General features: G+C 44.2%; 2 protein-coding genes across 10 annotated transcripts in view; one reads left to right on the plus strand and one right to left on the minus strand.

Moving 5' to 3' along the window:
- Positions 1–12,232, minus strand: part of INA (internexin neuronal intermediate filament protein alpha) — a 14,347-nt gene extending 2,115 nt beyond the window's left edge. Inside the window, exons 1-2 of the mRNA XM_037905378.2 lie at positions 11,516–12,232; positions 3,418–3,542 (exon numbers count right to left, since the gene is read on the minus strand). Coding sequence (XP_037761306.1) covers positions 3,418–3,542; positions 11,516–12,232 — 842 coding nt within the window. The remainder of the gene's footprint in view (positions 1–3,417; positions 3,543–11,515) is intronic.
- A 22,598-nt stretch (positions 12,233–34,830) lies between these two features.
- On the plus strand, positions 34,831–121,162 carry NT5C2 (5'-nucleotidase, cytosolic II). Of its 9 annotated transcripts, none has more exons than XM_037903539.2 (18): positions 34,831–34,966; positions 56,406–56,526; positions 76,352–76,425; positions 99,848–99,965; positions 101,038–101,133; positions 105,232–105,323; positions 105,534–105,591; positions 107,673–107,766; positions 109,259–109,312; positions 111,588–111,671; positions 113,297–113,338; positions 114,521–114,628; positions 115,021–115,087; positions 115,903–116,100; positions 117,711–117,762; positions 118,140–118,200; positions 118,898–119,074; positions 120,169–121,162. In XM_037903539.2, the coding sequence occupies exons 2-18, from the start codon at positions 56,426–56,428 to the stop codon at positions 120,406–120,408; spliced, it is 1,716 nt and encodes a 571-aa protein (XP_037759467.1). In that variant the 5' UTR covers positions 34,831–34,966; positions 56,406–56,425; the 3' UTR covers positions 120,409–121,162. The 9 variants fall into 9 exon arrangements, with proteins under 9 accessions (XP_037759467.1, XP_027676116.2, XP_043406541.1 ...); XM_027820315.3 differs by having other exon boundaries at positions 34,875–34,966; positions 115,903–116,073; XM_043550606.1 differs by lacking the exon at positions 34,831–34,966 and adding an exon at positions 36,858–37,322.
- The last annotated feature ends 734 nt before the right edge of the window (positions 121,163–121,896 follow it).

A 121,896-nucleotide genomic window follows, 5' to 3' on the forward strand; every position in this document is an offset into this window, starting at 1 on the left:
GATATTTGCAAAATGTGATCTAGGGCAGGTTCAGATTTTAAACACCAGCAAAGTCTGAGAGTATCTGACCCAGAATTCTGATTCAGGCAATATCTGGATGAAAATAAGAAGCACTCCACATCTACACCTGAAACTCAACCCAAACCTTTTTGAGGTTTAAAACAGCTCAGTTAATTTTTTTTCCCCTTTGTTATTTTTTCTGTGTCTTTGTGGGCTCTAACCAGGACCAGAACAAGGCAGGAAAGAGTTGAAAGCAGGTTCTCATGTGACCGATATATAAAATATGCCTCCATCTGTGATTTCTGGGCACAGTTCTTTTATGTTTGAACATAATATAAAAAAATAATAATAATCAAATGAACACCCTAGTGCACAAATGACATTTACGCACCACTCTCACCAGCTCAAGACAGGCCAGAGGAGGCATGCTAGAAGGACAACAAGCAGCTTTGCAGGGGAAGCAAGTTTCCAGAGCCAAAGGCTCCCTGCTGAGAAACACTCCCTTCCAGCACCTCCATGTTCAAATGTGGGGGGGATTGTTCAAGTGTTCTGACTGATCTTGACTTGCAGGGTCATTTATAGGGAGTCTCTGTGAGAGTCAGGACCCACAGTGGAGGGCTTTAGCCATTAGAAGCAACACGTTGAATCCCACCCAGTTTCGCTGTCTCAAGAGGTCTCTTTCTGATGTCCGTGGGAAAAACATACACACAGAATCATAGACTATAAGGTCAGAAGGGACTATTATGATCGTCTAGTCTGACCTCCTGCACCACGCAGGCCACAGAATCTCACCCACCCACTCCTGTAACAAACCCCTAGCCTATGTCTGAGCTACTGAAGTCCTCAAATCATGGTTTAAAGACTTCAAAGTGCAGAGAATCCTCCAGCAAATGACCTGTGCCCCACGCTGCAGAGGAAGGCAAAAAAAACCCAGGGCCTCTGCCAATCTGCCCTGGAGAAAAATTCCTTCCCGACCCCAAATATGGTGATCAGCTGAACCCTGAGCATATGGGCAAGATTCACCAGCCAGACACCCAGGAAAGAATTCTCTGTAGTAACTCAGATCCCACCCCATCTAGCATCCCATCACAGGCCATTGGGCATATCTACCGCTAGTAGTCAAAGATCAATTAATTGCCAAAATTAGGCTATCCAATCATAACATCCCTTCCGTAAACTTATCAAGCCTAGTCTTGAAGCCAGATATGTCTTTTGCCCCCACTGCTCCCCTTGGAAGGCTGTTCCAGAACTTCACTCCTCGGATGGTTAAAACCTTCATCTAATTTCAAGTCTAAACTTCCTGATGGCCAGTTTATATCCATTTGTTCTTGTGTCCACATTGGTACTGAGTTTAAATAACTCCTCTCCCTCCGTGGTATTTATCCCTCTGATATATGTATAGAGAGCAATCATATCTCCTCTCAGCCATCTTTTGGTTAAGCACCTGCATGTCACGAGTGTTCAAACCTCTTGAACCTTCCCAGGTTTGCCCAGTTTTAAATCGGACACAACAGAACCTCTCTCAGGCCCAGCTGCATGATCAACAGGGCAATCGTTCCAGCAGCATGGCAGTCTAGAGCCAACTGCATAGGGGCAGTTGAGACTGCTTCTCCTCTCCGCCCGCCCCCCCCCCCCCCCCACACACACCAATTTATAGGGGAATAGGGAGAACTTTGTGGAGGGGGAAAGAATTAGAATTTCAATATCAGCTGTGCTTAGGGTGGGGGGCTGGCACGGAGTTGCTGCACTTGAATGCAGGTACTGCCCTCGCTCACACAGGAGTGTGGATCTGGCCATGACGCCAGACATGTACATCACAAAGCCACTCAACAATCTGGTACGAAGGCTATGTTCTACTCAAGAGAGGCCCAAGATCTGGGATAGCAAGGAGTGTTGAAGGCCAAGATTAACAGCCATTGGCACAGTTGTGGAGGGTGAGGGACTAGGCCAGGTCAGGACTGAGGTACGTCAAGAGAGCTGTGTTTGGTACCAGTACTGGACCTGAGAAGCACTGACATGGCTGAATCGAGAGGCCAAGTGTGGATAATAAAGGTTTCTGCAGGTCAGGATTGGAATGCTGGGACACGCAGTAATGGACCAGCATCAGCAGTGGTGTGTGGTGTAGTCTGTTTAAGGTAGGTTCTTATACCAGGCCCATCACCATGGCAGCTGAGCACCTTTTCAAGTAGGCTACCAAATGGTTGTCAACCAGGCACAGCTTTCAGTCACTCCTGACCTGGGCTGGACGCGAAGGCAGGATGTAGCTGCAGTTTCAGAAGAACTTGGAAATACCATTTGTCGAGGGAGAGGAGCCAAAAAATGACCTTGCTTGCCCAGGGAAGCAAACCCCCATAGTGGATAGGGCTGGAACACGCAAGGGATACAGCACCAGCGGGGCTGAGACTGGGACCCAGGGGTGGGACTTGAACATCCCCTTTGTCACTGTGCTAATGATCAACACTACTCCAGGGCTAGAAGGTTAATGCAAGGGGCTCAAACCTTGACTTCAAAGACTCTCTCAGTATCACAGCAGGGGAAGAGGGGAGAGATTCTGGGGGAAGGGGAGCCCTCCTGACAGACTGAAGATCACGGAGATGAGAAAGCTCATCCCAAGAGGAGAAAAATGGGGACTCAGCCTCCCAGGAGACGTTACGGGGGGGGGGGCTATTCCTATGCCATAGAATATCAGGGTTGGAAGGGACCTCAGGAGGTCGTCTAGTCCAACCCCCATCATCTAGTCCAACCATCTATGTCACGTGCAGGAGTTTGGTCAATCAATCTCTGGGCTCATCTCCAAGCCTGGGACAAGACTAAACACCACAGACAGACTAATTTGAGGGGCTAAGGGGTGAAGCGCATTGGCGGAGCTGAAGGGGGGGGTATATGCATGGAGTAACTGGTGTTTGGAAAGGATAGTGGGTGAGGGTTGCAGATGTCAAATGGGGTCACCCTCCATATCAGAAGGGGGGACCCCAGACTGCAGGGACACAGAGCGAGCTGCTGGGAACAGCAGGCTCTGGTGTTACTGTTGTTCAGATCTGGAATCTTTTTCAGTCAAAATAATGTAGATGTGAAACACAGGCTTGCATTGCTTTAATGTGAACAACAACACCGGCTGTGGGGGTGGGGGACTAGAAGAGCAGGAGGGGACTTTGGGCCTGGATTGAGGGGCATTGGCAGACCTATGGCGGGGAGCCCAGACTGGCCTATCAGGGAGTAACGCAGGTCAGGACTGAGGTACGTTGGCATCGGCTGGCTGTACCCAGTGTGCGATGAGTACCCCCATATCCACTGCATGTGCCCTCCATTTACCCTCAACAATGAAAACAAAACCAAGTGCTTTTTTAGATCTATGGTTTTGTGCCAGGTAAGGTGCTATGGAAGAGGGCAGGTCAAATAAATAGCGTGAGGTGTTACCTGTATGCAGCAATCTCTATATCCAGAGCCATTTTAACACTGAGCAAGTCTTGATACTCCCTCAGATGACGAGCCATTTCGCTCTTGGTGTTCCTCAAGTCATTCTCCAGCTGACTGATGCTGTCCTGCAATCAAGCAAGCCCAGGGAGATAAGGAGCTGTGTTTCAAAAGCAAAGTCCTTAGCTGAATGCTTTATGTTCATTTCATTATAGAGAAAGGGGAAAATACAATTGCCAACTCATCCATCCCAGCAGATTCCTGGACAAGAGCGCAGCAAGGGGAAATTCCAATTAAGATAACTGCGGCAGGAAAACAAGGCCACAGCTGCTGTTTGACCTGCCTCTTTCATTTTTTCCAATTGCTTTATTTAATTTCTTGGATGTTTGTTAATGGGACAATTAGACAAATGTGTCCAATTAGACACAGAGGAGCCCAGAGTTGAGAGAAATAACTCACTGAGGACCCACTTCCGAAAGCTGCTGAGCACCATCTGCCAGTGGCGGGAGATGGGTGCTCAGCACCTCCTTGGATTTGGCCCTTAGAGATTGATTAAGCAAAGCAGGGGGTTGTGGAATCGGGTTGGTCTTAATTGTTCCGATGCAAGGCAAGGATTATGTACAGCGGGAGCCCAGCCCCTAAAGGAAAGCTTAGGATTGTGCGAGAGATGCCCTCCCTCTCTTGTGGCTAAGGGTTTAGCTGGGCTTTTAGGCATGACCATGAGGAGACCCCACTTTTTTTGCACATAGAAATGTTAACCACTCAATCACAGCTACAAATTTGTTCCACGCTGTAGCACGAACCAGTGTCCTACAGCAGCAGCAAAATGGTGGCATGGTAGATTCCTCGAACTAGCTAGGAGCGTTTCATAGGCAGGACTCCCAACGCCTTCAGAGGGAGGAACCCACATTGATCACCAGCTGAGGTTAGCGGATGAGCAACATCTCCAGGTTCCAAAGGAGTTTAGTGCAGCTCTCTCCTGGAAGAACGGTGGCTGGGACAGGAGGTCATCAATGGGAAGCATTGAAAGGCTCCTCAGAGCTTAGTTGAAGACACAGCAGTTCCCCAAGGAGTGACAAGAGAAGATGGTGGTAATGGAAGAGACAGCTCCTACACAGACATACTCCGCCTCTCCTTAATACCATCTACACCTTCCGGGCCCAGGTGACCTCATCTTTATTTTTTTCCCTGCTTCACAAATTAATGCTGAAAGTGTAGACGTAAAGTGGAAAGTGCATGCTGGGTAATAAGCTGTCAAGTCGCAAAGCCTATTTGTCTTTTAAAATATTGTAAATATTTGTAAAGTAACTTAAAGGGATGGTGCCTGAAGCTGCAAATTTCCAATTTTCTTGAACAATCCCAGTTCATATTAAAACAAAATACTACAGACCTGGTGCATGCACAACTATACTGAAGACACAGGGCCAAATTCAGACCGCGTAAGCTGCTGCCACTCTACTGAGTTCCTAAAAGACTCATGTTGAATTCAATGGACTTGCACTCGCTCATGCTATCTCTGATTTTGACCCACCCACTCTAAAATGCATAATTCCCACACACAAAGCCAGATCCTCAGACAGTGCAGGTCAATATAATTTCATTTACATCAATGGAGCTATGCTCCTTTACGCCAGCTGAGGACCTGGCTCCATGCTATAAGAACGGCCATACTAGGTCAGACCAAGGATCCATCTAACCCAGTATCCTGTCTTCCAACAGTGGCCAGTGCCAGGTGCCCCAGAGGGAATGAACAGAACAGGTTATCATCAAGTGATCCATCCCCTGTTGCTCATTCCCAGCTTCTGGCAAACAGAGCTAGGGACACCATTCCTGTCCATCCTGCCTAATAGCCATTGATGGACCTATCCTCCATGAATTTATCTAGTTCTTTTTGGAACCCTGTTATGGTCTTGGCCTTCACGACATCCTCTGGCAAGGAGTTCCACAGGTTGACTGTGCATTGTGTGAAGAAATACTTCCTTTTATTTGTTTTAAACCTGCTGCCTTTTAATTTCATTTGGTAACCACTAGTTCTTGTGTTATAAGTAATAGCAAACAACACTTCCTTATCTACTTTCTCTACATCAGTCATGATTTTATAGACCTCAACCATATCTCCCCTTACCCATCTCTTTTCCAAGCTGAAAAGTCCCAGTCTTATTAATCTCTCCTCATACGGAAGCCCTTCCATACCCCTAATCATTTTTGTTGCCCTTTTCTGAACCTTTTCCAATTCCAATATATCTTTCTTGAAATGGGGCGACTACATCTGCACACAGTATTCAAGGTGTGGGCGTACCATGGATTTATATAGAGGCAATATGATATATTCTGTCCTACTATCCCTTTCTTAATTATTCCCAGCATTCGGTTCACTTTTTTGACTGCGGCTGCACTTTGAGTGGATGTTTTCAGAGAACTATCCACAAGGACTCCAAGATCTCTTTCTTGAGTGGTAACAGCTAATTTAGACCTCATCATTGTACATATATAGTTGGGATTATGCTTTCCGATGTGCATTACTTTGCATTTATCAACATTGAATTAATTCACTTTTCACAAGGGTTGGGTGTGTCAGGCATATGTCAGGGTTTAGGACAGGGGTGGGCAAACTTTTTGGCCCGATGGCCACATTGGGGTTGCAAAACAGTATGGAAGGCCAGGTAGGGAAGGCTGTGCCTCCCCAAACAGCCTAGCCCCCACCCCCTCCCACTTCCTGCCCCCTTCAGAACCCCCGACCCATCCAACCACCCCTACTCCTTGTCCCCTGACCGCCCCCTCCTGGGACCGCACCCCCATCCAACCCCCCCTGCTCCCTGACTGCCCGGCCCCCGACAGGCCCCCAGGACTCCCACGCTTATCCAACACCCCCCCCCCCCTGTTCCGCTTCCCCTGACCGTCCCCCCCAGAATCTCCACCCCATCCAACTGCCCCCTGCTCCCTGTCCCCTGACTGGCCCCCAGGACCCCTGCCTATTATCCAACCCCCCGGCCCCCTTATCATGCTGCTCAGAGCAGCATGTCTGGTAGCTGCGCTGCCTGGCTGGAGCCAGACACGCTGCCATGCTGCCGTGCAGGAGCACACAGCCCCGCTACCCAGGGTGCTGCCGCGCGGCAGCCTGGCTACGGGGGAGAGGGGGGCAGTAGGGGAGGGGCCAGGGGCGAGCCTCCCCAGCCGGGAACTCAAGGGCCGGGCAGGATGGTCCCGCGGGCTGGATGTGGCCCACAGGCCACAGTTTGCCCACCTCTGGTCTAGGCCATTAAGGTTTAACTGTGCTAACAGCAGCCTTGCTTTATTTGTGTCATTTGAAAATATGGCTAAAACACCTGTAAGGCACTGATCACCTGTTTAACACTGGTGTTCAAGGATGCACATACAAACACGTGCAAGTTCTGCAAGACGAAGCCCCATCAAAATCATTGAGGAAATTTGTCACAAATCTTAACGTTCTCTTCTGTTCCCAGTGAGGTCAATGGCAAACGCTCCTTGACTTGACCAGGAGCAGCCCATAGGTAATTTAAGGCATGCAGTAGATTTTCCTAATAAATTAAGGTGCCCATTGTGCAATGGGTCAGAGTGACAGGAGTTTTCTTTTTGCTGTCATAAAATTAAGGGATTTTCACATGGTTGCTTTTCCCATAAATACAGCCAGGGTTGTTCGCAAAGAGGACAATGATCTCATTAGTCAGTGACAAAACTGACTACTGGTGGGAGGGATAGCTCATTGGTTTGAGCATTGGCCTGCTAAACCCAGGGTTGTGAGTTCAATCCTTGAGGGGGCCATCTAGGGGATCTGGGGCAAAAACTGGGGATTGGTCCTGCTTTGAGCAGGGGGTTGGACTAGATGACCTCCTGAGTCCCTTCCAGCCTTGATATTCTATGAAAACAAGATGGAGCAGGCAGCAGGGAAAATATAGGTTGAATATTAGGGGGAAATTATATAACAATGGAGTAAACGGCTTAGAGAGGCTGTGGAATTGCCGTTGTCTGAGAAAGGCTAGGCAATCAAGCAGAGATTGTTTCACCATCATAAAATCAAAGCTGATACCATGAAGACACGGCAATAGATGGCCCACAAGAGGTTCCTCCCAACCCAAATAATTATCTGGGAATGTCTTTGTTGGGTCAGATGTGCCCATAGGCACCATCTGATTCAGGCTTTTAGTTTTTTGGATGTATATGTAGTTAGAATGCACATGAAAGGTGTATAACTTAGACCTGTGTGGGAAGCCGGCTGTTCTGCATTGGCCAGCGAAGAAAATTCTCTCCCTCTCTGTTTCTTCCCAAGTCAGCCCTTAATGACTAGGTGCAGTTCTGTGCCTACAGTGGACGAGACTCGTTGGTATTTCATTCCGCCACTCCCTCCTCCCTGTCCTACTTTTGGTCTTGTGTAACCTACTAAATACAGAAGGCAAAGATGGCCACCAGCAGCAAAATGAATGGAGCTAAACAAGTCGCTGGCATGCCAAATCCTGGTTTCGGCTGCACCCATGTCAACCTCGGGTAAATCCATTGACTTCAGTAGAGTTACTCTAGAGATGCAATGTCTTTTACACTGCCTCCATCAATCTAGTCCCTGAGTTCTCATACATCCCCCTCTGCCTCGAATTTGGAAGCAATGCCTTGCTTTGCGCCTGTGACCCTCTTTAACAAACATCATTGATGGATTCTGATTAAGTCACAAGGACAGTGACCCTGGGGCAGAAACTCAAGGATGCAGAACGGGAGTTACAAATGAAGAAAGAATGGGGAGATCATCAGGGCACACACTGAGATGCAGAGGGCATTCTGGGAGAAAATTAGTGCCCTGTGTAATATAAACTCCCATTATAATAGCCCTGATTTATAACATCTTTTTGTTCAGTGTTTGTACAGCACCTACCACAGCAGGGACTTGGTCTGTGAGAGCGGCTCCCAGATGGAGTCACAACACAAGTAATTATAAATAATATCCTCATTGGTACAGCGATGCTGGGCTATTGATCCCCTAAATTAACAATGGTTTTGTTGGATAATAACGCCACTCTCAGATAAAACACTGCTCTTTTCCTTTCCTCTAATTCTCTGTCACCTCATTTGAGCACCCCTCAGTACAAAACCACTCCTATGTACAACTTGGCTATATTCCTCTCCCCTATTGCTCTGGGACAGGGTTGGGTAAGATGTATGATAAATATCAGGCATATTGACGGATGAGTATTTCAGATACAGAGCTCTGCCTCTCTGCCCTACCTACACGCCCCTCTTTAGCACCCATGTTTGCCTGCTAACACACATTGTTTCTGAACCCATGTATAAATTCCAGCCTCTTCGTCATTCCCTTCTCTGTGATCCTGTGTGAGCAGGGAGCAGCTTGTGTCAAGCCTGGGTTGCAACAGTCACCATTCAGACACTAGCAGGGGGGCATCAATCGTGTGGAAATCCTGGATGGTGCTGCAAGGAAATGTATGTCCTGGCCTATTTGCCCCAGATTTGGATTTAACACTGCACAGGTGAGATGAGGCTGCTTTTCATACCACTTGCTCTGACAATGTAAAAAGGTTTTCTTGCATTACCTAAGGGCCTGGGCTACAGGGCGCACCTGTGATGCCCACTAAAAATCAATGTGAGGGCTGGGTGCTCAGCACCTCTTGGGGTCAAATTAATGACTATATCATCCACTTAAGTGGATCAGTTACATTTTGCTTAAATGGGCCCCTTATTCAGGTCTCTCTTTAATTTTAGTCCCCATGGACTGTAAGAAGAGGAAATGCTTAAAAACTCAATTTCACCCAAACAGAAGAAGATGGAGCACTGCATGCTGGGATTTGTAGTCTTCATGGATCACACCTATATGTTGAATATGAGGGCACCAATGTAGAACTGGTATTCTATTATTGTAGAACTGTGGGCTACATTTGGCCCAAGACCCATGCCAGCTAGTATGGGGAAGGTATTTCAGAGCAAAAAGCAGTAAAGTCTGGAGACTTATGTGGAAGGCTGCAACAAGAAATATTGCTATAGAACATGTGAAGCTGGCAACATTATGAGCATCTATCAGTAGGTCTTCTCTTATGGAAAAGTCCTATAAAATTGAATAGAAAGTGGGACTCTTTCTATATCTTTTTAAGCAGTCCTATAGAATTTCATAGATAGAATGTATCCCTGCTACAGAAATCGATAGGATGATTTAAAATACCCCAAACTATGGAAAGAATCTAATTTTCTACTAAAATATATAAATTTCTATAGGACACTACTGATTTAATCTCTATCCTATAAAGGATGCAAGAGATGCCACTAATTACCACCCCCACTTAACTAAAATACAAGAATCATACATTTAAAAGTTGATTTTCCATAATTAGATCAATTTCAACTATCCCAGAGTTTAATCTGGTTGTAGCATTTCTTCCTACATATTGGTTGTTCTTGCAATTTCTGTTCACATGGCATCAAGGCTACAATATTTAAGAGGGTTACTAATATGGAATCCCTTTGAGTCCACCTGCATGCACTATCACAGGACATCAAAATATTTCCATATTATTAATGGAAGAAGAATAACACCAACTAGTTACTTAGATTGCAAGCAGTTTAGAGCAGGTATGATGAGTTTATACAGCTCTTAGCACAGTATGGCCTTGAAAATGCGTGGGGGCCGCACTGCAATATAAATATGAAATAGTATCCGTTAAATATCATGCACAGTAATTCATTCAGAAAGAAGCTGTACAATTTAGCTAAGGCTGACCAGTTAGGTTAACAAGATGTTGCAACCTTAATTTCTTTTATCATCACCAGGGCTTCCCCGTAGTAAAACCAGGAAAAATTCTAGTATTGTATTTGGTTGAGAGTCAGAGGGATTTAAATGAGCATCTTTCCCAAACCATACAAAAGAGATTGAGGGTCTAATCCAAAGCGCATTGAAATCAGAGGGTGTCTTTCCATTGACTTCAGTGGTCTTTGGGGCAGGCCTTAAGGAATGATTCTCCTAATAGAGCTGGGAAGAGTTCTAACCGCTGCAATTTACACCTTACAAGTGCCCTTGAAAACAGGGCAAGGCAGCTGGGACGCAGGTCATAGATACGAAGGTCAGAAGGGACCATTATGACCATCTAGTCCGACCTCCTGCACAAGGCAGGCCACAGAATCTCACCCACCCACTCCTGCGAAAAACAAACTGTTATGGACCAAACACAGTTCCGATGGTTTCTAGAAATTACCCATCAAGAAAAAGAAAAGGCAATTCGAGAGTTCAGCTTCCATTAAAATTAACAAAACTGTCTTTAAAGGCTCGTTTGGGAAGAAATTCTCTTAATTCATTAAACATGAATTAAAAGGCTTTTTAATGAGGATCCGCTGAAGTCTGATGAAGGTCAATGCCAAATTCAGGACCTTGGATAGAGACAAAGTTTTTTCCAGCCCTGTCTACCCATTGCTCCAACACCCACGCAGGTGAAACCTGCAGCCCGTGCAGCGCAGACACACGCCGATCTTGAGGGTGGGAACGCAGAAGACCTGAAGACTGATCCCTTTGCACAGACATCCTGGGGCTACAGGGAAATCACGGCTATGCCTGTGTGCACCTATTTATGCATTTGCACCACTAGCTTTCTCTGCACGTCTGCGCCCCACTCCCAGTCCAACACAGTATGTGACCTCCGGGCTCCACTGAAGCCAGTGGTCAAACTCCCAAACAACCCCACGCAGTTCTTCATCTTCTGGGACCCCATGAAATCCTTTAACCCCCCCGCTCTCCCAGGTGTGTGTGTGGGGGGGGGGGGGTCCTTCCCTGATTTCCAGCGGCTCATGCACGGGTTGGTTTGACATAATGCTCCGCTGTCGCTGCCTTCCCAGTCAACTAGAAAAATCCCCAGACTTCCCCAGCCCCTGCTGATATCCCTGAGACCCGGACTTCTCGGACCAGTCCAGCGGAGTCAGTCCATTGGGCAGGACTTGCAAAGGAGAGGTACGGCCAGTTGGGGCTGGCTAGTGGTGGCCAGGGGTACCTACCCGTGCGCAGGCGAGAGACACTCAACGCCACCCCGGGAACAAGGGCGCTGCACGGGGCGGAGGTGCCCGGCGCTGCACGGGGCGGAGGTGCCCGGCGCTCCCTCACCTGCAACCCGCCCACCTCGGCCCCGTGCCTCTCCTCCATCTCCTGGATCTGCCGCTCCAGGGACTCGTTGGCGCCGCGCAGACTCTCCCAGTCCAGCGTGCGGGCCTGCAGCTGGCGGCGGCACTCGTGGATCTCCCCGCGGCTGGCCCGGGCGGCCTGGCTGCTGCGCGCCGCCTGCTCCTTGAGGGTGGCGAACTTGGCGCGGTTCCACTCCTCGGCCGCCTGCAGGTTCCTGGCCGCCAGCGACTCGTACTGGGCGCGGATCTCCCGCAGCGCCGCGCTCAGGTCCGGCTGGGCCAGGTCCGGCTCCGCCAGCTCGGCCCGCTCCTCCCCGTGCGCCCGGCGCAGGAGGGCGAGCTCCTCCCGCAGCGCCTCCACCTTCTGCTCCAGCCCCAGGCGGGCCCGCGCCGCCCCGTCCGCCTCCCGCTGCTGCGCCTGGGCGCGCGGCTCCGCCTCGGCCCGGCTCCGCGTCTCCTTGTCGCAGCGCGCCCTCAGGCGCTGCACCTCCCCGGCCGGCCGCTCCTGCTCCCCGCCGCCGCGGCCCAGCCCGTGCAGGTCCACCCACGCCTCGGCCCGGCGGGAGGCGCCCGGCGGGGGGCGATGGCTGCGGGGCAGCGAGGGGCCCCGGCCGCTGGCGGGGAGCGAGGCGGGCAGCCGAGGGGGCTCCCCGAAGAGCTTGCGGTAGGAGGAGGCCCGGTAGCCGGGATCCGAGCTCATGCTGCGGGCTCGGGGGTAGGCGGGGCGCGCCCAGGCCTTATATCGCGGGGCTGGGAGGCTGCAGTCTCCCGGGCGCGGGGGAGGCCGAGACGGAGCTGTCCGTTTTGCCGCAGGGCTGATGTCCGCTCCCCGGCCGGGGAGACAGCCCGAGCTGGGGCCGTCTGCGAGGGGCGCAACCCGCTTCGCTCGCAGCGGGGGAGAGCTGGGCGGACGGACGGACAGATCCGCCCGCACGAAGCACAAACTGCCGCGGGGTTCCCAGGGAGACCATGACCCCTTCCCTCCACCCTCCGGCTGCAGCCGTCACATGGGCTGGTTTTCTGCCTTCCCCCGCAGCTTTGCATTCCCCTTGTCCCGCTGCTGCGACTTCGGCGGCGGATTTCAAGATCACCCGAGGAAAAATGCAACTGTAGCAGCGAGTAGGAAACGCGGAGTTTGGGGGAGAAGGGCAGGTTAGGTGGGTGTGCGAATAGATAATGCATTGAGCAGATAGAACAGGTGAGTAGCTAGCCTAGACAGTTAAATTGGTTTGGATTTTATCAGACGCTGAACTCTGTTAACCGTGTACTCCTGCATTAGCAAGTTATAAACAGGTGTAAAAGAAGCACATTAAAAATCACCCCTTTGCCATCATCCATTTATGCTGATCAACAGCTGGAAAATTTCCAGAATCGTTGCATAGAGTTGCACACACATGCCTGGGATGAATTTAGCCCTGGTGTAACCCCACTGAAGTCAATGGAGTTAAACCCCGTGATGAATTTGGCTCCATGTTGCTTATAGGAGTTAAAGGGTGGAAATAATCCATGCAATGTAAAACCTGTAGCTGCTACCAATGAGCAAATCTGTGTTTTCTACAGAGTATTCTTGCAAGGATTCTTCTGTAACAAACTGGATTGACTGAGGCAGGAGTGGCAGACAAGTGTTCTGACCGGTGGATCTCCCAGAAAGGAATTCTTTCTTCCATTATATATAGTGCCAAACTGATATGTAGTTACTTAGTAGATAGCAACAACAACAAATAGCTGTACGTATATCTGGATGATAGATGTACAAATATCAATATGTATGTGACATGTCTGAATATGATGATGAAACAATTTCAAAAGTATTACTTCTCTTGGCAGTCTGGAAAAAGGAATGTGTTAAAATGCACAGTTGAAGTCTTACAAATTAAGGTCTATGCAGAAGAAATAGGACCTCCAGCTTTCCCTGAGACTTTTATAAGGGTAGTGGTTTGCATTGTTGTACCTGTCCAAAATTTCCCCTTTCCCCCCTTCCCCTCCCTTTTGTGCAGTGTGCTGTGTGCCAGTCACAGCCTTCCACCCCAGCAGTGGCTGCATTTTACTGGCATTGTATGGATTTAAGTCCCAACCCTGTAATTAGATCATCCAGCATGGATACCACAAGGGGGGGATATGAGAGAGGTCTATGGGCCTGGCTATGCTTGCAGATGTAGAGCGCTTTGAGTTAAACCAGCCTTCAGAGAGCACGATAGGGAAAGCGCTGCAGTCTGTCCACACTGACAGCTGACAGCACACTGGTATGGCCACATTTGCAGCAGCATTGGGAGTAGTGCATTATGGGCAAGCTATCCCAGCATGCAAGTGGCTGCAGCATGCTTTTCAAATGTGGGGGGGAGGGGAGTGTGACAGGGAGTGTGTTGTGTGTATGTGGGGGGAGAGAGAGTGGGTTTTGGGGGGCTGAGAGCATGTCAGCTTGCTGTCTTGTAAGTTCAGACAGCAGCAGACCGCCCTCCCCCCACCTCTCTCTCTCACACACAGCATTCCACACTAATGGCTTGCTTTGTCTCGGGGCAGATAAGCAGCTGGCTGTCAGAAACAGAGCTTTCAAAGGGCATATCCGCATTCCTGCAGCAATTCAAAAACAATGACAAGAGTGGCCACTTGACTTAAGGGAATTATGGGACCTTTCCGGAGGCTGATCAGAGGGCAGTAATGCAACACTTCATTCACACTGGCACCACGGCGCTCCAGCAAACGTTATTCCTCTCGCCAAGGTGGAGTACCAGCAGCGCTGTAGCCGTGGAGTTAGAGCGCTTTACATGCCTTGTCAGTGTGGACGGGGAGTGAGCTAGTGCATCCGGGGCTTCTTTATTGCACTATAACTCGCAAGTGTAGCCAAGCCCTATAAAATCATGAATGATGCGGAGACAGTGAATAAGGACGTGTTATTTACTCCTTTATATAACAGAAGAACCAGGGGTCACCCAATGAAATTAATAGGTAGCAGGTTTAAAACAAACATAAGGAAATACTTCTTCACACAATGCACAGTCAACCTGTGGAACTCATTGCCAAGGGATGTTGTGAAGGCCAGAAGTATAACTCAGTTCAGGAAAGAATTAGGTAAGTTCATGGAGGATAGGTCCATCCGTGGCTATTAGCCAAGATGTTCAAGGACGCAACCCCATGCTCTGGGTGTCCCTAAACCTCTGATTGCCAGAAGCTGGTACTGGGTGACAGGGGATGGATCACACAATAAGTGCCTGTTCTGTTCATTCCCTCTGAAGCCTCTGGCACCAGCCATTGTCGGAAGACAGGATACGGAGCTAGATGGACCATTGGTCTGACCCAGTATGGTTCACACACTGAGCTCCATTGATTTCAGTGGCAGCAGGGGTCCACACCAATGGATATAATTGCAGGAGCAGGATCACAATTTTTAAAGTGCTTTGGGATGGAAGGGGCTAGAGCAATCGAAAGCATTGCAATTTATTATAGCAGCAGAGTTTATAATGGAAAACAAGCTATTGGTTCTTCTAAGCTCAGAGTCCAAGTCTGAAAAGCTCAGATCATCTTTGAGAGCCCCACATAAAAGCTGCCTAATGTTATAGTTGTTATTTATTTGTATTGCAGCAAGGACGGGGGATTCATTGCGCCAGGCACAGTACATATATGTAACGGTTAGAAGGTTCCTGTGCCAAAGCGCTTATATGAGCAAAGTGTTGATGGAAACTTCAGAGGAAGGTAGTGAATACTGGCTATAGCCTCCGCAATTGTGGACCAAACGCTGGCATCACCCCCATAGACACAGATGACCCAAAACTCCGGGGAAAGAGCCTATCTCTACTGCCTGGAATAGTCAGTCTGGGGAGAGCACAGGCACCGGGACTCTGTGCCCCTTGCTGGATCATGGAGCACAGCTTAGCGGCGGTCTATACACAGGAGGGATAAGGAGGTGTGATGGGACAGGCTGGAAGCATGGCGGGTGGGTCTGTGAACCGTCCAGAGGGTAATAGTGGCTTGTGGCTGTTACTTCTACCTTTCCCATCCAGCTGCTGTGGGCTGGGGCTGAGGGTTCCATTGCTCAGCCCCATATGGATATAGATGATCCCACAACCCAGTTACTTGGGCTCCGGGCACTTTCCCTGGATTTCCCCTAGGTGGAATAACTGCTACCTTCCGTTAAGGTTGTTCTGCGCGTCACAGGCTGACTTGTTGCTGACTTGAATTGCTTGCTGATAACATCTCTTTGCAAGTAAATCTATTTGCTCCTCTATAGCCCGTCTGAAGATCTCACAGCATTTTGCAATCAGTAACTAGCTGAGCTTCACTACACCCCCGTGAGAGAGGGAAGTGATATGCAATATAAATGGATCACTCCACCCACCACTGAAATGCAGCTGTTTCTGGGGTGGAACACAGCAGTTATTAGCTGAAATGGAGGTGCCAGCTGGGAGTGGATTGCAAATCCATTGGGCCAGAGATCTCTGTGGTGAGTGACATAGTCGTCTCCCAGCGTTCTCACCTACCGTGGCATCCAAAAGTATATTTTTGGACACCTGTCCTTCCCCTTTTCCTCTGTGCAAGTCTGTACCAAAGTGAACACAAAAGCAGCTTCCTGCCCTTATAGACAGCTGAATCCTTAGACATTTAAAGGTGCAATACGCATAGAACAATGGTGTAACCATTACCTTGCTAAATACACTGGAGAGATTTGTTGAGTTGCACCAGGGATGGAATTGGTTCCATCTCTTTTGGACCTCACAATGCAGAAACAACAGGAAGTAGCTTAAATCTTTGTGATCCTCATTGTACAAGGTCCACCTGTTAAACCGTTTGTCCTGCTAGCTGCAATCCTTCTGGCTCTGCTCAGTGTCTGGTTTTGTGATGAAAAGGCAAGCTGCCTCTTAGCTCCGTGTACCACAAATGGGACATGCTTGTCTCATACAATTTTCAGCACACTCCATTAAACAAATGCTCTAGTTTCACATGTTTCACCACCTGTCTTCAGTGCAAAAGAGTCACGTGGGAGGGGAATGCCTCCCCTGGTTGCAGAACCGGTGAGTGATGAAGGCAGAAAGTGTCGTCTGCTCAGCTGCTCCCAGCAGCTTTCCTGTGGCATAGACAGAAGCAAGTGACACCATTTGGAAAAGAAAGGTTGGGGCTTGTGTTTATGCCAAGCAAAACCTTTAGTGCATCAGTGATACTGGAAGCAAAGATAAGTATAACACAAATGAACGTACAAAATGACACACACACACTCACATATATACAAACACACTGTTATAGATACATAGAGTGACAAAGTTCCTCCTCTGCCTTGGTGGGTCCTGCGCTTTTTGGCGGATTTGTTCTCCTCAGAGGTTCATGGCAGCCCTCAGTTTGGCCGCTTCTGCTAGAGGCTCAAACCTGCCATTCACTCAGCTAACCTCATCACTGGCCAGCATGGGGGAAACGGAGAACAACCCCTGCAGTCTCTGTGTCCCAGGTAGTGGGTCGGGGACAGGCCAGATCCCTTTCCAAGTTAGACCTTCCCTTCTAGTGTTTCTCACAGACCAGGTCAACTCCTCCTGTGTCCGATCAGGAGTTGGGGGGATGAGGGGAACCTGGGTCCACCCTCTACACCAGGTTCCAGCCCAGAGCCCTGTGGATAGCAGTTGTCTACAGTGTCCCCTGTATCAGCTGCGTGACAGCTACAACTCCCTGGGCTACTTCCCCAAGGCCTTCCCCCAGCACCTTCTTTATCCTCACAGCAGGATCTTTCTCCTGAAGCCTGATCACACTTATACTCTTCAGTCCTCCAGCAGTACGCCTTCTCCCTGCTCCTTGCGCACCCCCTCACTAACTGCTGGGAGGTCCTTCTTTAACCAGGTGTCCTGATTAGCCTGCCTGCCATAATTGATTCTAATAGGTTTTTAATTGGCTGCAGGAGTCTTAATTAGCTTGCCTATCTTAATTGGCTCTAGCAGGTTCCTGATTGCTCTAGGGCAGCCCCTGCTCTGGTCACTCAGGGAACAGAAAACTATTCATCCCGTGGCCAGTATATTTGCCTTCTACCAGACTCCTGTACCCCACTGGTCTGGGTCTGTCACAATAGTTCAGGGGTCGGCAACCTTTCAGAAGTGGTATGCCGAGTCTTCATTTATTCACTCTAATTTAAGGTTTCGCGTGCCAGTCATACATTTTAACGTTTTTAAAAGCTCTCTTTCTATAAGTCTATATTATATAACTAAACTATTGTTGTATGTAAAGTAAATAAGGTTTTTAAAACGTTTAAGAAGCTTCATTTAAAATTAAATTAAAATGCAGATCTTATCAGTTTAGTGTGATCCGTGCCCTTGCTTTTCCTTGCTGAGTTTTCCAGTGTCTGCCATGTATCTGGATACTTTAGGTTGCACACGGGTTTCTGAGTGATAAGTTGTTAACCAGCTCCGAAAGGGACAGAGGACAGATTTCATGTGTGAAAATATCTGCTCACACAGGTGTGTGGATCCAAATGCTGAAAGCATTGCAAACACAATTTTCTTCAAGCAGTTAAATTTCACTGGCAGGGACGTCCAGCAGGTCAGAATAGAGGCCCCATGATCTCTCTCGGTAGCTTCAAATGCGCTCTGCAGATCTCCAAACTTTGATGCCCACAATTCTGAGCTTTTTAACTGAATGAGCTGCATTTTGAAATCTTCAACCCCCATCCACTGAAATACTGACAAATCCAAGTCACTTTCGTTGAACTTTTCAGGTTTAATTAGAAAAGAAAGCATTGGGCCAAATCGCTGGAAATCTTGAAATCTGTCAGAAAATTCTGATTCCAGTTCTTGCAGGTACATTCTAATCTCAACGTCCAACGCAGTGCGCTGGTCCACGTGGCGTGGTAGTGATGTAAGCAGCAAATCAGGACTTGAAAATATCCCAGCACAGTGACGTTGGAACAATTTTTAAGGTGGGGGTGCTGAGCTGTGCCCCTTCTTGCCCCTGTGTGCACCCCTCACTGCCCCAGGCTGGGGCCAGTGAGACACAGCTTGGGGTGGCTGCAGAGCCCTGGGCCGGCAGCTGGGACCCCAGGCTGGCAGCACAGCCCCCCAGACCAGTGGCCAGCAGCGGGCAGAGCGGACGGAACCCCAGCTGAAAGGGGGCCAGCGGCCAGTACCCCAGGCCAGCAGCAGAGCCCCCGGGACTGGTGGCCAGGACCCTGGCAGTGTGAGTGCCACTGAAAATCAGTTCGTGTGCCGCCTTTGGCAGGTGTGCCCTAGGTTGCCTACCCCTGCAATAGTTAAACACAGACTCACATACGCACAGATCATCACATACAAAGATGCACAAAGCCATGCAGACACAAACAAAAGCACACAGGCACATTCACAAGCACACAAAGGGACAGGCACACAAACATAGACACACAGAAACTTGCAGACACACTCACACACCCAGAGTCACGCACACAAAATCGCGCGCACACACGATTGCTCATCTGCCCCATGGGTTCTCTTGTGTTGGGTTCTGTCTCAGGGCTCATTTTGTCTCCCCTTCTATCCCACATGGATGTGAGGCAACTAAGGTAGTTGGGGCAGTGCTCTGGCATTTGTGTGGATGACCTGCAACGCTACCCCTGCTTTCCATGTTATCCCAATGACGCAGCTTCCTTGCTGTCCCAGTGTATGGCCAGCACTGGGATTTGGTGGTGAGTGAGCTAGCCGGATGAAGCTCAGGCTGGACAAGATGGGAATAAATGATGCTAGTTAGTAGTTTCTAGCATGTAAAGAGACTTGCAGGAATGGCCGTGTCGGTCCCGATTTTGAAGAGCTGTCCCCACCCTTTGGCAAGGAGGTTCTAAGTCTGGGACTGCTTCTAGCTGCCCAGTTGTTTCTGAAGTCTTGGAGAGCTTTGGCAGCTGGAAACCCTTATTTGTCAGTGTCTTGTTAGCTGCACAAAATCGGTTGATAAAGGAGATATGGGAAAAAGAAGATTCTCTCTAAATATTGACAGTTTCGTTCAAATATGACAAAAATGTTCACATCTGGCTACACAAATACTCTTACCCTACTGTTACCCTTCACTAATTGTTCATTGCTGACAGGCAGGAGGCCAGGGCTAAGAAAAAAAATATAATTTGCACTTGTAAAATTAGTATTTCTGTGAGTAAGTCTGTTAACAGTCTCCTAAGGCAGCGTTTTGTTGGCCAGCTGTGACTGGTAAAATTCTCACCGTGCCTTCGTCACTCAGTTAAATAAATAAATAATCTCACTGCCAATAAAATTGGGGGAAAAAGTGAGGTCGGAGATGGCAGTGTCGTGAAGCCATCCTGCCACGCTTGTGGGATTCGTATGGGACTGGTCCTAGGAGTGACATCATGTATAGCTTTCCCCTTGGCTGGTAATAGCCGGACGGCCGCCATCTTTTGTTTACAGTCCAGAACACTTGGTTGTAGAGTGCCTTTGGTCCTGTTTTTCTTCATTTTCTTAAGTGTTAGTGTGTTCTTTCTTCTTTGGATCTGTACATATGTACAATTGTGTATTTTAGTGTGCACGCTGCTTTCTGCTTCATGGGCTATCCAGGTTTCACATGATTGAATTTGCAGGTGATCGTCTTAGGGACTTGGGTCTAGTGGACCTTTCTTGAGGAGGATAAATTTGTGTTGGCTTCCCTCCATCAATTTCCAGAGCCTTCCCAGTAAATATGAGAGAGTGCTGATGAAAGGATAAATAGAGAGTTTTGAGGGAAGTGAAGGAAGATATACATATATATCAAAATATTCTGAGTACCTGATGAGCAAATTATTTCAAACTATGTGCATATATGATTTATTGGCTATTAAAGCCTCTAATATTCATTGTATTTGCTTGAATATAGGCTAGTTTTTCTCACTTTCTCAATGCCTATCTAGAGATTACCAGCCTTTTTTCTGGTAAATTCTTTCTTTCTCTTTCATGCATATAGCTTGTTGTCACTCTGTGCGTCTGAGGTGTTTACTCGAGATTAATTAGTGGTCCTGGGGGAGACCGAGGATAGAGAAGCAAACGCGAAGAGAGATGTCTGCCTCGAAAATGCTGCAAGAAAAGCTATCTGCCCTAAGCATTCTATCCATCGAAAGTGACAAACTCCATAGCTTGTCATTTGAGGACAGCATCAGTGACTTTGCTCTCCAAAAATTATGAAAGAAAATATTTTAAATTTCAGTGTTAAAATTAATGTGATATGGAAACCGACATACTGCAGGTTGTACTGCTTCCATTAAGTAAGCTGGTCTGCGTAACTGTAACTGCTTTTGTGTTGCTGTAGATATAAAGTTTTCATATCTACTAATTAAGAAATCCTAGACGAAAATATGTTAATTTGAAACTATTTTATAATGTAAACAGACATATTGCAAGACGTGTTTTAGTTAGATTATTATTCTATTTTTACAACTTTGCCTTTGTATATGTATTCAAATATAAAGCTTTCATGTTTATAAATTCAATGTCCTTTCTGTGAAAATAATACTTTTTTTTTTATGGTATGGGGCCTCTTACACTTGACATCGCTTAGGGCCTCAGAATGTCATAATCCAGCCCTGTCGCTATAAGCACTTGCATGTATCTGCGCACATGCATGTGATGCACTAAGACACACACGTGCACACGCACACACACCTGCACATAAAGAACATCCACGGCATTTATCATTTAGGGAACTGACATCACTGAAAGGTGCACTCAGAAATTACCATGATGGGGCCATATAAGTAGCTAGAAAGGACACTGCTGACTTGAATTTCACACTTTTGTCTGAAATGGTTTTTTTACATATAGTAGAACCGCAGAGTTACGAACACCAGAGTTATGAACTGACCAGTCAACCACACGCCTCATTTGGAACCGGAAATATGCCATCAGGCAGCAGAGACCAAAAAAAAGAAAAGCAAATACTATGAGGGAAGATTGAAAAAACTGGGTTTGTTTAGTCTGGAGAAGAGAAGAGTGAGTGGGGACGTGATCACAGTTTTCAAGTACATAAAAGGTTGTTATAAAGAGGATGGAGAAAAATTATTTCCCTTAACCTCTGAGGCTAGGACAAGAAGCAATGGGCTTAAATTGCAGCAAGGGTGGTTTAGGTTGGACATTAGGAAAAGCTTCCTAACTGTCAGGGTGGTCAAGCACTGGAATAAATTGCCTAGGAAGGTTGTGGAATCTCCATCATTGGAGATTTTTAAGAGACAAACACCTGTCCGGGATGGTCTAGATAATACTTAGTCCTGCCATGAGTGCAGGGGACTGGACTAGATGCCCTCTCAAGGTCCCTTCCAGACCTACATGATTCTATGATAAAAAAAATTATACAAAAATTCTGACTGATCTCTGTTATGACATTGATCTTCTCTCGGGTTAGAGATGGACAGATCCCATCATGACTGTATCACTTGTGCATGATCTCTAGTGCTCTACTCACCCACTAAGGTAAACATCAGAACAGAAATCATGATTCACATGAATACACAAATAGCACCCACATCTGTGTCTATCAAACCTTTTTTCTTCCTTTCTAATTCTGCAGCTTTTATCAGTTGGAACAATATATATGTCATACAGTAGCATTTATCTAGCCTGTTCATTATATAGATACCATATAACACAAATACAGTATAAATGATCAGTATTAGGTTATGCTGTTTTAATTAATAATGGGCTGTATGTGAGGTTAATCTAGGTATATTACAATAGCAGAAAGCATTTATTTTGGCTAGGATAAAAGCAGTGATATGTCACATGTATTGTAAGATGCATAGGTTAACCTCATGTATTGCCCAATAATAAATACATATACAGTCTAATATGTATTGTCATTTTATTTTATTTATGAACATTTCCAAAGCATCCATCACTGTTGCTGCCACAGCGATTCCATTATTGGCAACACTAGATACAGACATATTCTTTCTGTATTGACGTTGTTCTTGTCCTTTTGATCTGCCTCCCTCATTGTCCCCAGTGACAATTCGAGCCCAAGGGGTTCTGAAGGTTTCTCCACACAGAGCTCACTGATATTGGGAAGCCTCTTCCTACAAACCTGATCCCCCTAGTCTAGAGTGTGGGAGATGCAGTGTTGCGGGAGGAGAGGAAATTGCCCTGAATAATCTTCTCAAATAAAAGAAAGGGCTCAGTTCTTTCCCTGTTCTGGCCACGACAAACTTTGGTCAACACAAGTTATCTGTGTCAGGGTACAGCCACTGAAATTGGTATATTGCGTGCGTCCATGCTTACTTGGCTGCTTGCATCGACACTGTGCGCACTCACCAGGAACGGTTGTGTCGATGCAGAGTGTGGTGGACTGTGAGTAGGCATCTCAGCGTGTCATGCACCGGGCCTTTGGGGGAAATTTTGCAGTGTGTTGTGGGGTAAAAATGAGTTGCTCAGGGATCTCTCAGAACTAGGACTCAAGTCGCCAGCGTGCAACTTTCTCCATCCTATAATGCCATCCATATTCCATAATTGTTGCACCTTTTTAAAAAAAAATCCCACGAATCTACGTGGCGTTTTGCAGTGTCTGCCTTCTCTGGCAGAAGCATGCCGCCTGCAGAGCTCAGCACTGTTCTCATGAATGTTGCGAATACAGGATGCCGTATCCTCGGGTATTTGCAGACCACACAAAAAGGGGGGACGCGACGGTTTCTCCCAGGGCAGTTTACTAAGGAACGTAGTGAAAAGCCGTTCAGGGTTGTTGGTGGCATTCATGGAGTCGTTGTGGACGGTGAAGCGCCACCTCTGGGCCCGAGAAACAAGCACTGACTCGTGGGATCGCAGCGTAATGCAAGTTTGGGATGACGATAAAGTGACCAGATGTCCCGATTTTATAGGGAGAGTCCCGATTTTTGGGTCTTTTTCTTATATAGGCTCCTTTTACCCCCCACCCCCATCCTGATTTTTCACATTTGCTCTCTGGTCACCCTAGATGACGAGCAGTGGCTGCAGAACGTTCCCGGATCTGTGTGCTGAGCTCGCCCCAACCCTACAGCGCAGGGACACTGGAGCGATGGCTGCATTGTGTCAGGGAGCCAGCGGCTGCAGGGTCAGTCTCCTAGCAACTCATTGGCATTATAGAGGATCCCGATTGACTGCACTTCCTGATTGGTGGAGGGGCAGAGTTAATCTACAGCTTGACCCAGCAGAGACAGTGCTCAATGCGTCCCATGCTGCAGCTGCGCTCGCTCCTGCTCCCTGTGCCCGCTCCCGTCCGGCCTGGGCATGCTCCTCCTCTTGCTCCCGTTCCTACCCAGCCTGTTGGCACCTGTTTCAGTTCCTGCCCTTTTCCATCCTTGACACCCCTGGCTTTGATCCCCAGTTCCATTTCCTGACCATGCCGCAGCTCACCCATTGGCTCTGGCATTTGGCTTATGATTTCTGGCTCTAAACCCTGGCTCCACTTCCTGACCATGTTTCTGGTTCACCCATTAGCTCTGTCATTCAGCTTCTGATCTCTGGCTGCAACCCTCAGCTCCGCTTTCCAACCACATCTCCGGCTCACCCTTTGGCTCTGGCATTTGGCTTCTGATCCCTGAGTCTGTCCTTTGGCTCTGCTCTGCTCTCAGCTATCCCCAGTGATGAGCTGCCAGAAGGTGAAGAACTGGTTCCTTCAGTCGCTCCGGGTCTTCAGTGGCACTGAAGGACCTGCCGCCGAAGTGCCGCCGAAGGCTCAGAGTGCCGCCAGGTGAGTAAAAATTCACAGGGGAGCCTCCCCAGCCGAGAGCTCAGGCAGGATGGTCCTGCAGGCCGCATGTGGCCCTCAAGCCGGAGTTTGCCCACCCCTTTAACAACCGGTTCTAAACCAGCTTCAAAATTTAACAACCGGTTCGCGCAAATCGGTGCGAACCAGCTCCAGCTCACCACTGGCTATGCCCCTAGGTGTTCCAGGGCCCTGGTTCTTGACCCCTGCTTGGCTTTGTTCTAACTTCCAGGCTTGCTGTACATTTATACATAAGACTGGGTGTTTTCTTGAACCTATGAGTTCTGTAGTGCTGTACATTGACAAATACTGGGTGCTTTGGCACTGCTTGGCATTCTGCAATATGTGTTGTGAACTAATAAAAATCACTTTATTTAAAAAAAAAAGAAATGTGTTGAGTGTCAAAAACAGTACAGGAAAACAACGTGCAAAAAGCAGGCCGCACAATACAAACTTTTAACGTAACTTAATGGAACGGATCTTTAAAATTGGAAAGGCAGCAAACATTTTTGTCCATTTCATGCACAAATGTAGTCCATTTTGGCGACACATACACAAACCGTGGTTCTCATAGGTCAGTATATATGAAGCTATAGTTTTCCTTGCTGTCCCCTGGCATGGAGGGGTAGGCGTAAGGATGCAGCCCGGGATGCTACATGATATACACTCGAGAGTGTAGGGACCTGTTTCCATGGAATTCTTTGAGGATTTCAAAGGGTGGGAAGTCTGGGATGTTTGGACTTGTAGGTCAGCCGGGGCCTGCAGCATTTGAGTTTGCTGCCTGAGAAGACCCATTATGTTCAGGTGCATCTCCCGCTCCTTTTCCTGGGCCTTTCTCTTGTCTGCTGTCTCCTTCTCTATGCTGTCTGGCATGTCGGCCCTCCAGGCCCTTTGTTCGCAGTCTGATGCAGCACCAGCTTGCAGGATCTCACTGAACATGTCATCTTGAGTTCCTATTCTTTCTCCTCCTCAGGGTCAGGTATTCTGCAGGTGTGGAGGGGGCGCCCGGCAGGGCTGCAGCATCAGCATCAGATGATAAAAACAGACAGATGTGTCGTTGGATTTATAGTCACAAGAGAAAGGGAAAGACAAGTTTCAAAACTTGCTTTGCATATTCCTATAAAACTTTTAATAAGACATACTTGTTGACAAGACAGCTTTGGAGTTCCATGGCATAGCATCCCTCTCTAGCCCAGCCATGGTGATTACAGTGAGCCAGGGCGGGGTGGTGATGGGAAGGAATTTCGGTTGCATGGCAATGAACATTGACACTGTTTGCACAGTCAATGGTGATTTGAGCTTATATCTTACTCCGGAGGATAACCAGGGCACAGAAGCCCATTACTATGGGCGTCTCAAAGCCGCCCAGGCCCATATGGTGCGAGCCTGTTTACTGCAATGGTACCATCTGAATTCACTGCAAAGTGGCATGGGAAAGTGCCCTACTGTGGAGGAAGGAACAAGGCGGCCACCCGTAGAAACCTTCAGGAGAGGACTGCAGAGTATCTCCATGAAAGTTGCATCGAGATCTCTCAGGAGGATTCAAGGGACGGCCCTGTGTACATAAACAAACTGCTCCACATGACCTCCCCACTCCCCCCAAAACCCAGTGGGGGAATGGAAAGCAGATAACTCCACCTCCATTTGTTGTACCTCTACTTCTTGTACGAGTAAAACAAGGATGAGTCAATACAGACGCTCCCTGGGTTATTCAAGACCTGACTTATGCAAATCCGCGCTTATGGAAAAAGTTCCGTAAACTAGAAACAGGAGGGTTGGGGGTTTTTTTGGTGTAATGGTTGGGTATATGTTTCCGACTTACGCAAAATTCGAGTTATGCAAGGCTTTCTGGAGCAAAACAATTGCATAAGTCGGGGATCGTCTGTACCTGTGTCTTGTTAGCTTGGGAGTGGGCTAGGCACCATCTCTAAATTTAAACATTGTAAAGAAAAATGCATTCAGCAGCATTGGGCTCCCCCGTGCTCAGCTGCTGGGATTGACTAGACTGCAGAAGGGTATCAAGCAGGTCCTGGCTTGTGGCATAGCTCGTGGTACCCCCCCCCTACTGTGTCTCCCCCCACACCTCCTCACTGTTCGTGGCAGGGGTCTCTGTCTCAGGCTCTGCTGAAGTATCCACTGTAGCGTGTGAGATGCTTGGAGGGGTTCTTCGCGAAGTATTTCATGCACCGTGTTGTGAAAGCGGCAGGTCTGGGGCTCGGTGTTTATTACTACAACAACAAAAGCAGTTGAAAACTGGTGCAAAAAACTATTAATTTTTCTGGGTAAATATTGGCGTTTATTTTGGTGGATGGAAGGACAGATTTTCATTTTCTTCCCATTTTAGTGTGTCAGATCTTTAAACCATTGTCTGCTAACAGCTTGAAATGTGTACGTAGTGGGCATGAGATTCATCAGTATGTTCAGATGTGCATGCACTTCAGAGCTTGCATGTGTCCCTGTTTGTTTATTGTGTGTATCTTCTAGACTAATACATAGCCTTACTTCAACAGGCAGCTTTGCATATATGCAGACTAATGTGTTATTGTAATACAGATATCTCATGCAATGCATTGTATTTTCCTAATAAAACAAGTTTTTTTATATATATTTGAAAGATAAAAACGTAGGGTGAAAATTGGGGAAAAAATAATACTTTTTGTAAAACGCGGGATTTTGTCAGTAAAAATCAGTTAAAACCAGGGGTGAAAGTAATTTAAAGGACTTACCGGTATGCCGGAGTCCTGAGCAGGGGGCGTGGCTTCAACCGGAAGAGGTGGGGCCTTTAAATACCAGGGCCCTTTAAATCAAGATTTAAAGGCCCGGGGGCTCCGGCTGCAGCTGGGACCCCCAGGGCCTTTAAATCACCCCCGGAGCTACCAGCTGCAGAGGCGGCTTGGAGCCCAGGGCTCAGGGGCGATTTAAAGGGCCCGGGGCTCCAGCTGCCGCTACCGCAGTGGAGTTCCAGGCCCTTTAAATCACCGCTGGAGCCCTGCTGCCGCTACCCCAGGGCTCCAGCAGTGGGGCTCTGGAGGCAATTTAAAGGGCCCGGGGCTCTGGCCACTGTGCGGAGCCCTGGGTCCTTTAAATCGCCAGCCTGGGGAAGCCAGTCCGGTCCAGCACGCCGTACCGGACCAGACCAGCTTACTTTCACCTCTGGTTAAAACTGAAAACAAAGGGGCATAGCACAGTGGAGAGATTCTAGACAGCTTCGGCACACACACAGGAGTCTTCTCTGTCTTTTAGTGCCCTGTGATTTCCTGTTTCACTTCCCTTGCTTGCACCAGCCTCACTCTCCCACACTAGTGAGGCCTGAGCTACACTAAAAAGTTAGGTCGAAGGAAGCCACCTTGCGTTGACCTGTTAATGTATGTGTCTCCACTACCAGGTCCTTTACGCTGACCTAAGTCGCCTCTAATGTCGACTTCTGTAATCCACCTCTGTGAGAGGCGTAGCACTTAATTTGATTTTCGTGGGTTGCCTGCGAGGTAGTGCGGACGCAGCGTTGTGTAATTCGACTGAATTGGCCTCCAGGTAGTGTCCCACAATGCTCATCTGTGACCGCTCTGGAGATCATTCTCAACTCTGCTGCACTGTAGCCAGGTACACAGGGAACAGCCCCTCCCCTGCTAAAGCCCCGGGAATTTTTGATTTCCCATTTCCTGTTTGAGCAGCATTGGGAACATGCCAGCTTGAGCACAGCTGATCATGGAGACTACACGGCCCAAACGCGCTCCAGCCTGGTCTGCACAGGGGGTGGCGGATCTCATCGCCGTGTGGGGAGAAGAGTCTGATCAGGTAGAGCTCCGATCCAGCAGAAGAAACGCTGACATCTGTGCAAAGATCGCTCGTGGAACCGGGGAGAAGGGCTACACGAGGGACACCCAGCAGTGCCGTGTGAAAATCAAAGAACTTCGCCAAGCGTACCAGAAGGCAAGGGAGGCGAACCGGCGTTCTGGTGCTGAACCCCACACATGCCGGTTCTACAATGAGCTGCATGCGATTCTCGGGGGTGACCCTACCACCACCCCCACAAGCAACGTGCACACCTCACAAGCTTATAATCTACTGAGTGTGGTCATCCTATTTGTATGTATGTATCATTCTTGTATCTGAAACTAGAAATATGAAATATAACTCTGAGGTTCTATTGTAATTATGCAAACTGTGGGGGCCATTAATGGTGGTTTGGAATCTTGATGGCTCCCATCAACCAGGACAATTGACTGTAGATGGCTCTGTTTACTTGTATGTCTTCCTGTACACCTGTGTGCTGGCAAGTGGGAAATGAAGTCTTACAGTGACATGTGGTCATGTCACCTGAACTGGAATCCATCTTTATCCTGGTGCTTTTCCATTTAGAAGGAGAGGTGGAAACCCAGAGAGGGACAAAGGATTCCCGCCTTGTGCAAAAGATATATAATGGGGTTGAACAGAACAGAGGGGGCTGCAGTCATGAGAAATCCCCTAGCTACCACCTGACCTGGAACAAGGGCTGTACCAGGGGAAGGATTGGGCCCAGACTAGGAAGGCCTCCGGTCTGTGATAGAAACTTATTGGAACATCTCTGAGGGTGAGATTTTATCTGTATTCAGTTTTATTACTGTATTAGGCTTAGACTTGTGTGTTTTATATATTTTATTTTATTTTGTTCTGTCTGTTATTACTCGGAAGCACTTAAATCCTACTTTTTGTATTTAATAAAATCACTTTTTACTTATTAATTAACCCAGAGTAAGTATTAATACCTGGGTGGGGGGGGTGCAAACAGCTGTGCATATCTCTCTATCAGTGTTATAGAGGGTGAACAATTTATGAGTTTACCTTGTATAAGCTTTATACAGGATAAAACGGATTTATTTGGGGTTTGGACCCCATTGGGAATTGGGTATCCGAGTGCTGGAAACAGGAGCACTTCTTAAGCTGTTTTCAGTTAAGCCTGCAGCTTTTGGGGGATGTGGTTTAGACTTGGGTCTGTGTTTGTAGCAGGCTGGCATGTCTGGCACAACCAGGCAGGGCGCTGAAGTCCCACGCTGCCAGGGAAAGTGGGCTCAGAGGTAGTCTCAGCACATCAGGTGGCAGTTCCCCAGGGGGCTTCTGTGATCCAACCCGTCACAGTTAGACATGGACATGGAGAGCAGGAAAGCTTCCAGTGAGCAAGAGCGAGCAGCGCAGGATGAGATGCTTCAGATTATGAGGGACCAAGCGGACCTGTTGAGGCGTCTGGTTGAACAGCAGGAACAGAAGCAGGAGGGTAGAGTCCCCCTGCAGACCCTGGTGGACAGCCAGTCAGCATCGCCTGGCCCAGAATCACCCTCCTCCAAGTGGGGGAGGGTACAAGGAACAGAAGGCGCCCATTCACAGACCTTTGATGGTCTGGAATGCGGTGTTATGTTACACCGCTGAAAATAGAACAGGAGGACTTGTGGCACCTTGGAGACTAACACATTTATTTGAGCAGAAGCTTTCGTGAGCTACAGCTCACTTCATCGGATCACTGCATGCATCCGATGAAGTGAGCTGTAGCTCACGGAAGCTTATGCTCAAATAAATGTGTTAGTCTCTAAGGTGCCACAAGTACTCCTGTTCTTTTTGCGGATACAGACTAACATGGCTGCTACTCTGACAGCTGAAAATGTTTCTCCCTTTCCAGCTTTACAACCTCTTTTCCCCAAGGTTACCTTTTTTTTTCCTGTTCCTCTTCTTTACTTATGTTTGTTAAATAAAGTAAATGGATTTGAGAAATAAATGTTCTTTATTGATAGAAGCAGTGGGCTTGTGGGGGAGGGATTGGCTTTACAAGGACAGTGATACAAGGCAGATGAAGGTTTGGGAAAGCACAATGCAGACAAGCAGTTCACATTACTGTGACTCATTATTGAAATGGCTTTTCAAAGCCTCGGGATACACAGTGCCCTTTGCTGTGCTCTTCTTATTGCCCTGGTGTCTGGCTGCTCAAAAATGGCTGCCATGTGATCTGTCTCAACTGCCTGCCCCTGTGGAAAATTTCCCCCCTTTTTTTCACAGAGATTATGGAGCACACAGTCAGCGGCTATAACCATTGGGATCTTCTCTTCACTAAGGTGCAACCTTATCCGTAAACTGCTCCAGCGCCCTTTCAAACGACCAAAGGCACATTCAACCACCATTCTGCACTTGCTGAATTGTACCGTTCCTTACTGCTGTCCAGACGGCCGGTGTACGGCTTCATGAGCCATGGGAGCAAGGGGTAGGCTGGGTCCCCCATGATAACTATAGGTATCTCAATGTCATCAGTGTTCATTCTGTGGACTGGAAAGAAAGTCCCAGACTGCAGCTTTTTGAACAGACCCGAGCTCCTAAAGATGCGCGCGTCATGAACCTTTCCCGACCATCCTGCGCTGATGTCGGTGAAATGCCCCCCTGTGATCCACCAGCGCTTGCAATGCCATTGAAAAGTATCCCTTTTGGTTTATGTACTTTTTGGCAAGCTGGTCTGATGCCAAGATGGGGATATTTGTGCCATCTATCACCCCACCACAGTTAGGGAACCCCACTGCGGCAAAACCATCCACTACGTCCTGCACATTTCCCCGACTCGCTACCCTTCATAGCCGAAGTCAATTAATGGCCCTGCACACTTGGAGCACAGCAGCTCCCAAAGTGATTTATCCACTCCAAATTGACTCCCCACTGACTGGTAACTGTCTGGCGTTGCAAGCTTCCAAATAGTGATTGCCACTCGCTTCTCCATTGTCAGAGCAGCTCTCATTTTTGTGAGGCTGAACTGCGGGGCAGGGGAAAACTCTGCACAGAGTTCCTGGAAGGTGGCCTTCCGCATTCGAAAGTTCTGCAGCCACTGCTCGTCATCCCAGACCTGCAAAATGATGCGGTCCCACCAGTCAGTGCTTGTTCCACGGGACCGGAAACAAGAACAGGAGGACTTGTGGCACCTTAGAGACTGACACATTTATTTGAGCATAAGCTTTCGTGAGCTACAGTGTTATACCAACAAAATAAAAACCAGCAGGATTTTATTAAAGGGGAAAAGGCAAAATGCCACATTTATTATGAATACAGAAAGAATCATAGTAAGCAGTTAGTTATAGCTGTAGCATTCCATTCAATTTCATATTTATTCACACATTCATTCAGACACACACACACACACACACACACACACACACACACACACACACAGGTTCCGCAATGTTGTTATCTTAGTTACCAGCCTTAGAGTTGCTCATGCCAAGCCACTGGCCAGGTGGCCTGGACATGAGGAGGGAGCAGAGCCTTGTCAGATGCTCATCTGATGCTCCTGGAAGTTGGTTTGCAGAATCAGACCCCAAAGTTCTCACTTTCTAGAGTCCATTTTTATAGGAATTTCTTTCTATGCCAGTCTATGGGAATTGCTTCATCATGCTGTTGCTGAATCAATCAGCAGATGGCACGTTCCTGATGGCTCGGTGCTGCCAGATGTTATCTTGTTCTTTGGTTCTCCCATTCTTGAGGCTGTTGGGTGGATTCCAGTCTGCCCTCCGGGGGTCCTCTGATTATTTCCACTTGACCCCTTCTTCAGCCGATGGACACTGGATTCTTAGGCTGGCACCTCCCTCATCATTCAGTTATTATCCATACCAAGCATCCATCCACATACATCCTCTATCTCTATTTTAATCACAATTGTTAACAAAGCGAGATGAAAACAACAAAAGGGCAGGGAGTCTCTGGGTGCTGTTTCTGTTGTTACAGAGTATTGCTTTGAGTCTCTCTCTGTGCGAGTAGTTGTTGTTACAAAGAATTGCTTTGAGATCAGATTCTGTCTTAGAATGTACTAACACAATTAGCAGCTTGAAAGTTTCACACATAGAGGGAGAGAAACAGTACTAAAAACCAAGAGACCTCTTAATTAGTAATACCCTGGAATTTAAACTATGGGGAATCAAACTCATTCTTGATTTTAATGCAGAACTTCTTTAATATGATCCAACAACAGCTCACTTCATTGGATGCATGCAGTGGAAAATACAGTAGGGAGATTCTCTATACACAGAGAACATGAAACAATGAGTGTTACCATACACACTGTAAGGAGAGTGATCAGGTAAGGTGAGCTATTACCAGCAGGAGAGAAAACAAAACCAAAAACCTTTTGTAGTGATAATCAAGATGGGCCATTTCCAGCAGTTGACAAGAACATGTGAGGAACAGTAGGGGGGAAAAATAAACATGGGGAAATAGTTTTACTTTGCGTAATGACACATCCCCCCCACTCTTTATTCAAGCCTAAGTTAATGGTGTCCAGTTTGCAAATGAATTCCAATTCAGCAGTCTCTTGTTGGAGTCTGTTTCTGAAGTCTTTTTGTTGTAATATTGCGACTTTTAGGTCTGTAATCGAGTGACCAGAGAGATTGAAGTGTTCTCCAACTGGTTTATGAATGTTATAATTCTTGACATCTGATTTGTGTCCATTTATTCTTTTACGTAGAGACTGTCCAGTTTGACCAGTGTACATGGCAGAGAGGAATTGCTGGCACATGATGGCATATATCACATTGGTAGATGTGCAGGTGAACGAGCCTCTGATAGTGTGGCTGATGTGATTAGGCCCTATGATGGTGTCCCCTGAATAGATATGTGGACACAGTTGGCAACGGGCTTTGTTGCAAGGATAGGTTCCTGGGTTAGAGTTTTTGTTGTGTGGTGTGTGGTTGCTGGTGAGTATTTGCTTCAGGTTGCGGGGCTGTCTGTAAGCAAGGACTGGCCTGTCTCCCAAGATCTGTGGTGGGTCATCCTTCAGGATAGGTTGTAGATCTTTGATGATGCACCAGAAAATCTTCAAAAACAGATTCCAATGAGAGACTGCTGAATTGGAATTGATTTGCAAACAGGACACCATTAAATTAGGCTTGAATAAAGACTGGGAGTGGATGTGTCATTACACAAAGTAAAACTATTTCCCCATGTTTATTTCCCCCCCCACTGTTCCTCACGCGTTCTTGTCAACTGCTGGAAATGGCCCATCTTGATTATCACTACAAAAGGTTTTTGGTTTTGTTTTCTCTCCTGCTGGTAATAGCTCACCTTACCTGATCACTCTCATTACAGTGTGTATGGTAATGCCCATTGTTTCATGTTTTCTGTGTATAGAAAATCTCCCTACTGTATTTTCCACTGCATGCATCCGATGAAGTGAGCTGTAGCTCACGAAAGCTTATGCTCAAATAAATTTGTTAGTCTCTAAGGTGCCACAAGTACTCCTTTTCTTTTTGCGAATACAGACTAACACGGCTGCTACTCTGGGACCAGAAACGGGGCTCAACAGTGTGCAGCTGCTCTGTGACTGCCAGTAGTAACTGTGAATTGCTTTTTTCAATGGCTTGCAGCCGGGCTGCTTGCAGGACATTGCTATGTTTTGTGCAGCGAACCCTACTTCGGCTCTGGAAATACTGCAGGAGAAGGCGCAAGATGTTTGAGATGCTCACAGCAAGAGTGCACAACTGAGCAGGCTCCATGCTTCTGGGGTTCTGGTGTATGCGTTTTAAGGCGCGAAAACCACTGAGTTGTTTGCCGTTGAGTGGGATGCCGACACAATGTTCCCATTCTCCCCAGGACAATGTTTTGATCCTATGAGGCATTGCACAAATTTCCCAAAACACACTGCGGCAAGTTGCACTTTGGGATAGCTACCCACGATGCACTACTTTGTGCATTGATGCAGGCACTGCTACTAAGGACGCACTCCATGGAGACAATGAGCATGGTGTGGCCACGCACAATCGACTTAATTCATTCAGAGGCTCAAGGTCGAATTAGATAAAGTCGACTTAATTTTGTAGTGTACATATGGCCAACCCCATCAACTGCTTCGTCACTTACCCCATGCTACTGTACCATCTGTTCCCCCATAATCACTCCCACACACTGCCGCGTCTGGCCTTTCATCCAGGCCAGAGAACATGCAGCTTTTGATATTTTACAGTATTTACCATGCACAAAAGAACCAACCAGCTCTCCAGCCACTTGGCAAAATGATTGTCCCTGATTCCAGTGCAATGGGGTGGCCAGCCTGGCACCACCAGCCCTCGTTGCAAAGCCATTGGGATGGGGAGACTGGTACCGCCAGCTCTGATTGTTAATGTCACTGAGAAGGGGCACCCTGCACTACCACTCCTGTTGCAGTTCGGGGGGCGGGGGGCGTACATGGCAAGGAGCAAAGACTATGCTGCAGACGCTGAGCGAAAGGCTAATCAAACTGCAGAGGTGTAGCGGCACGTTGAATCCGGGCGGAGTGCTCCAAGCACTGTGTGAAGCCAGGGTGTGATTGCTGCAAAGGGCTGAATGCATTACATCCTCTTCTGCACACAGCCCCCAGCCCCCCATTTGCTTTGGGGTTGATCCTGGCGCCACTCCCTAGATCACCCTCCAGGTGCCTCCAGGAGAGGTGCTGGAACAATTTGTATAGTGGGGGTGTTGAGAGCCATTGAACCAAACTGCAGATGCTGTATATGATGGGAACCAGGGGGTTTAAGCCAGGGGGTGGCAGAATCCGTGTGCGGCTGTATTGGGGGGTTGCACACGCTCCCCGGTCCCTGGCAAGGTCTGTGTGCGGCTGTATTGGGGGGTTGCACACTCTCCCCGGTCCCTGGCAGGGTCTGTGTGCGGCTGCGCTAGCGGAGTGGGTTGCCCGCCCCCCTCCCCGCCCCACGTCCCCGGTCTATTGGCTACGGGGCGGGGCGCACGCCGCGCCTGCGCAGTGCGGCCGCCCCCGTGCTGCGGCTGTGGTGCGGTTTATTTTCTCGCAGAGCGGCTGCAGGTGAGGAAGCTGGGAGTCCGGGACCCCCGCCGCGAGAGACCCCCTCACCTAGGGAGTGGCCGAGGGCAGGACCCCCCCCTCGCGCGGGCAGCGCCCCAGGGCAGGACCCCCCCGCACGCCCCCCCCCTCGCGCGGGCAGCGCCCCAGGGCAGGACCCCCCCCGCACGCCCCCCCCCCCCGCGCGGGCAGCGCCCCAGGGCAGGACCCCCCCGCACGCCCCCCCCCCCCCCGCGCGGGCAGCGCCCCAGGGCAGGACCCCCCCGACACGCTCCCCCCCCCCTCGCGCGGGCAGCGCCCCAGGGCAGGACCCCCCCGACACGCTCCCCCCCCCCTCGCGCGGGCAGCGCCCCAGGGCAGGACCCCCCCGACACGCTCCCCCCCCCTCGCGCGGGCAGCGCCCCAGGGCAGGACCCCCCCGACACGCTCCCCCCCCTCGCGCGGGCAGCGCCCCAGGGCAGGACCCCCCCGACACGCTCCCCCCCCTTCGCGCGGGCAGCGCCCCAGGGCAGGACCCCCCCGACACGCTCCCCCCTCCTCGCGCGGGCAGCGCCCCAGGGCAGGACCCCCCCGACACGCTCCCCCCTCCTCGCGCGGGCAGCGCCCCAGGGCAGGACCCCCCCGACACGCTCCCCCCCCCCCCGCGCGGGCAGCGCCCCTGGGCAGGACCCCCCCGACCCGCTCCCCCCCCCTCGCGCGGGCAGCGCCCCAGGGCAGGACCCCCCCGACACGCTCCCCCCCCCTCGCGCGGGCAGCGCCCCAGGGCAGGACCCCCCCGACACGCTCCCCCCTCCTCGCGCGGGCAGCGCCCCAGGGCAGGACCCCCCCGACACGCTCCCCCCTCCTCGCGCGGGCAGCGCCCCAGGGCAGGACCCCCCCGACACGCTCCCCCCCCCCTCGCGCGGGCAGCGCCCCAGGGCAGGACCCCCCCGACACGCTCCCCCCCCCTCGCGCGGGCAGCGCCCCAGGGCAGGACCCCCCCACACGCCCCCCCTCGCGCGGGCAGCGCCCCAGGGCAGGACCCCCCCACACGCCCCCCCTCTCGCGCGGGCAGCGCCCCAGGGCAGGACCCCCCCACACGCCCCCCCCTCTCGCGGGCAGCGCCCCAGGGCAGGACCCCCCCACACGCCCCCCCTCTCGCGCGGGCAGCGCCCCAGGGCAGGACCCCCCCACACGCCCCCCCCTCTCGCGGGCAGCGCCCCAGGGCAGGACCCCCCCCACACACCCCCCCCCTCGCGCGGGCAGCGCCCCAGGGCAGGACCCCCCCGACACGCTCCCCCCTCCTCGCGCGGGCAGCGCCCCAGGGCAGGACCCCCCCGACACGCTCCCCCCTCCTCGCGCGGGCAGCGCCCCAGGGCAGGACCCCCCCGACACGCTCCCCCCCCCCTCGCGCGGGCAGCGCCCCAGGGCAGGACCCCCCCGACACGCTCCCCCCCCCTCTCGCGGGCAGCGCCCCAGGGCAGGACCCCCCCCACACACCCCCCCCCCTCGCGCGGGCAGCGCCCCAGGGCAGGACCCCCCCGACACGCTCCCCCCTCCTCGCGCGGGCAGCGCCCCAGGGCAGGACCCCCCCGACACGCTCCCCCCTCCTCGCGCGGGCAGCGCCCCAGGGCAGGACCCCCCCGACACGCTCCCCCCTCCTCGCGCGGGCAGCGCCCCAGGGCAGGACCCCCCCGACACGCTCCCCCCCCCTCGCGCGGGCAGCGCCCCAGGGCAGGACCCCCCCGACACGCTCCCCCCTCCTCGCGCGGGCAGCGCCCCAGGGCAGGACCCCCCTGACACGCCCCCCTGTCCTTGGGGTGCCCCCTTTTGCCCCAGTCGAGCTGCTCCCTTGTGCTATAGCTGAGGGGATCCTTGCTCCCCACGGGTACCCGGGGGGGGGGGTTCTCTTCAGCGTGGTTACTGAGGGGTGCCTCCACCTCAGGAGGGGTGCCCCCTTTCCCCGACAGTGACTGGCTAGAGACCAGCTTGAGGATCTTCCCCCCCCCCAAATCGAGTGAGCCCCTGAGGCTCTCTTCACTGCAGCCTCCAGGCTCACCCTGGCTTCTGGGTGGAGAGGGGGCCGCTTGGCTGAGCGGGGGAACCCCTTGTTGTTTATTTCCTCTCATGGATGTTGGGCTGAGGGCCCCAGCAAACCAAACTGCACCTGGACAATTCATCCCTGCTTCCCCCTGGGGCTGGGGATTGAGGGGGGGTGATGCCCTGTATAGAGGAAAGCAATTGACTTGGCAGGATGGGAAGTGTTTTCAGGGTAGCCTTGCATCAGAAGGTGGTTCAGTGTCACTTGCTTTATTTGAACTGAGTTGGCCTTGGCAAATGGGTCCCTGTCAGGCTTGAACTGATAACCCAGAGAGGACAGGTGGGAACCAAATAAATATCAAGTTTGCTTTCATTTTACTTGTCTTTTTTTAATGCCTCTACTTCTGGCAATGTTGTGTTGCAAAATGTACACCAGGGAAACAGTTCTGCATTAGCTACTGATATATTAAGGGATTTAATAGGTCCCTTCCATCTCTCTTTTATGTGGTTCAGGCTGTTGTAAAAATGTGGAGATGATGAATTCCTCTAAAGGTGTTTACATTTAATTGACTCTAATGTGGATGCTCCAGGATGATACTTGGCCTGTTGGTTCTGGGTTTCATATTCATGACTATGTAAAAATGGCACCTTCTTCCTCAACCCCCTGTGAAGTGAAAAATATATCTTGTCATTAACTAAAATATATTTTGCTGCTTCTTACACCTGTTAGCTCTGGGAGACGGAGCTGTGTTCTATTCTGGGTCACGTATTATCATGCTCCTCTTACTAGAATTGTTAACGAGGGGCCTGATCCTTCAAATACTTATTCACATTACTCATATGAGTAATGTTAAATGTGTATAAATGTTTGCAGGGTTATGGCTTATGTTCTTATTTTCAGGATCTTTGTTGTTTGTGATATTGTAAGCCAGAAAGAGGACGTAGCTTTTTTTTTTTTTTTTTACTTCCATATTGAGTTTGCAGTGGTGGCAGTTAGAAAAAACGTACACACATTTTCAACTTGTCCACTGAGCACTTTTGCTCTGGAAAGATTTGAGAAACAATCCTAATAGTCATGTTCTAGAGCAGAACTCCATTGTAGCTAGTCTCGAGGTCAAAAGATCAGTTGGGAACTTATAACAACAGTTGGAGTTGTCAAGCATAAATGTAGTTTTGTTATATACTACAATACAACTTTTATTTGTATCCTGTCACCTAAATAAACTGTATTCCAAAATGCTCCATGGAGTTACATACAGTTACAGAGATAAACAGGGGTGAAAAATTTTGAGAGCGAGAGAAACCTTTTCAGCTGAGGTTTGAGATCAGAAATTGTGCCAATATATTTGCTTTTCTAGCATTACTATTATAAGGCATTTGCTAAAGATCAGTTTGAGGTGAAATTTGTCAGGCAGCTTTTCAGTTTAAAGCAATTTTTTTAAATAAAGTGTGAAGGATGTCTCCAAATTTAGGTTTTGGAAAAATAAGCTTTATAAAAGCTAAAACCACTAGAAATATTTACACTGGGCTATTTTCAAACATCAACTTAAAGTTTTCTTTAAAAAAAAAAAAAAAAAGTCTCCCTTAATGTTTGGAACTTGAACCTTGAAACATTATTCTCTTTGGGAAAATCTCAAAAGTAACCTTTATTTAAAAAATGAGAAGAAACAAAAGTGAAAATAAATACATTTTCACATCTGTGCTGAGAGAAATGAAGTGTTTGTGGGGGAGACAATCTCAAATACCATGGAAAAGGAAATATGGGCTTGTTAAATATGATTTTTAATCTGATTAATAAAATGTAGTTTGTAATAGAAACTATTGTCTAGGGAAGAGACGGCTCAGAGGATTGGTTATAGTGATAGCTCTCAACCTTCCAGATTCCTGTTTTCAGGGGTCTGATTTGTCTTGTGTACCCCCAACTTTCACCTCACTTCAAAACTACTTACTTACAAAATCAGACATAAAAATGCAAAAGTATCACAGCACACTTTTACTGTAAAATTGCTTACTTTCTCACTGTTACCATATAATTATAAAATAAATGGCTTGGAATATAAATATTGTACTTACATTTCAGTGTATAGTATATAGAACAGTATAGACAAGTCATTGTTTGAAATTTTAATTTGTACTGACTTTGCTAGTGCTTTTTATGTAGTCTGTTGTAAAACTAGGCAAATATCAACATGAGTTGATGTACCCCCTGGAAGACCGCTGTGTACCCCCAAGGGGTATGTGTACCCCTGGCTGAGAACCACTGGGTTATAGATTAGGCTCATAGTGCTCACAAGTTAGTTTGCAGGTTCAGGCTCAGCTTAAGTTTTGAGATCCCCAGGAGTGACATAAACTGCTCCAGAATATGTGCATGGGAGGAAGGTTGACTGTTGGCAGCTCCTCCCAGATAATCCTACATAGGTAGAATCAGATGGATGATGTGCAATGGAAGCTAAACTGCCTAGCCAGTTCTGCAGACTTGGAATCAGAGTGTGCTGTGGAACATCGGTGATCTGATACAGCAGAGCCTACTGCTACTTGGCCATTGGTTAAAATCTAGCAGAGCTCTGTAATGATCCAAAGCTGTTATCTGACAGCTGTTTGGCCTTCTGGGAAGTGAATGAGTTGTTCTAGCTCAATTCCTCATGGAAAGTTCCACATCCTAACAGGCTCCCTGTTTGGCTGTCTTAAAGAGAACAAGGATTGAATGGGCTTTGGGACTGATCTCCTGTCACATTCTTCTATGTCTTCACTCTCTGTTAGATCTGAGACACATCAGTAAGGCAGCGTGGGGGAGTCTCCACTTTGTCTGCCCTGTATCTGTTCTTCCCCCAGTTTGTAGTGGTGTGAATCATCAGCATAAAGCTCACTTGAAAAATACTTGAATTATTGGCATCTTTGGTCTTCTTAAAAGTATTAATCTTTGATGATTGGCTACTCTGTGTCTAGGCATAACTTGTTCTTTGGATATCTCCATATTATGAATTTTCATGTTAATTGTTCTCAGTGTAACAGACCCATTCTGTGCTACTGAAGAAACCATTATTATGTATTGTGGCTAAGGTCCATGTATTAGTGGTTTGTATTATTTTAATATTATGGATCATCATTCATTGGAATGATTCCTAAAATGTTAGGCTATTTCCTGCCAATAGAGAGCACTCAACACAAGTTTATTTTTCTTTTCCTTTATTACCACAAAGGAAGTTCAGAATGTACAATAAACAGAATTGATGCAATATCTGGAAAAAAATTCAGTGTTGTTGTTTAAGGTGGCTGCCATGAGCAGTATATTATCTTAATATGACTAAATTAGGGTAACCACTCTGCCCCAAACTCCTCACTTTCAGACTGTATGTTGAAGGGTCAGGCCAGTGCTATGAAAAACTTTAGCATTTACAGTATTGAAGCACAACAGGCTAAGTTAAGGACCGTACATATATGGGCAATGATATCTTGCCTCAGATGATAGGCGCGGCAAGAAGGAGCGTAAGTCATTCTGCCCATCTGAGAAGCACGATAATCCCTTAAATATAGACAGTCTTATGACTACCATATTATATAGTAGAATGTATACTTTATAATACATTCAGTAGTAGATTTGCTGTGCATTGTCCTGAGTATTAGTTCCCTGACACTTAGCCACTGCACCCGCTTATTTAAGTGTAGTACTGAATGTCTCTGTGCCTGGGTAAAGCCTTCCGCTGCTATGTCACTTGTTAAAATCTGACATAGATTGGCAGTGACTAAAAGTTCTTGCTAGTTGGCAATCTTAGTCCAGTTTCTTCTGCGTAGGTACATCTGTTGCAAAACTCACTGTCACAATTGCTGATATATAGCTCCCTTTTTTGGTAGAGACCAAGGACTAAATGGGCCATTAATCCCTTCTCCCCTATATTTGTTTATACGGTGCTGCTATGCACACATAGGCCATTAAAATTAATAGGTCCTTGGCTTGTGGATCTTACCAGCTAGATCAGACTTAACACAGCAGAGATACAAATAAACAAAGGTGGAGGAAGAAATATGGGGGAGTGAGGGTTACAGTAGTGAAATATCGGTAGATGTAATATTGCTGTTTGCACATCTTGTTTGGGTTTTTAAATCAAACGTATGAATGTTTGAGCATAGCATCTCTAACTTTGGGTGGGAGTCAGGTAGAAGGCAAAGGCACAAGCTTTGAAGAGCCCTGAAGATATTCTTTCCAGAACCAGGATGAAGCACTTTAGCAGGGTCTAGTGTGTGGAGTCTTGCACTAATGCTGCCTGTGCTGTACCCATTCTGTGGCTAAACAGAGGGCTTCAGCCTCCAAACCTGCCAGTCTGGCTCCTTTCACCAGTACAAATTCATCTGAAAAAAGAGAAGGGGATGGGGTGCTCCACTGTGCCCAGCTGTGTCCTGAAGTTATTTCACAGTCCAGGTCTAATTTAGTTGTCTAACCACAGGAATAATATTTACAGCTCCCAGTTATGCTCTGAATGTTTCAAAACAAAGATTTATTATACTGAGTGTGTACTTAATAAGCAGATTGTAGGGTTGGCCTGGGGGAAAGTAAAAAATAGAGATGTAGCTTTCCTTAGGCGCTCCTACAAAATGCTGTGAAATAGTCTCATTTTTCACTGTTTGCTTAAGAAAGCAAAAAGAGCAGGCCCTTGAATTAGCTGGCTTTGGCCCAGATGTTTGTAGCTCTCCACACTGACATCTGTGTAATGTGTGGAACACTTTATATATAAAAACATTCCTACAGGGTTTAATGAAGTGGAACAAAGTTGAACCCTCAAGTGAAGACACGCTGTGAAGTGCTATCCATAGCAATCACGGTGAGGTAATTGATCCATCCAGCTCCATTAATTACTAACAAAAATAACTCAGTTTTGCAGTCAGTTTTTTAAGTATTAAGAGTTGGAAGTATCTGAGGGAGATCAACTCTACTGATAGTTTAGGATATATCATAATCCCTAAACCCAGTTGAGTCTAGCTGGTGTGTTCTGGGTTGTCTCAGTCAGCTAACCAGCCCCAGAAGTTCCCAGGGAAGGGGGGCAGAGCAGATCATGTGACAGTCCAGCCCACCGCTGACTGAAAAAACAGGTCAGAAAATAAATTAATGGTGCTCTCTTTATCTAGAGAAACAACATGCTGTAACTGCAGTTAAACACAGATATGAATGTCATATTACCTGTTTCCTCATCTTCCTGCTTGTTCAACCGATAGGTCAGTGTGGCTTTTTTATCACATGTAAAGTGCTGCAGATTGGATTGAGCAATTAAGGCTAGAGCACAGTTCAGGAGATGTATTTTATCTAAATTCACCGTTTGCATATAATGAATGATAAATAAGATACATAGATATTTTAATCATTCACCCTTCATTTGGGGAGAGGGGGGATGAAAAAAGTGGATTATGTCTATGGGTCATATCTTGAGACCCCCAGTCTAATAGGCTGGGAGTACTGCAGAGGCAACATGCTCACTCTCTTGGCTAAGGTAGCATTTCAGGTTCTCGAAGGCTAACTGAGGAGTGGTATTGAACTTAGGGTGGATGCAGCTGGTTCCTGCCATTGTCAGTTGAAAGGCTGGAGCCGTCTAATACAGAGCTTTTGGGAGAGTGGGGTGGGGGGTAGAGTTACAATAAAAAATAAGGGCAAAAAAGGAGAACCCCAGAAGGCTCCTGGTAAGCTAAGTGCCTGTTGTGCTCTTGGTGCTATATGAGGAATGGTACCCGCTAAAAAGAGATCCAGCAGGCACCCCTTTCATATTTGGTTACTATACTATGTATGGATTTATCCTCACAACACCCCTGTGAGGTAGGGCAGCATTATCTCTGTTCAAGAACAGAGGCACAAGAGATTAAGTGACCTGCCCAGGATCACACAGGAAGTCTGTGACAGAGCTGGTTATTGAGCTCAGGTCTCTTGAGTTCTAGGCCAGTGTCTTAACCACAAGTCCACCCTTTCTCCACTGGACAAATGATGTCCTTGTCAAACATTCAGTGCCCCGGGCCATTTACTAAAGCGTGTGAGGTCACAATATATACATCCTTTGAGACTCCCAAAAAGTCCTCTAGTAAAACCAGGAAAGACCAGAGCTAGTATTTTGATATCTTAGGTAAAATACAAACAGAAAAAAAAAATCCTTTTAAATACAAAATTAACTTGGCAGTGCAGATCTCAGGATTATTTGATCAGTTGGGATGCTGACCACTGTATATACATGAAGACTGCTCTTTGTATAGTACGTGTTAAAAGATATTGCAGTCATTTATAGAGCTTATTACTAAAGAGCGGCCACATGAATGTGTAGGGAGCTGTCCCGTATTTTTTCCAGGACAAAGTTGGTGTATAACAAAACCTGTAGCATAGAAAAGTAAAATTCTGCCAGTTTACGAGATGACTGATGGATAGCTAGTATAACACCGATTTTTAAAAAAGGCTCCCGAGGTGATCCTGGCAATTACAGGCTGGTAAGTCTAACCTCAGTACCTGGCAGATTGGTTGAAACTATAGTAAAGAACACAATTATCAGACACATAGAACACGGTATCTTGAGGAAGAGTCAACACAGCTTTTGTAAAGGGAAATCATGCCTCATCAATCTGTTAGAATTCTTTGAGGTGTCAACAAACATGGACAAGAGTGATCAAGTGGATATAGTGTACTTGGACTTTCAGAAAGCCTTTGACAAAGTCCCTCACCAAGAGCTCTTAAGCAAAGTAAGCAGTCATGGGATAAGAGGGAAGGTCTTCTCATGGATCAGTAATTGGTTAAAAATAGGAAACAAAGGAATAAATGGTCAGTTTTCACAGTGGAGCCCCAAGGATCTGTACTGCAATCAGTGCTGTTCAACATAGTCACAAATGATCTTAAAAAGAAAAGGAGTACTTGTGGCACCTTAGAGGCAAGGTGCCACAAGTACTCCTTTTCTTTTTGCGAATACAGACTAACACGGCTGCTACTCTGAAACAAATGATCTTGTGTCAGCTATAATGTCAAATCAGTCTTTGTAGCTGTTAACCCTTTATATTGCACAGCAGTAGTAAAAACAAGAATAGTTTGTACTGTCTGTGCCTTTTCTTTGAGGATCTCAAATCACTTTGCAAAGATGGATAAGTATTATTGTCCCCACTTTCCAAGGCAACTGAGGTATATTGTAGTTCAGGGATTTACCCAAAGTTCCAGGAACAAGTCAGTGACAGAGTATGGAATCACACTTTTTATTATTTACATTATTGTAGCGTCTAGGGCTCCCAATCAAGGATATGGGTCTGGCTGTGGTAGGTACTTGGATCAAAAATCAATTCCTGGTCTTCAGCTAAAACAATTAAATCCGTGGTTCTCAAATTTTTTCATAGGGTGGAATACATTTTAGCAGAAAGATTAACTTCATCTCTTGTTCCTAATCACATAGTCACCCCTGTGGCAATTAGAGCAATTGCTTGCATGGAGAATAATAAGCAAGTATTTAATGAGTTTTAGGTATGTCCTCATGTAATTTAGCAGCTGGAAACAAGGAGCAAAGACAGCACAGTGTGACTGGCCAGACTGCCAGAAAGCACTCAGTGCATCACAGTTTGGATAACTCTGTACTAAATCATTCTGTACATTTTTAGGGTGTCCTTTTCTGTGCAAGACTTTTTTAGGAGTTGAGCATTATTCTAACAGCAGCATACTGTAAAGAGGGAGATTTTAGTGGACTTCAGTGCAGTCTTCATAGACTTCAAAGCCAGAAGGGATCATCTAGTGGAACCTCTTGTATAACACAGGCCAAGAGGCCATAGAACTTCTCCAAAATATTTCCTAGAGCATATATTTTAGAAACACTTCTAGTCATGTTTTAAAAATAGTCAATGATAGAGAATTCATTGCAACCCTTAGCAAATTGTTCCAGTGGTTAATTACTCTCATTAAAAATTTACACCTGATTTCCAGTCTGAATTTGTTTAGCTTCAACTTCCCCTCACTGGATTGTGTTATACCTTTCTCTGCTACATTGAAGATCCTATTATCAAATATTTGTTCCCCATGTAGATTCTTATAAACTGTAATCAAGTCACCCCTTGACCTTTTCTTTGTTATGCTAAATAGATTGAGCTCCTTGAATCTATCATGATAAGACATGTTTTCTTTTAGAATCCTTTAGTCAGTCTCGAGGCTCTTCTCTGAACCTTCTTCAATTTATCAACATCCTTCTTGAGTTGTGGACAGCGGAACTGGACACCTTATTCCAGTAGTTGTTACACCAGGGCCTAATAGAGAGGTAAAATAATGTCTCTACTCTTACTTAGGGTTCCCGTGTTTTTGCATCCCAGGATTGCATTAGCTCTTAATAGAAGGAGTCTTAATAGAGTGAGTAGAATAGGTGCAATATTGAGGACTCTTAAGTCTTGTGTTGTACTGTACTCATTCATTTACAATGAGCGGAAGCTTTTTGTGCACAGTGCACTTTGAGATTCCCCAGAAGCAACCTTTTGTCCATATGCTGACCTTGTATTAACAACTTCAAAGCATTTTCTTGGTTTTGTGGTCAATTAGTATCATTGTAGAGGGCAAGAGTCCCCTTTATTCGTAGATTAGAAAGCCAGAAGGAACCATTGTGATCAACTAGCCTGATTAACACAGGTCATAGCACGTCTCCAGTTTATTCCTATTTCAACTAAAGCATATCTTTAGAAAAACATCCATTCTTGAGTAACAAAATTCTAGTGATGGAGAGTCCACCACAACCTGTGATAAGTTGTTCCAATGGCTAATTACCCTCACTGTTAGAAATTTGCATTTTATTTCTAGTCTGAATTTGTTTTGCTTCAACTTTCATCCATTGAATATTATTATACCGTTGTTTTGTAGACTGAAGAGCCCTCTATTATCAAATTTCTGTTCCCTATGTAGGTACTTATGGATTGTGATCAAGTCACCCCTTAATCGTCTCTTTGTTAAGATAAACAGATTGAGCTTCTTACGTTTTTCATTATAAAGTATGTTTTCCAATCCTTTAATCATTTTTGTGGTTTTTTCTGAACCCTCTCCAGTTTATCAACATCTTTCTTGAATTGTGGAAACCAGAACTAGACACAGTTTTCCAGTAGCGGCTGCACCAGTGCCAAATACAAAATAAATATAATTTCCTACTTGATATTCCTCTGTTTATACAGTCCAGGAACATATTTACCCTTTTGGCCACAGCATCACACTTAGCCATCATGGTCTGTGAGGCCTTCTCAGAGTCACTGCTTCCCAGGATACAGTCTCCCGTCTTGCAAGTATGGCCCGTATTCTTTGTTTCTAGATGTATGACAGTACTGTGCACGCATGGTAGAGAAAGCAGAAAATTAGTGTTACATTAACAGTACACTGGGGGTAAGAGGCATAAATTTGTCAGTTGGGAATGATAAAGCCAGCACTGATGTTACAGTACAGCAGTTCTGCAGAGGATCTAGAGATGCAGAAGCTCCATGGACACTGGAAAATATATTAATTAACTTATCAGAGGTTTACGGCTCCTGTTTCAAGGCAGACGAAGCTGTTACAACTCTCTGAGGGAGGATGGGAGGTCTTGTGGTTCAGACACAGGACCTGGAGTCAGGAGATCTGAGTTCTGTTCCTGGCTGGACTCATTAGGTCATGCTGTGACCTCACATTTATCACTTTGTGTCTTTCTGCCTCATTTTCCACATCTGTAGAATGGAGATAATAATACGTGCCTACTCCACAGGACTGTTGGAAGCCTTGAAAGTTCCTTGGCTAGGCATTGCTAAAGAAATGCTAAATATTATTATTAGCAAGCAAAGAATGTTAGTTTTTATCCATGCATCATATGTAGTATTAAAAAATCAAAATCTCTTAGGTTAATAATAAACCCTTTGATTTGATTGATATCTTTGATGCTATGAAGAATTATCTCCACAAAGGGAGCATAAAAGAAACACAAGCAGCATTTATTAAAAATATGCCAGAATGTTGTTATAGTAACTAGTAGGGATGTTATTAATGCTCTCTGCTTATAGTGCCTTCTCTGTGAGGATCTCAAAACGTATTATGGACATTAGTTAATCAAGCATCACAGCACTTTGTGTTGTAGGGATTAATTACAAAAAATAATTGTGTGTGTTGGTACAGATGTATAGACTTTTGCCTGGCTCAACAATAGGTGACAGCTCACCTCTAATTTTCTCTTTTTTCCTGGGTGGGAGTTCCATGACCGATATTTTAAAGGTTACGTATATACGGTGCAAGGCTGGCTCTATGTTTATGGGGCCTTATTCATAATAAGTCATGTAGGGTCACCATCAGAATTCCTTCTTTTCTGTGACCAGATCCTCTCTTCTTAATGGCTTGGCCAGTGGTACTGTTAGAAGCACCATGGCTGGGTGGTCAGATGTATGGAGCACGGGGTCCTATGTTACTTTCTAGCATGATGACCTTCAGGTCATCACTGATAGATTTTCTGAAGCATCCCAGCTCTTTGGCCTCACCATCAGTCTCAGGAAGACAGAGGTCTTGTTCCAACCAGCACCTCATTCCACTGCCCCAGTGCCGGCCATCTTCATCCAAGGCACACAGCTGAAAAATGTGGATCAATTCAAATATTTGGGCAGCACCATCTTGAGTGACAGTTCCCTTGATAAGGAAATTTCCTCCAGAATTAGTAAAGCCAGCCAGGCCCTTAGCTGACTCTGAACATAAGTCCTTAACCTACACAACATTCGTCTCTCCACCAAATTGAAGATCTACAGTACAGTGGTTCTAACATCTCTCCTGTATAGATCTGAGACATGGACTCTTTATAGACATCATGATTGATGATGATGATTTAATTGGGGATTGGTCCTGCTTTGAGCAGGGGGTTGGACTAGATGACCTCCTGAGGTCCCTTCCAACCCTGATAGTCTATGATTCTATGATCACATTAAACAGCTCAAACAATTTCACACATGTTCTCTCTGCTCAATAATGAGCATTCACTGGCAGGATAGAGTGACTAATATTAAGGTCCCTGAGAGAGCAAATACAACCAGCATTGAGGAAATGTTACTGAGAAGACAACTCAGGTGGATTGGACATGTCATCAGAATGGAAGACCACCATCTCCCAAAACGGATCTTGTATGGGGAGCAGAGTCAGGGCAAAAGAAAGAAGAGTCATCTGTATAAGCACTTCAAAGATAATCTGAAGAGCAGTCTCCAGTGGGCTGGCATCAATCCCAAAGAGCTTGAGCAAATGGCTCCCTGGTGGTCTCTGACAAGATTAGCATGTAACAGATTTGAGCAGGATCGACAAAACCATCTCCAGGCTGCATGTGAAAGGCGCCCCAGAGCTGCACCATCAAACATCATAGATACAGACTTCCCATGCCCTCAGTGCGACCCACTCTTTGCATCAGGGTTCGGACTTCAGAGTCATATGTGTAGCCACAGATGAGAACTGCGACAATATCCTCGTCGTTGTCGTCGTCGTCAGCAGTGGACTACCAACAGTATATCTAGACAATAAAAAATGCTATCGCTGGTACTGATGGAGAGAGCCAAGGCAATCTGTAAGGCTGCAGGGTCTAGAGGACTGAACACTCACTTTAGGAACAAGGAACTCCTGAATTTTATTCCCATCTGAGACATGTTTCGCACTTTGACCCTATGCAAATTGCTTAACTTCTCTGGGTGACAGAATATAAAATGTGATGGTAAATAATGGCTGCTCCTCATCTCCCCTTCAACTTCCTGCGTGGATTCCACAGAGCTCTGTCCTTGGTCCCCTTCTCTTCACCCTGTACGCCTTATCTCTGTGTAATCTCGCCCATGAACACCAGTTCAACTACCAGCTCTGTGCTGATAACTCACAGATCTAACTCTCTGCTCCACACCTCTCTCATTCTGATCGAAGTAAAATTTCAGCTGGTCTCTTTCATATCTCCTTGTGGATAGCTAGCCGTCAGCTCAAACTCAACATGGCTAAAACAGAGCTTTTAATCTTCCTCCCACAGGCTCTCCCCCCACCTCCTTTTTTGATCACTGTGGTCAACACCACTGTCCTGCCTGTCACTCAGAGGTGTAACCTGTTTGTCATCTTTTACTCGGACCTCTCTCTAGGTCCTCACATTCAGGCTACGTCTTGATCTTGGTGATTGTTTCTGCATAACCTCTCTGATATGGCCTTTTTTAGCCATCCACACAGCTAAAAGTGTTGTCCACGTTCTCCTCATCGTGCGTCTCTATTACTGCAGCCCCTTTTTCTCTAGCTTTGATAAATACAGTCTTGCCCCACTCAAACCATTCTGAATGTGGCTGCAAAGATTATGTTCTTAGCCTATAGCTTTGACCATGTCACCCCTCTTTTTGCATCCATCCACTGGCTCCTGCTTCTCTATCACATAAAAGTGAAGACAAGAAGCTTATGTTTCAACACCCTCTCCTCCTCCACCCATCTCTCAACTCCTGCCTCTGTCAGTGAAGCCAGCCTTCATCTCCCATCTGTTACATGTTAAAACAAGCAACTTCATGCTTTCTCCCATGTTGCTCCTCAAGCTTAGGAAGAGGTCCTTTTAAACATCTGCAAAGCCTCCTCATTATCTTCCTGCAAATCCCTCCTCAAAACTCTCCTTTCCCATGATGAATAAAAAAACATGACAGGGGTTAGGCTGCTGGTGTGCTGAGACCATTGCCTGTCCTGCTGATCAGTGTTGTCTCCTTATTTCATTGTACTCTCCCGTCTGTCTCTATTTCCATGTGTTGTCTCTTTTCTTACACTTAGATTGTAAGCACTTGGAGGCAGGAACAGTCTTTTGTTCTGGGTCTGTACAGTCCTAGCACAGTGGGTATTGGTTCATGACTATAGTGATACAAGTAATTAATAATATTTTGCGTAAGACTGTCAGTACTCATTGTGTCTGGAAAAGACATGTAAGTTAACAAAAACTGGTTTGTTTAATTAATGTAATAGTTAATTATGCAGCAATACCATAGCACCTGTGTGCACTACACAGAGGATATTTGGCCAGAAATTAAATCACTGTCCATAATAGACTCCGTAAACATCTTTTTCCCTCTACTACCACACCTATCCAGAAATAACCCGCTAGAGACTATAGTCTGTAAACCAAGCTGTAACAAATATATAATGCATGACTGAGAAATGTTTGACCAGTTCCCTATGGACTGTTGGCTAAGCAGTCTCAGCCATTGCAGTGGTGCACAGGGAGAAAGAGAGGCCCTGTGGCAGACACGCCCCAAACCACATAGGTCTTTATAGATCTTCAATAACACCAAGAAATGGATGGGAAGCCAGTGCAATTAATGGGGCACAGGTGTAGTGTTATAAATCCAATCATATCTTCTAGTATAACTTACAAACTACAGGGCATATTTTCAATTCAGTTCATGCATATCTTCAGTTAGTGTGAACAAGAATTCAACAGCAAATTCCTGCCTGTTAATACTATTTAGCCGTTATATTGCACTTTTCATGCTCAGAGCCATCTAAAAACATTAACTAATCGCTGTGAGTTGAGACTATGCTACCTGTATCCCATGAAAATAATTATTGTTCCAGGAAGAGGATCTTATTTGCTGTCATCAAAAGAATAAAAAAATGCTCTCAAAGAGGCAGCCCTTTAGGAGTAAAATTATTTAAAATGAGGAATTTACACCAGGCACAAGGCAGAGAAAATAAGAAAATAACAATTTTCTGGTTTAGAGAAAGGTGAGTGAGGTAGTATCTTTTACTGGACCAACTTCTGTTGATGAGAGAGACAAGCTTTCGAGCTACACTGAGTTCTTCAGGTTTAGGTCATTTACAGTCTTCTCTACTTACATTTGGAAATTGTGGGTTTTCACAAAATTGCTAGCGTTTTAAAGTAATTGTTCTATTTTTTCAAAAGTATCAGTAATTAAAACGCCCTTCAGAAATGATTTTGTGATTGGCTACTAAACAAAATTAGCGTCTGATAAGCTGAGAATGATTTGAATTGGCACAAAAAAACCCAAGAAATGTGTAAATGAAGAGTTAAGGGAATTAGTTTAATCCTTCCAAAACAGTGAAATTGAGACTGGGGATTGGAACTCCATTTTTTATCCATGCAGTTCTTTCTAGTGCAAATGGCAGGTCAACTGTGTATTGTTTGGCAAAAATGAATGGGTAAAAATAAGTTTCAGACCCATTTTTAGATTTTGTTGTTTTCATTGGCGTGAGTCAGTGCTGACATTATTAGACCATCATACTTTGGGAGGTAGTTTGTTTTTAATTTTTATGATCATATTTTAAAAAATATAGGTACCATCAACAAGGTGAAAGATCCAGTGATAGTGGTCCTAATACCATTATTTATTTATTTACAATAGCACCTGTGTTAGGTGCACCCCAAACTTTCAGAAATAGTGGTTCCTGCTCTAAGGAACTAGCAATCTAGAGAGAGAAATTAGGGAGAAGGGAATAACAATAGGCATTTTGGGTATGTCTACATTGCAATTAAACACCAGTGGCTGTTCCGTGTCAGCTGACTCGAGCTAAGGGGCTCAGCTGAGGGGCTGTTTGTTCAATTGCGGTGTAGACATTTGGGCTCAGGCTGCAGCATCTACACTGTGATTAAACAGCCCCTTAGCCTGAGCGCCTATCAGCTGACACAGGCCAGCTGTGGCTGTTTGCAGTGTGTAGACATACCCAATATGTATAAGTTACCTTGAGTCACAGTAAGTAATGCGGCAGAGGTGGGCCTTTAAAGAGGACTTCAGTGTGCATGAGTTCAATGTAGTCATACCACACTCTGCATTGAAGGGACTGAGGTGATAGAAGCTGACAAACAAGTAGGGAAAGCTGGGAGCACTGTTGAAACAGAGGGGATAACAAAAGGTCAGTGCAGAGTTTGGGAAGAAAAGTAGGGAGCACTAGAGTTGTGTGGAGATTAAAAGATGCCTTGTTAATGAACCTGCTAAGACTGAGTCAATCTAAATATTATTCTGGCAAGCAGCACTCCATAGCTGTAGAAGTTTGAGTATTTATTTAATACAATCTGGCACTTTCTTAACAGACATTGAACTTCCATACAATACAACCAATGCTAAATATTAAAATCAGAATACGTGTATGTTTGAATACATATTAAAATATCTCACACATCCTTGAACACACATTATAATGTCACACAATGTGTATTAGAGGTGTTTAGCCCCACTTTGGGTATTACAACACCCACAGTGGGAGTGCAATATAGTGATTAGTGCAGAAGACCGGGAGTCAGGACTCCTGGATTCAGGTGACACCTCTGCTGTTGACTTGCTTTATGACCTCAGTTAACTTCAGTGACATGCGGTTCACCTCTCTGTGCCCCAAGGTCTCCAGCCTGTGAAATGGGGATAACAACACCAATTGTCTCAGAAGGGTGTTATGATACTTAAGGTTTGTAAAGGGCTTTGGGATCCTGAGATGCCAGGTGCTCAAGAGAATCAAGGTTAGGTATTATTATTCTGTCCATGGTGTGAATGCCTAACAGTACTATTAACAATTATATTATGGCTTTCAAAACTGAACACACGAGCCCAGAACAGTGCTTGGTAAACTTCTTGTGAGTATATTGAAACACAGAGGTTTAGTGCTGGTTTTGTTTTCTGTTTATAGACTCTCTGAGAATGTACTATAAAAGTGGGATTGTCACTGCTGTTGTTTATACTTTTTTGGCATGGAATCCTGTGAACTGACTTGGTCAAAGTATTAAAAACAAAATCAGCTGAACCAAGGACAGTGACCCAAAGCCAAATAAATATATATATATAACTCTGGGATGCAGAAATTTCTAGTGATCTGCTAGAAAATGAAGGAATGAAAAATAGCCAGTAAAAGTCCCCCTGAAGGGGAAAATGTCAGTGGCATGCCAACATTTGCAAAACTTTTCCATGGGTAATTCTCTAAATAAGGTATGGTCTAACAAAGAGGGAAATCAGTTTATTTCAAAATTTGTGTTAAAAATCCCATGTTCTTCTGCAGAGACTCTTGTGTGTCATGTGCTAGCCTGGGTCAAAGTTTCACAGGAAGCTTTTTTTAAATACCTCTCAGAAATGAGCTCTGTATCAGAAACACTAAGGTGCTTAATTATGACTGGATTAGCAGGAGCTATAATTGTAATAAATCATAGGGAGATATTTCTAAAACATCTTATCTAGGCAAAGGTTTCTATTTTTTGTGGCGCTATTTACAGATGATTAATCTCAAAAATAGATTTGTAACTAAAGAAAGATGCATCATATTTCATTTGCTCAGAGTTGAAAGTCTTGACTGGCCAGCTGCCCACTCAGCTAGATATTTATCCCAGTAACTTACAAATGGATGGAGCAGATTAGCCCATTTTATTTTTAGTCACTATCCTTGGCATCAATTTAAAGAGGGATTTATGTTCAGAAAAGAAAAAAAATGAAAACCTAGGGCGGCGTCTTTTCACTCTTATTCACACAGGTAATCTGAATCTACAACTCTGATTTACCAGAGTAGTTCCATTGAAGTCAGGTGGGGCTGCTTGTGTGAATAAGGCTTTCGGGACTGGGGCCACAAATTTGCAATCCTTGTGCCTCTTGTATGTTCCTAATATTTTATCTCAAAGCGTGTACATTGCTGTATGAGCAATACCTACTTACCTGGTGAAGTGCCTGGTAGAGTTTACATGATTATCAAATATTGCTGCATTGGTAGGTTTTTTATCATGCAGTATTATCTAAATAAAGTTAAATTAATGAAATGTATACTACTTTATGCCTTCATTTCCTTTTGCCTTGGCTGTTGCAGCTCTGATTTCTGTAGCTCCCCCAAATCTCAGCTTTTCAAACTCAAACATGCACAGAATGATGCTGGCTGCTTTCTCACATGTTACAAAACCAGACACATCTCCCAGGACCTCAGACAACTCCATTGGTTTCTCATTCATATAAGGATGCGATTAAAGGTGAACAATTAAAATAGTCCCACCATCTGAGAAACAAATGGATCCACTGTGTTCCGGAATTCTTTTCGGAATGATACTGGTCCAACTGTTGGACCATGGCATTGCTGGCCTTTGTGATGCACTCCTACTCAGATGCACCTTTCCACTGTATCATCATCTTTTTTCAGTGTGGCACAAAAATGGCAAGCAGCAGATGAAGTGACAAGATGAGGCTAAAGTAATGGAAAAAGTCTTCTGACTTCGATTGTGGCACGTTGTCTCTTATGTCTTTGTGCTGTGGTGGAGACATCTGAAAAGGTAGACAAATGTAAATGATCAGAATGGTTAGCAGGTTGATGGATTCAGACTGCCCTCACTTGGAAAAAGAATCCAATGCTCTCCTTTATGACATTGCTTCCACAGAGCCCCTGTGGCTATGGGATCTTTTTAAGTGGTCAGTACAACTTAGTGGGCATATTTATTTCACTCCGAGTCCTAATCCATAGATGCAAGATAACTGTTTTAAGATTAATCCAGGAAAGACAGAGGTCATGCTGATAGGTTAGGTATGTTGAAGCCCCTTGAAGAATTGATGGGCATGTCGTCTTAGTCTTTGTGGTTTGCAGTCTTGGGGTCTAAATTTGATCCATCACTATTCCTAAGGTCCCAGAGCACCTTCTAAACATCAGCTGACCTGGAGTTTGCGATCCTTCCTTTTTCTTCACAGATGTGTTTGCTTTTTGTCTCCTCCTTCCTGGACTACTGCAGTTATTATTGTTGTTTATTATTTCTATTAGCATGGTGCCTAGGAGCCCAAGACATGCAATGCTATCTGCTTATGAGTATTCAGTACTTGTGATTATTCAGCTTCAGCTAGTGCAGAGTGCCTTGCCGTTTAAGCAGACCAGGTTGGTAATTGAATGCCCTGTGTTCTGCACTGCCATCCATTTGTCTTTGGGTGGAATTTAAGTTGTTGGTAATTATTTATAAAGCCCTAAATGGCCTGGAAATGGGATATTGCAGAAACATTTTCCCCCTGTGTACCTTGTTGTGGAAGTTGCAGTTGGCTGGAATGTTCCTGCTGTCTGTTCCTCGGCGTTTGACCTCCTGGGTGTGTAGCAGGGAATTCTTGGTAGAGAGCTCTCAGCTCTGGAATGCCTTTCCTCAGGCTGTCTGCCAAAGCCTGAATCTCACAGGGTTCAGGATGTGGTGCAAGATTTACTTGTTAAATCTTGTTTTTTAGTAACTGGAAAGTCGTCACAAAGTGCTGAGTGTGGGACATATTTTTGTAGCCAAATTGTCCATGGTTTGATTTTTATATCATTTTTTCATGGCCATCAGTAAAATCTAGATACAAAACACACACACACACACACAGATTAACATTCAAAACTATTCTCTTCAGTTTTAAAACTATAGATTTGGTGTAACCTAACTGATAATCACTCCTGTTTGTGACCTTGTGAAAGTCATTTAACTTCTCTGTGCGTTAGATTCCCATTTGTAAAGGGAGGGCAGTAAATACCTACTTTACCGGAGAGTTGAGATGGTTAATATTTGACTCATTAATATTGCATACATTGCAAATGTGCTTCATATATTACCTGAGTGAAGCTGAAAAATGATACCAGTGTAAATTATTACAGTCATTTCTTTCTACTCCTCTCCCCATTCCCTCTGCTTGCACAGTGCCCCTCTTTCCTGTGGCCTTGTCTTCACTGCTAAAATGTGTATTTGTACCTTGGGGTAACTAAAGTGTGTGAGCTATCCCAAGGTATAAACACAAGGTAAAACTTCTAGGCAAGATCAGCACTAGACCCCCACCTGTGGTTGACCTCACCTCATTTACCTCTCTGTAAAACTACAGTGCTTTGTCTTCTGTGTGTTTTTTACAGTGATAGTTCATGCGTTAGTTACCCTGAGGTAAAACAATTCTGATTTTTTTTTTTTTAGCAGCAAAAACAAGGCCTATGTCTCTAAACACACCTATGAAAACCTCTGGAATTCCAGCCGTCTGGAATAGCCACACTGCATCTCTCTGCTTTATTGATTCTACATCTCATTTGAAATCTCAGCTGAAAACATCTGTTTTCTCCCTTCCCTGTATGTCTTAGCTTCTCTCCCCATCGGATAATATTTATTATTTACATCTGAAACTGCATTATTTAACTCTAGGGAAACATTTTGGGGTGCAGTTTGTATGAAAGATGCTATATATGGTAAAGTTAAATTGGTATTTCAAAGACATTTGGAGCAGATACTGGGCCTGATATTTTTAGTTTGTGTTTGGTGATGGCATCCAGAGCAAAAGTATGTTTTCTGGGATTCATGTGATTGGAAGTGCAAACACTTCTTAGTGTTTAGACATCGCCAGTCACTTCCTTTACAAGTTTGACCTATAAACACAAGTTACAGCAGGCATCTTGTCAAATTTTCTTAGTACTGTAAGATCCTTTTGTAATCAGAAAACAGCTGTACAATACTCTTGTGAAACATGTTGCAGGTTAAGCAAATTTCTCTCTTTTCTCTTCCAGAATTAAGTGACCATTTAAAAATGACAACCTCATGGAGTGACAGGCTCCAGAATGCAGCAGATCTTCCTGCGAACATGGATGGGCATGCTCTGAAAAAGTACCGTCGGGAAGCCTATCACCGGTATGTTGTTCATGTAATGTAAACTGTGCCCATATTTTGTAGGGTTAGGGAAATGAAATGTAAAACAAATTTTTGATTCCATCTTGCTCACTGGTAGAAACTTGAAAATGACTTCCCCGTACCTATTCAGGAGTTATTTACTGAGCACCAATAGACTGCTCAGTGGTATACAACACATAAATCAACATGAAACCTACCTGCAGGAATTTACAGATTAGACAGTTGAGCTACATGTGGTAAACTCTCAGTGGAAAGGTTAATCACAGGTCAAATTTTGCAATGGAAACTATCATTCATTTTTTTCAAGTTGATAAATACCCAGTAGCAAAAATGTCATAGTAATTGTTCCAATTCTTCCATATTATTCCAGTGCGAAGTGGGAAAGCATAGACACTATTTAGACAGTGAAGGTTATAAATATAAGTATGGGGGAAGTGAACTACAAAAACAGAGGTTATTTTAATATTACATCTTATAATATTAGTATCCGTATTACAGTAACACTTAGAATCCCAAACCCAGATCAGGTAGACACATTGTGATGGACACTGTACAAAAGTAGTAAGAGACAGCCTCTGCCCCGAGGAGTTTATACGCTAACTAAACAAGACAGTGAAATAAAGAAAATATTATCCCCATTTTATAGATGGGGAAGTGAGGCACAGAGAGATTAGGTGACTTTCCCAAGATCACACTGGACGTCTGGAGGAGCTAAGAATTGAATCCTGATCTCCTGAGGCCCAGTTCAGTTCCTGGACCTCAAGGTCATCCTTCCTTTCTAGAGGAAGATGCGTTTTGTATGCTAATAAAAGACTTAACTGGATAGCGGTAAAATTATAGGTGTTTTTAAAAGATGTAATGACTGACAAATTTTGTTGTTTGAGGGAGGTATGTGTAAAAGTTTTAACTGTAATTTTAATAAGTAATGTAATTATTTTATCGTATTCAAAGAGGCTATATGTACCCCTTTTGCACAACTGAAATCAGTTGTTTTTTCAAATTCTAGTAAAAGAATCAGAATCTGAAAATAAAACAAATGTTGTGACAGTGTCTTGGAGGGAGATATAGATCTGATAAAGGAAATGCAAATACCAAGTTTCCCAATTGATATTTTACACCCGAATGTCCTATTTCACTTGTGATTCATGTAGGGTGTTACTTCCTAGAAGGTGTTTTACAGATTATACATCTTTGATTCTCTAAATAGAGGAAAATACCTTACTGTGCTATGATAGGCGAAGTTGTGCTAGGTGAGACATGTAAAGGCAAAATCGTGAAGCCCAAGGTGAATTTCTGAAACTTTGCATTTTACTATTAAATATATTTTGGTGTCTGGCTGAGTCGGAGGTAAGGGCGGCCCATCCATATAGGTGAACTAGGCGGTCGCCTAGGGTGCCAAGTAAAATGGGGCGCCAAATTCGAGGGAAAAAATCAAATGAAAAAAATGAAAAAGATGAAAAAAATACAAATAAAATAACGAAGACGTCATTATTTCAATTCCGGTGTGCGTACGGAGGGAATATGAGTTATAATTAATTTCTCTGCATTTCTGAGAATTTATTAATATGTCAAATCTTTCATTTACTGCAAAAATAAATATTTTAGCGAATTTTTTTTCCAGTTTGCAACGTAGGGTCAAGATGACCCACTCAGCAATTTTGATAAGCAATAACTCAGCCACAATGAAACACATCCGCCAGCGGCAAGAGCTGCAGTGCTAGTGACACCTAACTCGAATATACATCAAGGTCGCATAGCTGGAAATTCATGTAGAGCAGAGATATCACGAGTTGATACATGTCAAACGGTCATTTTAACACACGTCACAGGTGGATGGTTAAGAATTGAGTGAATACTGTGGAAAATTGTGTTTCTTGGTGCCAAAGAATAAAGAATAATGTCTTTCAGCATTATAAATCCAAAATGTGAGTATCTTTAAGCATTATTAAACCTTAGCGTTATTATTGGGCTGTATAATTATGAACTTTTCTTTGTTATAACTGGTTCACATATAATAAATAAGGTTTCAGAGTAGCAGCCGTGTTAGTCTGTATTCGCAAAAAGAAAAGGAGTACTTGTGGCACCTTAGAGATTAACCAATTTATTTGAGCATAAGCTTTCGTGAGCTACAGCTCACTTCATTGGATGCATTCAGTGGAAAATACAGTGGGGAGATTTATATACACAGAGAACATGAAACAATGGGTGTTACCATACACACTGTAAGGAGAGTGATCACTTAAGATGAGCTAATACCAGCAGGAGAGCGCGGGGGTGGGGGGCGGGAGAACCTTTTGTATTGATAATCAAGGTGGGCCATTACCAGCAGTTGACAAGAACGTCTGAGGAACTGTGGGGGCGGGAAATAAACATGGGGAAATAGTTTTACTTTGTGTAATGACCCATCCACTCCCAGTCTCTATTCAAGCCTAAGTTAATTGTATCCAGTTTGCAAATTAATTCCAATTCAGCAGTCTCTCGTTGGAGTCTGTTTCTGAAGTTTTTTTGTTGAAGAATTGTCACTTTTAGGTCTCTAATCGAGTGACTAGAGGGATTGAAGTGTTCTCCAACTGGTTTTTGAATGTTATAATTCTTGACGTCTGATTTGTGTCCATTTATTCTTTTATGTAGAGACTGTCCAGTTTGACCAATGTACATGGCAGAGGGGCATTGCTGGCACATGATGGCATATATCACATTGGTAGATGTGCAGGTGAACGAGCCTCTGATAGTGTGGCTGATGTGATTAGGCCCTATGATGGTGTCCCCTGAATAGATATGTGGACACAGTTGGCAACGGGCTTTGTTGCAAGGATAGGTTCCTGGGTTAGTGGTTCTGTTGTGTGGTGTGTGGTTGCTGGTGAGTGTTTGCTTCAGGTTGGAGGGCTGTCTGTAAGCAAGGACTGGCCTGCCTCCCAAGATCTGTGAGAGTGATGGGTCGTCCTTCAGGATAGGTTGTAGATCCTTGATGATGCGTTGGAGAGGTTTTAGTTGGGGGCTGAAGGTGATGGCTAGTGGCATTCTGTTGTTTTCTTTGTTGGGCCTGTCCTGTAGTAGGTGACTTCTGGGTACTCTTCTGGCTCTGTCAATCTGTTTCTTCACTTCCGCAGGTGGGTATTGTAGTTGTAAGAATGCTTGATAGAGATCTTGTAGGTGTTTGTCTCTGTCTGAGGGGTTGGAGCAAATGCGGTTGTATCGTAGAGCTTGGCTGTAGACAATGGATCGTGTGGTGTGATCTGGGTGAAAGCTGGAGGCATGTAGGTAGGAATAGCGGTCAATAGGTTTCCGGTATAGGGTGGTGTTTATGTGACCATCGCTTATTAGCACCATAGTATCCAGGAAGTGGATCTCTTGTGTGGACTGGTCCAGGCTGAGGTTGATGGTGGGACGGAAATTGTTGAAATCACGGTGGAATTCCTCAAAGGCTTCTTTTCCATGGGTCCAGATGATGAAGATGTCATCAATGTAGCGCAAGTAGAGTAGGGGCATTCGGGCACGAGAGCTGAGGAAGCGTTGTTCTAAGTCAGCCATAAAAATGTTGGCATACTGTGGGGCCATGCGGGTACCCATAGCAGTGCCGCTGATTTGAAGTTATACATTGTCCCCAAATGTGAAATAGTTATGGGTGAGGACAAAGTCACAAAGTTCAGCCACCAGGTTTGCCGTGACATTATTGGGGATACTGTTCCTGATGACTTGTAGTCCATCTTCATGTGGAATGTTGGTGTAGAGGGCTTCTACATCCATAGTGGCCAGGATGGTGTTTTCAGGAAGATCACCGATGGATTGTAGTTTCCTCAGGAAGTCAGTGGTGTCTCGAAGGTAGCTGGGAGTGCTGGTAACGTAGGACCTGAGGAGGGAGTCTACATAGCCAGACAATCCTGCTGTCAGGGTGCCAATGCCTGAGATGATGGGGCGTGCAGGATTTCCAGGTTTATGGATCTTGGGTAGCAGATGGAATACCCCAGCTCAGTGTTCCAGGAGTGTGTCTGTGCGGATTTGTTCTGTGCTTTTTCAGGGAGTTTCTTGAGCAAATGTTGTAGTTTCTTTAGGTAACCCTCAGCGGGATCAGAGGGTAATGGCTTGTAGAAAGTGGTTTTGGAGAGCTGCCTAGCAGCCTCTTGTTCATATTCCGACCTATTCATGATGACGACAGCACCTCCTTTGTCAGCCTTTTTGATTATGATGTCAGAGCAAAAAAACTTCAAAAACAGACTCCAGCGAGAGACTGCTGACTTGGAATTAATTTGCAAACTGGATACAATTAACTTAGGCTTGAATAGAGACTGGGAGTGGATGGGTCATTACACAAAGTAAAACTATTTCTCCATGTTTATTTCGCCCCCCACTGTTCCTCAGACGTTCTTGTCAACTGCTGGAAATGGCCCACTTTGATTATCACTACAAAAGGTCCCCCTGCTCTCCTGCTGGTATTAGCTCATCTTAAGTGATCACTCTCCTTACAGTGTGTATGGTAACGCATTGTTTCATGTTCTCTGTGTATATAAATCTCGCCACTGTATTTTCCACTGAATGCATCCGATGAAGTGAGCTGTAGCTCACGAAAGCTTATGCTCAAATAAATTGGTTAGTCTCTAAGGTGCCACAAGTACTCCTTTTCTTTATATAATAAATAAGGACCATAAAAGAAAAGTAACAGCGTTAATGCTTAATAGGCTACGAAAGTGATGACGTCACACTCCAAGTGAGTAACCGTGAGGAAGGGGATTACTTTCCAAACAACCAGTGTCTGGTTATAACGTCAAAAAAGGTCATTTTGTTTCAGAGTAAACGCTGTAACTAACTGTTTTAATAGGTAAGTGAGTGTATGTTACAAATCATTGAACCTCTAAGCAGTGAAAAGATGTGTTGGGATGGCTGCAATGTGGTTTATATCGCCAACCATGTGGTGGGTGTGTCAGCCATCCTTAACGCTGTAATGCGTGCAGTCGGGAGCACAGTACATAACAACATTCAACAAATATTCAACAGTACACAACAAATATTCAAACCCCATGGCAGAAAGAGGAAAAAGAAAACCCTCAGGAGCGGAGTATCGTAAATGAAAGGCTGAGAAGGAAAAGGACCAAGCAAAACAGCAGGGATCCTTCCTGAAATATCTTCTCTTTAATACAAGTAAAGATGGAAGTAGTTCACAGCATCCAGATGAAGGAATTTTGCTTGGAGAGGAGGTTAGCTCACATCTGCATGGAAGCAGTTTGGAACATCAAGATGAAGGTATATTACTTCGAGATGATGGTAGCTCACATCCACAAAAAAGCAGTTTGGAAACTCAAAATGATGGAAACTTACTTCTAGATGAAGGCAGCTCACAGCATCAGACTGATACGGAAGTGGAGAAAATTTATTCACCTTCAGAGAGACATGCAGAAGTTGAAGTAAATGAATTAGAAGGAAGAAAGGATGAGGAAGTTACAAACAAGTTACAGTATGGGGACCCAGCTTCATGGCCCAGATGTGATGACTGTGCAGCAAATTCTCGTGGAACATGGACCCAAACAAGTTCATGACTTTCCCTTCCCTAAGGATGGAAATAAAAGAAAATTCTCTGCTCAGCATTACAAGAGGAAACTCATTAATGGGGAAAAAATTCATCGAAACTGGTTACAATATTCAGTGTCGAAGGACTCTGTGTTTTGCTTTTGCTGCAAGTTGTTTAGAAATCAAGCAGTTGGTAAATCACCTACTGAAAATGGTTTGAAGGACTGGAAAAACATCTTCAGTTCTCTCTTCACATGAAAGAAGTACAGAACATTTGGAATGTTTTCAAAATTGGAAAGAACTTGAATTACGATTGAAAAGAAAAACTATTGATGAAGAAAATTTGTGTGATCAAGGAAAAAGAAGAATATTAGCAACAAATATTAGAGCATCTGATTGCTTTTATGAGAGTTCTTGGTGGGCAAAATTTAGTATTCCGCGGCTGTGGTAGAAATGAAAAATTATAGACTCCAGGTAATGGAAACTTTTTAAAATTTGTTGAATACCTAGCTTTGTTTGATCCAGTCATGAAGGAGCATCTACGTAAAATAACTGATCATGAAACACAGGTTCATTACTTAGGAAAAAATATGCAGAATGAACTGATTCAAATCCTAGCAAATGCCATTAAAAAGAAAATTGTAGAAGCTGCCCATTCTGCAAAATGATTTTCAATAAAACTGGACTGTACACCAGATGTGAGTCATGTTGAATAAATGACGATCATTTGTTTTGTGGATATGGAAAAGTCTGCAGATGAAGCTAATGTTGAAGTGCTCATAAAGGAACATTTTTTGGGTTTCGTACCACTGAAGGAGACAACTGGAGCATTTATGACTGAAGCTATTCTACAAGAGCTTGAAACAATGTCATTATCTGTTGAAAACTTACGTGGCCAAGGCTATGATAATGGGAGTAATATGAAGGGTAAAGACAATGGTGTGAAAGGGAGAGTGATGGAAATCAATCCTAGGGCCTTTTTTGTTCCTTGCAGTGCGCATTCTCTGAAGTTGGTTGTCAATGATGCTGCTAGATGCTGTTTGGAGGCAAGCAATTTCTTTGACCCGGTGCAACATGTTTGTGTTTTTCTCAGGTTCAATACGCCGTTGGGAGATTCTGACTCGCCATGTGGATTCTCTAACTGTGAAACCACGTAGTCAGACAAGATGGGAGAGTCACATTGATGCTTTGAAGCCTCTTCGCTATGAACTTGGAAACATTTATGATGCTCTATTTGAAATTTCTCACGATACTACCTTTACTGGATCATCTGGCAATACGGCACGTTCAGATGCCGAAGCTCTTGCAAATGGCCTTTCCAAGTTCAAATATGTGACTTCACTCATTTTGTGGTATAATATCCTTTTCGAGTTTAACCTCACTAGTAAGCAACTTCAGGAAAAGAACTTGAACATACATTCTGCTATTCAAAAACTGCAGCAAACTAAAAATATTCTGGAGGAATTCAGATGTGATGAAGGGTTCGAAAGAACACTGGTAGATTTTCTCAAGCTTGCTGAAGAAATAGACTTTCCGACAATTTGAACCAGAGGCAGTTCCCATTCGGCAAAAGAAACAGCAATTTTCATATGAAGGACGAGACACACCCATTCAGAACCCAAAACAAAGGTTCAAAGTGAATTTCTGCTTCGCAGTCCTTGATACTGCTATTCACTTTGTTGATGAAAGATTTCAAGGGCTGCAGCAGCTAGAGTCTGTATTTGGCTTTCTATATGATATCCACAGCTTGCAAAAGAAAACAGCAAAACAGATAAGAGAATTTTGTATAAAACTGGAGTCGGCATTGACTCGTGAAAATTCAATAGACATTGATGCTACAGATTTGTGTAGTGAGCTTCAGTATGTTTCAAGACGACTTAAGAAATATCCACTCCTGAAGAAGTACTGAAGTTTGTTTGTGAAAATAAACTCAGACAATTTTCCAAACATTTTTATAGCTCTGCGCATTCTTTTAACTTTGCCAGTTTTCATAGCTAGTGGGGAATGTAGCTTCTCAAAGTTAAAATTGATAAAAACATATCTGCGTTCAAGAATGATGCAAGAGAGACTCGTTGGACTTGCCACAATGTCAATAGAGCATGAAATAGCTGGAAAACTGGATCTAAAAGAACTAGTGACTGAATTTTCAAAACTTAAAGCAAGAAAAGTCATGTTTTTTATTTGGAGTGTTTTGTAAATACAGGTTCAAGTTCCTTGAAGAGTTTTCTTATTTCTTTCTATACTGGATGTGGTGGTAATGGCTGTTAAAGCAGGATAGCGTAATGGATGATTTTGGATTTGTAATAAATTATAATTAACATTTTTAATGCATTTTTATTTGAAATCGGACTGAAATATCATCTAGCTGTTGTGTACAAATCAGTTCTGAATATTCGTGTCTCTATTTTATCTGATCTCAGAAACATTGGTTGGATGGACGGACAAACTGAATAATTAAGCCTCTGTTTAAAAAAAAAAAAAAAAAAAACGCTTAAAAAACATTAGAAGGAAAAAAAACGGTCAAAATGTTTCCCAGTTTACCAAAAACTTCAGCCTAGATCTGCCCTTGGGGTTTGGGAGTGTGGGCGCCTGCTGCATGATTTGCCTAGGGCGCCAGTTGCTGGCAGCTAGTCTAGGGCCCCCCCGGGTTGGAGGCATTACAATTTAGTTAGGACTCCCCGTGCAAGCTGGTAGGTCAAGGTGTGAAGGAGTCTCTTCTGGGCTGCCTATGGACCGTATGAAATCACTATATCATAATCAAACTTCTAATAAATGTAACTAAATCATGATGGTGCGAATATAGCTCTAGGGCCTGGTGCTCCTTTTCACCAGGTTTATAGCTGCATAACTTCATGGGGTGAAATCCTGGCCCTGTTGAAGTCACTGGGAGTTTTGACATTGGCTTCAATGGGGCCAGGATTTCACGCATTGACTTTACTGGAGTTATTCCTGGTTTAAATTTGTGTAAATGGAATCCATATCAGACCTGTATATTTTTCTGGTGGTTTGTTTGTACTGTATAAATGAAATGTGTTTATCACAATTGTTTGCAGCGTTGTTGCCGCCATTGTCAGTTCCAGTTGTTTAAAATTATTTTAGCATTGACCCACTTCGCTTTTGACTCTTGAAAAACATCTGCACTATTGGCAAATTCCTAAAAGATAAATATCAAGAATAAAGTATGAATCCTTAAGTTCTTCATTCCTTTTTAAATGCATTGTACCAAATCTCACAATTTTATTGTGAATCTTGTGATATTTGGTGTTTGTTGTAAAGATCCAGTTGCTGGAGGGATGTGACTGTTAGAAAGAATGCTGAGATACTATAAATATGACAAGCCTGCCAACCTGGAGCTCAGTATGATAACTGATATTAAGTTTTGATCCAGCATGAAGACTCCATATTGGGTTAAAAGTACACTCGTAAAAACAACAACAAAAAAGAACTCTGGTTTCTTTACCTGTTACTAATTATACCTGATTTTATTAAATCTGAAAGAATGTTAAAAATCAAATTTGCATATCACCACTTACATTGTTTGTTTACTTCATGCATTTCTTCCATCTTGGACAAAAGAAATAGACCAGGTAAACTTTCTGGTTCTCACGCACTAGGACAAAGCTACAATATTTGAGTTGCAAACATTCCAATTCAAACAAAATCATTGATGTAAAAATGCATTTTTTATTAATATTGGACTTTGTAAAAATTAGTTTTTAAAATTAAGCCTACATTTTCATTGTAACTTGAAGTTGTCCCTTTTAAATTATATCTTACCATGACATTTGGAATCAACTATTTCAGATGCTGCACTTTTTGGGTTATATCACTCTGGTTGATGGCTGCAATATTTAACATTATTGACAGAAATTCCACTCTTGAGACTGGTTTAACTGGTGCAGTATATATGACTCGGAGCCTGATGACTAGAAGATTGTGGGCCTAAATTCCACAGACAAAAATGCTCAAAAATCAAACTTCTACAGTTGGCTCCCCTCCACCCAAAAGTTTGCTTAGTTATTAAATTGATTTGTACAGCTGTTCAAGGAATTACAATCTTCTGGATGATGTTACCACATAATTTTTACAGAGTACGCGGAGAAAAGCTTGAAAACATTAAACCCTAAAGGAACCTGAAGGAAAATAAAACCCCCCCAAAACCTCTGAGTCTTAGCCAAAATATGAGGAATCTGTATGAAATGTTAGCTTTAGTTTCATAGATGGTTGTATCTAAGACATCAGGCACTTCCTCATTCTCTGCACTCATAAAAGTCCACAAGAATAAAACAACATAAAGAACAATCAAAGCCAATAGTGGAGGGTAGACCGTGGCTTTTCATCTTCAGAATAAAAGTTTACTTCCTATGTGCAGCTTTAAATGGACCACCTTTGTTAGTGTTAATATCAATTACAAGCCTTGTTATATGATGTTGTTGGATTCTGTAAATAAGCGGTGCCTTGAGATGAGTTAACATAGAGACAGAATTACATCTTGCTTCTACTTTTACTTTGTGTAATGACCCATCCACTCCCAGTCTCTATTCAAGCCTTTTATTTTATATAATTTTGGCTGTGGTTTACCTGGGCAGTAAGACTGAGGTGGCTCTTTCATTAGAAATACGGATGTTGGGAGTTCAATATCTTTTGCCATTTTGAATCACATTGGGTTGTCGTATGGTTTGAAAGTTGTCAGCCAGGGTACAGTTGGTTTATTTTAAGTTAGTGGTTAAGGCAGGGAACTGGCAGTCAAGATTTTCTGAATTCTACATCTCACCTGTGCCACTGACTTACAATATAATCTTAGACAAGTCACTTCATTTTTCTTTGCCTCAGTTTACCTGTATAATCTCACAGAAGTCGTATGAGTTAAGTCAGTGGTTCTCATCCTGTGGTCTGTTGACCCCTAAGGGTCTGCAAACTATATCTAAGATTTCCAAAGGGGTCCCCACCTCCATTCAAAAATTTTTAGGTGTCCACAAATGAAAAAAGATTGAGAAACACTGAACTAAATAATTTATGCTGGTAACACACTTCGAGATCCTCAGCTAGAAAGTACTATATCATAATAATAATAATATGACAAAACAGTGCAACTGCCAAATTAATAATAAAGAAACTCAATTTGAAAATGTTCCATGATGCCCAACTTTAATATTTCCATGGAGCAGATGGATGTTATTTTGGGATTGAATTCATATGTGAGCTGCTCAGCATCTTGCTGTCACTTGGGAAGAAAACCTGAACAATGGGAATAGAAATGGACAAAACTAGAATCTTGACTCTGAATTCCTTTGAATTTCAGAGGAAAGAGTTCATATTCATTTCTGGCACTTAACCTTGCCCCGCTATGACCTACCAGGGTTTGGATTCAAGTGGGATCCAAATTTTCCAGTTTGCAACAACAGTCAGCCCTCTGAGATTTCAAACCCAGATATTGGAAATGTTGCAAGAACAGTTTGTGAGATTTTGGTGCTGTCCAGTTTGACTCTTTCATCAGCCTCATATCTGACCCCTTCCCTCCACCTAAACCTGACCCAAGTCCAAACGCCATCTCCAGAGGGAATGATTAAAAACATGGAAACCAGTTATAAAGACTTTGTTAGGTTGAAGATGGAGTAAAATAAAACTCTGCTAATTTAAGTGTGCCAAAAGAAAAAAAGTTAAATGAAAGAAAGAAAGTTACTTGATGTGTGGAATGGTCAATACCTGCCAAAAGGGACAAGAGTGAGCAAAACCCAATATGACTCCACTGATTTTATGCTGTGTTGTTGTAGCCATGGTGGTCCCAGGATGTTAGCGAGGCAAGATGGGTGAGGTCATATCTTTTATTGGACCAACTTCTGTTGTTGTTGTGAGAGACAAGCTTTCAAGCTAATGCAGAGCTGAAGAAGAGCTCTGTGTAATCTCGAAAGCTTCTCTCTGTCACCAACAGAAGTTGGTCCAGTAAAGGATATTACCTCACCCCCCTTGTCTCTCTCTGACAGTAGTCGTTTTAAAGTTTTCCATTAACCCTTTTAAGGCAGGTGCCAAGGCATCCAGCATTCCAAAGAGAAGACAGGCTGGTGTCACATACATGTTCTTTTCAGGGAAACTGCATATTTCCATGAAATATGTCTGACCTCAGTCACAGGTTAATCCAGTTTCACTGTGGCTTCTGGAGGTCACAGTTTTTGCTGAGACAGAATGCTATCTGGTAACTTCTGACAGCAGCATGCATCATTTCTATGTCTCCACCAGCTACAGTATACCGGGGGACTAGCTTTCCAGCAGTAAAAGCACACCAAGGTCACAAAAAGCAATGGTACAGCAGGCACTAAGTTTATCAGTGTCGTCACCCCTTTTAAGCTAAGGAGGGGGAGGCTGTTAGACTTGATACACTGAAAAAGACAAATCCATTCAGCTGCTGCTTCTCTCTCCTTAACTTTCCTTGCCACTTCTGCTGATCATTGAAGATATTTTGTATTTAAACTTTGAGGAAATTGAAATCTGGATCCAGTTTTCTGGCTAGCCTCTGTTTCTGGGATGGGTTGAGCCAAAACTAATCGCTACAGTCTTTCTTTAAAGTAGAAATATAAAATGTGCCCACCCCTCCTGCCACTCGCCATAAGTGTAATCCCAGTAAAAGGCACTAATTTAAATACACATTGCTTAAAAAGAATACCTATCCTTCGCTTTGCTCATTTTCTGACATGGTTTAAAAACAAGGTTATGCAAGTAGACTACCTCCCTGCCCCCACTGTGTTAATTCTCTTCTGTTGCTCCTAGGCATTGGAAGACATGCCAAGTTCCCTCCTCAGTTGTGCAATCCATGTATATTTCACTGGTCATGGTACAGGAATGCTGCATATGTTTATTTCATGAATGCTTCTGAGCTTTTGATTAAACAAAATAAACAGGATTCTTCTTAGTTGTCTAAGCATTCCTTTTCTAGTGTAATGAGGCCAGTTCTGAATTTCCTCTCTAGTAAGCAGAGCTTCTCTTCTATTATGATATGAGAGTTTGTATTCAGACACGCTACTCACAAATCATTAATTAATTTGTTGCAAAAACAAGATCACCTCCTTTGTAATGGTATACAGCACAGCGAATTGCAGCTATGATGAAAGTCAGGTCATTGTAGATTCACCTTCGTGTACTGTGCTTCCTTTCCCCCCTATTATGCAGTGTATTTTTCTGTTATCCAGGGTAAATCTTAGAGCTTAAAAGGGAAACAAACAGTACGGTTACTGTGCTAAAGGATATTCTACTGTAACAAAACTTCAGGGTTTAATCATCGAAAGATTGCTGGTTAAGGGTAAATTTGCCCCTTCTGTGTTTTCTGGCTAGCAATTTTTCCCTTTTGTTTTTTACAACAGCCTCCAGCTCATTTTGAGCCCACTTTTCTAAGCTAGCCAAGCTTTTCTCAGTCTGTTGCCTTAAACAGTTATAGGCTTCAGTTTCTCCTCTGCTGTGGCCCATCTTTTAAACGCTCATAGCTCAGAAACCAAGTAGCTCAGACGGTGGTCTCCAGTTAAGTGCTGTTCCGGGACTTGTGTGGCCCTTATGTCTTTGTGCTCCGGCAGATGACCTACAGTTCTCAAGTGGATCAGGGTAATTAGCTGATTCTGTATTGTCATCTAGTAGAAGTAAACACGTTAATGTGTATAAAGAGGGGTTAAGTGAATTTAATTTTCTCTCCTTCCCCTTTCATGACACCTCAATGTATCATCAGAAAAGGTGGCTTTGACTATTAGACCTTCCATCACATGAGGAAGCTGTGCATTTGAGACGAGAGTGGAAACAGTGGTTGAAGGAAGCTCAGTTCCAGTCATCATCATCTCTGTTGGTGCTGTCTTATTACAGAGAAAGAAAGATAAGCTTCTCATGTTAATGTCCTTTAAAAGGACAGCTGGGGGCTATTTAAAGTGATGGGGACACCATCATCCTGTAAGACAGGTGGGTGCATTTAGCTGCTCCCTTCAGGGTGTTCAAAACTACAGAAAACATTCACAGTAATATCCCTGGGGAAAGGAAAGAAGTAAGACAAGAGTGTTATATTTATGAAAATGCACTCCTGGAGTGGAGAGGTGGAGTTAGGGAGTCAATAATAATAACCCCTGCAAGTCAACTCAGAGGATGATTTTTCAGTTGTTGCTGCTCTGGTACAGAAGGTGTTTTTATGCTGTGAGTATGATCTGATCTGATTTGATTTGTTACCCAGTGTTATTACACTTCCATATCTTATTGATTTTTAACACCAGTGCTCTGGTGAAAAACAAAAAACCATCATTTGCTTAAGGGAAAAGGCCAAAATTGATGGAGGTGAAATCAAGATTTTCTGTCTGATCTGAGCAAGAAGAAAGGTGTTCGTTACAACCTCAGACCTCTTGGCATGAAAAAGTTTTCAGTTAGTTTATTTTCAGACTTACCTCTTGACTGTTTAGGGTAGAGGATTTCAAACTGTGGGGGGGTGTCCCCCTATGGGGGCACGAAGAAACGTTTGGGGGGGGCAGCCCCATGCGGTGGGGTGCAGGGTGGGAGCGCCATTGCCATCCTCTGACTCACCTCAGCAGGCCGTCGAGCCTGTGGGTCAGTGTCAACATCCGCTGCCCCCAGAGACTGTTGCACGCGCCTTCCCCCATGCTGAAAACCCAAGGGGGGGAGGGGCAGTTATGGTGTTTATTTTTGTCTGTGTTGGGGGGGGAACGCAGCCAAAGATTGTAACTCAAAGGGGGGCTGAGCTCAAAGTTTGAAAACTGCTTTTGTAGGCAGTCCTGCTAATAATACACATGCTTTCTGTTTTACACTCCCAGAACTTCTTTGATACCTTATTTACGTAGCTTCAAGGGAATATTTAGAAAATATGTCAATGCTCCCTTCTCTTCAGATATCAAAGGATCATTCTTCTCATGTGTTTTGGGATGAAAAGAACGGTGTCTCTGCTGCTGCTGTACAGCTTTTAGATCAAAGGTGCGTTTATCCCGTCTCTCCAGACGGTATCGCATGGAAAGATTTTGAAATCTATTTTTTTAGCCAGTAAGTGTATTTGGTCAGTATTCTTGAAGCTGAAGCTGGTCTGTCTTCATCAGCCATGACTCCTTGGACTGTGATCTCAACAGATTGCTCAAGTGAAGGGCTTGGATCTGGTCAGCCAGCTCTAGGGGTTGCAGGAAATGGTAGAGATGATTTAGTGGGTAGGACTTTTCTCTCTAGGTTCTGGATAGTGCAGATGTTTATTACTTTGAGTAGTCCCTTTGAATAGAAATAGGACTATTTAAAGTGGTAAGAGCTACTTCTGATAGTAAACATTCATAGGATTGGGCCCTGAATGGATATGTACCCAGCCACCAGGGCCTGATGAAATGCATCCTAGAATACTCAAGGAGCTGGCTGAGGAGATATCTGAGCCATTAGCGGTTATCTCTGAAAAGTCACGGAAGATGGGAGAGATTCCAGAAGACTGGAAAAGGGCAAATATAGTTCCAGTCTATAAAAAGGGAAATAGGGACAACCCGGGGAATTACAGACCAGTCAGCTTAACTTCTGTACCCGAAAAGATAATGGAGCAAATAATAAAACAAATAATTTGCAAACATCTAGATGATGATAAGGTGATAAGTAACAGTCAGCATGGATTTGTCAAGAACAAATCGTGTCAAGCCAACCTAATAGCTTTCTTTCACAGGGTAACAAGCCTTGTGGATGGGAGGAAGCGGTAGACATGGTATATCTTGACTTTAGTAAAGCTTTGGATACTATCTCACTTGACTATAGTACTATCTCGATACTAGCTTTCTCATAAACAAACTATGGAAGTGCAACCTAGATGGAGCTACTATAAGGTGAGTGCATAACTGGTTGGAAAACCATTGCCAGAGAGTAGTTATCAGTGGTTCACAGTCATGCTGGAAGGGCATAACGAGTGGGGTCCTGCAGGGATCAATTCTGTTCAATATCTTCATCAATGATTTAGATAATGGCATAGAGAGTACACTGACAAAGTTTGGGGACAATAGTAAGATGGGAGGGGTTGCAAGTGCTTTGGAGGATAGGATTATAATTCAAAATGATCTGGACAAACTGGAGAAATGGTCTGAAGTAAATAGGATGAAATTCAATAAGAACAAATGTAAAGTACTCACTTAGGAAGGAACAATCAGTTGCACACATACAAAATGGGAAATGACTGCCTGGGAAGGAGTACTACAGAAAGGGATCTGGGAGTCATAGTGGACCACAGGCTAAATATGAGTGAACAGTGTAACACTGTTGCAAAAAAAAGCAAACATCATTCTGGGATGTATCAGAAGGAGTGTTGTAAGCAAGATGCGAGAAGTAATTCTTCCACTCTACTCCGCGCCGATTAGGCCTCAGCTGGAGTATTGTGTCCAGTTCTGGGTGCCACATTTCAGGAAAGATGTGGACAAATTGGTGAAGTCCAGAAAAGAGCAACAAAAATGATTAAAGGTCTAGAAAACATGACCTATGAGGGAAGACTGAAAAAATTGGGTTGTTTAGTCTGGAAAAGAGAAGACTGAGAGGGGACATGATAACAGTTTTCAAGTACATAAAACGTTGTTACAAGGCGGAGGGAGAAAAATTATTGTTCTTAACTGCTGAGGATAGGACAAGAAGCAATGGACTTAAATTGCAGGAAGGGCAGTTTAGGTTGGACATTAGGAAAAACTTCCTAACTGTCAGGATGGTTAAGCACTGGAATAAATTGCCTAGGGAGATCGTTGAATCTCCTTCATTGGAGATTTTTAAGAGCAGGTTAGACAAACGCCTGTCAGAGATGGTCTAGATAATTCTGAGTCCCTCCATGAGTGCAGGGAACTCGACTAGATGACCTCTCGAGGTCCCTTCCAGTCCTATGCTTCTATGGTATTAAGGTGATCTCCATGAACGGGAGATGTTATGTTTTAATTGGGATTTAAAATGAAGGTATTGGGCATTTGTAGAGTCATTAAAGGTCTTTAGTGGCTTTCACAAGAATAGAGTTATTAATTCTGGTTTCCTGGCCAGCGTTGGTAACTGCAGGTAGGAAAACCTGCTATATCTCCAGTACCAACATGAGGTTTTATTTTAAACCCACTGTGCCATTTGTTAATATTTTGTTGAGCATTCTTAAGCAGATTAATGAAAAGAATGTTGAAGGCTGAAAGGAATTTTCCATCATTTCTGGTCAATTCCATTGTAACCATAGTTGAAACCCTCTTCAGAATTGTGAGGCTCTTCTAATTTTCTTTCATAATCCTTCCCTCCTCTTCAATGTGGCAGATATTCAGTCCTCTTTCTCTGCAGGCAAACTCTCCTTCAGGGAGTGAGGCTTAAAGAATGTACAAAATCAAGCCCTCTTACTGGGTGTGACGGGGTTGCTCCACTCACCGCTGGATGGCTCCACCTTCTGGCAGTCCTGGGGATTAGCTCGGTGAGGCCGATGCCTCTTCCAGCTGTCATTACACCTGTTCAGTTTCTCCTCTGCTGCCTCTCTCTCACTCTCAGGTGCTGCAGCTATCATCTTTGTGACTCAGCCCTCCGGCTAGGTCACTATTGTGGTTTCCCCTTCCGGGGACAGGAGTATCAAAGTTCCTGCTCTCCACTCCAGCGGTCTCAGGCAGTTTTTTGCTTCACTTTCTCGTGTTGCCACTCCCGCAGTGGCTGGCAGGGGAACCTGAGCCCACCGCTACTCTGGGTTCTGGTCAGCGACCCTCTGCACAGCCACCCCGGTCCATTCCCTGCACCTTGCTACTTTTCCCTGAGCTGCTTCCACACCCATGCCCTCCCCACTTCTCTGGGTTTGCCAGTCTCCTTACTCTCTCCTTCCAGGGAGTAACTTCAGGCAACTCAGCTCTGCAGTCCCCCAGACCCACTTCCCTCTTCACAGAGAGTGACCACAGACTTCTTCCTTGCAGTCCCCTCTTCTTCAGATTTCTTGTCTTTTATAGAAGCCCTGCCTGTCCCTCTAATTAGCTGCCTCCAGATGAAAGCTCCCCTGTTTGCAGCCTAATTAGCTGATTGGGCCCACCTGGCCCAATTCAGCTCTTGCAGGGCCAACGCACTTGGGCAAAAACTATTTCTAATTTTTCCCAGAAATGTGTTATCCCCTCTACACATCTCTTCCTCCTTGTTTAGAAAGCAAACTGAACAAACTTCAGAAATATTTTCTGCTTACCAATGTACTTGAATTAGATAGTTAGTAGCATTTCTTGGTATCAGAAGCAATAGAACGTAGCATCTCCTTCACACAAAGGCTTCTTTCTTCATGTAGTGTCTAGCATTGGCCTGTTCTAAATCTGAGATATTTAAACTTCGTTTTAAAAAACACCCAAGTTTCATGCTGCTGATTCAGACACTATCTCACCACAGCCCAGAGAGCTGAGCTCTTTATTTCAAGAGTGAAGCTTGGGTGGTTTGATCTCCTCTGATATTTTCAAAAGGGATTTCTATACTTATTCACGGTTTTTTTTCCCCTGAATATATCATCTTGTTTAGATATTACATACATCTGTCAGGAAAGATGGTCATTATTAACTCCTGAGTCCCATTACATGCCTCATTGTCAGAGATGGGCAGTTTGCCAGGAAACTGTGAGTCCCAGAGCGAGCATGGAAGGTTAGGGATAAAGTATACTAGTGCCAAAGAAACTCTATTCCAAGTGGATCTGTGTGGAACAACAATGATATCCAATGACTAGTTAAGTTAGCCACAGATGTGTTCTCCATAACACTATTTAAGAAGACATACAGTATCTTAGGGCTTGGTTCAGAGATAATGATGTTCTAAAGTCAAATCAGATTGAAGCAAAATTGCATTTGTACTAGAGAAGCCTTTAAGGACTTGCGTAGTGTGATTCAGATGAATAGATGAATCAGATTGCTACACATTTTGCAAGAGGAACGTCTATGAGAGATGAGGTAAGGCTGCTGGCATTGAAGTGTGATAGTTTGATCTTGACAAGTTTGCTGTTTAAATTTTAGCTTCAGTAGATTGACACACAGTTAAACTGACATGTTATGTAGGCTGCCTGACAGGTCATAAGTCTGAAGAAGAATCTCAGGGTCTCCTGAAACTAGAAGTTTCACAGAATTGGTGTCTATTTGTTTTTGCACTTACTGTTATTGCTTATGGTATCCTCCCTGTTACATTGCCTTCACAAAGAAGTGTTTCTGAATTAGCCTCAGAGAAGGCTAATTATGTTGGCCTCCTGCTGAGGGCAGTGTGCTTGTATCCAGACAAAACCTTACTGGGTCTAGAATGCAGCCGAATGCTTGGGTACTATTACCCTTTCTCAGACATTTCTAGGCAGGTTTTTTTTTTTCTCGGCATGATATCTCTAGCAATACTTGGAATTTCTGGCCAACGTCAGCCTTGTTGACGACAAGCTGAGATTCCTCCCTACAGTGGAATCCTTGGCTTTGCTGTTTGTAAATCTGATTTTTAGTTCTCAGAGAGACCAATCCTGGCTAGAAATCAGGAGGAATGACAGATCAGTTACATGGTGGAAATTATGTGGGAAACTTAACTGGATTAGTTAATGTAATAGCTGAAGTAGAATGCAGTTTCTTTTGTGTTTTTCTGACCTATTTCTTTATCTTGGGTTGGTTTGTTTGTTTTTTGTTTGTTTTGGATTAAATGAATGCAGTACATTGAAATCAAAGTATCAGAACAATATACAGAATAGATTCTCATTGCAACAAGATTTTGATAGTAAAAATAAAAACTGGAAAATAACACTGTTACAAATAATGTAAAAAACTTCCCCTATGCTTTTCGGGGTGGGAATGTATTTTACTGTGTGTTTTGTGGTGTTATATTAAGTGATTAATAATAGTATTGGTCAAATTTTGGTGAGAGGTCATTTTAAATTTTCCTTGAGTTTTCAGATTCATTCAAAACAGGGCTCAGATAGTAAATGTTTATCCAGGAAACTGCTAATCTCATTCCCTCTCTTCTTGCTTCTCTGTCATATTTTATTTTAATCAGGCAAACTTCATCATTCCTCCCCATCCAGTTTCCTTTTGTATGTGAGCCTGGGTTCAAGAGATCTTGCATTCCTGTATTTAGGAATTCTTACAGGACTTGTACCAGGGTGTGTGTATATTTATACGCACACAGATTTTGAGAATAACCATGGAAAAATCATGGCTTTGTTGGAAACATAATTACAGGTAAAGCTGATCTGTGCATTCATTTTTCAGGTACATTCTGATTTTTACACATTTAGGATAGTCTGGGTATGTTAGATCCCATCACTTGATAAGAAGAGAAATAAGTTTACTCCCAAATAATTTTATTCCAGAAATGCTTATCCCTATGGATTTATTTCCTCTCTTCTTTACAGGGTGTTTGTGAACAGAAGTTTAGCAATGGAAAAGATAAAGTGCTTTGGTTTTGATATGGATTACACACTTGCTGGTGAGTTCCTTCTTGATTTTTATACCTGATTCTGATCAGTGCTTTGTCTCTTGCTTGTTAAGAGAAAAATAGAGATTGGTTGCTGCACTCTAGCTAGGAGGTGCTTGCTCAGTAGGCTGAAGTGCTGCCTAATCAGAGTATTTTCACTTCAGATGTGTCAATTACATCAACTATCTTGAAACCCTATTTGGTCCCAAAATATGTTGCCCTAGTCAATTTCAAATGATCTGGGGTCTCAGACAGAGCAAAGCTTACACTGAATGTAATTGGTGTCCTAGATCAGTGGTTCTCAACCAGGGGTACGCAGAGGTCTGCCAGGGGTCCATCAGCTCATCTAGATATTTGCCTAGTTTTACAACAGGCTGCATAAAAAGCACTAGCAAAGTCGGTAAACGCTAAAAGTTCATACAGACAATGGCTTGTTTATACTGCTCTGTATACTATGCACTGAAATGTACGTACAATATTTATATTTAAATTGATTTTTAATTATGTGGTAAAAATGAGAAAGTCAGTAATAGTGTGCTGTGACACTTCTGTATTTTTATGTCTGATTTTGTAAGCAAGTAGTTTTTAAGTGAGGTGAAACTTGGGGTACGCAAGACAAATCAGACTCCTGAAAGGGGTACAGTACTCTGGAAAGGTTGAGAGCCATTGTCCTAGATGCCTGTTTGATTAGAATTACACCGTGATGTGAATCTGGCTGTAAGCGGTAAGCTGATTTTGTTTTTTATGCTGTGAGGATAAGACTGTACATTCACCCAGCCTGGTGGGAGATATGCCTGTGAGAACCACTATCAAAGGGATCTTAATTCAATTGTAACTAAGCTTCCTTGTCTCCCACTCCTCAATTGGCTGAGCCTGTGTAATAAAGGTCAAAGGATAGGGAATATTTTATGTTTGTGTTGAACAAGTTAGTTAGAAAGCTTTGTACATTTCTGTACAGATGTACATTGTGCAGGGGCTATAAATGACCTTTTAGCTTTTTACATTTTTCATGCTTTACTTCTCCATCGCCCAAGTACAAGGAATGCAAATGCTCTGAAACTTAAGGTGGAAGATGGGAAATAAAACTGTTTGTCAAATACATATATAATATATTCTCTGCATGTTATGCAAGATAAAGATTAAAAATCCCATTGTTCATTTCCCAGGTTTGTATTGCAGTGTATATATTGTAATAATAGGCACTGCACAAATTTCTATCCTCCCTTCCCACCACCATCAATGTCTTTGATATAAGGTATCTGATAGTGTTTCTACTACACTGGATATTTTAATTTATAATTGCTATCTATACTCCTGTTCAAGATGAGAAATGTAAGCTAAAATATCAAGGTTGGTTGATAAATGGGTCAGTGCAGGGGGTCAGATCTGGTAATTTAGTTATTCGAGTGATTGCACATGTCCATTCCATTTCAGGTGTGCACGTGCCTAGTGCACAGTTGTTGGAGATTTTTCCCTCAACGGTACCTGTCAGGGTGGCACATGCACCTTCTGCTGCCTTGCGCCATAGCTTGAAGGTATGAAGGGCAGAGCCGACCCTTACCCTCCCTCAGTTCCTTCTTACTGCCTGTGATGGTGGATGGAACATGTGATCTAGCTATTGAAATCTCTCCCTCTCTCTCTCCCTCTCCCCCCGCCCCCCCAATATTTGTAGCTAGTTGGTACTTGTTTCAGAAGTTTTAATGCCATATACTGTTTGTTAGTTACAGAAATAAGTTTTATTTTAAAGTGTTTTTAAACACTTCAATTCCTGTTGCTGGGTACTGGTGACAGGGCATGCCTTGGTCACTGGGTTTCAATCCCTGTCATTCCTGCAAGAAGCCAGTGTCGGTGAGTGACCTGCACTCCAGTTGCCTGAAGTGTCACGGGGAGACTCATGTCAGGTATTGGTCTCAAATTTGCAAGAACTTTAAGCCAAGAACCAAGAAAGGGAGGCTGGGCTTAAGTTTCTTCTGCTGGAGATGGTCCTGTAGTCCCCCTTGGAGACTTTCCACTCGGAGAAGGTACTGAGCACGTCAGTATCCATCAGAATTGCTCCTCTGGTTTTTGATTGACCCTCAGGGCTGGTCACCCTCCCTGCTACAGAGGAAGAGGCACTGAAAGATAGCATCTAAGGGATCAGTATCTGATAGATCGGGATAGGCAAACTACGGCCTGCGGGCTGGATCTGGCTCGTCAGGGCCTTGGATCTGGCCCGCGGGATTGTGGGCCTCGTGCTGCTCCCGGAAGTGGCTGGCACCATGTCCCTATGGCCCATGGGGGAGGGAGGGCAGAGGGCTCCACGCGCTACCCTTACCTGTAGGCACCGCCCTCCGCAGCTCCCATTGTCCGGGAATGGGGAACCGCAGCCAATCGGAGCTTCAGGGAAGGTACGGACAGGCGTGGGGAGCCCGCGGAGTCCTCTGCCCCCCTACCCTCCACCCCGGGACTGCACGGACGTGATGCCCGCCTCTTCTGGGAGCAGCGTGGGGCCAGAGCAGGCAGGCAGGGAGCTGCTCCAGGTAAGTGGTGCCGGGCTGGAGCCCACACCCTGAACCCCTCCTGCACCCCGCACCCCAACTCCCTGCCCTGAGCCTCCTCCTGCACCCCTGCCCTGAGCCCCTTCCCGCACTCAGCACTCCCTCCTGCACCCCAACCCCCTGCCCTGAGCCCCATCGTACACCCCGCACCTCCTCCCACACCCCACACTCCCTCCTGCACCCCAACCCCCTGCCCCAGCCCTACATGCATGGCGCTGCATGCAATTTCCCTACCCAGATGTGGCCCTCGGGCCAAAAAGTTTGCTCACCCCAGCAATAGATCAAGGTCCCTGGCACCAAAGTCCAGCAAGCATGTGGACAAGGATGCAAGAGCGTGCATGAGGCTGAGGAGGTCTCTGAGGCAATCATCTGCTCAGGAGGGACTGTCGACTCTGGCATCGGCACTGGCATCATTGAGACCAGCCCCGGAAGTGGCTCCATGTAGTTAACGGTAGAGGAGACTATCCTAGTATCATCTATTCTGGAGGCTTATGCTGCAGCACAGGATCTGTGAGTCCTACTCATAGCTCCTGCATGGCCTCAGCAACATTGGTTTTCTACTCTGCTGACCCTCTCATACACACCTCCATTGCCACTACCATGGTATGCAGACCTGATCTCTCAGGACCACGGTCGCCCTCCGACCCCAGTCTGAGGCTCTCCTCCTGACTGCCTGGATGCTCCAGGCTAAGGCTTCAAGAGGAGGTTTGTTCAAAGCAGGTTCCAGATGCATTTGTAAATAGTAGAATGCCTTCTATTAGGTTTACTTACCTGGCAAAGTGGGAGTCTCCAATTTTGTCCCAGCAGAAAAGTGTTCCCCCAGTCCACGCTCCAATCCATCATGTTTTGGACTATTTGTTATACCCAAAACAGTGAGGTCTTACCAATAGCTCCATCAAGCAGCTCTCAGCTTTCCCGCCTGCCAATTGATAATCACTCATTTTTCTCCAATCCTATGCCAGTTAGATTTCTGAAGGCTTTGAACTGGTTATACCCGCAAGGACAAGATCCTGGTTTCCCTTGGGACTTAAATATGGTGTTAACAGAGCTAGTGGGTCCTCCTCTTGAACCATTGGCTACCTGTTCATTACTCCATCTTTCCATGAAGACAGACTTTTTGATCACAAGTACCTCAGCCAGGAGACTAGGTGAATTACAAGCACTAGTTTCTGGACTCCGTATACGGTCTCTTGCAAGGACAGGGTATTCCTACGCCCTTATCCGAAGTTTCTCAGTAAGGTAGTATGTCACGTCCACATCAATCAGGCAATATCTTGATCAATTTCCTTTCCTAATCCTTACCGTTTTACCTGGACAGGACTAAACCATTTAGGTCATCATCTCTATTGTTCGTAGCAATTGCAGACAGAGTCTCTTCCAGTCTCTCCTCGTGGATCTCCTGTTGTATTCATTTGTGCTACAACAGGGCTGATGTATCGCCACTGAATAGGGTGCTAGTGTATTTGACCAGATCTCTCTCAGTCTCTGTGGCTTTTCTGGCTCAGCTGGCTATTTTGGACATTTGCAAAGTGGCAACTTGCTCTTCAGTGTATACTTTTGCCTCCCATTATGCCATCTCTGGGCAAACTAGAGATGATGCCAGATTTGGATTTGTGGTCCTTCAGTCATTATTCAGGTAGACTCCGACCTCCAGATTGAGCTGCTTGTGAGTCACCTGAAATGGAATAGACATGCAATCATTTGAAGAATTAAAAATGGTTACAATCCTGTTCTGTAACTTTTGTTCTTCGTTGCACATGTCCATTCCATGACCCACCCTCCTTCCCTTCTCTATCAGAGTCTTACAGTAAGAAAGAACTTATGGGGGTTGAAGGTGGCTTTGCCCTTTATACCTTTGTGTTGTGGTGTGAGGCAGGAGAGTGTGCATATGCTGCCCTGACAGGTATTGCTCAGGTTAAATCTGACAACTGTGCACGGAGCACACACACACCTGAAATGGAATGGACATGTGCCACACATTTCAAAGAACATTAGTTACAGAATAGGTTGGTAACCGTTTTTTACTGTATCAGCAGGTGAGTAGTGTGGCAGGGAAGGCCGCAGGGACAGCACTGAGGATCAAAGAAGCCAAGGGCCAGCAGCCAAATTGAGGTCAGGAAAGCCTCCAGAGGCTCCTGGATAATCTATATTGGGTCTGGCCATAATCATTGAGTGTCACATGCTTAAGGTGATCAAATTTTCAAAATAAAAAATTGTGGCAATGTTTTTTAGGATTGCAAAATAGTCACTCAAAAAACAAAAGTACAGTTTTTTTAAAAAAGTTTGTGGGTGCCACTTTTGCCAATTTCTGTCTCAGTAGCAACAGATACAAATTTCTCAGCGTGGAGGATTTTCCCAGCAACTCAGATGTTCTGAATGAGGTTAGTATGAAACACTGAATGAGTGCTGTTAGCATTTATGGTGAACAAAAAGAACAATTTCGATAATGTCTATGCTCCTTCAACTGATCTCTCTAAACACTGTTTATCCCACAGAACATTCATTCCACTGGGCTGTTCCTGGTAAATGCAGAGCAAATTCTACTTGGCACAGCAAAATGACTTGAATGAACATGTACTTATTTAAAAAAAAAAAAAAGTTTTGATCGATGAAAATGAAAAATATGAACATTTTAAATGTCCTCAAAGAATTTTCTGGGGCATGATATCAAAAACTGGGACTATCCTAGCAAAGCCAGGATATAAGGACACTTTAAACATGCTATGTCTAGTGCAGCTGGAGTGGATCATATGCTATATGGTATGGAAAACAGAGAAGCATGGTCTGACCTGGTGACTGGGAGCCAGAGACATTTTTGTTTCAACTTTAACATTGATCATGGCTCCCTCTGTGATTTTAGGCAAGTCACTCTGCTGCATTTTCTCCAACTCTACAAAGTGGATAATAATCCTTACTGTTCTCCCTGACCTGTGTGTTGTGAGAATCTGTTTAATGTTTGTAAACCACTTTGACAATGAAAAGTGCTATGAATGTCAATTTCTAAGTAGTATTTTCCTTCTCTTTCCTTAACTCAGGCAGACAAACTAATATAATCCATTCATCTTTTTGTATTTCAGCATCCTTTGTTCCCCACATGGCTAAACATTTTTTGAGTATTACTTGCAATAAATAATGGAATCCACTATCCAGCTTATGGCACATAAGCAGACTTTGTTATTGTTTGCAGCAGGAGCTTTAAATGATGCATTCATTGTTAACTGATGTTGCATTTTCTTGGGGATTATATTAACATCTCGTTGTGCATAGCCTCAGAGCTAATGTATTCCTGCTAAGAAAAGTTAGCCACTTGCATAAATCCATGCCTCTTCACATGGACTTGGAAGCAATCACCAGCTTCTGTTTTGTGTATAGAGAGAGAGAATGTAAAAAGTTGTTTTTTAGCTGAGATTCAGCATCAGTAAATGACATCTTCATGCCAGTATGCTGGCTCGTGACCAGAATCCCAGTTGGTGCATCTTCAAAGCGTGTACAGGGAAAGAAGTTGACCGAAGTGAAGGAGAAGGGTGTGGCATCTTGAAGTCCATCAGCCACTCAACTAGTCTTCTGCCTCTGCAGTCCCAGAAGAGACCACGGGCCTTGTTAAGCTACGTTTTATCATTAAAGTTGCTTTAAAAAATCCCAAACACCCTCATCAGTGTGTTAGATGCCACTAAGACACTGAAAGCCTATACTTATGCTCAAACTTTGATTTTGGAAGGTGTACTGATTGCAGAGTCCTTTTCCCATTCTGTATTCTTGAGGACCATGATGTCAGAAGTAAATTGGTGACATTCATTCCTGGTTGGCAATCATTGCCTTTGATAGCTGAGACCTCAGGATTGTTCAGCCAGAGAACAGAGTTCTTTTTTTAGAACACCTCCAAATTGTCCAACTTGTGAAGGGGAGGAGGCAGCATTAGCAGCAGAAAGAACCCTATACACTATTTTCTTCTTTCCTTCTCCAAAAGCAGCGGCTTTGAGCCTGTACCAGCAAAGTGAGGAAAGAGGGCTTTAGGCAAGATGCTTCCTAGTACCAAAAAAGTCAGGAGAGCTTAACCCATCTTGAACTTAGTTCCTTAAACAGCTTTGCCATCAAGATGAAAATAGTGCGTCTGTGGCCAGCTCCTTTACTCCAACTGTGAATGTCAAGTATAGAAGTATATGCACAGTATACAGTTTAATGAGTGGGATACAGCTCATTTTACTGGAAACACAGCACTTCCATTTCAATTAGTAGTAGCTGTTGCAATATACTTACACTGCAGAGAGTATGTGTTCCCTAACCAGGATGATTGCCTTATCAGGAACAACACTTGGGAGATGACCAAGTGATTGACACACAATTGTCACCAACAGTCATGGTATCATCATGCCACATTATACTAAAATATGATTCCACCCAGTGTGTTCCTCTAAGGGGCTGCATGGACAAATAACATCTTCCTTCCTTCAGGCAAGATGCTTGATGATTTCAGCCTTCACCACAGAGAAAAACCTGGTGCTATTGTACATGAAACTGTATATTTGCCTTCCCTTCTCATCTCAAAAATGTGTGGTCACTGTGTTTATGGCTCATGTTAATTTGCCTGCTAGGAGTGTAAATCAAAACAAAATAACTGTTGATGCACTTATACTCACTTTCTTGCCCACTGAGGCTCACTGTAGTACCCTCCCATGGTAAGATGAAGGGTTCCCACATTTCTGGAAACTCAGAGAATCTTCCTAAGTTCATATGCGTGTGACATGGAGTATCCAGAAGCACATACCTGTGTAGGATTCTAACTTTACAGGCTATTTATATACACTTCCTTTCACTGCATTAGTTTTTGTTTGTATTGATGAACTGCATTATAATATGCAGCAGAAGGCTTTATTCAGGCTAGAGAGATAGTGTTTGGAATAAAGTCCTAGACTTCTGGGATATAGTGTGGTTATTTTTGTGGTTTATGTATATAACATGGGGATCAAGTAGCAGCTTTTGGAAGCCTTGATGGGTTTGGGCCAAGCATGAGCTATGGGTAATTTCAGTGGTTACTTCTAGAGAAGATTAACAGAAGTCCATGTGATCAGTTATGTAATCAGCCCCACAGAAATCACTAGTTTTTTCTCCTGACCTTTCTGAATCTCAGTAGGGAGCCTAGGGCACTGTTTCTGAATTCTGCAATAGAAACTATTATATTTGCTTCCTTCCTAACAAGGAGATAACATTACACAAGCATCAGGATCTAGTATCTCCAAATAGAGTTGAAGGGCAGCCATTCAATGAGAGCATATGGTGCGAAAACTAGTAATTTTGCAAGATCTTTGTTTAAATCCTTAAATTAGGGAGATTTGAGGATTTATGTTTATAGCGCCTTTTTGTTTTGTAAATTACAGTTTCTTTTATCCATCTTAATGATTCATCTCTGCTTATACAATCCAGCTCTATTAGAAGAACACTAATAAGTAGTAATGTTACACTGTTCCTGCCTTCCTTCCTGTTTGTTTCGTAGTGTCAAAACCATCTCTACCTATCGTTAATGGAAATGCTGTTGGTGGTCTAAGCCAAAGATGCACAACCTTTCTCTGCTGTGGCTTCTAAAATCAGACCTGTCCTATGAAAGAGCAGCTGCAAATGGATTGCCAGACTTTCATTAGCATGGCATTTAAGTGAGCCTAAATAGTACAGTGAAGGGCACTTAGAAATGTGAGAAAGAGAGATCAAATTTAAGACAGGCAGAACTTTACTTGGCTATTTTCTTCTCAGGGTGAGCTAAACATTTAATGAGCAATATTGTCAGCTCTGGATCCAAGTAATCCAGGAGGCCTTGGCATCCCTAGGTCTTAAACAGGGCAAGTTGCATGATGAGGTTACAGAAAAGTGTCCCTTGATAGAACTTGACGTAAACAAGTGAGGATTTTAAACAGATTGTAATTTCATACAAAGTCACTGGCAGATGGAGAGGGAATTAGTAAAGACCAGTTACTCAGTCGCTAACCTTCTTCTACAATAGTTACAGTCTTGTTGAAAGTTTTATCATACCTATGAGATAAATTATACAGTAGGCAAGATGGTTTCATTCGGGAAAACTGTCCCCGTACTTCAGTCACTTCTGCCTCTATATTGGGTGGGAATTGATAAGAAAGTCATCATCAATAGTGAAACCTGTTTCAGTGAGAAAATGAATGGTAAATGAGACTTAAATCATTATTTGTGCAGTATGTTGAAAAGAATTAATACTGTACTACTGGAATGGAATTAAGTTTGTGTCCCAGAAGCATTACAGGCTTAAAAATAAATGCTAAGATTTGTTATATTGCAGACTAGTTACAGAGAGGTTCTCACACTGTAAGTTATAGGTATATCAACACTTCCATTCTCATAGCATCACAGATGTTAGAGATGGAAAAGACTTCTTAGGTTGTTGTGAGAAGTTGCCTTTCCCAACCTGATCTAAAACACAATTATGTGTAGAGTCAGTACTCATCCCTTGCCTAGGGTTAGGCTTTATTAACAAAGAATTTAAAATTAATGAAGTCCTTCATCAGGACTGTTCAACTTACAGCTCTAGAGAGCTATTCCTACTTTCCTGATATCCAGTTGTAGTCCTGAGCCACCTGACTCAGCAAATCAGGAGCCCCACTTAACCCTTTACCAGCAGGATCAACTCCTGTTAACAAGATGCAGTGTTTCAGGTAAACGTTGCCAAATGGTTTGTCATTTAATCTATCCAGTCAGTGTGGGACTGTTTCCTATGGTATATTCATTTTCCCTGGAGCTTGTGAATTTGCAGTATAAAATTCCTACAAGGTGAATACTTGATATCAGATCCTTCCCATTTGATCACCCACCAACCACTCCGGAATTGGCACATCAGAACAACTGCCTCTTTTACTGGATGTGAATTCCGATAGAGCCCATCTACACCCACCAGGTGGGGATAGCAACTTTCTGTGCTCCGTGTAAGACTGACTGACTGCTGCCTCTTCAGCACAATAACTATTTTGCAGGTGTAGCTTATACCCGTTCCCTGAACGAAATATGCTGTACCCGCAAAAGGACTGTTTGGCTGGCATAACTGCAGCTACAGTGGGGCTTTTGCCGACATAACAATATCAATTAGGGGAGTGATTTGTTCACACACCTAACTGGTGTAGCTATGCTAACAAAACTTCTACGTGTAGTCCAGGCCCCAGTCTAGCCCAGGGAGTGGAGGCTCTTAGTCATTTGAATGGACTTGCCTTTTAAAATGTCACAAGCAATGGAGACTGGTAACATCTGAGACTGTAAAAAGGGGCACTCGAAACCAGTTTACAGCAGCTGGTACAGAATATAATGTATCTGATTTAAAGCAGGTTAAATGATATTCTCTCTCTCTCTCTCACGCACACACCCTGATGAAGACCCTCTGATGCTAAAAGGGTCTCACTTACATAGTAGGCTAATGTTCTGTAAAGTTTCATATGTTTAAATCAAACTCTTGTTGCATTACACATAAACCTGTGTCTGTTTTTCTTTTTCCTTTTTTTTTTTTTTTTTACATTTATGTAACTCAGTCAAATTGAGTTTTTAAATTGATGTGCAACTGGGGTATGCATAGATGAGCAATTCCAAACCCACTTCCAAAATACATTAAAGTTAATGGAGTTTTAAACATCTTCTATGTACACATGTAGAATAGAGTTTTCCAATGAACTTTGATAATGTTTTTTATAAATACATTCAAACTATAATATTACACAGTAAGCTGGAAGGATGAAGAAAGGAAACTGTCTGGTTATATATTTAATATATGTAAATACCCATAATAAAGATTTTTTACATGCAGGGGAACCTATCTCTAGAGAGAAACTCCGCTAACAGTATAGCATAAAAAGTCCCAATCTGTTTGTAAGGGAGACCAGATAAAACCTTCAAAGGCACCTAAGTAATTTAAGAGCCTAAGAATTTTGACTCTTAATGGGACTTTGGCTCTTAAGTCCCTTAGGCACTTTTGAAAATGCTGCCCTCAGTCAATTTGAAATCTGTTCATTTTTAAATGAATTAAAAATAATTTTAAGTCCTACACCTGCCCCAGATTCCCCTTCAATTTTTTGTGGTTTTACAACCACATCTTATATTTTAAATGTTTTTCTCTCCCCCATGTTGGCTATGTCAAAGACCCATACAAATGAAGAAACAGATTCACTATACAGTGTGGTCCAGTGTATATGGTGCTGGATTGGGACTTAGGACATTGTGTTCTATTCCTGGCTCTGCTGCTGGCCTAAATGCTTAACTTTAGCCAAGTCACACCACCACTCTGTGCTGCATTTTCCCCACCTATAAAATGGGGCTAATGATACTTGCCTCTTTGGTAAAGTGCTTTGAGATCTACAGATGAAAAGTGATATATAAGAGCTGCATGGTGTTGCTATTACATAGGGAAGACAGTGAACTGACTAGTTACAGTGTGCTGCTGAGTACACATGCTAAACAAAAGAGTTGCAGACAAATTTTTTCCCTCTAATCTCTTCCAAATGTAGTAATTTTAGGTGGTGTGTGTAACAATCATAAGTAAAAATATTCAGACAAAAGTGTGATATTTAGGTTGATGGTTTCCCTTTAGTTCATCATGTTGTAACAATTGAAAATAGCGAAGTTGTTTTTTGGTGGTGTTCAGTTGCTTTTCTAAATAATGGCCATTGCTTTTTGTAACCAGCTCTCTACAGGTATGTACAACTTCATTTCAGGGTTGTGCTACCTGGATTCTTTTTCAGAGATTATTAAAAATGGAAAAGAAACGGGGGCTCCTAGGGAGACTGACTGACTGCAACTGAAACTAATCTGGCAAAATTGCATCTGCAAAATCAGCTGAATATCTGTTGTGTGCATGTAATCAGGTAATTGCACGTCAGCTACCTGTTTGTGTATTCACACTGGTGCACATGCAGCTTGGCAGGCGCAGGTTTTGAGGCTATTTTTAATAAATTAGCAGCTCGTGATTTGAAACTAGAAGCAGGTCAAAGCTCTGATATTTCTAGTCTACTTGGGATGGTTGGTTGGTTGGTTGAATACAGGCAGCATTTCAATAGCCGTTTTATCAGGGTTGTTTCCATTGCTGCTTTTAAGAGTTGACTGCTTAAAGTTGTGTAAAACTGCCCACTGAGATTGGAAGCTGTGGATTGTAATGTGTTGGCACCGAGAATGGGGCATGGGAAAAGCACGTGTTGCTTGTCATGGTGTCCAAATAAATCACCAAGTGACAAAGTGCTAATCTGCAAGGTGTCGTTTCTTCAAGAATCAGAATGTCAGAGTGAAGCTGTTGAAAGGGTAGCACTTCACTAATAACGTGCTTAAAAAGTTGCAATAGTTTGCTCCTTGTTCTCCCAGTCTGAATATAGCTGAAGACCTACATTGATCAGCAGCTTCTCAATACCCAAATAGTTAGGGTCTTATTCTTGCTGGTCTGATAGAAATTACGATGATGATACTTTCCACGTGCAACAGTGTCTTTTATCTGGGATCTAAAGCACTTTACAAGCTTTAATTGTGCTTCAAACACACCGTTGTGTAGGGCACGTATTGTCATTTGTACAGTGGAGAAGCCAGAGGCGCAAGTACACTGAAGGCTTGACTTTCACAACTGTACATGCACAATTTCCCTGATTATGCTTTGCAAATCACTTATTTTAGCAGACAGTTGACCAGTTATATATGTAACTACTTCTCTACATGTGCAAATTTCTGATTTGTGTGTGCAATTGTGCTGATTGTACACACACAAAGGCATGTGTTTGTGCACATGCAGTTGTGAAAATCAAGCTCTAAGTGAGTTGCCCCCAAATCAAACGATGAATCTGACTGAGCCAGGTGTAGAACCTAGAACTCGAAGTTTACTGTCCTGTACATTACCAACTAGACATTTGTTTCCTTCCAATTTAAAATCCATGTCCAGAGAGAGATTGAGCAACGCCTCAAGACGGCCGAGGGATGGTGTGGAAAATAACAAATTCAGGTGCTAACGCATGTGAATGGTACCGTAGGGTATTGGATTTAGATGGCAGTTACATCTTAAGTTGTTTTCCTTGCTATTTTTGGATATTATTGAGTTGCATTTGAACATGAGCCTTCTGTGCAACCATTTCTTCCCCTGGCTTAACTCCTTATTGAAGAGCTAAGCCCATATTTTAGTAGGGTGGTTTATTTCCATGGATACACTCATAAAAGCCAAGGTGAATATTCATTCGACTCTTTGAAAGTGATAAATTATTCCAGTTCAAAGAAATGCTCCTCAGACTGTTAAAATGACCAGTTAAAAGGAAGATTCACTAGAAATGCAGAGGTGCCACAGAGTAGCAGCCACTAAGAAGCTGCTTTTGCCCATATGCAAATCTGTACATATTTAGACTTTATTATTGTTGATGTAGCCTCAAGTCTGGCATTTTTATTCAGGAGAAGAAATCTTTGTCCACCATAAAGTGCTGAGTCTGTTACCGAGCTCTGACTCTGCGAGACATAGCCAGGAAGCCCAAACCTTTATCAGGCCTAAGGGAAACAAAACTCAGTGACATTAGGTCCTTTGATAGGACCATTACCAAGATTACTTCAATAGATTCATAGATTCAAAGGCCAGAAGGGGCCATTGTGATCTTGTAGTTTGGCTGGCCTATATATCACAGGCCATAGAATTTCCCTGAAATAATTGGGGAAGGAGTGTCTGGACAATAACACTTTGCAAGAGCATTGTTTTGGTGTGGTTTTGTTAAGTAGAAATGCACAGCACTCAAACAAAATAGACATGGAACAATGCAAAGCCCTGCTGTGTATATGATACCACATTGCTTCTTAATGGACGGGGAGGGTTGGTACAAGATTTTCCTGTACCTGCACGGCAAAGAGGCATGCATGTGGGTATTAGAAAATACCCTGTGATTCAGCGGAAGGCCTGTTTGTTAATGGATAAAAATGTGTACGCCCTAGAGGAAAATAAAGGTACATATTGAGCAATAAAGTAAAATATACTTAACAGACCTTTAGTCACTTATTGACTGGCTCTGCAGTGTGCGAAAAGGTTTCCTCCCTGTTAAAGAAAGAAAATGATGATAAATAACCCTGCAGTTTCTTCTCATTTGGGAATGAAAATACAGGTAGTTAAAGAAAAAAACAAAACAAAATATGATTTCATTATTCATTTAAAGATGTTTAGGACTCTGAGAACTAGATTTGATGTAGGCTGAAATCAGAGACCCTGCTCTGTACAGCTTCACGTGAGTAATAAAATAAGGATTATTATGGTCTTGTGGTTAAGATGGAAAACTAAGAGTCAAGAGAACAGGGTTCTGCCCCTGGCTTTTCCTCAGACTCCCTGTGTGACCTTCGACAAGTCACTTAGGCCCTGATTCACTAGGGTCCTTAAACGTGTGCCTAATCTTAATAAGTTAGATTGAAGCATATGCTTAGGGTTAAGCAGATTAAGATATTATGCTTTGCTGAACAGGTATGTACATAAACACATGGGTAAGTGCTTTGCTGAATTGTGGCCTTAAATGAGAGCAGCCTGGTTTTCAAAGGTTCTGAGCATCCACTTCTTCAGCAGGATTTTTGGATGCTCAGCATCTCTGAAAATCAGGTCCTTTTTTTTAGGTGCCTAAATAGGGATTAGGCTGCATGTGAGTTTACATTGATATTCTTCACTGAAGCCCCACACTTGCAAACACACAAGCTATTATTCTGCTCATTTTTCATTTATTATTATTATTGTTTTATTTTATTTGCTGATGGTTTCTTTTCAGCTGATATTTTAGTGATTTATTCAAATTAAAGCCCAGATCCTTGCATTAATGCTTCCACACAAGAGCTGTTCTCCCTTCTGCAGTCACCTGTTGCAGAGTCTTGGCCTGTTGGACTACATATTTCAAGCATAGCTTAATGCGCAGTCAGAGGGCCAATTTTGCCCTCTAACCCCATTGACTTCAGCAGGAGGTACACCTGAGCCAAGCATGTTTAGAAAACTTGTCAACTGTAATGCATCTCACATGCAGAACGAGCACCCTTTCTCACACTCCCACAGCCTAAATGGAATGTTGTGCATTCAGCTGAGTTCTGGGAAGCAGGAGTGCTTGAGCTGCAGGTGTTACTCCTGGTTGGTGGGGGCTGCTGTGGCACCTGCTGAGCAGGCAGCCTGGGGCCTGTCTGCCTCTTCCCCAGGCTGCTCTTTACTTCCCCTGAGAGTTCCCCGCCAACATGGAGCAGTGGGGAAGAGTGAACAAAGTTTAATACCACATCATAGCAACCCCACCTCATCATTCACTCCAGTAGCCCCAGGCTCTTATCTTCACAGTGGTTCAGCAATTGCACTATCCTCAGGCTCCCACATTTACTTCTGAGTTCACTCAGAGATGCCTTTGCCTCCCCATAAGCCATATACTCCTATTCTGAGGGTGTGAGGAATAAGGGCCTTCTTCCTTGCAGCTGTTCCCACTGCTCCGGAGAACCCTGTATGGGAAATCAAGGACTTGTCGTCCCTGCTGTTCGTACAACACCTTTCACCAGCACCAAACCCACACAATCATTTTTAAACAGAACTTTATGGTTATACACAAATTGTTTACAAGTGTGCAAATTAATTCATTAAATTTTTAGAATATGGCACACATGGAGTGGCACCAGATGTCGAGGTTTTGCACTGGCAAGGGAGAAAGCATTTTTTCCCTGTTTTCACATGATCATCTCTGACCAACCCATGAGGAGTGTTGACAGACTCTGGCAGAAACCATGTCACACCTTCAATGGAAGGATACCTGGGTCTCAACGTGGAACCTTTGAGAGTGCAGTGGGGGAATAAAGAAGGAAATGTGCAGGTCTTGAAGAGCTTTCTCCTTCTCCCCAAAACCAAACCCAATCACACCCCAAACTTTCTTAACCATGCAAAATGGTTATTTAACAATTATTTTTAAAAAGCATTAGAGGTAATGGTATGTACTTTACTGCTCTGTCGGGCCCTCTTTGAAACCTATTCAAAAGCATTCAGCTTAGTGTTTAGTTTGAATTTCTTTAAAAGTTGTTTCTCATTCTTTTGTGCATATTTGTAAGTTGCAGAATAGTTCTCATTCTCTTTACCATGTGTGCTTGTTAACCAATACTGTACAATGCCGAGTATGGTTGCATGGCACCTTTCATGAACACATTCCAAAAAGATTTGCACAGAAAAGCCCAAACTTGCCAGATAAGTCTAGGTGTAAAGAGTAAGTTTTAAGCTTTAATGTACATGAGTCAGACTGACTCCATATTTTAGGTTCTTGATGGGAGCAGATTCCAGATTTAGGGCAAAATTCTGTTCTCAGATCCACACAGTGACTCTTGACGTATATTCTTCCATGATGACATGTAGACGTGTGGTGGGTGTGAAGGGAATGGAATATCTTGAAAGGAAAGAGATGACATCAGGCTACATAGTAACCTGCCACCGGATCCGGTATGGTCACTAATGACAGAACCCTAAACACAGTGTGAAGGCTGTTCCTGGGTAGATTATACCAACTTCTGATGGAAACGCGAGGGATCTGTCTCTCAAACACTTTGGCAACACTTGGGTAGCTTGTCATGCCAACAAAATATTGCTGGATTGATCTGAGACTGGTTTGTGAAGTTAAGGCCAGAATTTTGCCTGTAGGATGTACCGCTACTAACCGTACCTCCTCTGTAAATCAGTTTTGTGCGGTGTTGTGAATAGCCAGCAGCCTGGTTTTCGAGCTCTTCGGAGGCAGCAGCTCCAGCAAACACGCAAGTCCCAAACGGTGCAGCGCTGTCGTGGTTGTAAAAACAGTTTGATTTTTTTTTTTTTTAACAGGGGAGCCCAGTGTAACTCCTTCAAGACTGGAGTGACACTCTGCATCTGCATCTGCCTCATGTGAGTCAAAATCCTGGCAGCAGCATTTTGCACAAGCTGGAGTCTCTGTAGAGATTTTTTTTTTCTTTTCCAGGAAGGCTATAAAATTGCTACCGTATGTGTCTTGGCAGCAAAGGTAAAAAAACCAAAAATACCCCAACCACCCAAAATCCACAATAAAGTGCATGAGAATTCCATACCTTACTGTGCAACTCCTGCTCATTCCAACACATTCTAACACATGCCGTGGAAGTCATCACGGACTTAGAGCCTGCAACATTCACTTCTGTGGTACCACTTTTTAACTCTCCACAATGTAATTTGATGGCAAATTATGATGTTAAGGGGAAGCTGTAAGTGCTGTCAGCTGGCTTCTGTTTTCAAAGCTTTGGTTGTTCTTTCGCAATCCATAGTTACATAACCCCTGAACACTGTGTACTGACTGCCCTGAGCTGCTGAAACATTTGTCTGTTGCAGAGCACAGACCTTTAAAATAACTTGTCCTTTTGTCATTGGGGACCAACATGTTTGTGGAGGGATGGGGGTCAACTTAAAAAAAGATAGAAAAAGTTGTAATATGTGATTATATTTGCTGTAATTTTGTTAGAAGTAGGGCTAAGAGACCAACAAAAACATACTGAAGATTGAATGGTTGTGTTTTTGTAGCTGTGCATATTTCACCTGTCACACACTTGCGGGTGCTTTGAGGCAGGGGCACTGTCAGCTGTGTGGGAGCTCACAGCACAACGGATTCTGCATGGCAAGCATCTAAATCTATGACATCCACAGTATCCTACACAAAGTCTATAGCTGTGGACACAGTGGCTAGGGCTTTGGGGGGTTTCCAGGAAAGTATTTAATTACTTTTTTCTTTTTTTAGTCATCCAGCTGTAGATCTCTCCTTACTGCTAAATTCCTGCACAGATGACTGACCAGAACAAGATATAAAAACACATCAGCCCTGAGTACACGAATATATTGCCACGTTTCCACAGGATCGGTACTATGCCCTAACTTTCAAACAGCCTCTTGGAGGACCCCCTTCAGTGTAGCGGAGCCCCACTTTTTAGCTTAAGGGTAGGCTTCCCAGCCTCACCGCCTCCTAGGCTGAACCTCTGGGCTCCAGCACTCCTGGCTTCACACCGTGAGCTCTGCCCAGCAAGTCCCATTGAGACAGACTCCTAGTTAGAGACTTGTCCACTCTGCAGGGATTAACGCAACTGAGCAAGTATTTCCAGTGACACCAAACACACTTTTCAGAAGAGAGTAGGATTTATTAGTCAGCTGGAACACAGCATTGGAAGTCCTTAGGTTAGCATAGAGAAATAAAGGTTAAAGCATAGCCCATTCTGGTCAAGCCAGAGCAAACCACCAACCACGCTGTAGTGGATTTCATTTTAGGCTCTCTGTCTCTCTCTGTCAGTCCCAGGAGAGAGCAACCAGCTTCCTCCAGTATCCCATACTTTATTCTCTGCTGATCGTGTCTCAGTCCTTTGTTCTCGAGCTGGGTCTCTGCTTAGCTGCCCTGCTGGGGTGAGAGGAGATGGGGGCTCCTTCCTCTTGGTCATTGTTTGCTAGGTGTCAATATTCTGGTCATTGGGCTTTCTTTGGATTCTGCACTGATATGGGGTCACTTTCAGCAGGTTCCAGCCAGTTCCTTAATGATCCTATTCACTGTGGCCCAGACCACAAGGTGACACCTGAACCTCATGTCCTGTCTTGCTTCCATGAGCAGACTTAACACTTTTCCCTCCACTGGGTAACAATATGAAGTGCAGAGGGAAACTGAGGCACACAGAGGTTTCATTAAAATTTTACAGAAAATTCCCAGTTTGTCATGTGTATGTGTGTATGTAGATAGAGGTTATATAATGTGGCCGTTTTCCTGTGTTGTGACGCTGCAGTTGCAGCATCACAATCCTGTTCACACTGTTTATCTCAAGTAGGTGGATCACTTGCCTGAAGCTCATGTTACTGAAATGAGCATTTGCACAGCTTGTGCGAAAATGTCAGTAGCTTGTAGCTCATGCTGATTAATATAGTCCGTACCGTGGTGTAGTGTGTTGTCAAAATGGGGCGTGGGCGAGGTGAACTCTGAAACCATTCCCAGTTGTCTAATTAAAGGAAAGTATATCTTGGATAACATCACAGTAACTGGAGAATGCTATTTATAGTCCATTTCTATCCTCCAAGAGTCTGATTTCCAGTGTGTCTGTTGATTTCTTACACTAGGAAGAAGACTCTTTCTTTTCCAGGTGTCTTTAGTGATGACACACAAACAGACTCTTTAAATGAGCTAGTGGCTTGCGTTTTAAAAAAGGGCTGGGGCAAGGAGGCAAGCAAAGTCCAAAGTTTATAGGTGAGGATACGAATTTTGCGAATGTTCAGGGACAGCCTTGTGGTTGTGCCACCTAATCAGAGATCTGGATTTGATTCCTTGTATTGGTATGGCCTGGGAATACCATATAGTCCTTTGCAACAACCTTTCTTTTTGGCTTTTCAGCTGCTTTCATAGGCTAGAAGGGAGGTCTTAGAATCATAGAATATCAGGGTTGGAAGGGACCTCAGGAGGTCATCTAGTCCAACCCCCTGCTCAAAGCAAGACCGATCCCCAACTAAATCAGTGATGAATGTAGATTGGAGAGGGGAGTGCAATGCATAGAAAATGGAATAAGGGTATTTTATGGGTTGCATGATGCACATAGAAAATATGAATCCACTGCCCTTTCCCCTGAAAGATTGTTAGAGAAGTAAGGGTGTTATTTGAAAGATAGCATTGTATTAGCTACAGCCACGCTTTCTTGGTGGCGTACCATGTGGATTGATCGTAAATCCCTTCTGTTTGTCTAAAAGGGATCCCAAAGTACTCTTCAGATTGTGCATGTGTGTGTAGGGGTCACTACAGCTGTCTCTGGGCTCCAGAAATGACCATGGCTCATGTCTGAAATGCTGTTATAGCCGTATCAGTCCCAGGATATTAGAGACACAAAGTTGGTGAGGTGATATCTCTGTTGGTGAGAGAGACAAGCTTTCAACAAACTGTTCCCATAGCAGCAACATAATGCAACAGGGTTTTTAGAAGAAGGGGACTGGTGAAGTTCTGTATAGAGAGAGAAATTACAGTTTCCTTGGGAATTTAGCCAGATTACCAAGGTGAAATCGCACAGCAGTGTTAAAAAATTTATATGGTCTGTCTGAAGAACTAGGATGACTCCAGCTTCTTCCTGGTGGTGGTGGGGGCTGAGGTGGGCTAGACAGAAAATGGGGGGGGAGGCTGCGCTATACATCTTGTGGGCGCACCCATTTATTTTTTAACAATACGCATTTAAATGTGTGATTTATCTGTTATCCTCAAAAGAGGAATAAAAACATATACAGACACATCGGGTTTAAACTTTGTCTAGCCTGTGAAGTGAGCAAAGTAGGATATTTGGAAGATTTGGAGACTCAGACCCATAATACAGCAACTCACACTGCGCTCCGTCTGGAGCAGGGGGCCTCAGTGCTAGAGAGGGTTAACTGAACACAGGTGCTGTAGGAAGTGTTACCCAGACACCGCTCTGTCCTGCATGTGCAGGTGCAGCCAGGCACTGTGGCAGGGAGCTGCACGCTGGGGATGCAAACCAGGCAGGGAGGAAGGCCCTTGACTCATCAGATAAATCCAGCCTCACAAGGCAAGCTGGACATCCCAGACCTGAGCTTGCTCCCCACCCAGGGCTGGATGGCTGCAGCCGGACAATGCTCTGACAAGCCTCCCCACCAGTCAGCAACCACCCTGCCCCTACCTCAGGGGTGCCGTTTAGGGAGGTGCTCCCCCTCCCAAGTTTCATACCACAGTATAATTTTACAATTTGTATGTGTGTATGTGTGTGTTCGGAGAGCGTGCGAGGGAGACTCTGTGGGTGTTAGTGGGTATGTGTTGAGGGAGTGTGTTCGGGAGTGTGTATTTGTTGGGGGTAGCATGTGAGAGAGACTGAGCGTGTGTGTGTTGGGGATAGTGTGTGTGGGAGACTGTGTTGAGGGAGTGTATTGGGGGGGGTGTATTTATTGTGGGTAGCATGTGACAGACACGGTGCATGTGTGTGGTGGGGGAGTGTACGTGGGAGACTGTGTGTGTGTGTGTGTGTTGGGGGAGCTTGTGTGGGAGACTGCACGGGCCTGAGTGAGAGTGTCAGCATGCTGTCTCTTTAAGCCGAGCATTCAGGAGCCTGACGCTTGTTCAGTGCTGCAGCAGCTCCCACTCCTGAGCCAGAGACACCAGCAAACAGGCTCCCTGTCCCCCGACCCCAGCTCAGTGGAGACCCACTCAGGCACGGCCACCTCTAGCATCAGGCAAGCTCCCCCAGTGCCCTGCCAGCCATGGATCAGCTTCCCAAAGAAGGGAAGACTTAACTGTAAACATGGGGCTCACAGCCTCTGTACTGCCTGCTGCTGAGGAGCCATGTCACACCTCTAGCCAAGGCTGGCTTCAGCAGAGGAGTTGACTGTGCAGATCTCTGCAGCGCAGCCAGGGCTGCAAATCTGTCAGAGGATCCCTGAGCACAAAGGGACTGAATGGAAGAAGACGACAATTTTCCTCCAGTCTAGGCCAGCGGCTAAAGCCTCCTCTCTGTAGATCAGGTGTGTGTGAGGTCTTCAGGAACCAGTCCGCTTCCCCTGGCTGCTGCAGTTTGCAGGCCGTGGTGAGCAGCAGGTGGGAAGTGAGAGCGAGTGAATTTGGGGAAGGAGAAGCGAGTGTGTCTGCTGTGGGGAGCCTGGCCAGCAGCCACAGCTCTTTCCGCTGTGCCTTCACGGGCGGCCAGAGAGCAGCAGCTGCTGGCCAGGTGCCCAACTCTGAAGGCACTGCCACAGCCAGCGGCTGGGAGAGGTGGCTACGGGGTGGGGGCTAAGGCAAATTTTGGGATGGCTGTAGCCCCCACAAGCCCCCTCTAGCACAGCCCCTGTGAATAACTCAGCATGTCCTTGTCCCATGCTGCTTTAATAAACGGGGAAATCTGGGCATCTGTCTTACCCATCTACAATACATGAAGGTATATTTCTTATTGTTCCCTTCAGTAATTTGCCTTTAGCAGCCCTTCATCAAAGGAATTCATTTTTTCTAGACTCTGATCTTTCATGATCTTCACTGTGCTCTTTCTGTTCTGACCTCCTTTTGCTCACTAGAGCTCTAGATCACACCCCAGAATTTCCTGCACAATCCTGTGCTCTCTTATTTATGTTAGTTATTTCTGCCCCTCATTCTCACCCACAACACAATCAATCTCTCTGTTCCTATTGCACAGAGAAGGTCCCATGCAGCAAATGTCATATAACTTTATTATATGTTTACCATTAGTATAGTAAAAGCTTGAAGATTTTGTTAACTACATTATTACTTTTAGGTATCCTTTACTATTAAGTAAGTTAGTATTATAAGTGTGTTCAAGCTTACAATGAATTGTTGCTTTTCTAAGGGATAATAGGCCTTTGTTAAAAATAATAATGAACCCTTAGATATCTGTCAGCCAAATAATACCCTGGAGGACACATGTTACTGTAGAGCTGGGCAAAATCTTTTTGGCAAATAGTAAATTCACTGGCAAATGCAGTATTGGGGGGAACTGAAACTATTTGAAAATTTGGGTCGAATTTGGCAATAGGTTTGGCCAAGTAAAACCTGAAAACAGAAATTTTGGAAGTGTGATAACTCATTTTGAAAATGTCAGATCCACTCCACATTTTATTTTGAAAATGTCGGTTTGAATTAGCATTTAATTAGCATTTAATTTGACCAGAACAAATTTTTGGGGGGTTTTCATGTAGTCAAGAAAAAAAATTCATTTTTGGTTAGAAACTGACCAGTTTTTTTTCCTGGAAACCAAAAATCACTTTGCTCAGTTCTATATATGAGATTCCTCATGACAGTCACCATAATCTATAATCTGTCCCTGTCTAACATCCCTGATTTTCCTTCATGAGCTTCCTCCTTTTTCCATCTTTTTTCAGTAGTTTCACATATAAGTTTTCTCCTCTTGACTTGGTCTCTCTTTTCCACAGCACATTTTCTTACCTGTAGTAATTCTTTGGGGACTGTAGATATATTTATTATTGTTAGCATTTTTTATGACTCCCGCAGCGGTGCTAGGCACCTCACAGAAAAGCATGTCTGTGTTCTGAAGAGTTTACCATTCAAATAGCGCATGTGTATATGACACATACAGCTGCTGCCTCCAAATCATTAATACAGTGGGGCCCACTTAAATATATATCTCAACTGTGATGGGAATTATTTGACTTCAGTGCATCTTAGGGGCAGATTCTGTAAGAGTGACAGTTTCCAGGCAGCAAACCTCAACATACTGTCCACAGAAATACAGTGAAGCCATCAAATGATCCTTGAATGAACTTGTTATATAAGGTTCGTTAAATACATTTTCCCTGCACTGAGCTAAGGTGTATTTTATAAATGAAATATTAAAATAATAAACTGGTTTAAAAGAATAACATTTTGATGCAAGAAGGTAACATCTCACAGGTTTCTACGGTACCATATAGTTTTATTAATAAATTATATGCTGACCTGATTACTGTATCTTCTGTGGAAGCCATCACAGCCCACAGCACTTATAAACACCTCCTAGCTGAATTCCTGACACTAATATTAGGCTACGGAATTGTGTCCAGAGTAACAGCTGTAACAGCAGTAAAGAATTTCAGACTCTCTGCTTCTAATAATGTGTATAGAGGGGGTGGGGGAGGAGAGGGAGATGCTGTTTGGAATATATTTCCTCTGAGGCAAAGAGCTCTGATGGACTGACTTATATTTCATCTGGTGCGTTCTGCTTCTGAAATATGAACTGCATTTCCATTCTGCAAAAGGCCTCTAGCATGATCTAATTCCATGATCACTGTAAGCACCAGAGCAAGTGAACCTGAAATAGAGAAGGAAAATAATGACGGAACCTAGTGTGGAAGAGGGAGGAGGGAGAATGGAAAAATTATTTTTAACTGCCTTGTTTTACCATGAGCTATTTTTGTATTTTCTAACTGGAATCTTATCTTGGTACAGTGTATAAATCCCCTGAATATGAATCTCTTGGATTTGACCTGACCGTAGAAAGATTGGTTTCCATTGGATACCCTCAGGAGCTGCTCAGTTTTGTCTATGATCCTTCTTTCCCTACGAGGTAAATGACTAAGAGATACTGATCCAGTCTACTTGTGGCTTTGAATGTTTGTTCTGTGAAGTTCATAGACGTGAAATTTCAAGTTTTCAGAAGACACCTTTTAAGCCTTTAGTTGTGCACAGAACTTTGTTGAACATACCCGATTGACTTGCAGTGACTGACCTCACTTGTGCAGAATTTTTGCACAAACAGACAGCCTCCTTCCTTTCATTCCTCCCACCTTGAGTTGCAGTGAGCCTACTGCCACAGGTTACCATGTCCATAATAGGAAGATGGGTTGTAATGAAGCTGTCAGGACGGTTACACTGAGCATGTTCAGTGAATTCACTACCCCCATCATGGGGAGGACAAAGAAGGGTTGCCTATGTGAGGACAACTGGCAGCAGCCTTACTACCAATCAGTCTTGAAGAAGCTCATCGTTTTCAGCAGTCATGGCATCTCCTTTTCCCAAAGGCTAGTGACTAGATAAATGAGCCGAAACTTGTAATGTGGTTTTGCCAGAAAAGATGTAGATCTCAAATCGGTAGCAGGGAATGACACGGCATTTTTTTTGCAGCTGTCACATGCCACGTCTGGCTCTCCTAAATGCAATGGAGAGATGCACAGGACTGGAGAGGTTCCTTCCCACAATCAGCTCTCCATTGCATCCCAGTAGAATTCTCAGGGAATCACTAGGGCAAGCATGAGAGCCAAATTCTTGACCTTGTGTAGAAAGCTACACATCTTCCCCGATGAATGTATAGCTAAGCTTTCTGTTGAGTATAATGATCCTGTTTTAAGATCCATAGAGAGCAGGTCAATTTTACATTTCAACCTGGCAATGCAGGGCGTGGGGAGAGTGGTTACACAGCCAGACAGAGGGATACATTAGAAGTGGATCAGCACAACCCTGCCCCCAGTGTTCAGTTCTGTTTTGGATGGGACATGTAAGAATTGGCTCAAATATTCTACTTCAAATAAGCACACTCAAGAGCTGATTCTGATTCTTGCTCTGAGTATGGTGCATTTGGCCACTCCTCAGTGATTTCTGAGGCCACTCTGATTTCACATCTTAAATTCCTTCCTTGACAGAGGCCTGGTATTTGATACACTGTATGGAAACCTGTTGAAAGTCGATGCCTATGGGAACCTCCTAGTGTGTTCACATGGCTTTAACTTCGTGAGAGGGTGAGTACTGACAACTTGGCCATTCACTGGTCGTTGGCTCTGGTTTGATAAATGGCTTAATAAACCATAAGGAATAGCAGACAATTTGTTGATAAAGAGACGCTGCTTTTATATTTTTATAGGTTTGGTTCGGTTTACATATAAGAAATTGTGAGTGTTCTGAAGTTAATGATATTTCAAAGTCTAGGAAAAACATCAGTATAGTACAAAGAGGCCTATATTTTCTAGAGCAGTGGAAATAGGATAGGACATGGCGTGGGGAAGAGTTTAGGATAGGACAGTGTGTGGGGCTTTTTACCTGTGCTGGCATAATTCAGTTTCAGCACCCTGTTATCAGGTAAAATGGTTCAGTTATGTCAGCCCTTTCTGGAACAGGCAGAAGTCTGCATCGCATGAACAATGGCCAGTGGTTCAGCACACCAGTCTTCGCTTGAGAGAGGTGAAGGATTGAACTAGTCTAGGAGCTAAATTATTGTAGCTTATGGTTTAGGTCAATGGGAAGAAAGGAGAGCAGCAGAATACGGACCCTGGACTTCAGAAAACCAGACTTTGACTCCCTCAGGCAACTGATAGGAGGCTAATATGAAGGGGAGGGGGAAAACAACGAGGAGTCCTTGTGGCACCTTAGAGACTAACAAATTTATTTGGGCATAAGCTTTCGTGGGCTAGAACCCACTTCATCAGATGCATGGAGTGGAAAATACTTTAGCAGGTATATTTATACATAGTACATGAAAAGATGGGAGTTGCCTTACCAGATGGAGGGTCAGTCTAATGAGACAATTCAATTAACAGTAGAATACCAAGGGAAGAAGAATCACTTTTGTAGTGGTAATGAGGGTGGCCCACTTCAAACAGTTGACAAGAAGATGTGAGTAACAGTAGGGGGAAATTAGTATGGTAAAATTAGGTTTTGTAATGACTCATCCACTCCCAGTCTTTATTCAGGCATAATTTGATGGTGTCCAGTTTGCAAATTAATTCCAGTTCTGCAGTTTCACGTTGGCATCTGTTTTTGAAATGAGGGGGAAAGGAGTCCTAGAGAGCTGGCTGTATTTTAAAGAAGCCTTATTGAGGGCACAGGAACAAACCATCCCGATGTGCAGAAAGACTAGCAAATATGGCAGGCTACCAGCTTGGCTTAACAGAGAAATCTTCGGTGAGCTTAAACACAAAAAGGAAGTTTACAAGAAGTGGAAACTTGGACAAATGACTAAGGAGGAGTATAGAAATATTGCTCGAGCATGCAGGAGTGTAATCAGGAAGGCCAAAGTACAATTGGAGTTGCAGCTAGCAAGGGATGTGAAGGGTAGCAAGAAGGGTTTCTACAGGTTAGCAATAAGAAGAAGGTCACCTCTATGAGTGGGACCCTTATTGAATGAGGGAGGCAACCTAGTGACAGATGATGTGGGAAAAGTTAAAGTACTCAATGCTTTTTTTGCCTCAGTCTTCACAGACAAGGTCAGCTCCCAGACTGCTGCACTAGGCAGCACAGTTTGGGGAGGAGGTGAGCAGCCCTCAGTGGTGAGAGAACAGGTTATGGACTATTTAGAAAAGCTGGACATACACGAGTCCATGGGGCTGGATGCAATGCATCCGAGGGTGCTGAGGGAGTTGGCTGATGTGATTGGAGAGCCATTGGCCATTATCTTTGAAAACTCATGGCAATCAGGGGTGGTCCTGGACAACTGGAAAAAGGCAAATATAGTGCCCATCTTTAAAAAAGGGAAGGAGGAGAATCCAGGGAACTACAGACTGGTCAGCCTCACCTCAGTCCCCGGAAAAATCATGGAGCAGATCCTCAAGGAACCCATTTTGAAGTACTTGGAGGAGAGGAAGGTGATCAGGAACAGTCAACATGGATTCACCAAGGGCAAGTCATTCCTGACCAACCTAATTGCCTTCTATGATGAGGTAACTGGCTCTGTGGATATGGGGAAAGCGGTGGACGTGATATACCTTGACTTTAGCAAAGCTTTTGATATGGTCTCCCACAATATTCTTGCCAGCAAGTTAAAGAAGTACGGATTGGATGAATGGACTACAAGGTAGATAGAATGCTGGCTAGATCGTCGGGCTCTATGGGTCGTGATCAACGGCTCAGTGTCTAGTTGGCAGCTGATATCAAGCGCAGTGCCCCAGGGGTCGGTCCTGGGGCCGGTTTTGTCAACATCTTCATTAATGATCTGGATGTTGGGATGGATTGCACCCTCAGCAAGTTCGCAGATGATACTAAGCTGGGGGGAGAGGTAGATATGCTGGAGGGTAGGGATAGGGTCCAGAGTGACCTAGACAAATTGGAGGATTGGGCCAAAAGAAATCTGATGAGGTTCAACGAGGAGAAGTCCAGAGTCCTGCACTTCGGATGGAAGAATCCCATGCACTGCTACGGGCTGGGGACCGACTGGCTAAGCAGCAGTTCTGCAGAAAAGGACCTGGGGATTACAGTGGATGAGAAGCTGGATATGAGTCAACAGTCTGCCCTTGCTGCCAAGAAAGCTAACGGCATACTGGGCTGCATTATTTAGTAGGAGCGTTGTCAGCCCATCAAGGGAAGTGATTATTTCCCTCTATTTGGCAGTGATGAGGCCACATCCTGTTTCGGGGCCCCCGCTACAGAAAGGATGTGGACAAATTGGAGAGAGTCCAGCGGAAGGCAACAAAAATGATTAGGGGGCTGGGGCACGTGCTTTATGAGGAGAGGCTGAGGGAACTGGAGTTATTTAGTTTGCAGAAGAGAAGAGTGAGAGGGAATTTGATAGCAGCCTTCAGCTACCTGAAGGGGGGTTCCAAGGAGGATGGAGCTTGGCTGTTCTCAGTGGTGGCAGATGACAGAACAAGGAGCAATGGTCTCAAGTTGCAGTGAGGGAGGTCTAGGTTGGATATTAGGAAAAACTATTTCACTAGGAGGGTGGTGAAGCCCTGGAATGGCTTACCTAGGGAGGTGGTGGAATCTCCATCCTTAGAGGTTTTTAAGGCCCGGCTTGACAAAGCCCTGGCTGGGATGATTTAGTTGGTGTTGGTCCTGCTTTGAGCAGGGAGTTGGACTAGATGACCTCCTGAGGTCTCTTCCAACCCTAATCTTCTATGATTCTAATAGTAAAGCAGTGTGAAAACTGTGTGTGATGTTCTGCAGTCCCTACTGGCTGTTAGCATTCTTCTTACCTCTATGAGTAGAAAGTTTAAATAAGAAAAGGGGGGAGTGCAGGGCTTGATGCAAAATGTGTCCAAATAAGTTCCCAAATCCATAATATGAGGCTAGAGTTGATGGAATGGAGAAACAGTTAAATTCAGTAGCAACTGAACAGAAATCCCAAAGAGGCCATCACACAGGCCTTCTGATAAGCTCATCTCAAGCTAACGAGTCTCTGCAGTAGGAAGTAGAAACCTTAAAAAATGAAAGATCAAATGTGTGCTCAAAGCTCTCATATGTATATGTAGTCTTCACAGACTCCAGTGGGGTTGGATAGGTGTAAATGTGCCCTGAGTTTGGTCCTGCTATGTATATAATGAATGCTTTGAATGCAAATAGCATAATTCTGCCAGTGATCACTTAAAAATGATCTTTTAAGAGAATGAGAATAGTTACTTTTTTTTAACATTGCCAGAAATGTTTAATTGCAAAGAGCCTCATTATAGACTCCAGCAGAACAACCTTGCACATTGCTGATGAAAGCTGCATGTGGGTGTTTAAAAAAAAAAAACACATGAAAACTAGGGGAAAGATTAATTATCTTAAACAAAAAATGAAAATGCAGTGGATTTAAGTATCCCCTGCCTGTGAACTCAGGGATTAAGGTAAGGCTGTGGTCACTCAACCATTCTGCTTCCCTGTGTTAGATTTGTTCATTTTACTGACCAATCATGGGTATTTTTGCCAAGCTAGAGCCAGCACAGCTATGGAGTGTGAAGTGGATTCTGTTCTTACTTTTGTGTCACCAACACACTGTTAATTTCCCCCTCAGCATGGTAAAACTAGGTGTTGATTAAAGCTTGAGGGAATCTTGAGTTAATTGGCCCTTTTATGATCATATTCTAAGAACTATAGAGTATGCTATTGTTTTATTCAGTTTTTCCCTTTACCATCTTGTTTTTCAGGCCAGAAACTCGGGAGCAGTATCCAAATAAGTTTATTCAGAGGGATGACACAGAGAGGTTTTACATTCTGAACACGCTGTTCAATCTACCAGGTAAATCCCTAATTAGATACTGTAGGGCTTGATCCTTCATCACGGAAATGAATGGGAGTTTTGCCATTGACTTCCTGACAGCAGATTCGGACCTGTGCAGGTGTGCTTTGAGTTACATGAACACCTCTCTTCCTCCAGACTCCTACCCCAAAAGTTATTTTAATTTATGATGTTTCTCTTGTTTTAAAATTCTGCTTTGTTTCTTTGCAGAGACCTACCTGTTGGCTTGCCTAATAGATTTCTTTACTAACTGTGACAGATATTCTAGGTACGTTTATTGCCTGATTTTATAAAACTAATGGTATAGTGCAGTCTTGAATATATGTTTTAAATAATAGATGCACGATACAGCACAAAGCTGCTCTACCGAGGTCCAATCTCCCACTAATGTCAATGCGAATCTTTCCATTGGCATCACTGGGACTAAGATCAATCCTCTTTAGCTGTTTAATATAAAAGTGAATTCCATGCTGATGTGAAGTGTCTGTTAACATCTCTGGAGACTGAAAGCCTAGACCAATTGGATGCAGTAAAGACATTGGCAATGCAGCTCTTCCCTCACACTGTGTTCCTGTCTCAATGCACTGGTTGCCACAACTTTGCTGTGGAGAGACCACCTCTAGATATGAACCTTGTAAATGATCAGTTTCCATTTCCACTCTGTTCTTGGCGCCTCAGCTAAGACTCCAACAAATAATGCTAAATGAGTTGGAGGTTTGATGACGTGGAAGTTTGTGATCTGAGACCACAAACTTACTACAAACACAGTGGCCCCCAAACAGCCCTCAGATGTCTGTTTTCAATGCCTACCAGTTAGAACTGTATTTGAGCCAGTAACCTAGAGGCGAAACTCCCAAGGCCAATTACCAGAGCCATTTAGATTTCCCATATAGTAGTTTTAACATTTTCATGGCAAAGAACCTTGCTCACTCAAAAGTGAAATATGCTAATGACATGGGTTTGATTAAAAAAACAGATTCACTTAATGAGAGAATTGTCTAAAATATTAAGTCTGGTTTTAATAACTTTAAAGGATACATTTTCCAAATGTTTACAGTAATTTTTGATTTACTGTTCATAGCAAGCTTTTTGAAGCAGGAAATGTATGTGTTTTCTTTTTCCTCCATCGTGTACATGCATCAGCACCTGTTATCGTGGGGTTGCTCATGAGTGCTGTGCTGTCAATGCTTTTTGGTTTAGAAAAGGAACATTGAGACATATGGGATGGGGGGAGATAAAAATCAATATTTACATGGGCTTGCAAAGAGGTGCATGTTTAAAATGGTAGGTTACATTTTGAGCTCGCAAACCTGGATGCAGCTGCATGAATGATTCACATGATATGAAGTGATACCAGGTATTACATTCTTGGAAAGTAAAGGTTAAACACATATGCAGTTTTGCCTAGGAACACAGGAATTGCCATTCTGGATCAGATCAGTGGTCCAGCTGGTCCAGTATCCTATCTCTGAAAATGGCCAGTACCCTCTAGTGGACAATTATGGAATAATTTGCCCATAATAGAGTTTCTTCTTAATACGCATCTGTTAATGGTTGGCTTATGCCCAAAAGCATAAGGTTTAATATCCAATATATAGTATAAAATCCTCTTTTGAATCTTACTTATGTAAAATCTTGGCCTTAGTGGTGTCTTGTGGTGGTGAGTTCCACAGGATAATTATGCACTGTGATATAAAAAAGCAACATTACCTTTTATCAATGTTAAATGTGTTGACTTTGAATTTCATTGAATATCTCCTTTTTCTTGGGTTATAAAAGAGGATAGTCAGCAACACTTAATTTACTTTATTACGTTAATCTTTTTATATACCTGTATCCTGTCCTCTCTTATTTATCACCTGTTTAAACTATAGTCCCAGTCTATCAATCACTCCTGAAATGGAAATATTTCCATGTCCGTAATCATTATGTACTTACAATTCCATTAGTGTCAGGAGGGAGAAACTAGAGTCGCAGTCACAAAAACCTGAAATACCACATTACTGGTGCATGGTCCAGAGACGGGAATCTGCTTCCTGAAGTTCTGAATGAATACCACGTTTGGGTAACACACATCTCTAATGCTGCTGTATATACCAAGTCTGTGCAGATAGACTCCATTAACTGGACACTATTTACAGGGGCATTCTCTCAATCCCAGCACCCATGACGGAATAAAAGAGGAAATCGTGAATACAGATTGGGAATACAAGCTTTGTCTGTCAGATATATTGCGCTCTCTTGTCTCCCTGGTTGCTCCTTAATCACAGAGGTCCTGTGGTATATGCACACTTCTTACTGGCTGCTGTTCTTTATCTGACATATCTGATCTCTCTTCTTTCCTCATAGCTGTGAAACAGGGTTTAAAGATGGAGACCTCTTTATGTCGTTCAGGAGTATGTTCCAGGATGTGAGAGATGCTGTTGACTGGGTTCATTACCAGGTGATTGGAACTCCTTGGGATTTTTTATTAGTCATTAATTGAACTACACCTGTCTTTAACTCTTGAAATGGAAGCAGTTAATATGTGACTATATCCCTGTAAAAGAAACCTATTTTGCCATTTAGTGACCAAATATGTGAATGGTGCAGGACTACACCCTTGGGGATAATGATTATCTCTCTCATTACACAAGAGAATCCCTCTGTCCTTCTATCTCATCCAGTTCTCATTTTCCTTACCTATAATTAACAAGCAATGTAAAGATTGCACCATGAACCATATTTGCATTTTATACCATGTATTGAAGTTATGGACTATTAATTTTTGCAGTATTGATTTTATTGTACATCTACTCTGGAGTGTTAATTGCTTTATGCTGCTAGGAAGCTGTTTCTGCTGGATGGAGAATTTCATAAGTTTTGATCCTCTGCTTAGTGCAGGAGGCAACCTGATTTTATATACACAAACATATATACTTATGCTATTTGGGTTTCCTGATCAATAACATTTGTAAATATGGCAGCTGAGTGCCTGATTCTGCTCCCTTTACTCCCAGGAAGAGTCCCATAATGAGTAGGATGGAGCACTTTCATAGAATCATAGAATCATAGAATATCAGGGTTGGAAGGGACCTCAGGAGGTCATCTAGTCCAACCCCCTGCTCAAAGCAGGACCAATCCCCAAAATCAAATCATCCCAGCCAGGGCTTTGTCAAGCCTGACCTTAAAAACTTCTAAGGAAGGAGATTCTACCACCTCCCTAGGTAACGCATTCCAGTGTTTCACCACCCTCCTAGTGAAAAAGTTTTTCCTAATATCCAACCTAAACCTCCCCCACTTGAGACCATTACTCCTTGTTCTGTCCTCTTCTACCACTGAGAATAGTCTAGAACCATCCTCTCTGGAACGACCTCTCAGGTAGTTGAAAGCAGCTATCAAATCCCCCCTCATTCTTCTCTTCTGCAGACTAAACAATCCCAGTTCCCTCAGCCTCTCCTCATAAGTCATGTGTTCCAGTCCCCTAATCATTTTTGTTGCCATATTATTCATATTATTTGATCACATTTTATGCTTCAGGTTGTCGTCTGATTTCTACAAGATTCAGAAGGGAATTTTTCATATAGAGTTTTGCACAATTGACCAGGTGCTTTGTGGTGGGTTTTACCTTCTATTGAAGCTCTATATCACTGCTGGAGACAGGAGATCAATGGTCTGATCTGGTATGGCAATCTATATTAGTTTCTGTTTCTATCACATTCCTTCCTGAAAGGGTTGAAATGATGTTAAAGTGGATTATTCACCTCTAAAATTACCACCAGAGTAGGGGACTGCATGGCTCACAGGATTTGTGCTTTGTCTCTGAGTCACCCATTCAGATTCATTCCTGGTTTGTATTTTTACAGGGCTTTGACAGTGTGGAAGTTGGAGATAAACTGATGTGTGTAAGATCATTAAGCCCAGCATCTCATGGAGTTCTGTTATTTCTATTTCAGGGAACCCTCAAGGAAAAGACACTTGAGAATCTGGAGAAGTATGTGGTGAAAGATGTAAGTGTGGGGTTACTTTGCTGTGCTGTGGGACATACTGTATTGAGAACACAGGCAGGAAGTGTGGGGAAAGGAGTAAACCTGTTGATTTGTTTTACTGAATTAGAAAACTGGTAAGCCTGGTTTCCATTGTAACAACCAAAGACAAAGTGGGAAGTTCAGATCCGGCCTGGGTCCCAACCCAATAATCCACAAGGCTAGGTTTCATCCACACATCTATTGAACAGATTACAAAAGCTAGAGGAGAATGTAACACATGATGGAGGTGAGGATGTTGGTGAGGCACATGCAGACTCCACGGGTGGGGAAGGGGACTGTTCCTTTTACCTGGCTGTTCTGTTAGCACCATAAACCACAGAGATGCAGCTCTGTTGACTCAGCTTCAGAAGAGGCTGAGATCTTTTCCAGACAGAAGTATTGATATAGCCAGCCCCTGAAAGAGGCATGAGGGGGAGGGGAAATTCCAAGAAACCTTCCAATCTCTCAAACTTCCCTCTAAAGCGAGTGCAATGTCTGTCCTAGGAAAGCCGAAACTGTTCACGCCTTCCTGCTTTCGGCTGCCTTTGAAGGAAGTGTGTGAGCTGCAAGTGAGCATTCTGCAGCCAGTCTCCATGAGTAGGCCCCCATGTACAGGAACTCCTCGCTTAACGTTGTAGTTCTGTTCCTGAAAAATGCGACTTTAAGCGAAACGATGTTAGGCGAATCCAATTCCCCCATAAGAATTAATGTAAATGGGGGGGTTAGGTTCCAGGGAAATTTTTTTCACCAGACAAAAGACTATATTATGTGTAAAAAGAAAAGGAGTACTTGTGGCACCTTAGAGATAACCAATTTATTTGAGCATAAGCTTTCGTGAGCTACAGCTCACTTCATCGGATGCATACTGTGGAAAGTGTAGAAGATCTTTTTATATACACACACAGCATGAAAATATACCTCCTCCCACCCCACTCTCCTGCTGGTAATAGCTTATCTAAAGTGACCACTCTCCTTACAATGTATATGATAATCAAGTTCGGCCATTTACAGCACAAATCCAGGTTTTCTCACCCCCCCCGCCCCCCCACACAAACCCACTCTCCTGCTGGACCCCACTCTTACGTACACTGCCTTTTTAAGTTAATCAGCAAGCTGAGATGGCAGCTGCTGCAACGAAGCTCCCTCTGTCCTGAGCCCTGTCCTGTGTCCCCCCGGCTCTATGGAAGATGGGGTAAGCGGGATACAGGAGCAGGGGGGAGGGGGACACCCTGACATTAGCCCCCCTCTTTCCCTCCCCCCCCCCCCCCCCCACAGCAAGTGGAAGGCTCTGGAGAGCAGCTCCAAGGCAGAGGGCAGGAGCAGCACATGGCAATGGGGGGACGTACAGCTGAACTGCTGGCAATTGGTAGCCTGTTGGGCAGCTGCCGCACAAGGAACTTAGGAGAGCGGGGAGCTGATCAGGGGGCTGCCGGCCCACCCTGGTTCCAAGCCCCCACCAGCTCACTACAACGGGCTGCTCTTCCTGTAAGCAGTGGACAAAGCAGGTGGCTGCCAAACCACATTATAAGGGAGCATTGCACAACTTCAAAAGAGCATGTTCCCTAATTGATTAGCAACGTAACAACGAAACAATGTTAACTGGGACGACTTTAAGTGAGGAGTTCCTGTATAGTAAAAACTTATCTGAATGTCATTTGGTTTAAAGTACTGATACCAGCCAGTCCACATTATGGAGTCATTGCCTGCCTGCAGTGTTTCATTTTAAAGTAATTAACCAGTCTAGTTACCTGTCTGCAAGCTGCTTTGGAAACTTCTGTTTTGGGGTAGTTGATCACTTGTAATTTACACATGGCTGAATTAGGATTTATAACTTGTTAATAAAAACAGCTCCAGACTCAAACTCACTCTAACTTTGGTGTTTGAATTATGGCACATCCTACCTGTAGACTTGGGTGTTCAAACCTTCTACCGAAGGGCTCATTTTGGTAATTTACCAGGAGCCCAAGGGCCACATCCAGTTTGTCTGAAGTGGAGCTGGTAGTGGGTGAGCATGCTACAGTGTGTGAAGTGCCACTGAACTATTTAATATCATCAAGGGGAGCTCAGGGTCTGTGAGCACCTGTGGACACAGTTAAAGATACCCATTTACATTTCTTCCACTCTTTTCATTTCTGCATGCAAGGAAGTTTTCCTGATGCTGTTGCCAGTTTCAATGTATTGTCTTGCAAGCATGATTTTAATTAAGGCTTGTTTTTCCCAGTGGTAAAGTGTCTGTAATCCTTGCGTGTCATTTTAGGGGAAAATGCCATTACTGCTCCGCCGCATGAATGAGGTTGGAAAGGTGTTTCTTGCCACAAACAGTGACTATAAATACACAGATGTAAGTGCTGCTGAAATACTTGGATTTGCGTAGAACTTAATGAAGAAAAACTGGATATTCATTTTCATACATTTTCTGGTTTCAGTATGACAACTTTGAGTGTATTCTATATAGTTCCTGAGTGAGAGGTAGTGTGATTTAGGGATTAAAACAGAGGACTGGATTTCAAAACTCTTGTGTGTTATTCCAGGCTCTGATACTAATTTATAGCGTGACCTGGGGCAAGTCAGTTACCTCATCTGTGTCTCAATCTCTCCGCAGATGAAAAGTGCTGGATAAATGCAATGTATTTTTATTTTTAAAACTAGTAGCCTCCAAAATGCAAAACTTTCCCTATAATCAAACTGTTCTGATGCATACATGAAGACATCAGACAATCCTGAATCTGTGATCAAGTGACAGTCCAATAACTTTTGAACCATCAAGGCTAGAGGGCTAGAAATTGGTGCTTTATCTGGGTGGAGAGAAGCTGGAAATTACCTCTTTTTAGTGGTGCAAGGCGTTTCTTTAAAGCCCTGGGAAATCGCAATATATCACAGCATTATTATGCATTAAAAGATTACAGATCATTTTAAAGGTCTCTAAAATATAGATTCATAGATACTAAGGTCAGAAGGGACCATTATGATCATCTAGTCTGACCTCCTGCACCACGCAGGCCACAGAATCTCACCCACCCACTCCTGCGAAAAATCTCTCACCTATGTCTGAGCTAGTGAAGTCCTCAAATCATGATTTAAAGACTTCAAGGAGCAGAGAATCCTCCAGCAAGTGACCCGTGCCCCATGCTACAGAGGCAGGCGAAAAACCTCCAGGGCCTCTTCCAATCTGCCCTGGAGGAAAAATTCCTTCCCGACCCCAAATATGGCGATCAGCTAAACCCTGAGCATATGGGCAAGATTCACCAGCCAGATACTACAGAAAATTCTTTCCTGGGTAACTCAGATCCCACCCCATCTAATATCCCATCACAGGCCATTAGGCCTATTTACCATGAATATTTAATTACCAAAACCATGTTATCCAATCATACCATCTCCTCCATAAACTTATCGAGTTTAATCTTAAAGCCAGATAGATCTTTTGCCCCCACTATTTCCCTTGGAAAGCTATTCCAAAAATTCACTCCATTGATGGTTAGAAACCTTCGTCTAATTTCAAGTCTAAACTTCCTGGTGGCCAGTTTATATCCATTTGTTCTTGTGTCCACATTGGTACTGAGCTTAAATAATTCCTCTCCCTCTCCGGTATTTATCCCTCTGATATATTTATAGAGAGCAATCATATCTCCCCTCAACCTTCTTTTAGTTAGGCTAAACTAGCCAAGCTCCTTGAGTCTCCTTTCATAAGACAAGTTTTCCATTCCTCGGATCATCCTAGTAGCCCTTCTCTGTAGTGTGCAGATTTTGAAGGCAAATCTATTCTTTGATTATAAAAATTACTGTTTTATCTCCAACTGATGTGTTTTATTAATTTTGTTCCCAAATTGTAATAAATCTAATGCCAAAATTGACAGTAAATTGTAAAACTAAAAAAGTTATGTAATCTGAAAAGGTGGAGACTGAGAAGTATGCTGTTATAAACTACACAAATGTATATTTTAAAATCCTAATTTTGTCTTTCAGAAAATTATGACTTATTTGTTTGATTTTCCACATGGACCAAAGGTATGTGACTCTAGGACTGCTGTTTTACTAGAAATTAATGCATGTAATTATCTCTGTGTAGCATAATAGGATTGTAATCCTGGTTCATGGACTGCATGGGGATTAGCAGGTATAATTAAAACACAGTTGCTGTTTAGTTTCCTTATTTACACAGAATCAAATCCAAATATAAGTAGAACATTTAGAGAGCTATTGTCAGCTGTTTTAAAACAAGAATCCTTAATAATAACATATTTCAGAGTAGCAGCCGTGTTAGTCTGTATCCGCAAAAAGAAAAGGAGTACTCGTGGCACCTTAGAGACTAACAAATTTATTTGAGCATAAGCTTTCGGGAGCTTCAGCTCACTTCATTGGATGCATCTTCATCCAATGAAGTGAGCTGTAGCTCACGAAAGCTTATGATCAAATAAATTTGTTAGTCTCTAAGGTGCCACAAGTCCTCCTTTTCTTTTTAATAATAACATAATAATGTTGCAGTCAAGATCAGTATGAAACTGACAAAGTTTAGATTCCAATAAGAAATCTTATTGGAGAGCAAAAGGGCTTTGTAAATGGAAAGGAATATCTAGGGCCTAATACTGATCTCACTGGCATGACTAAACTAACTTCAGTCATGTTAGTCTTGATTTACACTGGTATAAGTTAGAGCAGAAGTAGGCCCTGAAATGTTTAAATGTAAAGCAGCTAGGAGCTCCAAACCTTTGTCTGCTTAGTATATTCAGCATAATCGATTACTTCGTCAGTCACACAATGCATGGCTCTGCTCCTGTTTCATGGAGTTACTTAATTATTTTCATGTGCCTGTCAACACTGCATCTGGGCGCATGTCACAGTATCAGTATCAGCCCCAGTCAGATTCCACTGGGGTTTATTTATAATCTGCTTTCCTAAATTTCTCTACAGTGGAATTTCTCTTGGATGTAGTATTTTTCGCTTTCTCCTGTAAACTGTAGTGTTTCTTGGTGATGTTAAATACCTGTCATGCTGGACCCAGAGGTGGCTGCATTTCTGCAGTGTATGGAGTGATTCCTTGATATATAGTTTATGAAAGCATTCTGGGATCCTTCAGGATGAAAGGTGCAATAAATATAGCAGCTTGTATCCTAAAGTGTATCAGTGATTTGAGAAGAAGAGGCTGAAGGCAACGGACGCTTTTATGGTTCTTGTTTCTTCCTTTCCTAGCCTGGAAGCTCTCATCAGCCATGGCAGTCCTACTTTGACCTAATCCTAGTGGATGCACGAAAACCCCTATTTTTTGGAGAAGGCACAGTATTGCGACAAGTGGACACTGTAAGTACTGCATACAGAGCACACTTACCCACGTGGTTTCTTTAGGCAGCTTGGAACAGGAACTGGACCTTTTCTAGACTGGACTCTGCATTGAAATTCATGGAAGGCATTGGGCTGGAGTTTGCTTTTAGTTACACCCGGTCAGCCTCATTGCTGTCACAGATGTGTGTCTCACGGGCAAACCTGAGTCCTTCCTAGCTAAATTAGAATACAGCAAACTGTGTATTGAGAAGAGTGAAACACAAAACCCCTTCATGTGAGTGAAAGCTGCCTCCAATCTCCCAGGGAGAGACAGGGGTCCAAGAGAAGGAAGAATTAGGAAGAACCGGACAGAAAAGATCTACCACACCAGTTGCCCGTCACTAAAATGATTTATTTCCTCTTCTGTACAGGTTACTGGCAAGTTGAAGATTGGTACCTACACAGGGCCTCTGCAGCATGGCATCGTCTATTCAGGCGGTAAAGCAAGAACAATCTCATGTATATTGTATAATGAGCATAAACAGAGATTTAGCTTCTCAGCCTACTGGCATAATCTGGGGTTGTCAGGTTAATCTCTGGTAGTGTTTCTGATAGGCAAGCTCTTCAGTGTAACCTGCTGGACCTGCTCATCATCCAGTATTGTGCAAGGATTTTAAAGGGCATGGGAGAGCTCTGGCTGCTTTAGCACACTTGGGACTCAGCTGTTTTCATACTGCAATGCCATGTTCAGCCACTTGCCAGGTGCCCCCAGAATCCTCTGCCCAGTTTGCATGTTGCTTCAAAGGAAGGGCAATGGGAATGAGGGTGATGGCTTACACAGCTCTTCTGACACATAAAAAGGATCTGGCTCATTCACTTCAGGGGAAGATAAGAACCAGCACTGACCACCCTAGATACTGCCCACAGCCTGGGAACCACAGCACTGAGTACTTTGTGAAGGCATTCCTGTAGTGCAAATAGCTGCAAGTGCTTGGCTACTGTTGTGATGTGCTAATATGGAGCAGACTGGGGCTTTGGGGAGACCCCAAAGGATGCTGCTTTCTGGGCCAGTGGAGATAATACACTTGGCACAGATGGTTTCTGGGAAGAGATGGCCAACTTGCTGTGTCTGTAGCCCACAGCTCCCTGTGTCTTGGCTGTCAGTATGCTCTGTGAGTAGCTGCAATTACTGGACACTTGTGTTTTTGCACTGCAGTGACAGGCATGTGCCTGAGTTGTGAGTTTCTGAAATGTGAGAAATCTTTCCCTTCATTTCACAATTGCTGACCCATCCTGTTTTCATTCCCTCTCAGGTTCCTCGGATACTATCTGTGACCTGCTGGGGGCTAAGGGCAAAGACATTTTGTACATTGGAGACCACATCTTTGGAGACATCCTAAAGTCCAAGAAACGTCAGGGCTGGAGGACCTTCCTGGTGATTCCCGAACTAGCCCAGGAGCTGCATGTCTGGACTGACAAAAGCTGTACGAAACTAGGCAACCACTGGCCAGGTTTTGCTGTCACTTCACTTGTGCAGCAACATTGACCTCACTGCGGCTGGTCTATTGTAACTGAGGGGAGATTTTAGCTCTATTTCTCAAGATTGCGTTGTTTGTATGTTGTCGAGGGGAAAAGCTGGGGCAGGGTTTAGACGGGCTCTATGACAGTATGCATCTGCCTTTGTTTCTTTTTTCCCTGAGATCTTCCCCTTGCTTTTGGCATCTGTGTTAGGGGCTGATGCAGTCCTGTTACCCAAGGGAAAGGATTGGACTACTTGCTCAGCCTCTCAGACCACAGTCCTGCTGTTGCTGACACTGGCATCTCTTTGCGAGGATGGATCTAGGCCTTTTGCACTTGGGCACAGTGGAGGGGAATTAAATTTCCAGTTGCATTATGTATTGAAATGAGCTCTTCATGGCATGGATAGAAGTTGTGATCTGATGGGCTAAAGTGTTCCAAACCCATGTAATTTTTTCTAATAAGCCCACCTCTTTCACTGACTGGATCAGTATGTCCCTGAAGTGACCAAATGGTCACTTTTCAAAAACCTTGTTAGAAAATGGTTTGCTATTCATTAAAAAGTATCTTAGCAGATTATGTTCTTCTTATCATGGTGTCTGATCTCCTGACACTGTCCCTCTCTGGAGGAAGTTCCAGTTAATTAAGAGGGAGGGCTGCTTTCTCAGCTCACCCCCTCACGCCACTACTCTCCCCTTTCTCTTCCTCCATTGGCATCTCTGTCAAAGTGGTGCCTGAATCCCATCCTGAGCCTCAAGCACAGATCTCCACTGTCACTGGGCTAGCTCCATTGCTGGTGAGGTGCTTGCAGGGCAGAAGCAATGAGGATCTCGTTTGTTGTGTTTAATCGTGTAGCTGCAGAGTAACAGTGGAACAGCAGTGCTCTAAAAAGCTTAGAAACTTATTGTTTACCTATCCATGATGTAAAGTTGCAGGGCAGATGAGGACAAGGAAGGCAGGGGATCGGGGAGGTGTGAGGTCAGAGCAGGGGGAAGTCTGAGGTGAAAGCAGCTCCCATATTTAATCCCTAGGATAAGCAAAGATCCCATTCTCCCATGGGTGGAACACAGCAGCTCAGCAGTATTACTGAGGAACTAGCGTAGCATTAGTCGCAGTATTGGACTAGCGGGGTCACCGTGCTGCTCTCCTTACACCTCAATTTATTTGGGACCCAGCTTCGTTCCATTCAGCTGCAGACAGCAGCAGGACTCACAACACAGAACAGAACTGCCTTCAGTGTAGAAGCATTTCAGTGGCCCTGTCCTGCAGCCCTGCTCAGACACATTGCCCCGTTGATGTCAAAGGAATTACTTATATAAAACCTGCAGGTGTGGGCCCTAAAGCAGCAGGGATCAGTCCCAGAAAGCAAGTCCTGAGCCCTGCCAGGCCTGCACGGTGTGCATTCAACTCTTTATCTGAACCATCTACATTAGACACCTGTTTCTCGCCATGTCAGCCCGAGCAATTGCGCACTCTGCTTTATTTTCCATTCCTGGCCACAGCTGCCTCCTATGAGAAGAACTGGAAATGTGATGCTTTTGCTTTTGGCACTTTCAGGTTTAGCCCTCTGACCCTCTTTCTTCTCTTTTATGGAATTGTTCAGCCCTTTTTGAAGAGCTGCAGAGTCTGGACATTTTCTTGGCGGAGCTGTACAAGTGAGTATTCCAACATTCGTGTAATAATTTCCTACCCCACATAGCAGCTATCATTTGAAGATCTTAATGCACTTCTGTAAATATTAGATAATGAATCCCAGCAAGTCCCCTCTAAGTTAGGTAAGCAGTATCCTCTTTTTACACATGGGGAAACTGAGGCACACAATGGTTATGACTTGCTCAAGGTCACACAATGAGTCTGTGGCACAGCCAGGAGTTGATCTCAGGAGTCCTGACTCCTAATAATCCTGGGTTCTACCCACAAAGCTAGCCTTCTTTCCTCTATAAACCATACTTCCTAACTAAAAAATACCCTAAACCACCTAGTTTCCTAAATGTTTTCAAACAACGTTGTGTAATTTTTCTTCTATAACCAGGCATTTGGACAGTAGCAGCAATGAACGGCCTGACATCAGTTCCATCCAGAAACGTATTAAGGTATCAGTTATAAAAACACCTTTTCACACTATATATTGGGATCACTTCCCTCAGCACTAAAATGCAGCCACCTTTGGGGTGAAATGCAGCAGCATTACACGATAGCTTTCATAGGCAGGGAAGTATATCACGTTCAACTGAAATTAAAAAGGAGCTTTAGGTAGACAGAAGGTTGTTACCCCACTTGGAATTTGGCCAGGTCATTGGGGTAGCACCTGCACTGTTAGGGAGAATGCCCTGGTCAAGACCTTGGTTTTATGCCTGATCTAAGAAGCATAGTGCCCCTTGGTACCATTCTGGGGCACTGATTCCATATTGACTCAGATGGGCTGCCTGTTGGCTGTCTGTCACCACCTCCTACAGCATTCTTGGTGTTCCCTGGACGTTTCCCATCTACTGATCAGGCAAACCCTGTTCAGATGACATCACAGCCTGGTGGGATGGCTGCAGCTATGATGAAATGTCATTGATTCCAGTACAGCTTTCCCCTCCACTAGATGTGAATATGGATGCTGTGGGGTCTCGCTATTAGAACACACACAGCCTGTTAAGTGCCCCTCTATTCTGAGACCCCTGCAGAAACTGAGCAGCCCAGGAACTCAGAATGTCCCAGTTACGTGACGATCTTTTCCCAGTCTCTCTGCTGGAGTTTGCGTTGCTCTCTGGCCAGAGCATTGAATCTGCCTTTTGCTTATAGAAAGTGACTCACGACATGGACATGTGCTATGGGATGATGGGAAGCCTGTTCCGTAGTGGCTCACGACAGACCCTCTTTGCCAGCCAGGTGATGCGTTATGCAGATCTCTATGCAGCATCTTTCATCAACCTCCTGTACTATCCGTTCAGCTACCTCTTCAGAGCCGCCCACGTACTGGTGAGTTGTAACCCACTGAGAAACCAGCAGCAGTCCTGACAGGCAAATGCCATCAGAACTGTCTAGTGTGTGGTGTTGGCAGAACCAGATAAACACTATTAAGGACTTGGGGACATCACTACTGTAGTGCAGAAGAGATAGGAAACTCAAATTCTCATATTATGCTTGGAGGCACTTAAGCTTGTTATGGAGGTGTCTGAGCTCTTTAGTGGAGGGTGATCGACTCCTGCTTGTTAGGATGGCATTGGCCACCCCGACAGCTGTCCACCTTCCCAGCCAGAGACAGTAATGTGGGCTGCTCAGTGGGGGACAGAGGAATTATAAAAGAAAAATACTGGTGCTTAGAATAAAGGACCTGGGGATCATCCTCAGAATCACATCTAGAGCAGCATAGAGTTGGGGATGCATGCAGTGATGCGACAAGACGTACAGAGGGATAACACTGGATCTAGTTACCAGTTTTGCTGTTCTCCACACTGGCTTTCCTATGGGAGAGTACCGTAGGCTGTAATTAGGCTAATTATTGGCCCTCAGTATTGATGTTGTTGATGATATTAATGTCAATGTCATGGGCTTGCGCTGTCTTATGAATGATAACGGGCCGATTTGTTCTGAATGGATAGCATGAAAGTCACTGGTCTTCATCTGTAAGGAGCTAAGTGCTTCAAAGAGTAGTGAAAACGATTTCACTAGGTTCAGGTTTCAGAGTAGCAGCCGTGTTAGTCTGTATTCGCAAAAAGAACAGGAGGACTTGTGGCACCTTAGAGACTAACCAATTTGGCTATAAATTGGTTAGTCTCTAAGGTGCCACTAGTCCTCCGTTCCTTTTCACTAGGTTCAGTTTCAGCCCAAAGCCCTCATGCATACCTGTGTTTTAGTATTAGTTCTCTAATGCTACAAGCATACACAGCGTGGTGGGGCCTGCTTTCTGGTCACAATCCCAAGGGTACAGCATATTTAACAAACTTCAGGTGCTTGTTTTTCATTAGTATTTGCATATATTGGAGAAATAATGAGAGCATCTGCATGGCTGATCACAGCATTCCTCCGGGGACAATAAGACAGGTCCACTCCTCTCTGTTGTTTTTGTATAGATGCCACATGAATCGACGGTGGAGCACATTCATGTGGACATCAATGAAAAGGAGTCACCTCTGGCCACCCGCAACCGCACCTCAGTGGATTTCAAAGATTCCGACTACAAACGGCATCAACTGACCCGGTCAGTCAGTGAAATTAAACCACCTAACCTCTTCCCCCAGACTCCTCAGGAAATCACACATTGCCATGATGAGGATGATGATGAAGAAGAGGAGGAGGAGGAAGAGGAATAGGAAGGAAAAATGGAAGCCTCTCTGAAGACAAAACATCATTGCGGCAGTGATCAGCGGGAGTGGATTCCCTTGTTTGGTTCCAGGGGGAATGGGCGTGATTCTTTCAAAGGCACATTTTGAAAGTTTCCAAAAACTTTTTAAAATTAACACTAATCAGGAGGTGCCCCTTGTTTTTAATTTTGCGAATCTGCTGTTTGCAGACAGTTTGAAATACCAATGGATTCTGCACTACAGGAGATTCTAACAGTGCATTCAGACTGGACTTCACACAAGTGTTATCTACAATGCCTCCCCTGTTACGTATTCGGGATGCTGCATGTTTCCCCCTTTTTCTTCCTATGGGTGCAATTCATTTGGTTTTCATTGAACAGTGTCTTATGAACGGTTTGGAATTTGTACAGTCTCCACAGAGAAGGAAGGATGCAATGGGCCCAGTAGCAGACAAAATGGTCTGACAAGAATCCTCCTATTGCGAGTTGTACCACTCTTCTTAACTCTCAGCTTTTTTGGATATAAATTCTCCCCCTACTAAATACTGTATTGTATCCAGGGAAACGTTATGGCTTCCAGCATTGAATTTACCCTCTGCTAAGCACAAGTTTCCCCTTATAAGCTGTTTAATGTTCTAAATTACTCTGGCAATATCTGATTTCACTGGGATTCTGGTACTTACTAGCATTCAGTAGTTTTGGGTTTGTCAGAAAGTCTGTTGTCTTCCCCTTGGTGGATAAAGACTTAATTCTTTCATCATTGACATGTAGTGCATGATTTCTGCTACATTTATAAAACACGCTCTCATCTATCCCCCATCCGGCTGTATTTTCAACAAGTAGTATTAGCAGAGGAGCTTGAAATCATATCTGTACATTGTATGTTAGTTACTTTTTTCCCCTAATTTCTGTTATCTTTTTCTCTGCTTAGCTTTAGGAAAGGAAAGGAAAGCGTCAAAGTATCCCAAAGATATAAAAGCCAAACAGCCTCTGGAGTGGAAGTGTGCGCTTGGGCCACCCATCCTAGCTTGAACTTGGCCCACACTATAGAATCATAGGACCGGAAGGGACCTGGAGAGGGCATCTAGTCCAGTCCCCTGCACTCTTGGCAGGACTAAGTATTATCTAGCCCATCCCTGACCGGCGGTGTCTGTATGATCGTGTGTGTGTGTGTATAAATATATGATCATATAATGCAGGGCTAGTCCAACTGTGTGACCCATACAATTCCACTATACAGCTTGCAGCTGCCCCATCTTTCACATGGAGCTGTAGCACATAGAAACTACAGGTCCCAGCATGAAAGAGATCTGGCTCAAGATAGCTGTAGTCTCCAGGCTCCTGTGCTGGAACCTGCAGTTGTTGGTACCTCCGTTTCAGAAATGAATATGATGCAGTCTGCTTCATTTGTCCTGCAAACAGTTCTCAGTGTCCTGTCTGTGCCCTTTGGGCCTCCACCTGGTGTTAACTTAAACACAGATCCCTCCTATGTTACCAT

This window comes from Chelonia mydas, chromosome 7, assembly GCF_015237465.2.
Source record: "Chelonia mydas isolate rCheMyd1 chromosome 7, rCheMyd1.pri.v2, whole genome shotgun sequence".
Classification (NCBI taxonomy): domain Eukaryota; kingdom Metazoa; phylum Chordata; order Testudines; family Cheloniidae; genus Chelonia; species Chelonia mydas.

Coding starts and splice junctions, on each gene's coding strand:
- NT5C2 (XM_037903539.2), top strand. CDS start 56,426: ATGACAACCTCATGGAGTGACAGGCTCCAGAATGCAGCAGATCTTCCT. Junction 105,592..107,672: donor AACTGTGACAGATATTCTAG/GTACGTTTATTG, acceptor CTTTCCTCATAG/CTGTGAAACAGGGTTTAAAG. Junction 115,088..115,902: donor TGGCATCGTCTATTCAGGCG/GTAAAGCAAGAA, acceptor ATTCCCTCTCAG/GTTCCTCGGATACTATCTGT.